Source organism: Thunnus albacares, chromosome 17, assembly GCF_914725855.1.
Source record: "Thunnus albacares chromosome 17, fThuAlb1.1, whole genome shotgun sequence".
NCBI lineage: Eukaryota > Metazoa > Chordata > Actinopteri > Scombriformes > Scombridae > Thunnus > Thunnus albacares.
The window spans coordinates 6,843,795-6,987,342 of NC_058122.1; the positions used below are offsets into that span (position 1 = coordinate 6,843,795).

General features: G+C 40.9%; 6 protein-coding genes and 1 long non-coding RNA gene across 18 annotated transcripts; 5 read left to right on the top strand and 2 right to left on the bottom strand.

The window, feature by feature from the left end:
• The first annotated feature begins 11,664 nt into the window (after positions 1-11,664).
• junbb (JunB proto-oncogene, AP-1 transcription factor subunit b) lies at positions 11,665-13,487 on the top strand. The gene has a single exon (XM_044331634.1). It carries the CDS (start codon positions 12,017-12,019, stop codon positions 12,995-12,997), a length of 981 nt encoding a protein of 326 aa, XP_044187569.1. The 5' UTR covers positions 11,665-12,016; the 3' UTR covers positions 12,998-13,487.
• Positions 13,488-18,895: 5,408 nt separating this feature from the next.
• On the bottom strand, positions 18,896-28,707 carry rtbdn (retbindin). Its single transcript, XM_044331642.1, has 6 exons — positions 28,454-28,707; positions 26,648-26,827; positions 26,432-26,531; positions 25,681-25,809; positions 24,432-24,528; positions 18,896-20,336 (listed from the first exon to the last, which is right to left on the bottom strand). Exons 2-6 carry the CDS (start codon positions 26,805-26,807, stop codon positions 19,989-19,991), a joined length of 834 nt encoding a protein of 277 aa, XP_044187577.1. The 5' UTR covers positions 26,808-26,827; positions 28,454-28,707; the 3' UTR covers positions 18,896-19,988.
• Positions 28,708-31,430: 2,723 nt separating this feature from the next.
• On the bottom strand, positions 31,431-37,086 carry LOC122967154. The gene is made up of 2 exons (XR_006398540.1): positions 36,863-37,086; positions 31,431-32,613 (listed from the first exon to the last, which is right to left on the bottom strand). It is a non-coding gene; the product is annotated as an uncharacterized LOC122967154 (long non-coding RNA).
• A 9,511-nt stretch (positions 37,087-46,597) lies between these two features.
• LOC122967122 (microtubule-associated serine/threonine-protein kinase 1-like) lies at positions 46,598-97,296 on the top strand. Of its 2 annotated transcripts, XM_044331585.1 has the most exons (27): positions 46,598-47,703; positions 58,995-59,023; positions 75,706-75,800; positions 77,368-77,443; positions 79,317-79,389; positions 81,878-82,038; positions 82,395-82,470; positions 83,299-83,508; positions 84,494-84,595; positions 85,520-85,652; positions 85,742-85,809; positions 86,309-86,385; positions 86,549-86,757; positions 87,727-87,865; positions 88,031-88,163; positions 89,021-89,186; positions 89,405-89,506; positions 89,975-90,097; positions 90,499-90,608; positions 90,749-90,909; positions 91,216-91,475; positions 91,593-91,817; positions 91,918-92,147; positions 92,601-92,723; positions 92,828-92,961; positions 93,054-93,241; positions 93,520-97,296. In XM_044331585.1, exons 1-27 carry the CDS (start codon positions 47,665-47,667, stop codon positions 95,184-95,186), a joined length of 5,109 nt encoding a protein of 1,702 aa, XP_044187520.1. In that variant the 5' UTR covers positions 46,598-47,664; the 3' UTR covers positions 95,187-97,296. The 2 variants fall into 2 exon arrangements, with proteins under 2 accessions (XP_044187520.1, XP_044187521.1); XM_044331586.1 differs by lacking the exons at positions 46,598-47,703; positions 58,995-59,023 and adding an exon at positions 61,712-61,835.
• A 189-nt stretch (positions 97,297-97,485) lies between these two features.
• Positions 97,486-102,754, top strand: LOC122967137 (cysteine protease ATG4D-like). 4 transcript variants are annotated; one of them, XM_044331629.1, is made up of 12 exons: positions 97,486-97,625; positions 98,544-98,563; positions 98,685-98,935; positions 99,060-99,143; positions 99,276-99,449; positions 100,166-100,469; positions 100,548-100,612; positions 100,809-100,957; positions 101,315-101,393; positions 101,485-101,561; positions 101,751-101,870; positions 101,958-102,754. In XM_044331629.1, exons 3-12 carry the CDS (start codon positions 98,743-98,745, stop codon positions 102,126-102,128), a joined length of 1,416 nt encoding a protein of 471 aa, XP_044187564.1. In that variant the 5' UTR covers positions 97,486-97,625; positions 98,544-98,563; positions 98,685-98,742; the 3' UTR covers positions 102,129-102,754. The 4 variants fall into 4 exon arrangements, with proteins under 4 accessions (XP_044187564.1, XP_044187562.1, XP_044187560.1 ...); XM_044331627.1 differs by lacking the exon at positions 98,544-98,563 and having other exon boundaries at positions 99,060-99,148; positions 99,281-99,449; XM_044331625.1 differs by lacking the exon at positions 98,544-98,563.
• Positions 102,755-103,636: 882 nt separating this feature from the next.
• Positions 103,637-120,554, top strand: smarca4a (SWI/SNF related, matrix associated, actin dependent regulator of chromatin, subfamily a, member 4a). 8 transcript variants are annotated; one of them, XM_044331592.1, is made up of 34 exons: positions 103,637-103,725; positions 107,441-107,704; positions 108,070-108,202; positions 109,127-109,567; positions 109,752-109,850; positions 109,939-110,194; positions 110,488-110,614; positions 110,765-110,938; positions 111,204-111,377; positions 111,571-111,738; positions 111,826-111,876; positions 112,034-112,164; positions 112,491-112,554; positions 112,655-112,767; positions 112,975-113,122; positions 113,243-113,406; positions 113,615-113,681; positions 113,829-113,939; positions 114,029-114,271; positions 114,428-114,541; positions 114,682-114,789; positions 114,927-115,013; positions 115,145-115,191; positions 115,315-115,481; positions 116,529-116,692; positions 116,902-117,168; positions 117,712-117,789; positions 117,895-118,113; positions 118,218-118,480; positions 118,598-118,706; positions 118,813-118,914; positions 119,214-119,346; positions 119,441-119,580; positions 119,870-120,554. In XM_044331592.1, the coding sequence occupies exons 2-34, from the start codon at positions 107,483-107,485 to the stop codon at positions 119,900-119,902; spliced, it is 4,917 nt and encodes a 1,638-aa protein (XP_044187527.1). In that variant the 5' UTR covers positions 103,637-103,725; positions 107,441-107,482; the 3' UTR covers positions 119,903-120,554. The 8 variants fall into 8 exon arrangements, with proteins under 8 accessions (XP_044187527.1, XP_044187528.1, XP_044187526.1 ...); XM_044331593.1 differs by lacking the exon at positions 103,637-103,725 and adding an exon at positions 104,127-104,546 and having other exon boundaries at positions 118,601-118,706; XM_044331591.1 differs by lacking the exon at positions 103,637-103,725 and adding an exon at positions 104,127-104,512.
• A 5,105-nt stretch (positions 120,555-125,659) lies between these two features.
• ldlra (low density lipoprotein receptor a) lies at positions 125,660-137,384 on the top strand. Its single transcript, XM_044331600.1, has 18 exons — positions 125,660-125,953; positions 129,692-129,817; positions 129,947-130,069; positions 130,595-130,975; positions 131,100-131,222; positions 131,341-131,463; positions 131,605-131,724; positions 131,873-131,998; positions 132,129-132,300; positions 132,388-132,615; positions 132,732-132,850; positions 132,959-133,098; positions 133,248-133,389; positions 133,638-133,781; positions 133,905-134,210; positions 134,460-134,540; positions 134,662-134,825; positions 135,022-137,384. Exons 1-18 carry the CDS (start codon positions 125,869-125,871, stop codon positions 135,076-135,078), a joined length of 2,760 nt encoding a protein of 919 aa, XP_044187535.1. The 5' UTR covers positions 125,660-125,868; the 3' UTR covers positions 135,079-137,384.
• The last annotated feature ends 6,164 nt before the right edge of the window (positions 137,385-143,548 follow it).

Here is a 143,548-nt window from a genome sequence, read left to right on the forward strand (position 1 = left end):
ACAGTAGAGTATAGACGTACAGTGTGGTTATGCTTAGGTTTAGAGAAAGATCATGGTAATGGAAAATAAACTATGGAAATATATTGTTAAGGTTAGGCAACTAAAACACTTTGTTGAGGTCGAGGTTGAGGTTAGGGAAAGATTTTGCTTACTGTTGATAAAAAGGAGAATGTTAATTGCAGGTCAGTGACAGGATGCAAACTCTACTTGCTGCATTGGCACTGAAAGTTTGCACTGGATGTAAATCGAGAGGTGTATAATTGTCCAATATGGATGTATTTCCAGGGCATGCTGGGCTGAAATGAGAGATTTCCTTTGATGAGATGCTCAAACTTAAGGGTCAAGTTTAGATTTGTCCAGATTGTAGCTGTAACAACCAAATGTGTTAAATATAACTGAGAAATATAATCATAAAAAACTTTAAGCCTCAATCATACAACTAAAACACAAGATGATGGTTGAACTGTTTATGTTTATGCGATATTTGTCACTAAGCAGCACAGACCATGAAAAGCAGATAGAGCCACACTGAGGTAATAGTTGACTGTTCATCTTAAAGTGCGACTATGTAGCTTTTAAGAGAAGAAACAACGCATTCTTTCTCTTACAAATGAAAAGTTGACTTCAGAAGAAATACCCTTACTCAAATCAAACACTCGGGGGTTTTGCTGCTACATTACTTGGTCTGGTATGACCAATAGCCTCTGGTAGTTAATGCTAGCTAATGTTGGCAAACTCGATAGATGTTGTGCAACTGACACCATACAACTATTGTGTAACTCTTTTATAAATGTGCTTCTGCTACACTATGTTTTAGCATTTAGTTTATCATGTAGTTGCCACTTGTGACTACAGTCACATAGAGTCGCTTTAAACTTTAGAAATTGTATATCTCTTTTATGAACGATGATTTCGGAGTTTACTGTACATTCTCTAACATACTACAAGAGTTAGTTACAAATAGTCATCAGTAGGAGTCTCATCAGCAAGAGTCTTTAGTGACTCCAGGTGCCGCTCTGTTTGGTACAGGTGTCCCTTTAGTTTGTCCAAGTGCCCCTTTTGTTATCTAAGGTGCCAGTCTATAGCCATGCTAACGTAGCGACTCTGTGAGGCACAGCATTGCTTTTAACTAAATGCTAACATCAGCATGTTAGCAAGGTCACAAGGACACTAAAATGCTGATTTTAGCATGCATAATGTTTTACCATGTTCACCATCTTAATTTAGTGTTAGATGCTAACTTTTGCTGAGTAGTACTAAACCCAAAGTACAGCTGGCTGATGGGAATGTCATTCATTTTGCAGGTATTTTGGTCATAAACCAAAGTATTGGACAAAATTAACATTTTGACCTGATGAGGATGCTACATTGAAATTTAAGGGATCACCAAAGTTATTACTATTCAATGCAAAGATTCATCCTCTTCATCCTCTTGGCACCATGGATACCTGAACCAAATTCATGGCAATCCATCCATTTATTCATTGAGACATTTCACTCAAAACCACATGTCAACCTTATGGTGACCCTAGATGAAAGTGGGATCACCAAAGTCAGTAGGAGTCATCTTCTAGGGACCATGAATGTTTTTATAACACACTTACTGATAATCACAGTGTGGGTCATACTGTGACATCTTGCCTATTAGAAGTGCCTTAGAAATGTAACTGTGCCAACAGTGGAAATTCATTAATGAGTATCACATCCTGTGCACTGGGGGATTTTTTTCTTACAAAAATACCTCTAGATCACAGCAGCAAATGTAGCCTAGGCCTATATGGTTTGGTGAACTGGTTAATCGTTATGTCAATAGACTTTATATTAGTTGATGATAGTGATATTTATTCAAATGAAAATAAAAGCCTATTGTTTCTGAGCTGCAGCTTCTGAGTTGTTGTCTTTTGTCATATAAGCATTTATTACAAAACTATGCTTAATATTTCTGTTATAGTATGTGAGAATGTATGCACTTGTGTGCGTGAGGGAGAAAAAAGCACAGACCACCATGTGTGTGTGTCTAACTGTGTGTGTGTGTGTGTGTGTGTGTGTGTGTCTGTGTGTGTGTGCAGTGTCAGCAGTGAGAAACAGCTGTGTGTGGATCCACCTGCATGCAATCATCTACACAGAGCATCCGTGCATATCTGCCAGTAAGCACAAAGAAACCAATCTACTTATCCAATACCACACTTAAATGCCAAAATTACTTTCCCATTTCAACACTGAACCGCCATACACGTCCATGTATTCGGGATCAGATGTCACAAGTGTTTATGAGTCACAGATTTTAAATGCTCATGGTCTTGGCAGAGGTTAAAGCCAGATAACATCAAATGAAGGTTATACACACATGCACAAACATACACACATACAAAGCTGTGTGAGTAACTGCAAAGGCTGAGCTGAGAAGTCAGTTATGGAGTGCTTGTGGTAGGACAAAGATGAAGCCAACTGACTGTGCAGAAGCTGGCCAAGTTTGCACTTAAAGTTTCTTGTACATCTGACACCGAAACTCGTTTTCCTCTTTAATGTCTTGGGGCGTTGCAGTGTTTCAATTAGATGAATGGAGATACTCTCAAACAGTCACTTGCACCGCATCGCCGTCTCAGAACGTCAATGGGATGAGCGTACAACTCTCATTATTACTCACAGCCGTAGAGAAAGTTGACAGCTCCCTACAGCTGCTTTGTTTTCTTCAGTCTGACATGCAAGATTTACTGCAGGCTTGTAAAATGTGAAACAAAATAAGAAGAACTTGGATACAAGTACAGTTAGAGTTGGTTATTAGCATCAGTTGTGCAAGCTGAAGCTCATGACAGTTTGAAACACATAGAAATAGAGACAGAGATATAATAGATAGACCCAGAAACAGAATAAAGTAAGGACAACAATAGATATTGATGATTTTTCCCCATGTGAAACAGTAATTTTAGCCACTTAGTGTTTGTAAGGAGTCTGGTAGCTAAAACTTGAGTGAGTGTATGAAATGAGCGTTGCTGTGTGTATGTGTGTATATTCTGAGGGAGTGTTAGCGAGTGCTAGAGTGCAGTGAAAAAGAACATCTATCAGTAACACAAACACCAACCGTGTACATGTGTGTATGCGTGTGTGTTGTGCAGGTTGCGGGGCAGCTGTGTGTGCGTATGCAGTGTGAGAGTGCTGGGGGGAGACCACCTACACTTCCACCTGCTCTGCCTTTTAGAGGGGCCTCTTCAATCACAAGGCTGGGGTCATTATGGATGCGAGCCTCTAGCTGCAAGGCATTGTTTAGCTATTTCTGTCCTCGCGCTTTACAGTGAAACATCGAGCAAAAGCCCCATTAAACCTGCGCTTCAAAACACGAACAGCCACGACAGGAAACATCAAGTCCTGCACATCAGACTCTCCTTTTTCTCATTTTGGAAACGAGAGCCTGAATAAGGCTTTCTGATGCAAACTCTGAACTGAACTGAAAAATGAAAAAATGAACAAATGTGTTTAATTATTTTTCCGTGTCGAGAACAAATGATTCACTTTTTCAATTCTGTAAAGATGCAGCAAAACAAATTTTTCTTTATTATGGAGGTAAATGTGATAATAAATGAGGACACCTCTGACTTTGCCAAGGCTTACATGGTGATGAGGAATGACAAAGCAGTGAACTGTTTGACGGGCACTGTGAAGATGACTAAGTCGTAACTTTCAGAGTGAGATATGGGGGGGGGGGGGGGGGTTGTTGTTTGTTCGTGACTTCAGGGAAAAAAACAACCTCTGATGCTACATATACGTTTTTTTCCTCCCTGTGTTTTGGTGGCTGCGTGCAGCTGGTTCGCTTAATGTCGAACACATGTTGGGTTTGGTTTGGGCAGGTTGAAAGCTGCGAATGGTAAAACAAACTTACTGCACGTAATTGTAACATTAAATCATTCAAGTACTCAGTGTTTCCCTTAAGCTGTCACAGCCTCCAAACTTCTAAAATCCAGCCAGATATCGTCTCTGTCTGAAATCACTAGTAAACAACTCTGCCATGCAAACAATTAAATGGTGATTTGTGACCAAACGAGACTCTTAAATTGCCCAGAGAGAGAAGCGGAGTCTATATTTGGAACAGAGCTTCCTAAACGCACTACTTAAGGTAAACTACATTAAATGTTAGGTAATTAGTGCGCCACATAACAGACCACAAACTGCTAATTTTGCTGCCTGTGGTTGTGTCTGCTTGCCTCCATCCAATAGAACCTGCAGACAGCTCCTTAATACCAACCTTAAAGCTCGGCATCATTGTCCGAGGACAGAATGTGCAAACAGTAATTGTCAGCTGAGGTAAAATACAGAAATATAGCAGTCTGATAGCAGCTTGAGCTGAGGCATGGGTCACTATGAGGTGTGTGTGTGTGTTTGTGTCTGCTCAGTTCAAGCTGGGTATGAGGCGATGCACCAGCAAAAGTGCATTTACATATGTGAGTAAGAGTGTGACTACGAGCAAAAGTGTAGAGCATTATCTCTGTGTGTGTGTGTGTGTGTGTGTGTGTGTGAGGAGGGGTGAGTGGATAAAATATGTGGGTGTTTGCGGGGGAGTTGGATGATTTTTACAGGCACTGATTCACTCGAGGGTCCATGTCCAGGCTTGTTTAAGACATGCTGGGTCCCGGGCGTTGGGAATGGCACTCAGTTACAGGATCACGCGAAGGCTCCCCAAGGCTTAACAGGAGTTGCAGACGCAGACAGAGTCAGAAAATCTGTGGTTTTTTATGTTGACAGAAAACCTGCATGTGAGTGTTTGCTCCAGAAACTGCTGGCACAGCATCTTTTCTCTGAACTTACCCTAACCTGCGAAAATCCCAGTGGATTTCTATCACACGAACACAAGCTCTTGCTTAATAATAGACTGAGTAATAGCACATGTTTGTTATAATTTACTTTCTTGATGTTTGTTTATATTACTTTATGAGGTCTGAGTGTGAGTGTATGTGACTTGAAACTTACTCACTCGGTTGTCATCATCTCAAACTCTTTACCTCTTTGTCTTTGCCGACCAGTGACGTCATTCCCGTCAAGGTCATGACCTTCTCATCAGTCCCATTAACCCCTGAAGGGATTCCCTGGTCTGGCTGGACCTACACTATGACGTCCTGGTGTCTAGCACTGAATAGTTTCCGCTGTATTTATTTGGACTTCAAGTAGGAGAGAAACCAGGAAGTGGACCAGACACTGGAGATGAGACTCAACACAGGCAATGAACAACTGCTGACAGGCGAAGTGGAAAGGGAGGTTTACAAAGCATGTGTGACTGTTCACACACACACACACACACGCACACATGCACAGATTTATGATAAGCCAAAAGATTATTGGTTATTAAAGAGATGTGTGCTGCAGAAAATGATGGAGCAGCTGCTTTCAAATTCGCCTGAGTTGGCAAAAACCTCCAAAGAGGGGAATAACTCCTTGTGTTGATGATTTATATACAACCGCCTGACATGGCAATACTCTGGAGGCATTTTGTTTTAATAAAAGCCAAAAGCCATGTTCCGAACATGTGGCAGATAAAGAACCAAACAGAAACACACGCTGTGGCTGTCTGACTGAGCCAAACCATAACTGAGAAGACCCACTCAAAGGAAATCTCAAAGTAGCTTGGCGAACGGCGAATGTTCTGGGATCAAATGTGTGTAGACTTTGGGAAGAGGAAGAATTCAAGCAGTATTTTATTTGTCACTTCAAGACTGTGAGGATAAAATGTCAGCTATCTCGAATCCCTGCTTGTCTCTGCCCTCCTCCATGAGACACACACACACACACACTCGCACACGCACAAACACACACAGAGGGAGGATCTGGATCCAATTGTTCTCTCATGCCACAACACCCTCACTCCTGCATTCCCCTCTGTTACGTTAAATGTTCTCTTGTGCTACAGGCTCCCTGGTTTTTCAATAGGGCAGGATCATTAAGAGCACATTCTGCATTCATTACTATGATTGCATGTTCCTGCCATACAGGCTAATGAACAGAGAGAGAGGGAAGGCAGGAGGAGGACAGGAGAGAGAGAGATAAAGAAGGGCAGACAACAGAGTAAAACAGGGTTGAACAGAGCCATGGGACATAGCCAAACATGTTGACCTCTGGCGCTGACATCAGTGACCCACACTTTTGACCGATTAACAGTTTTTTATCACCTCTCCCATCCCTCTCTCTCTCTCACTGCAGACATGGCCCGCTGCCTGCGAGCAATGCTGCCCCCTGAAGCTTCGGTCAGCTACCTGACTCACAGAGTTTTTACCCCCATTCCTTTTATGATAAATAAGTGAGCAAAAGGTTGTGACAGGCCCAGAATGGGCTGATGCACACAGAGGTTACAAGTCCTTAGGGGAAGTAAGAGACAGCTTGTCCTTTTTTTAACTCCAAAAGATCAAATGATTAGACTTTGCTGGGCAGCAAAAACTAAAGGTCATGTCACGTCATATCAGCGTGGTTTCATGGCAGACAACAGTTTAGAGCAAAGATTAACAATTTAAGTTAAAAGATTAAATTTTTCAATAACAAAGAAAATAAAATATGGCTGCTTATAATTTATTTGTAATACGTACAGATTTTCCACTACAGCTCATTTGTACTTTGCTGTGTTGTGCACTCCTTCAGTACACTGCCGTAGGCATGGGCGTAGGTTCAGTCTTTTTCCTTCCAACTACTGTATCTCCTCACATAAGAATTTTTTTATTTTGCTTTGGCAGCGTTGTGAGTTTTCTATATGTCCGTCACTGTGTCTAATATACTGTATGTCTGCCAGAGGGTGTTAATGATTTTAGTCGAGCAATTTGTCTTAACTTGCATTAAAATTGTGTTGAAAAATCCTACATAAAAGTTAAAGAAATGAAATCAAGGCTGAGATACTATAGCCATGGTAGCAGCTCTTTGAGGCTCTACTTGGCTTTGAATTCAATGCTAATGTTAGCATGCTAACATGCTCAAAATGACAAGGCTAACATGCTGATGGTCACCATCTTAGTTTAGTGTGCTAGTGTTTGAAAATATGCTAATTGGCTCTAAAAACAAAGTACATCTGAGGCTGATGGGAATGCCATTAGTCTTGCAGGTATTTGGTCATAAACCAAAATACTGGAAATTTAACCTAATGATGGTGCTAGATGAAAAGTCAACCCATCCCAAAGTGGCAACCCATCCACTAGACATAGACACATTTCACTAAATAAGTGAAAATTTTGACCTGGTGGTGGCGCTAGATGAAACATCAAGGGATCAAAGTTATTATGATTCATCCTGAGAGGGACATGGATGTTTGTACCGAATTTCATAGCAATACACCCAATAGTTGTCTAGATATTTCAGTCTGGATCAAAGTGGTGAACTGACATAGCCATCCCTAGAGCCACTCTGGAGTCCTGCTAGGCACATTGATAATCACAGTGACTCATTTTATTTCCTCTAAAATATTCAAGCAGATTGCAAAACAAATATTCATATAATGATGCTGTTATACAATAAAGCAATGATGATTGTCAGGCTTGGAGTCAATCAAGCATCTCAGATAAGAGAGCTCATGAACTTTAGCCTTCAAATTAGTGGCACATGAAGGCTGATTGAAGCAGTCAGTGACATCAGCAGGCTAAGTGAAGGATTAATAGAGTGGAGAGGAGGAAAACACCATCAGGCCATCGTGTGGTGTTGACGAGGATGATGATGATGATTTAAATGATGATGGATCACTCTATTAATAGACCTGGCAATAAAGTGACCACAGTCACAAAGGAGAACAGCAACGCTATGGATGAGAGGCCCCATTATGTCCAAATGAAGGAGTCAGCCGCTCTGTCAAGAGGGCACTTCACAAACAAACCTCATCTGACTGAGCCTGTTTTTCTCTGCCCCGTTGCCCACCCGCTCTCTCCCTGTTCTAACCCTTACTCTTTTCTGCTGAGTGGGCGTTTGGAGGAGTTGTGAAGGTCAGGGGAAAGACTCTGAAGTGAGGAGTGAGCTCGGGGCTTTGACCTCTGATTGGCCCCGGCTGCCCTAGCTGCTCTGAGTCACAGAGATGGAGTCGTCTCACCAACCGAAAGGGCCCTGCGTTGTGAAGAAGCAGATGACAAGTGGGCTGCTGCCCAGCTCTGACAAAAGGAGAGTTGTGCAGAGGTGGCGAGGCACAATGGGACGGTTTGAGAGGAGGAGGTGAGGAGAGCTCAATCCCCACCATAAGCACCTTATTGTGAAAGCCTGCTTTGTTAAAAGACTGAATCTATAGGGTGAAAAAATTAAGGGGATTTTCCTCTGCGTAGGAATTTGTGATATTGTGAGAGTGAGGAGGGAAAAGCAAGATTCAATCCTTTTGGTTGTGCCATAAAGTTGTATAAAATATACTACTTAATCTCTCTCACACACATGATAAACTATTTTCTTCTTGTTTTGAGAGTAAAGCCACAAAACACTCACCCACATGATATATTATGGAGGTCAGATAAAAGTCACTTTAATGATAACTAAACAGAGACGTGGGAGACAATGGTTAAACATTTCCTCTGAAAATGTTTATCTCCTCCCTTCATGCAAATGTTCACTCATATTGTGGTCAAAAAAAAAAAAAAAATCTACACCCATGAGTACTCCACCCTAAGTGATATACGTGCTTGTTCACACACACACACACACACACACACACACACACACACACACACACACACACACACACATACACACACACATTGGTTAATCTTACGGTAAACAGCTTCCTTCCACCCTCAGGCCTTGCCTTTCCCAAACTTAACCAGAAACTAGAGCAGGTAACACACAGTTGGTTCTTGGCACTCATCCATGTGATCCCGACTGTTAAAAACGGAGTCTGTTGCCAAGCAGCTTGTCCTGCCCCGGACCTTTTTGAAAGTGTGCCCAAAAAAATATGCATTAAAAAAACATCGACACAAAATCCTGGCAGAATACTGCTTCTGCAGAAAGAAAGCAGAACTTTGAGGAAGGAATTTCTGTACTTGAGTATACTGAACTCTAAATCTAAACAGACTAAACAGAGATGTGACTAATCAAGATGTGACTAAGATGTCAGCCACATTTTTTTTCTGCTTTTGCAAAAGCTAAAACCTGATAACCAAAGTGTTCAACTAATCACCACATGTCATTGTTTAGAGCTGAATTTGCAACACCACTGTCTATAGCCGATGGGTTGATTAATAAAGATTGTTCTAGATAAAAACAATATCACACATTAATCTTTATCACACTGTACATCTGCCTCAATGTTCACACATTTGTCTCTTCTACCGGTTGGGTAACAAGAGTGTTTTGACTAACATTTGGCAGAATGGCACGGTGCCACCTCACGAGTGTTCCCGTAAACACTCACCACTCTGGACCCTGTTGTGCTCTGCCAGAATGTCACTGAGACTGTGGTCAACCTCTACCGCAACGCTGAATAAAACCTAAACCCATGAGAAGCAGAGCAAAGCAGAGCAGGGCAACAGCAGAAACAGGCAGCTGCACAGAGAATAGAATTTATAAGGGAGGTGGCAAAGTGGAGGCATAACACTGCCAGGAACTGTTGTTTTCCTCTGTTTATCCATATTCCCATGGATACTGACAAAAAGGCATAGAATTAAAATAGTCGTTCTGAATACCAGAGAATTACCTGAGATGAGATAATTATTATCAGGAATGGAGACCCTAAAGGTAATGATGTTAGATTTCAGCCAACTTTCCGTGTCTCGTCAGCATGTTGTATTCTCCTATCTGTGACAGTTTTAAAGCATGTTGAGTAACCTACGTCCTGTTCCCTTTAGGCCTAAACATGATAACAGGGTCTGTCTGAGCAAATATCTCTGTGTGCATTTTACAACATGTACGTGTTGTTACAGGGTAGTTGTGACTGTTCACTGCCAAAGGGAAAACCTGTTGAAAGCTTGATCCAGCCCCCTTCTCCTGCACAGGTTGCATACACACCAACATTTTATGGATTAGAGTGACAAAGGTTACATAAACAAAGGGGGGACCACATTTGTTTTAGAATATTCAAATATGACAATATGCTTGATTAATTTGGCAGTTTTTTGTGTTTCATATTTACTGTATGTTATTTTTTTTTTATAATTAATGGTGTTAAATAACAATCCATTCATAACAGCATATCTGGAACATGTTGGGTATAGTGCAGATGATCTGACAGAGAGTTTGCAGGTGAATTTCTGTATTTTATTGTTCAGTAATAATATGCAATCTATCCTGGCTTTGTCTCCACCGGACATCTGTAGACAAGTGATTTGTTATGGATGTGTTTCCTGGAATAACTGAGTGTTGAACAAGATCAGAGATTCATCCCTCAGGTTCAGCCAGGGGATTTAGCGCCTGCCGAAGCGAAGCATCCTACCTGACTTGTTTTGTCTGCGCAGGGATATGGGATACATCTGTGGAGGCATTTTGTCTGTCTGTGTTTGTGTGGGCGCTGGAAGAATTACAAACAGGAGACAAAGGTTCCCTTCTCAACAACTAAAACAGGTGCACAGTTGAGAAATCCCATTTCCTTTCTCTGCGCACTGTGCTCATAGAAAGCTAACCACAATTCTTCTACCTGCTGAGCAAAACCAAATGTAATTTTTGTGAAACAGGCCATAGAGATCAAAAGGATAAATTACTGATCACCAAGTTTCCTGCTTGAGATAATTGACAGGGCTTGTTGTTGTTGGTCCATGTTGGACACAGTCTGCCACTTATAATCAAAGCATGCAGTTCTACTTTAGGCAACATGCCCCACATCAGCAGTACCTCACAAACCTGTCAGGATACTGTGTTCTGTGACTGCTTCAGTGGTGTGTGTCACAAAAGTGTGTTTTGGGGACTCATTAAACACCAGTGCTATGCTTAATTTAATCATATTTTAATGCCAATACCTATGATGATACAGATTTTGTCATTTGGCAATGACAAAAAGATAATGTAAAGGATACCAGCTAACACGGGTCCATTCTGATCAGTAAACACAGATGTGTCTGAGATGTCTAGGCTCATATCTCCCTGCCCAGACAGAAAGTGCCCAACTCACTAGCACATGGACGGGGTTTATACAGGAGCAGGAATGCTGCTGGAATGAGGCCCAGGTGGGCGTGGCTTCCCGGTTGTCCCGGAAAGGAACTGGTACGTCATCATGCCCATATAAGGCCTTAGGACTTCCTTTACAGGATGGATCACAATAAACACCACAACAGATCAGCATTTTGTTTATAGGTCTAATTCATATCTAATCAACCTAATATCAGGCTGAAGATGAATAGATCCATATACTATCTGATGTAACCCTGGTTATGGGCTATTCAATTAAACTGCTTTAAATCCAGAGGCGCATTTGTTACAATTTTACAACACATGAATGAATTAAGAGCACTAATCTAACCTAACATAGTAATCTCGCCTCCTCGCTTATCCAACAATCACATTATTCAACCTACAAACGCGCAAACGGCAGCAGAAATAAAGTGGGCTTTTCTATTTCTGACACCGGTCTCTGCTGCGATCCCTCCTCGGTGCTCTCTTGCCTACAGGCTTGTTTACAGTCGCCTCTTCCCGGCATTAGCGTCACTTGACGTGGCGCTGACGGGGCGTGGAGACGGAGTTGCCTGGCCAATCACAACGCTGCTCTTCAGCAAGCGTGTGTCTATGCCTATATAAAACGGCACGTATTGACCCGCCTGAACACACCTCAACAAGCACCAAGACAAACACATCATCTTACAGGAATTGCGACTTATGACTTTTCCTTCACAGGATTGAGAAGCAAATAGCAATCGGACACTGGACAAGACTCTTACCTGCTGACATTGAGCTAAACACAGCTTTTGTTGGATCTTGGACTTTCACTCTTGATCTTTTTGGAGTGATTTTTATTCAGTTTTGATCTTGGGACACTGTTGAGAGAGCCGGCGGGTGCCTGAATTGATGCATGCGCTCTGCTGACACTGACATTTGTTGATTATCCAGAGACTGTGTTTCTATAAGCAGCTGGTAAGCTTACTTTTCCTACGACTTTATGTCTACAAAGATGGAACAGCCTTTTTATCATGACGACTCTTTTCTGTCGGCTTACGGCCACTCAGATGCAGCAATGCACGACTACAAACTGCTAAAGCAGAATATGAATTTGAACTTGACAGAGCCCTATCGCCTACCGAAATCCCAGCTGAGAGCCGAGACAGACCCATACCAAGGGGCGCAGCAAGACGTGGGGTCCCTGAAGCTCGCATCTCCAGAGCTTGAGAGGCTCATCATCCAAAACAGTAACGGTGTCATCACCACTCCAACCCCGGGCCAGTACTTCTACAACCGGGGCATCACCGATGAGCAGGAGGGGTTCGCTGAGGGGTTTGTGAAAGCCCTGGACGAGCTGCACAAGATGAACCAGATGCCCCCTCCTAACGTGTCCATCGGAGCCGGTGGAGTTACGACGTGTTCGCCGGCGGCCTCTAGTGTCTTCGGCTCCGCCTTGCAGCCTGAACCTCCTATCTACACGACACTGAACGCCTACTGCCCGAACACAAACCTCTCTTCCGCTTCCAGCTACCCGACAGCCACTATCAGCTACCTGCCGCCACACCAGCAGAGCCACCCGCAGAACTCGACGCACGGCACTCACCCTTTCCAGCACCCCGGCTCCGGACTCCATCCGCAGCGGCTTGTCGCTCTGAAGGAGGAACCTCAGACCGTGCCTGATCTCCTCAGCAGCGAGGGCTCGCCTCCAATGTCCCCGATCGACTTGGAGTCCCAGGAGAGGATCAAGGCGGAGCGCAAGAGGCTGAGAAACCGGCTAGCGGCGACCAAATGCCGGAGGCGCAAACTGGAGCGCATCGCGCGGCTGGAGGAGAAGGTGAAAGTCTTGAAGAGCGACAACGCGGGGCTCTCCAACACAGCATCGGTGCTCCGGGATCAAGTGGCCCAGCTCAAACAGAAAGTCCTGACACATGTGAGCAGCGGCTGTCAGCTGATGCTTACAAGCAAGATGGAAGCATTTTAAACAAGAGAGACTACTAATTGACTGACAAGTAGGTAATAACACTGGAGCCATGTTCTGCATGCGCAGCACTGGAATACCGGCTGATGTGTTGACAACACTGACAGCAGCACAGGGCCGAGGGCTATGTGTAGACAACTCTTTAGGCTATTTAGGGTGAAAAGACTGATTGAAATGGTACTTCCGGATGCTGGACACCGCTCAAAGGACCATTCAACCCTATAAACCAGGGCAGCATCCAGACTGAGCAGACACTGAGAAACACAGCGGGCACAGGCCCACAAGTCTGGTTTACTAATGGTAGAAAATGGGAACGATTATTGTATTTCTTTGTACTTTTGCAAGCAATTATATTGTCATGCAATGCTGCATTTATTCATTGTGTAAATTATTTTGTTTGTCTGGTTGATCCAGACAAACTAATGATGTCCAATGTTTACAATGTCTTTTTTATTTGTGATGTGTATTTAAGTAAAGTGTCTTAAAAAATGAAGTTGACATGGTGATCTCGAGTGTTTGTTTAAAATTGTCATATATTTCACAAGACTCACAATCGAAAACATAAAACACATAGAAACAGTAGGAAAGAGTGGGGAGTAGCACAAGCAAGGTTTCTTTCCTACCTTATTGTAATCATAACAGTTATATTTGAACCAGTGATGAACCCTGCAAGGCAAGCATATTCTGGTTTCACTGTTTTTACGCACAGAGCGTGGCCTGCGTATGTAGGCCTTTCCTAATTACGCACGGGGCTTGTCCATATATGGGCATGTTGGTGAATACTTCGTCACAGGGGAGGATTTCTGGGAACCCCCGCCCAGGTAACGCAAACTGGTTTCATCTCAATCCCTCCCTCTATTGTATCGATAAAGTCTGCAATACACACGAGGGTGGTGGAATTTCCTTCTCTTATGCCACTTTAGACTAACCTGTCACATACAAACGGAGCAAAGTGCAACCTTGTTATCAGGTAGATGGATACGAGTTGGTATAATTTGCTAAATGAAAACAGGAAGTAGATAAAAACCCTCAGCTTTTTAATAAACCACGACCTGTAACATGAGAGTCATTATAAATTAATCCACATTGCCCTCTTTCAACAACCTGTCGGTGCCACTCACGTGTCAAAGTCGTTAAGGCATATTTGAGGTGTCAGTATAATTGAAAGACTGTACAGGAGGGGAAGTGACAGTGGCTTCAGGAATGTCGGGGGCGTCCTCAAGATGCCATACCGCTTGGCAGAGCAGTAGGCGAGAGTGGGCGTCCGCAGCGCGCAGGAGCATCTGTGTGGATGGATGGAGATGCGTGCGCTGCCAAAGACAACATTCTGGTGGGACGCGTCAGAGGCCAGAAATGTGTGGCACCAGGGGCTCAAAAGATGGATATTGGGGGGAAAGTCCCGCGTTAAGTCAACGCGAATGAGTCATTAAGCACTCGCGCCATTAGCCAAGGGTCACTAAACGTTTTCATGGGGCCCACAACAGCCCAGACGCGCAAAACAAAGACGACAGTGATCATATGAGGTGGGGAGATAACTGCTCGCGCTGCTGATTAAGGGGGTCATTTTGAGCTTTTCAGGGGAGAAACTGTGACGCCAAAAAAGTGTTTTTGCGACCGTTGGCCGAGAGAGAAGTTGTTCACAAGCTGGTCTCAGGAAAACTGGAGGGGGATTTCTGTCCTTTATAGCAGTCTGTGACGTACAAGTAAACAAGACAGTCGGTTTGGACTGAAAATCTCTCTCTGTGTGTCTGTCTCTGTCTCTCAGTACTCACGAAAACCACTTCAAACGAGTCTAGGAGTGAAGTGCGGTTTGAGCACATTCTCACCTCAAGTTGTTTTGGAGAGGAAGGTTTTTAACCTTTTTTCATCTGACACGTATTTAAATAGCCTCTTTCCATCAATAACAACTCCCCTATTTTTTGCCATGGACGTGGAAACAGAACCGGGCACGCCCACACAAGTTCTCCTTTTTTCTGTGACTTTGTTTTTTTATTATCAAGAAACCAGTATTTCTGGGGAAATACACACTTTTGAGCTCACTGTCTCTTTTTGCTTTATTCAGCAACATCAAATAGCCTAACCTACATACTCACCCCAAGAATCAATTTGATGTTATAAAAAGAGTACAGATGCTCAATTTTTTTCTTTTAATTTTCTATAAAATATTCATGAATGTATGTGAATTGCCAAAGGACGAAAGAATATTCACACAGCTCCCACTAAAAAATGAATACTTTTAAGTATCACTGCAGTGTCAAGTCTCCATTCACGCACACAACAGGCCTACATATTATAATGTACACTCCAAAACAAGCCAAGTGAAGCCATACTGGCTCTCCACACGCCTCAGCCCACAACCCACACCGAGTGTCTGTGGGAACATCTGTGATGTGAACGGTGACGTATGAAGAGCTCTGGGTGGGTTTGATTTTCCTCTCGAGCCCCCTTCCCCTCCCACAGACTCATATGCAGGCTTGGCTCTCTCACTCATTCTCTCCCTCTCCCCAATCTTCTGTTATCTTCTCGAGAACCATGAATATTCCTCCCACCTTCTGGGGGATCATCTGAGGTTCTTACAGAAGTTGGATCACAAGTTGCATCACTAGTTTTAGACTACACTAATAGGTTGAGAAATGGATGTTTTTTTCATGAGACCCAGTTTTAGGAAAGTTTGCTGCAGTAATAAAAAACTCTTTTGCACCGCATACTATGTGAGATTATCCACAGTATAAGAATTCATTTTGCTATGTAATGAAGTGAATGGTGCTTTAGTCCATTTTAAATGTTCCTTAGGATGTTCATTCTGGTTTCTTGTATATTAAACATGGCAAAAATTAATGAATCTTCTGTCCCATTAATTTAACACAATTTCATAGTCATGTATTACTGTTCCTATCATAATCCGCTAGTGACAGTAATGTAACAGGGCATCACAGAGGAGGCCATTTGTTTGGCTGTGAGATGAGACAGATAACATTGTGACTGAATGTACAGGAAGTGTTGGCATTTAGACAGCATTTATTGAAGCATGGCCACATCACAATGTGTGTTGGTGTATTGATGACACTAAAGCAGAGCAGTGGCCGGTGTAGTTCGTTGGCGCACATCGCCATCTAGTGGAAGAAGCTGAAACAGCATTTAAAACGTGACAATTACAGCTGCCCTACTTTCTTTGCTCTTTTATTCTCAGATAACAAAAACACACACATGCACAAATTTAATAATTATCAGTTTTAAGAGATAAATTATCAGTTAGTAAAGGGAACTTTTGGTTACCAGACGAAGACTCTCCCAGCAGAGATATATAATGAATCCCATAACTTATTCCCACCTGAGGTCAAACCTCTGACTTGACATCGGCCTTGCAGGACAATTTAAATAATTTATTTTTCACATACAACCTCACATTTGAATGAATAACTCAATCCAAGTTTTGGTCTGCAGCAGTTGTATAACTGTGTTATTGTTACTGTAGTTAGATGGAGTTCAAAATGTTTCTCCTATTGCTTGAATATTAAACATCATCTTCCTCTTTAACTAGGAATAACACTATGCAGGATTTAGGTTTGTGTTTACTGTGTAGAGATGGGATAATGTATTTAAGCAGCTCTGTATTATAATGTTTTTTTTTCTCCATATTGTATTATATATATAGTATTGTACCATGGGAGTGATTTCTCTTTGATGTGAAGGTAAACCACAGAATGAAACCTGACACAGACAGACAGAGCAGCCATTAGTCACCTCTCAGATGTACTAGTGTGCCTGTGTGAGAGAGAAAGAGAGAGTGAAATGGAGAGGAAGAGAAAAACAAGACAGAGTGTTTTTGGACTTTGAAGGTCAGATCCTGGCCTTGCTGAAACAAATTAAAAAGATAATCTCATCTCATTTATGTTGCAACTTGTTTAAGATGTTGGCCTTGTACAAAGTCTGGATTGATGCTGTAACAAATTAAAAAGATAACCTCGTCTGCGTTATAATATGTCCTATCACTGAAGCGCTCAGATACTGGCAGTCATCAGTTTAAATGTGTGTGTGTGTGTGTGACACTCATTTGCAACCCTCTCCGTCCAGCTCTGTCATTTGCTGTGATGATGACTTTCACAGAGGACACGTAATTAGCTAACATCATCAAGTAGTACCAGTTCACTACAAAAATAGCTGTGATGGATTCAAACACACACACACACACACACACACACACACATACACACACACACACACACACACACACACACACACACACACACACACTGCATGCCTCATTGTCTGTCCTTTTAACAGAAAAATGTCAAGTAGTGTGTGGCATTATCAACATGCACAGCTTGTGTTCACTGCATTTTCACCTGCAGAGGGCACACACTGTTCTACTGAGAAACACATCTTATGGATGATTTATGGGTAAAATCCGTGTATTAGTCACTTTTAATGAGATTCCTTTCAAGAGAGATATGCAACATAGACAAGATGCAGTCTTGCTGTCAGTTCAATTGCTGCAAAGCTGAATCACTGAAAGGACTTAAATCATTCAAAGCCTAAAAGGCATTCATTTTAAACATAGGCAGTATAATAAAATCAGACTTTGACAGTGTTAAAATAAATTGTCCCGATACTTATTTAAACATAAGACCATTTGAATTCTTCCCTTGAAGCAATGGTTAGGAGAGGGCGAGACTGAGTGACAGCTGTCTGGACGGGAGGGTAAACACACTTGTCATGATGTATCAGTAAATTGGGGGCTGACTGTGGTGAGAAGACACTGCAAAGACACTAGCTGCTCCCATAATCAGAGGTGGAGGCCATGTTTTGAGACACCAGCACATCAGTCAAGTGTTTCTCAGCATGTCAATATGCAATGTTAGGCCATAGATTGATGTATAGGGTTGCTGGGTTTGATTTAATTAGTTTTGAACTAAAAGGAGTACACAAGCTACTCTGTAGGGTTATGAAAATGATCTGATCTCATTAATTTTCAAAGAATATTTAATCTTTAGACTAAAGCGATGCTTTTCTTAAATTATGGAAAATAGACATTTTGGAGATATAATTCTTTTCTCTATAACTTTATATAACACTTTCCTAAACAGAGTTATAAAGTGCTTAACAGTAAAACAAAAAGAGTAAACCATAAAATTGCTAAAATAATTAGATGATTGGAAGAATTCAAAAGGGGAACACAAAATTAAACATTAAAAAAATGAGTAGCATATCAAAAAGAAAACCAAAACAGGCTTAAAAAAAAGTAAGAAAGGACCTAAAATTGAGCCTTGGGGGACACCACAGATAAGGGAGGAAGGCGTGGATGAGATTCTCCCAATTTCAACAGTGAAACCTTTATCACAAAGATAAGAGTGAAACCAAATGACAACCATATCTTAAATACAAACCCCCTTTTCCAAACATTCAGTTACAATTAACTGGTTGACAGTATGTGATATGCAAGAGTATTACATTTCAGTGCAGCCATCAGTGTTGTATCAAGTGGAGAGAACATGGAGGAAGCGCGATTATCTGCTGTGTGTTGTTTCTATTTCCAGAGCTTTGAGGTTTCTGATGCATGGTGCAGAGAAACTCTGCAAGTAGCTCTGCTCAGAAGGGGTTTTAGTATTTGAAGAAAGGAGTGTACAATAGCATTTCCAAACAAGGCTACCCCCTTTGTAAAATCTACCCTCTTTGATAAAAGAAAAAAAATGCAGAAATCTCCTGAGTGCACAAAAAGTTTGCATACATTTCCAAACTTTTCTAAGAAAAATAAAGCGTTTCCAATGTTTTACACACTCCTCTATGTCTACCTAGAAACATGAGGGTAAATCTAGTATGATGAATCATCTCTCATTGTTTTTGGATAAAAAAAGGGCTGGATGACAAAGTGCAGTCAGAAGAACTATGACAGGCTCAGGATGACATTTAGAAATGTTTTCTTTATTGAGAACGTAAAGAAAAGCACAGCAACACCCATTTCAGCAAGCCTACCATAAATCAGACGAGTCAGTTTCCCTTTTTATAAAACATTTACATCTAACAGTGCCTCCCTCTAGACATACATGATGTAATTATAAAAGAAACACCCACAGTACATTGGTGATCAAACTACCAGAACAGCCTTATCTGGTATGAATGCTGCCTCGGCGGATTTACTCTGGCTGGTAGGCAGATTTAGTTTCTGAATATTAAACCTTCCCTCAGGTATTAGGCATACTCCTCCAGTCTTATTATCATACCAGATGCTTTAGTAGTCTCTGTTAGAAAGCCTAAGTTACATTCATTATTTATCATTACTTGGCGTGACCTTCTCCACTATCATACACCTCATGACAAGCAGACTGCACGGTACAGCATCACAACAGCAAGTTCTGCATGTAACTATAATGGACTAATGCACAGATTAAAGTCACCTAGATGATTGAAAAGAGAAGCAGGGTAGTGAAGTACTGGTGCAGGTATATCATGTTTACAATACTGACATGAATAGTCCTCTGGTTAATGATGACATGTTTAATTCATGCATAAGCGCAAACAGGACTTAACATCTCCCATGTGCAAGACTTAACACTCCGGAAAATGTGGAATGATGTGTTTTACTGAGCCATACAAAGCAAATAAATCTTCATCTTGTTGGCTGGCAGCAAAACATTAGTGCAGCCATTATGGGATATTAGCAATATATTAGGAGAGTTTTATTGAAGTCAGTGCCTTTACAGAATTCAGGGTTTTGTCTTTAAATGCCAGTTCAGCTGTGGCGTCTTAAATAGTAATTATTTTTTAAAATCCTGGCTGTTTAGGTTGTTCAAACAAATAACTGACCAGGTGACACCTTAAACCAGATACATTTAAAACCATAGAGATTATATGTGAAATGTGATGATACTGATAATGAGAGCTTAGGTTTGTGTTGTAAGGTTAGTTAGAGGAGCAAGGTTACAACTCATTTTCAAAAGATAAATTTAGGATCTAGACAATTACCTCTAAATATATTTTGATCTATCATTCCTCTCTACAAGCCGCTCCCGCTCCCCTCCCCGTCGTCCACAATGACTGAACGCTTACGCAGCACAGAGTTCCCCTTCCTGCCGCTCCTGGCCTGCAGGGGCAGCTTGGTCTGGCAAGGGGCGCGGTACTGAGGCAGGCCAGTCTTGGTGGTATCCAGTTCCTCCGGGTCATCCTGCTGGGCCCTGAGGGCAGCGATCACATCCTTGTCTGAGGGACTGAGGGTCAGGCAGCCGCAGGGGTGACCGCCGTCACCAGCTTCTCCAGGCTCTCCCACCTCCTCTGGCTCATCCTCCACTGTCATGAAGGCGTCACCCCACAGGCTCTCGCAAAGATCCCGGCCATGCTGGTACATCTACATACCACACACACACACACACACACAAAATATTTTTAGGAAGTAAAGACATACCTACTGTTTGAAAACCCTCTGCTGATGATGGCTCCACTACAGGTGATGCCCAGTGGTGAAAAAAGTACTTAACTTAAGTAAAAATTGGGGCAGCAAAATGTACTTTAAGTCAAAATAAAAAATCTAAAGTAAAAGTGCTCATTATGCAAATGGACCCTTGTCAGAGTGTTAAATTATGATGCCCCCATGGTCGAAAGATTATAGTTTTTTATCTTATGTGAACAAGATAATCATTTGTGTGCACAAGTTAATTTATCTCATGCAACAAGATTAAAAAAAGCTTTTTTCAGGGCTTCAGGGCTCTGTTGTTAGTTTTGTTGCAAGACAGGTTACAACTTTATCATCCCTATTAGTACATGGTAACACAAATCCCTGCATAGTTTTTTTTAACTTTAACACCACAAAACTGAAAACACCTGTGTGAGTATGAAGAGTGTTTTGACCATAATAATGCTTCATATTTTATGAGTTGATCTAATGTTGTGAATGTAAAATCTGTAATAACTAGTAACTACAGCTGTTTAATAAATCTAATGAAGTAAAAGAATGCAATTGTATCCCCTGAAGAGCCTGAAAACATTACTTGACCAGATGTTCTTAGCTCTTTTCCACCACTAAGTATTAGAGTTAGGAGAGCTCTCAAGTAACAGGTACATTTCCACACTGACGTTGCATTTTTGAGTGAATGCACTCTATTTGTGTGGCTTTTCGCAACATTCTCATAGTATAGCCTTTCTTTGCTTGTAAACATCCATCACAATAATTGATTTTGCCCTTTCAGGGCTGCACCAGCCTTGAAAGCAAAATACCCTCTGCCAGGTGTTAGAGGGGGCTGCAGGCACCTGGCAGCTGCTCTTACAGCCGGCTTTTGTCTGCCTCGCTCGCTCGCCTCACCTTGTCTCCAGCAGCCTTGAGAGCAAATTATAAGACATGACCTTGAAAAGTTCACACCGGTATCTGAAAGACTTCATCTCTGCTCCGTCTTTACGGTAGAGCGACGATCCTGTCAAGCCTCACGGAGTAGACGGACAGATCTAAACTAATCATTAAGGTCACTTCCAGCACCTTTTGTGCTGCTATCTGACAGAAAAGTCATTACAGTGCTCAGTCTTTACAAAGTTATACTTTGAGGAAAAATTCCAATTACTGCTGACATTAGCTTTGTGGTTTCTGGAGCATGAAAAATTATACTCTTCTCTAATAAGACACAAATGCGTATTAAAAGGATATTGCATAACTGTGCGAAAAAACAAATCATAATTTAACATTTGAGCTGTTTAAAACCTTCATAGGGTACTGTAAATGGCATAGGACTATACTCTCAGAAATAGTTGGGAAAGCTAATTAGTGAAGTTTCAGTGACACACACACTGTTTAAGCTCCCATTCTCTACCTCATAACCAGTCATTCAGATGTGCTGCCAAGTCACCGTCTGTTTCTCCTACTATACCTCGTCCTGTCCCCTATCTACTCTTCACATAACTTCCACCATATCTCTCCAATGCATTTCTTTCTTCTCTTGCTGATTGCTGCCCTTGCTGTTTGTATATCTCTCCTATTCTCCCCGTGTTTCTCTGTTGCACACCCCCCCCCTAACGTCTGCTTCCTTTCATCCTCCTGTCTGTTGGGGGATTAAGACTGAGTCACACAGGGTGCTCGGAGAAGAAAAAGCTGTAATATATTTACCGTGTTCGAAGGACAAAGAGGATGACGGCTATTTCTCTCCGCGACATATACTCTCGGTCTGACACTTAGGTCTTATCGCAGTGACCCTGTAATACACATAGAAGCGCGCACACACACACGCATTCTGTCCCATCCCCAGGCAGACGTGGTTTGCTGCCAAAGCTAATTCAGTACAAGCGCAAGTAGTTTTAGACGACATGGTGTGATCGAATAAGTGAGATACAGAAATTTCCTGAGGCTCTATCCTGTCCCTTCAATCCTTATCTTATTCAATTCTGCCCTTCTCTGGCCTAAATCTATGACATTACACCTTGTGTGAAAACAGGAAACAGAAAACAGAATCAGTAAACCGGGTGGTGGTGACAAAAGGTGCATTCTCTCTATAGCAGTCATCTATTGCAACGATTCTCTTGGTTCTTGGTCAAAATCAGATTTAGGAAAAGGTAAATTTCATTCCTTACGTGACAAAATAGAAACGATCCTGATTTGAGAATATATATCAAACCATTAATTCACCATATCTGATCCACAGATGCTGCTCTAGATGTGTTTTGTGCCAACATCCAGCACACACACACGTTCACTCTTTGCAGATGTAACCTCATTCCCACAAAACCAGGGGCAGAAAGAGTAGCTAATGCTGAGCTAAATCAGACTTTGGCTGGCAAATAATGTTACCAATGAGTACAAAGACTGAGAGAGAGTGAGAGTGAGTGTGCCAGAGGGATTTTTGCATGCAATGGATGTGTGTGTGTGTGTGTGCGTGTGTAACTGTGTGCCTTTATGTAAATGTATTAGCTTGTTTCTATGCAAATTGACACCTACTGCAGTCAGCATTTACTAATCCTGTCTGTATCTGTGTATATTTATTCTACACACACACACACTCCTACATTTTGTGTCTGTCAAGTGAACTTTTCAAGAGCTGGGAGAAACACTGATTTGTGATCACTAAGGGGGTTTTAAAAGGTTTCATGAGTGCTTGTTGTCCTGCAGGAGGTCATAATGGAAGTTGAAAGGGAAGCTTGAAAATCTCTCAGATTTGGTTGATATTTTCATGGACAGACAGGGATGGATGTATCTGTACACGTTCGCAACTTCGCTAACCCCTGCAGCACATCTCGGCCATGAGGTGCACTAAAGTGCTGTGAGCTCAAATCTGCCATCTCTGCTGGCTGAAAAGAAAACAAAATGAAGCTTCACTGCTGTGACCTCCAAAAATGTTGAGAGAGGCAGGCACTTGTTTGCGGTCTCTCTGAGAGGGGCGATTTGTTGTTGAAAGCGCTGAGTGCTGTGACTCATTTCTTTGTATTCAGGACCTGTTTAAAACACTCAGTTTTGAGAGCTACTTAAATTTATTGGAACCTATTTTGTGCCATTAGTCGTGTCCTACATGAAAATGGGCCAATACAAGCACAAAAAGCACAAAAATAAACAGGCACAGAGGCGCACGCTACACGCACTAAAACACTCAGACATTCTCTTTTTGCATTTCCTCACTTAATACAAATCTGTCATTTCTAGCAATCATTTAATAGCCACCAGAGAGACTTAATAGGTCTGGTGCCTGGGGGTGTGTGTTCATTTGCTGGTGTGTCCCTCTCTCTCCCTGTGTGTGTGTGTGTGTGTGTGTGTGTGTGAGAGAGAGAGAGAGAGAAGGAGAGAGATAAAAAGAAAGAGATAAAGGGGGACAGAAAAAGGGGAAATGGAGAAAGAAAGGGACGCAAACTTGCATAGATAGATAGATGGATAGATAGATAGATAGATAGATAGATAGATAGATAGATAGATAGATAGATAGATAGATAGATAGATGGTGCCCTGGCATTTTGTGTGTGACACTTCGTTTGCTGTCGGTCCCAGCTGCACACCAGCCCCTTCGGTCACTCTGCCTCTTTTTAAATCACCCAGCTGGTCTCTGCCCACTGAAGCAGCACCGAACCTTTTCATGCTTCAGCCACTGCGCTGTTAACCCCTCGCTTACCGCTCTCGACCACCAACGTGCTGACTCTACTGTGACACAGTACCTGACTTTCCACCTGCGACACCATGCTCAAATGACAAGCTTTGAGGTCAATCAATGGGAGTCAAACCTCTGACCCCTCTTCCTATGCTGAGTTCTTTTGGCAGGAAAATCTTTGCTAATGCATGACTGTACTCTGCTGACATCAGTTTATATTTGTGCAAATACTAAAATATCTTGTTACAGTTTAACGCAACAGCCTCTATATTGGAATTTGAGGTGTTTTACAATGGGTAGAAAAACTGAAAATGTCATATTTTATACTGAAAAAAACACAAGTCCCAGGTCATGAAAACAGTCAATCACAGATATGCCAGATCACAGCCTACCTGCTGATACTGAACACAGGTTCCAGTGCAGTTCTGTCCCCTGGGGTCTCTAGCCCAGTTACGAGCACACGTCAAGTCCATCCTGCATGCATCAAACCTGAAGACAGATATGTAAATTCTCTAAATAAAACATCTGAAACATTAAACTGTAATTATCTCATTTGAATACTATCAGCCCAGATTCATGTTGTGCACCAGAGAACTGAGGTGTCACTTTTTCAACTGAGGTACCCCATATCTTTAAAGTAATTGTTGGATATTTTGGGAAACACTATTATTCTCTTTCTTACTGAAAATTAGAAGAGACGATGTTTAACATTCTTATGTCTGTAGAGGTAATATGAAGCTACAGCTCTGCAGCTGCTGGTTAGCTTAGCTCAGGATAAAGACTGGGCAAAGAGGGAAACAGGCAGCCTGGCTCTGTCCACAGGTAACAAAAATCCACCTACCAGCACCTCTAAAGCTCACTAATGAACACAGTTTATCTCATTTGTTTAATCTGTACAAACACCAAAGTGTGAAAACAACATGTTGTGGTTTCATGGGGGGTCTATTCCTTGGCGAGAGTCAAGGTGACTCCCAATAAAACCACAACTGTACTTGTTGGCTTTTGTATGGATTAAACAAACAAGATTTCATCTGGACAAAGCTGTTTCCTTCTTTATAGTAAGCTAAGCTAACCGGCCACTGGCTTCTGTTACCTATTTAAAAGACATATATAAGAGTGATATCGATCTTCTTATATAACTTTTGAAATACACATAAGCAAATTTTTCCAAAATGTCAAATTATTTCTTTAAATTGACACACGATACAGTAAGCATAAATACATAAACCTTAAATTTAATTACTTAAAAGTATACAAGGCAATTTTTATTAATGTTTTTCATGACAACAATCACTGATAGGACAAGACAATATGCCTATTTTATGTGTTTAGTATATAGTGCATCTGTCTCTATCAGTCTTTCTACTATTTTTTTCCAGTTTTGTCACATCTTTTTAACAAAGCAGTCATGACGTGAAGCTGCTTCTCACTGTGTTGGGATCCCCTGGGTGTCTTCATGTATAATTGGTCTCACCTGTGTCATACAGGTCTATGCTGTTCACGGGGCTCTCTGTCTTAGTACAGATAGACATGCTGTTGTTACACTGGCTGGTAATTTCTCTCCTGACAGCCTTATAGGTGAAGAGGGACAGATACTGATTTTGATTTAGGCTTGCTTGGTAATGTGTCTGGCAGCCTCACCAATCACGGCAGAAGCTGTGGCAGAGCGGCACAGCCTGGATGTATGAGCGGCGGTGGGGATGAGGCCAGCGCGCGGCATCAGGGGAGCAGCGGTAAAAACACGACACGCGCTTCAGGAAGCCTTCACACCTGATAAGAGAGAGAGAGAGGGAAGCAGTTGGCACAAACATGATGTATAGTGACGCCTGGATTTAAACATTTATCTGCCCTGGGAAGACTGACTCAGCATAAGAGGTCACGAGGGGGATCAAAACAAAAAGATGTGATAACCTAGTAGTAGATATTGGTATTGTTATGATGTTTATACTACTTTCAAGCTGACTTCCATTATTGTATTAGTAGTAGCCTCGTTTTCTTTTCTCTGCACACTTTTCCCAAATTCACCACCAAGGTGCCTTTTGCCACTTGACAGGGATTAATGTAATAAAGACTGTCTTGGTTGAATAAAGGTAAGTGTGTTCACTCCACAGACCAACAGAAGATATCAAGGTTATTTTCAATTTTGGGTTTGAATATTTCACTCAATACAATATTCATTGAAGCCTTGGAATAAACAAGTAAAGAACTACTAATGAAACCTGCAGTGCCTGTATTTTGGTCACTTGGGGGCAACAGAAACAAGCTGTAAACACAACATAATCCCCTTAAATTGATTCTGGGAACTTGTTCGCAAATAGTTGCTTATTTACACATCCATCATTTGGACTGGACTTGCACTGGACTACAAAGATGGCTACTGAGTGAGACTTACACAGGGCTGAGAGGCCCACACTTGTCCCAGGGTTCATTCTTGTTGATAACAGAGGGAACATGGGAGATGTCTTCGATGTCTTCTTCTGTGCAGCAGCTATCTGTCAACAGCAACGACAGGAGAACATGTCAGCCAGGAGCTCAGATGTAGTTTGATATTGTCATTAAACCATTAAATATATAGTGTTTCCACCCAGGTAAGCACACAATCACTCACTGTCGGCGTACAGCGCGCACTCCCTCAGGTGTGGCTCCGGGCTGGGCGTGGCCTTGTGCTTTCCGTCCCGAAGACACACCCCCTCCGGGCGTGCTCCACCAATCAGCGCAGCCGCCAAACATGCGCAAACCAATAGCAGAGAGCGAGAGGTGACACCCATCTCTACAGCCACAAACAGGTCTGCGGAAAAGAGTTCAGCACATTGGACAGCGGCAGGTACAGGATAAGATAAAAATGTTATAGCATGTTACAGCAGTACAGAAACAAGTTAACAGATAAGAACTAAGAGTGATAAACACAACAAAATGAAAAGTCAAGTAAATGGAATTCAGTCTATACATAACAATACTTAGACAAGGTTGTAGAAGTTGTAGAAGTAGTAATGGTTCTGGTAGATGTAGCTATATGTATATATTTAGGCTACATGTTATATAGGTGAAATAATGGAAAGAAGAAGAAAGTGTGAAAGTATATATATATATATATATATATATATATATACACACACACATAAACACAGTATATACATAGGCTATACACGTATTACCTGAATCACTAGCAAAATATAAAGATAATGCACACACAATCTAATGCCATTCGACAAACCTGCGCTGAATGCTATGTTTGTGAAGCTAATGTTGAACTTTTGTTGAGCTTTTATATAAAATAATGTTAAATTACATTTAACATATGGTTCCGCTGTTGTCCATTACATATGTATCAGTGAATGAGATCAATGTCTCTGGCTATCACAAATCCTATTGTGGCTGTTTATATCAATTTCCAATATAAATATAAATTACCTTCATGAAATAATTCAACAGCTTGTTGATACATGATACACAAAGTAGTTTTCACGCCCCCTAGTTTACCTGCTTCATTCATTATGGCACATAGTGAGTTATGGCGTGTGAGTGAGACATCCAGCACAGGCTGTTTAGCTCCGTGTGCGCTCTGCGTGTGGTGACCTAGTAGACAGGGTGAGCCTAATTAGGTGGGATTGAGACATCGTGCTGAGATGGATGACATGCGTAGTTGTTTAATCTGACAAGCGGCTGGCCGATGTGTAGCCTACATAACACGAATTAAACAAATCTGTCGGACATGACCGCATGGCCCCTGGACAGGAACGGTGTGGCTCTGATTTTACACAGAGATAAACGGTAAATATGGAGAGATTTGGCAATACTCTACATAACTTCCAGTTTTAAGATATCTGATATAGTGAATTATTGAAAAATCGATATGGCCGTTGGATGCACACTCAATAATTTTTGCTGTTATTCAAAAATATCCTACAAATAAATGTGAATCAGTTAACCTTGAAAAGAAAAAAAATCAATTACTTATGATACATGATACTTATTATCATGAAAATGTATCCATGAACACTAGCTTTGGGCTGTACAAAACATATTGAAAGTGAAGCTCAGACAGTAGCTTTTATAATCTGCAACATATGAAGAACATCTTAACCAAAGGCTGCAACTTTAACAGGTAAAAGGGACGCAGTTGTCCAAACCTTCGTAAAAAAAAATTTTTACGAAACAAATACATTTTTTTCCTATGATGTATTTTAGTGCTTATTGCTGAGTTAACAGTGAACTCAAGGCACTTTATGATGTTCTTTCATCTGTTGTAGCAGCTTTGGCACAATAAACGTCCCCATATGAACCTGTAGTTTTGTGCTATAATAGTATCACATCCCTCTGAATTTTACTTTAAAATTACGACGACCTGTCGTATCAAGTGTTGCTAAATCTCTCTTGTAAACAGTTTAGATTGACATGCATTTTTTTTTTTTACCTGTCGGTGGGATAAAAGATGCTTCGTTCGGATTAGTTCCTTCTGTTTGTTTTTTTTAAAAAACAAAACAAGCGGTGAATGCTTTGCTGTTGCTGTGCGTGTGTTTTCTCGGTGGCTCCCCGGTGTGTTGCTGTGGATGCAGCGTCTGTACGCGGTGCTCGGTGCTCCGGTCTCCTCCTCTCTCTGTCTCCCTCTGTGCTGTGATCTCTGCTGCCCGGGGGCCGCTGCTCGCCACTTTGTCACCGGTTTATATGAAGGACATTTCTTCCACCAGGCAACTCACCCCCTCCCTCTGCCCCATGCTGGGAAGCCCTCTCTCTCTCTCTCTCTCTCTCTCTCTCTCTGTCTCTCTCTCCTTCCCCCCCCCCCCCCCCCCCCCTCTTGCACACACACACACACCTACACACACACACACACACACACACACACACACAGAAAAGACTGGGCTCCCTTCCTTGTTAATCTCCCAATGAGACGTTTACCAAATCCTCCTTGTTGACAGCCTTCCTTCCACACTAGTCTGTCCAAGCAGCGTCGAAGACGGAAACACCGAAATTAGATTTCTCAAATTGATTTAAAGGCAAAGCCGAACCTATCAGGGATGTGTTGCCCTTGATGTTGAGAGGATCATTCACAGGTGGTGCTGAGTCACACCTGTCCTCCCAACCACCAGCTCTCTCTATCCACACACACACTGAGGTCAGGGCTTTTTCCAGATGACAGGGTTAGAGGAGGGTATAGCTGAGATTTAATACTGTATGTACGATATGCTGAGGACAGGGAACACAAATCTCTGCGGAACAAAACACCACAAACTCAGCGGCAAGCTGCTGCACATTGCAAAACCCTTCCTGTTATCATTAACAGAGTTCAGCCTATTTTTCTGGTTGTGGTTATTTTTTTGCCACCTGTGTCTGAGGACGTGTCAGTGGATACATGTGGGTCATCTGTGTGCAAAGTAGGAGCTGGAAATGTTGCCAGCAATGCTATACCAAGAGGTGTAATCCCTGAAAGCAGTTTATTAATTCTTTCCTTTTTGTTGACAGACCATTTAAACATTCACATGTGGGGTTTGAACAGGGATATCTGTACACATGACAATGGCCAGCAAGTCTGTTTTTCCACCATGTGTGCATTATTGCTCCTGGCTTTTAATCTCACCTCCCCTTGGACCTGCCAACCTAATCCCTGGCTGGGTGCATCTCTCTCTCTCTCTCTCTCTCTCTCTCTCTCTCTCTCTCTCTCTCTATCTCTCTCTCTCTCTCTCTATCTCTCTCTGAGTGCCCTTCCCAAGGCTTTTGGCCACAGAAGAGCAGATGGAGAGTGTCTTGTGGCCTAGATACGTCTGCCTAAAACCAAGACTGTGAAATTGGTGACATGCCTTACACATGATTGGTTTTGGCAACAAAAACTGTGCAGGGACATGAGACCAGACAGATCGGCCATCAAATAAACACACAGATTGAGTGCAGATGAAATGGTCTCGATGGAGAAGCGCCGTACATGCTCAACTCAGATTCACAGTGTATGAGGAGGAAATGAGGTCTCACTTGGGCCCCGTTGTCCACCAGACTGTTTCATAACTGCAGAGGGTCGTCACCACTGAGCACTTTATTTCTAGGGGTGAGAGCAGAGGAGCGAGAGGCAGACAAACAGCTCTCCATCTGGTAATTAGAGGAGGAATAACGATATCCTTTGTGCGAGAGCTATTCAGGGAACAGAGAGAGGGAGGACAAAGCAGGCCATCATGGCTCTCTGTGTACCCTTGTTGTCGTTCTCATTTAACAGGGTTGGGTCACTGCTTGCATTTGAGCCTTAGGCTGGCCCTCAGCTGGCAAACAGTGTCACCCATCCTTGTCGACTCACTAACTGATAGACATTCATTTAGAGTTTCTTTGATTTGCTCCATTGACCTATTTCAGACACTTTAAACAGCAGTACATCTGCATGAAAATAAAAGGTGAGAAGTGGAGAACCTGTCTGAAAACTCTTTATGACAGCAGGAATACAAGATAGGTTGTGTACTGCAGTGAATCCCAAGCAGGGGTGCACATACCCCATGGGGTACTTCTGCAGTTGCCAGGGGGTAACTATGTGGAAAGCTCAAAAAATTAAATCAACTCAACTTTGATTAAAGAATATATCCACATTTACTAAGAAACCTAAACATTGACAGTTCAACTGTATGAAAAATATACTTTAACAAAATCCACTTTTATATAATTAATTGTGTTCAATAACAACCAGTTTATAATCCCTTAATGAGACCACACTTGGAACACAATGGGTGGCGCAGATGAGCTCATATTGCTGTGGGGATACATCAGATACTGGTTCACTGCATGTTGAACATTTTCTCTCATGGAAAGTCAGGGAGACTTCAGGGTCTACATCTATCTCCTCAGCATGAGGAAATTCAATGCAGAGGATGTTTAAGATGATCTTATACAATAAAATATGGGAAACTCCTTAAGCTAACTGAATGCTATCTGGTCATTTTGAAAATGATCCTGCATTTTATCTCAGCCAGCTGGAGTTTATATTACTTTGTAACATTTAATAGTAAAGAGAGACACTATTGTGAGTATAGAAGCTACTCTCAAAGAAAGGTCAAATTCAGTGACCTTTCTGTTGACAGAAATGTCACTGGTCAAATACCAAATTGTTGGTGTTGCTAATTGAGGTTTTTGCTAAGACAAAGTTTTTCAAATGTCACTGGGAATCTGAGATTTGCAATTTGATAAATATGCACAAAAATGACAACTGACTAGAATGTATGTTTTTCTACTAAATGCTTCATTGAATAGGTTAAAACCAAAGTTAGATGCTAATGTACAGTAGTCTACCTGGACTGGACTACGCTCTCTCTAAAAATCTTTATTTTGTATCTTCTAAAACATATGGCTGTGACCTTTTTGTCTGGATGTTTGCGCATCCATTGCAGGTGTAAATCAGAGGAGAAATCAGCACACTAGAAAATATTTCACCATTTATTCAAAGACAGCAACATGGATTATTTTGAAAGTCATTTTCTGTATAATCAGCTTACACTGAACAAGCATCAGTGTGGGCCCACAACCTCACAATGTAGTTACATAAAACATATAATCAACATGAGCAATGTGACATTATGTGTAAAAAATAAACAACTAACTCACTGTCATACAGTCACACAGGCATTTAAAACAAGGCAACTTTATGACAAAGATAAAAAAAAAAACATCAAATACACAGAGAAAACCCTTCTAAGATTCTAGTTGTTTAGCCATTGAGCATTTCCATTCTGTTTCATGTATTGAAAGATTTGTGTTTAAAAATGTCACTGTCCTGGGTCGTTATATGTTGAGATGACAAACACATCCAATATCCAGTGAGCTTGTGCTTTGTTGTTGTTGGAAATCATAGAAGTAGTGAAGTAGTCCAAGTTCTCCACCCTGTGGTCACATGGCAGCACTGCATTCAAAGTATTAGTGCCCATATGTTATTATTCATCTATGGCCAGGACCATTGTGAAACACTTACTTTGAAACCATACCATGTCTTCTTGGTAAAACTTAATATCTGTAGGAGCCCTGACTGACTTAAGTTGATTTTTGATTGTTTCCACATCTTCGCAGCATAAAGCTGAGATGAATTCAGTTGAAGTGACCCATTTAATTTGAGGAGAAGCATCTCGGTTCAGTTCAACTCTCTCTGTCATTTGTAGCATTGTTAGAGAGAGGAGGCTGAGTCCAGATCTTTGATGAGGCCATCGTTACTAGTTGGTGTTTGATCTTAATCTCCGTTCCTGGATTTTCTTTCCAGTGTTCATGGTCAGGGTAGCAACCGCATAAGTGGACAAGATCATGATGGTGCTCCCCACAAACTGTGACGAGGCTCCCCGCTTCGCCACAAACCGCCAGCCACGTCTTTGTAAGTAAGCGTCTGCTGCCTCCACTGTCTGAGCAATGGGCTCCATACCTGCTCCTTTAATATCCTGGAGGTGTTGGTGAATTCAAAAGTCAGTGCTCCTCTCTGTCTCTCAGGGTGGACTGTGTCCCTCTTGTCGAAGCTCAGAGCACTTGGTTGCCTTTCCCAAACATGTTTCTTTATGTAGTCGGCCTTCTTTGCACACGTCAAATCCTCAGGCTCAGCTGGGTGCCAAGATACGTCAACAACACCTGCAAGAGATTGACAGAATGAACAAGGTCTCCTGGCAGAAGAGAATGTACTACAACACAAACTGTCCAGACAGGACTCAATAATAGAACCAACAGATGTCATTAAGTCTGACCTTCCTTTAGACCTATTTCAGGACCAAGGTCAGCACCAGTAATACAGTTCTGAATACAAACTATCAGCAAATCACCACCTAATCCTACCACCTGTCTGCTAAGTATCACAAAGTCACAAAAAAGCACCCTATTGTGTTTAACCCTTTAATGTTATCTTATACAGCACATTTGAAAAAATCTTGTTGAAGATTAATGGGCTGCTACTGACAATTATTTTCATTAGCGATTAATCTGACAATTATTTTCTTGATTAATTGATTAGTTGTTTGGTCTATAAAATGTCAGAAGATGGTAAAAAATGTTCATTGTTTCCTAAAGCCCAAGGTGACATTCTCAAATGTCTCCTTTTGTCCCGGCCAACAGTCCACAACCCAACAATACTCAGTTTAGTATCATAGAAGACTAAAGAAGCCAGAAAGTATTCACATTTGAGAAGCTAGAATCAAAGAATTTGGGCATTAAAAAAAAAAAACGACTCAAAATGATTAATTGACTATTAAAATAGTTGCTGATTAATTTTCTGTTGATAACATTAATCGACTAATCATTGCAGCACTAGAAAATTAGTGGCACTCATCTTGACTAAGCCATCTCTAGCACCAGCAAGCATTGCTAAGGTAGTGCTGAAATATCTCAACCACTATAGAAAAGATTCAGATAAAATTTTGACATTTGGTAAAGATATCCATGGTGCACAAATAATGAATCTGACTGTGGGATCCTGACTTTTCCCCTAGCACCACCATCAGGTCAAATTTGACAGTTTTCCAAATTTTGCCATAGTGTGTTTTCTTGTGTTTGAATACATGTCAGCAATGATCCGTAGAAAATCACAAGAAGATGCTTTTGCCCCCAAAAACTTTCAAGCTGTTGCATCACCACACAGAGCAACTCTGATCTATTTTTATGAAGATTGCACTGCATATTATATGACTCTTTGTTTCAATTCTATTTATTCATTTTTAAAAAAGGTTTCATGGGTATTTACATGAATAATGTTTTATTTACTGGATTTTTGCTCTTGTCCATTAAAATGGATGTGTAATTAAAATGCCTGTTTTCTCACTTGAAAAAAAATCTACGCTGGGGCGCCTCGTAGCCTAAGATGCATATTGCATAACTTCAGACTTTTGTTGGATGTCATACCCCAGTTTCCTGTCTCACTGCACTTAAATAATAAATAAATAATCTTATCTAATATCTATTATATGCAGATTGTTACAAGTGTACTTTTACTGTAAATCTCTACTGTTTTGCAGAGGCTCATAATTTAAAAACTAGTGTTCAACTAAGAAATACAAAGATAATACATTTTTATGGATGTAACCATTAAAGAGTCGATTATGATCTGTTGATTGATTTTTCAATTTCAAATTAAAATGCAATAGGATTTACTTTCCCTAGTAAATTACAATAGTTAAAGCCTCCTCTCTTAAATGTCTACTTAACCACCTTCCAGTTCAACGGAAGGTGTTCAGGTGAAAATCAGTGAGAGAAAACCGATTTCACAGCACCTGCTTCTGTACATTGTTGTCTTCCTCATCAACTCTCTGATATCCAGATTATTGCTTTCTGTGGGGGAGCCTGTTGTTTATCGTATCTCATTTCCACTGCTCACATAAGAAGGAAATCACTAGCTAGGAAAATGAAATACTATATATAAAGGGAGAATCTCTGAGCCATGGTCAGACTGAATTTTGACTTTAAGGAGAGGATAAAGAGACACACAAGAGACATTTCTTAATGCCTGAGCTGTGTGGGTGCACCTTTGGGGAGATATATCTGATGGCAGACACCCAGACAGATTCATGTTTGTATTACAAGCACAGACTCTGCAGCTGGAGATGGATGGCAGAGGAACGTTCAGACAAACAGCTGTGTTTGTCCCATAACTCTACTTCTGATCGATACGCAAGACAAACCTCGCTTTCCCTCTCACTTTCTCTGCAACACTCCTGTTCTCAGGTCTTTCTGCAGCCTCCACATCATGCTTTTAAATGATTCATATTCCAAACCTACACCCAGTATTTATTCAAAATCAAACGAGACTGGTTGGCATATTCAGCACCTACAATTATGTAGGTTTGGCAGTTTTTAAAGACTCAAATTTAACAAACCACATGAGCATTTTTGTCCACATGTAAGAGGTCAGTGGGCGTTGCATCAGTCTGAGCACAAAGCCACAGCTGTGTGCTACTTTTGGGATGTTGTTGTGTACTCTTGCAGGACTGCGTCATCGTAATAGGCTTAGTTGTGTGTGTGTGTGTGTGTGTGTGTGTGTGTGTGTGTGTGTGTGTGTGTGTGTGTGTGTGTGTGTGTGTGTGTGTGTGTGTGTGTGTGTGTATGTGCGTGTGTGTGTGTAGGTAAGTCTTTTCATCAACTGTCTGAGGGACTAAAAACACTGGATGGGCCTTGCCAATTCTGCTCTGATGCTCCACCAATTACCATTCATACCAAATAATAAAACAAACACACATACATACAAACTCACATATATATGAAAGAAAGTGTCTTGACTTCAATCAGTTCATCCCTAAAAGTGCTTTACTCCGATAACATCTGCCTTTGTTCTCTCTGTCTCTTAGTTGAGTCCTCTGTCTCCCTGTTGCTTTAGCAAAGTATTAATGAATAATACAACAGAGTTCCTATCATTTCTTCTGTCTCCTTTCTTCTTTATCTTTCTGTTCCTCCGAAGATCAACCGATACTGTACAAAGGAGACAGCGAAAGCTCTCTCAGCGTCAGTGTTGTTTACATTGCCCTGAATCAAGAAGACCCACTTGAAAAACATTCACAAATCAAACTGCAAATGGAGGTTGCACAGCCTATTCATATGAAATAAAGTCTCCTAAACTGTTGAAAAAATAGTTTTCCTTCTGTATAAATTCTGGAGTTAGAAACACAGTACTGAGACAGCTCTTATTAAAGTTTTAAATGATCTTTGCATATGCTTAGATGCAGGCAAGACTTCTGGCTTTTTTTTCTTTTTTTTTTTTTTGTACCTCAGTTCTACATTTGTTGAAGTGGATCACAAAATATTGGATTGACTCAAAAATTAGGTCTAAGGGGACCTGTCCTAAACTAGTTTAAATCATATTTACAGAACAGTAAGAGAGGTCTAAACAATACAAGACTTTATACGGAGTTCCTCAGGGTTCAATTCTTGGTCCTATTTTATTTCATCATAACATGCTTCAAAATGGCCATATTATTCACAGTAGCAACGTTTCCCATCATGATTATGTGGACAATAAATATATATTCAGTGCATTGTGCAGATTAATAACTGGAAGTCACAGAATTTCCTTCATCTCGAACAAAACTGAATTTTTCTAAATTTTTTGGGGGGAAGGGGTACTCTACAACATAGGCAAGAGATTAGTGTTTACCTTACCTCCCTGTCAATTCAAATCTCATATCAAGTCAGGAATCTGGGCATAGTGATAGACTGTTGTCCGTTTCCTGGTTTACCCCCCAAAATCTGTAAAAACTGTATTTTTTTCAGAATACAGGATCCAGACAAAGACAAGACTTACACTGGCCTCCAGTTTGTCATAGAGTTGAATTCAAAACCTTACTGCTTACATATAAATCACTAAATGACTAACTACAATGACTCCTACAATATGAAACAGCCAGACCTCTTAGATCCTCTGCAAAACATTGACTTACCACACTTGTGGAACAAATTACCAGATGATCTGCTATAAGGTGTGCCCCAATTCTGACCACATTTAAAGCAGACTCAGAGTAAAACCCTGTTATTCTCTGTTGCTTCTATTTAGTTTTTGTGTCTTATTTTCATTTTTTATATCAGTGTTTCCTTCAAATGTGTATACATGCTCACACTTTGTTTTAATAATTCTTTTAAAGTTAGTTTCCAGTTCCTTTTAAAGTTTAAACTGAATATATGTATGTATGGGATATATAAATACATTTCCCTTTCCTAGTCCCAGATGTGGCCTATTCCCAGATGTGGTTTACCAGCACAGATTGCCGTTTTTCTAAATGGAGGGAGAATATTTGCTCATTACATGTATGGATGACCTTGGGTGAATGGGTTTGTGATTGTGGCGTGTGTGTGTGTGTGCATGTGCGTGTGTGTTGATGTGCATTTGTTCTTTTGTGTGTTTTACCCAGTGTGAATGGAACAATCCTCTTATGGTGTCCATTCGTCAGGAGCAGCAGTCTGTCATGCAGTGCTGAGGAGGGTTTAGGGATCTCCTGCTGGGCCAGGCCTCTGGGCTGCCAGCAGGAGAGGCACCTCCTGATTCAGAATGAGACTCGGTGGCCATCAGGATTACCCACAATGCCCGCTGCTGCTGTCTCGCCTTCCTAATTGGTGACGTCAGTCCGTGGGTGTGTGTAATTACAGATTGAAGCACAAAGACGGGGGAAAGAATAATACAGAGAGGAAAGAGAGAATGAAATGGATTTTCCTTATTTATTATTTATTTAGTCTACTCTGTCTAGACTGGAATAACAATACAAACACTAAAAACACAGTTCTTATATATAAGTTCAGGAAAAACTGAAAAATAAAATCACTGCAATATAAATACACAATTATGAGATTATATTCATGATTGAAAGCATGATTTGTTCTCTTGGAGCTATAATAATCAAAATTCTACTTGAATCTTTTTTTTTGGTTTATTCTAGACAGACACAGGTGTCTTATGCTCATTACTGTGAATAAAAAACAGTATTGGTGTATTGGTAGAAAAATACAAGGATTATAAAGACAACAAAAGCCTCTTTCACTATAGGTATAGGTATAATTACAGCAAGCTTAAAACTGGACCCAGGTAAGATGGCTGTCATATTGTTCCCTCTCAGAATGGCATGTCATTATAACACGTCGCATCTAGTATTTTATATCTATGCCTTGACTTTAATTATGTCCTGGTAGGGTATGTGTGTGTTTTTAATTCTGGCTTTATCGTGACCTTGTGATCGTCTTACAGATTAAGTAGTGCTTCCAGTGGAACTCTAATTGAACTGATGCAGAGATTGGCATGTACTTTTGAATGAGAGTGGAAATAGACCAAAATATTGCTCTGACATTCTCCTAGCATCTCAACTCAGATGGGAATATTCTCCTATGAGATCAATCAAGCATACATTTAATCAACCAGGAGGTAAAATATCCTTAAACAGATTTGTAATTCCAGATAATTCACTTGTACAATTCAACAGGAAAAAGAGTGAAAACTTTGAGGCTAGAATAAATGACTTGACATTACAATCCACCTTGCCTTTACAGGCAAACAAAACAATGTACAATACTGTGCAGCGGTCATACAAAGGCTCTGCTGCACTGCCATCTCTTACCACAGGGAGTCACAGTGGTGATCTATTATTGTGAGCTGAGATGAGAAGTTACTGTCAGGAAATTATAGAGCTTCACATTATTAATGAGAGGCTTTCTTTAGTTTCACTGAAGTCACCTTAAAAGTCACAGTACTGACACACTCTCACATGATTCTCCTGACTCCTTGTAAGTCATCAGGTGCCCTGTTTGCTCCAGAGAGCTGTGCATGTTTCCTGGTAATGGTGATCCTCTAGAGGTCTCTCTCAACGCAAGCATCTTGTTTGCGTCTGTGTTCACATGTGAACCCAGTCCACGCACACACACACATACACACACACACACACACATACACATGTGCAACCTTATGATGTGCATAGAGCATTTAGTAAAATACAGAGGCTTGTTTGTGCCATGTGTTTGGTGTGACTCAGTTGGTGTTGTTGATACTGTAAAACTATAGAAACAGAAGCCTTTGAATATTTTCTCTTTCACATTCCCCTTTCAAGAGGGCCTCAATGAACAAACAGAGGCTTTAAAAGGCAAATCAATTGATGTTCAACTTCCTACATGACTCTAATGTTTGAGGAACATTCCTGTTTATATTTAATATGTTATTTTAATATTTCACATTAATATTGACGTGATTTTGCTGTTCCCCCTTCAGCAGATGGATTCATCTAGTGTTAAACTCTGCACGCACATCATTCTGCACAGTGAAGCTCAAACATTCAAGTGAAGTAACAAGAGGCAAAACACATTTTTGAGTGGAGGGGGACTTAGGGTTAACTTAAGGGTTATTATGTCTCTGAGCATCTACACTGCTAGGCCATATTAGGTTGAATAACAAGTGACAGTGTCTTTCAGCTTTAGCAATAGTATTTTATGTTATTTTTTAAAGGAGTACTCCAGCAATTAAGTATTGGATTTCTATAAAGTTGAGGGACTTGTGAGAGACAGATAAAAAAAAAAAATAAAAGAAAGATATTCTGACTTCAAGTGAAACTCCCAAAACTCTGGATCCTACACTTCCCATAATACAAGTGATTGCATCTTTCATTAGACCCTTCCTGCCTGATGAAGTCACATATCTTTCAAACTTCAATCCCGAACGCTTCACAATGATTTAATAGAGGTCCTAAAAATGAGGACGATGAGAATGACAGACACAGGAGCCGCACTGGCAAAGAGTGACGAGAAAAACCTCACCCATAGTTACTGTAACAGACAACGACTCACTATAAGAGCACAAAACAATTAGTAATGCTTCAGTAATACATGAGTCATGATGATCTAATACTAGATCCTGAAGGCAAACAGTATCTACCTTGAAATATAAAGCTGTTTCTATCAAACTGCTAGTCAGATCTAAACATCTACATGTTGATGCATGGCCGTCTTTGAGAGAATGGTGCAATAAAACCAAATACATCTTGCAAGTGCCAGTTGACAAATCAGGGGAGGATGAGAAAGAAAATTTCTGTATTAATTTTGTGTCAGGGATCTGACTGTCACTTGTCAGCTTTATTAAAGATTGTTTCTTTTGAATGTCGGGTCATGTAGCAACATGAAGATGTTTGCATTCATTAATGAATTAAATCATGCACTAGTTATGCATTACTTAGATACATGTTTTGTAACCTTGTTATAAAGTGTTATATGTTTATATATAAAACTTTTATATTGTATATATATTTGTTTTCTGCACTGCAAACTATAGGGCCTCTAAAATGATCATTACAGAAAATGAAAAACCTCTGATGGTCTCAGAAAAACACTGTGAGCTTTAAAATATTGTTATTTACTGTAGGAATATTCTAAGTTGGTTGATTTAGGAATGTGCTCAAACCTCAACTATACTATTACTATAGTGTTCCAGCAATGATAGAGTTCCACCAAGTGTTTTCTTGACTCTAATACATAAATTTGCTGTATGAACTTGTAAAAGACATAACACATATAGGTAGTTTGATGTTTTGTGCTAACATGCTGTGTGTGTGTGCCCACTGGGGGAACATACGTACCAACATCATGTGTGTTACTTCTTCGTCTTTTTCTTCAGAGCCACAGGACTGGTCATAATCAACATACTCAATACAACTGCCACAAACTTATCATTGTTGCTAAGTGACAACCTGGTATCTCCACCATGTCATTTTTACCAGATTGAATTTTTACTTGTTTCCAACTTGGTGATGATGAACTTTTTGTTCATCTGATGGGTTTTAAAAAGGGTTTAATCATCCCAAAGACCACATAGTCTCTCAGTGATGTGCTTGAAAAAATGGGGGGGAGGGACTTCTGTCCAATCTTCTGTTTTAAGACAAGTTGGGTATTAGTGTGAATGTGTGGTGTTTAGTGCGTGGGTGTTTCAGTTGTGTAATGGGACATGGACGTGTAATGGAAGTGTGTCTGAACACTAATCCTCAGCTTGTTGCTGAAAATGAGGAGGAGGAAGTGCAAGTTTTTAGACATTCAATAGACATCCAAGATCTGTAAGTTAATGCTAAACAGCTTTAAAGATAGGTGTGAGTGACCAGATGTTAACCCAACCAAAAAATATTGCAGATGCATTTGCTACTTATTATAGAAAATTGTATAAAGAGGAAGATGAGCCTCACAAAAAAGAAAAGATCGAATTCTTTTTCAAGTCAATTAATCTGACTAGATTAACAGCACATGATGCTGATATTCTTATTTCTAAAAGAAGAAACTAAAGAAAATATTCCCAAAACTGAAAAATAAGAAATGTCAGGGGTAGATGGCTTATTTGTAAATGAGGTAACCCAAGTTTTATGCAGGGTCTATAATTATGTCCTAGCAGTGGGGAATCTGCCTGGGTCACGGTCAGACACAGTAATAAGTGTAATTCAAGGGCAATAAGACCTGACTCAATGCATGTTTACTGCCAAATCAGCCTCCTCTGTGTAGACCTTAAAATCTTGACCTCCTCTTTAGCAGATAGAATATAAAACCATATCAATAAACTTTAAAGCCAGACAGGTTTTATTAATAACTGACAGCAAACTGACAATGTAAACAGATGGGATGTGCTGCCCCTGTCACTTTTTGGCAGGATAGAGTCAGTGAGGATAAATATTCTACTGAGACTACTTTTCTTATTTCAATCCCTTCCTGTCCTAGAACCATAATCCACATTTAAGTTGTTAGAAAAACGAACATCAAAATTTATCTGGTAAAACAGGAGACCAGGAGTCTGGTTGAAAATATTGATGTCAACAAAAGAGAAAGGAGGTGTAGGTTTACCCAACCTAAAACTTTACTACTGGGCAGCCCAGCTCCAAGCATTGGTGACCTGGGTTGTCAAGGATTTAGAGACTGGATGGGTTTTGTTTTGTAATGTCAATTGTCTGTAATCTGTGTTAATAGCAACAAAGTTAAAAAAAATAGGTGTTAGCATTTCTCTTTAATATAACTACTAGGTTAATTAGGGTGGCTTGTCCTTGAGTTTTACAGTGATGAACAGAAAACAAAACAAAACTGAACAGCTGTTACTCTCCAAACTCAAATGGATTACCACCATCATTATGTAAGAGGATATTAAAGCAGCATCGTTTCTGTGTTCAGCAGTTACTGAGCACTGGCAGTTCATCCTACAGTGTCTATAATGACGACATTATGAAACTCAATGAGGTGTGTCTGCCCGACCAGACTTCCACCTGCGCTCGGCTTTTTAAGCCAGAGCAGAAATCAATAACCTCTCCTGCCTGCTGTTTGTCCACTACAGCTCCACTGCGGCACAGGCAACGTATAGACTTTGAAAGGCAACAAAGATTTGTATTCTGGAGAGGAAGTTGAGAGTGCTGTGAGAGTTTTGTCTGTGTGGCAGGGTTTACACAGCTAACGCATAGACTTACAGAACAAAGCACTGCCAGCAGTATTGAGACGATCTGGCTCTCTGACTGCCAGCCAGACGGCCCTGACAGCTCCATTTAATCTAACAAATAACAGCCTGCTTACTGGAGCTTTTTTCTGACTAGATTTGTGGGTCTCTAAACACATCTAGGCAGAGAGAGAAATCTGGGCATTTTTAAACATCTACTCATGCATTGCTTTTTTATTTGGTAATGAGATTTTCAATCCTTTATCCACAAGGAAAAACAACTATGCTACAAATTTGTTTCACTAAGACATGTATCTGCTTGTCCAGTGATTCTGCTGCTCTGCTGTTGGATCACTGTCTTGTCACAACCTTTTGTAGACAAATTTCCATATATGCCTATTTTTATGTAATCATATGTCTACTATTGTTTGTGGTCTGTCTGCAACCTTTGTGTTTATCTTTGATTGTTTCTCAGTTTTGTATCTATTAACAAAACTACAGCCATGCTAACAGCTCTGTAAGGCTGTAAAAGCAAACGTCAGCATGCTAACATGCTCACAATGACAATGCTAACAAGCTGATGTTAAGCAGATGTAATGTTTGCCATATTCAGTGTCTCAGTTTAGCATGATAGCAGGCTAACAATTGCTAATTAGCACCACATTTTGTCATAAACCAAAAAATTAACTAATAAAAATTTTGGCCTGATGATTGCACTAAACGAAATATTACAAAAGTGATTAAATTTAATTGGACGACATGAATCTGTTCATGGCAATCAAACCAGTAGCTGTTGAGACATCTCACTCAAAACCTCAAATATGAACCAGATGACACTAGAGGAAAAGTCAGGGGATCTCCAAAGACATTAGGATTCATTGTCTGGGAACCATATATATCTGTACCAAATTTTTTGCCAATATATCCAGTAGATGTTGAGATATTTCACAGGATAAGTGAAAATGTTGACCTGCTGGTGGTGATAGAGGAAAAGTCAGGGGATCACCAAAGTAATTAGGGGACATCTTCCCGACACCATGAATATCTGTACCAAATTTTATAGCAATCCATCCAATACTTGTTGAAACATTTCACTAAAAGCCAAAAATGTCAGCCTGCTGGTGGTGCTAGAATAATGTCAGAGGTGCATACCAAATCAGTAGGATTCATCCTCTGGAGACCATCAATGTCTGTACAAACCAACAGACCAGCTGACATACCAACATTGTCAACCATAGAGCCATGCTGCTACCATAGCTAAAATGATTGGCAGTTGGTTTACCTGTTAAGGTAAAGGGTAGATAAACCATTTTGTTTTTAAGTCAAGCTACTATTCCTTTGCAGACAGTCTTTTATCTACAAAGACTGTGTGTCAGTGTTGTGCGCAGTCTTCCTGTCCATTCCCTTTTGAATGGGTCAGCGTGGGCTGAGTTTGGAAGCTGCGTTGCAGATCTCTTGCTGCGTCTGGCACTGATGAGGTCATAGCTGTGTGGGCAGCTCTGACCATATGGTACATAAAAACTGTGTGAAAGCCCTAATCCTCAGCAAGGCATTATGCAATGACTTTGCCAAAGGGCCACCCGACTGTCAATCATGGAAGTAATATCACGGGTGGAAACATCATGTTTCTCAGTGTGACCCAACCTGATTCTTTTCTTTGTTTTTCTGGCCTCCGGTTGAATGTTGTGTGGGTGGATCTTGTCTGTCTTTGTAAGTCACAAATCTTGAATCTATCTGTGAAATTTTTCCTGTTTTTTTTTTCTCAAGAAGATCTGGTATCTTGTTTTAGACTTATTAGTTAGTCAGGTATAGAGGTGCTGGTAAGCAGATTTTTTACCTTTGGACAGAGCCAGGCTAGCTGTTTCCCCCTGTTTCTAGTCTTTATGCTAAGCTAAGCTAACTGTCTGCTGACTGTTGCTTCATGTTTCTGTACTTACATGATAGTGATCAGTCTTCTCATCTAACTCTTGGCAAAACAGCAAATAAACAGAAACTATTGCTTTAAATCATATTGTGCTTCAGTTGTGCAAATTCCTAACAAATTTGCAATAACTGACCAAACTAATCACCAAAAACAACTGACATGCAGTGAAACTGGGACTTTTTGGGCCCCTGGGGGTCTAGAGCCCTGAGGCAGTTGCCCAATTAAAAGGGTGTTAAGGCCAATTTATATTTCCCGCGTCTGCATGGCAACCAGGGTCCGCATTAGTCCGAATGATGTAAATGTCATCATCTGCCCATGTCTGTGAGGGTCTGTGCGGACCATCTGCAGATGTCTGTGTGCAGCCCAAAATTATGAGGCCCCAAACTGGACAAAAGCCAAGTAAAAGTTGTGAAAGGAAACAGATGTATGCAAGAGATGTTGAAGAACTGTTAAGGTGCGCGAGAGAAAACGAATTATTATTGTGTGCGAGAGAAGATGAGTTCCACCAGGCGAGAAGGATCGAGTATGATAAGGTGCGCGAGAGAGAATGAGTTCTGCGTGACAGAGGTTGAAGGACCGTTTAGTTCTTGTGAAGGGTGGAACAGCTGAACCATAGCCATGAAGCGCTTCTGTTTACTCTTTCTAATTCTGTTTCAAATGATACAATGCAATGATTTGCAGCAGTATTTCATTGAAATTAAAATCTGTGTTCTGTTTGCTGAAGAGAGTGCAAACACGCAGTTATAATGATCTTGAGCAACACATTGAAATGCTGTCAAAAATTCTTGACCACCTGCTGCAGAATCAGGTAAGGTAAAGCTTCTTCATAACAGGTTTGTCATTTGAACCACCTGTATTGGAGCAGGAAAAAGATCTAACCTGCTCCTTTGTTAATCCATGTATCATTTATTCTCTTCACATTCAACAGGGAATCCAAAACTGGAAAATGAAAAAACGATTAGTTATTTTGTTATTCATTTATGAATCCAATAAAAAAAAAATTGGCTTGTTTTTTGTACTTTGATTTTATGCTCAAGTCAAAAATAGGAAATGAAAAAAACAGACCAGGACTGAATTTGATTTTGATATTTAATGTGTCCAATTTGTGTGACCAAGAATTTACTAACAGTATAGTAACAGTACTAGTAGCAGTAGCTCGGTCTTTCTCGCGCACTAAACGGCAATTCAGCCTCTCTCACGAAACCATAGACTGTATAAAAATATGGACGTAGTTACCATGATGTCACCCGTTGGTTTCTGAAGGGCGGTTTTGAAGCTCAAAGCAAGCCACTCTGGCCGTTGCCATCTTGGCAGTATGTGACGCTGCCTAACTTTCAGCCAATCAAAAATAGGCAAAGAGGCGGGCCGAATGGCTGAAACAAGCCACTTAGCGGCTGGCAGACCTGTCACTCAAAGCAGCCATGTCCTTCATTATGCATAACTTTATGGCTTAATAAAATTGAAATGGGTGAGTTACAAATAGTACCAGGCTGTAAACATTTTTATTTCTGCTGTAAAGTTGGGCATTTTAACATGGGGGCCTATGGGGAATGACTCTCTTTTGGAGCCAGCTTCGAGTGGCCATTCAAGGAACTGCAGTTTTCGGCACTTCCGCATTGGCCTCATTTTACAGCCCCAGAGGTTACTGCTTCCATGAAACTCGCCCTTTCTCGCGCGTGTATCACCGTTTCCTCTCGCAATTTTCGCTCGGCTTTGTCCGGTTTGGCATCTCATACAAATTTGTGACCGCGCGAACTGTTCGCACAGCAAATGCGTAAACTGCGCATGTGCTAGAAAAGCAAACAGGAATGCCTGTCTCGTGTACACATGTATGCACTGTATTCCTGTTCTCATTAAGCTGTCGCTTTACTTTTTACGACTTTTTCTCGCTGTTCGGCAACATACAGGAACTCCTCAGCCGCATTCAGACTGAAAACAGTCCTGTGTAAAACAAAACAAGTGGCTTTGTTGAGACAATGAAATACAATCCAGCAAGCCCAGTTGGAGTAGCCTAACAGATTTGACAGCATTTGAAGGTTGATCAGAAAAACACAGCACATCGCTGTGTAATACTCACAGACTGGTTTTCACAACTCTGGAAAGTTATCACGCTGCAGCGGCACACGTGTGTCCGCGGACCTCCGAAAAAACTATGAATGGAACCACGTGCACGTCCGCACGACCGCAGCTGTCCGCGAAGGCGGAAAGCATAAATTGGCCTTTTGTATGAACAGATAAAGATGAGGTGTGTGTAAATGTGTCCTTGCTTTCATTATTATTTATTATCAAGTCAAACTGAAATAAATTAGTAGCTACTACCCTGTACAGACGCTGTAACCCCCCCCCCCCCCCCCCCCCCCCCACACACACACACACACACAAATTATTTAGCCGTTTTCCTCAGTGTAGACTCTTGAATTAACCTACATGTGGACTGTACATCCTCTAGACTATTTGTTGTAATTCGTATATATGAATGGTGTTATGCCATTATCTTTCCGTTTGCTGATACATTCAACAATACATCTACCCTACCCGTTATTGCAGTTCAAATAATAGCCTTTAAGCTGTTTGCAAATAAGTAAATTATAATGTAAGAATGACTGTAAAGCCAGCCTGGTTAGTTTTGCTGTAAGGTGAGATAATTAATCACATTTTACAGTGATGTAAAGCAACTTTCTCCACATTATTTTACTGTAGTCCTTTGCCGCTGTCTGTGGTGCTGAATTTGGCTCTAACTGGCCTTTTTTACACACATTACACATCCATGCTGTCGGCTGAAATACTTTATCAAACCCATGTTCAGGATATAAAAGCAACACAGTACAGCATTGGAAAAAACACTCTGGGTTGACTAATGTGTAGGCCTGTGTTACAGTATGGGTTGTATCTTCTGGGATGGATGTCGATCCATTCATCTGAGGAGACTCCGTTGTGAGTGTGGGAGGAGGGGCGAGAGGGAATCCCAGGAAGGGGTTACAAATATCGCGTTGCTGCTGTCGCCCCGTCCAGTCTCTAGTTTGATAGGAAGTGAGGGTAGAATAGCAACGAATGAATGAATGACAGGAGTTCAAACTTTCTGTGTTATTGTCGAAGAGGGACGAGAGGGCAGGACGTGCTCTCCTCACTCCCGGTGATGTTTACGGGACCGGACAGGCTCCTCCGCGGCGAATCAGCGGCAATGTCAGCCCGACCGAGGAGCTGAAGGATGAAGCGCGTCTCAGAACAGCGCTGCTCAACTACCTCTCGCCCGGTTGTTTTCGCCTGCACTGAGCTGTGAACACGTTATTCTTTTGTAGCCGAACGTGGGGGACACGCTCACGTTTCTGCGGGAGATTGTTGTGACAGAACAGGAGAAGTTGGGTTCAGGATCGGGTCGGCTGCTCCTACGTGGATATTGTGATTACAGGGATTGTTCAGGCCTCTAGTCGCTCGGCTGGACAGCATCAAAGTGCACAAACCTCTGGCAAAATGTCAAGGATGCTCCGAGAGGGAGCGCACACCGCAGAGGCAGCAGCATGACTGTGAACACTCAGATACAGGACTCAGATCAGAAGTGGATCTGAGAGAACCATCTTGTTTTTTTTAAAGAGACATTTATATTCATCACACAGAATGGAGCCGAGTGACATTTGTGTATTTTCGTGGGCTTCCTCGACGTGACACGGGACTCCCTTTCCTCTCTGTGTGTGCGCCTCTTTGGCTCCGAGTGCGCCTGGACGCGGCTGCTGCTGTGCAGTTCGGGTGTGAACTGGATGCCGCAGCCCTGCTGGGTCAAAACACAGATTAGCGAAGGGTCAAGAGATTGTTTTAGTGAGGGGAAATCCCCGCCAGGAGCCCCACCGCTCTTCATTACGACATGGATGACTCGGGGATAATACGGCGCCGGAGGCTGCAGGTGAGCTGGTTTGGCCGTACAGCAGGCTGGTTTCCTTCCTCATGTTGGACATCATCATCCTGTGATGTGATCCTAGCTCTACTAAAAATCTTTCTCGTTGTTTACATTTCCAGGCCACACAGTAGTGTCCTCGGGCTAATTCATGCGTGTATTATGATAAGTTACTGTGATTTTCGGTTTGAATTCTATTGCTTCAGCATCACCACAGGAATTCTTATACAAAGCCCTCACTGTAGTAATATCATTATAATGTTTTAATACAGACTCTCCAGTTAATATTACCTTATTGTATGGCTTACTTCATTGTATCTATTAGCTCCAACACTGTAACTTAAAAATAATGGAACCAACTAACTATAGAATATAGAAATATTACACTTTGCTTTCATACTGTAGCCTATATACACAATCCTATATTGCACTGGGCTGCAGCTAATGATTATGATCATTATCGATTAATTTACAGACTATTTTCTCAAATAATTGATGAGTTCTTTGGTTTGTAAAACATCAGAAAATAGTGAAAAATTAACATCAAATTTTCCCAGAGCCCAAGGTGAGGTCATCTTTTCCAAACAACAGCCCAAAACCCAAAGATATTGAGATTTGGAAAAGTGGCAAAGCCCACATTGGAGAAACTGGAACCATCAAATGATGCTTGAAAATTGACTTAGCGATTAATTGATTATAAAGACTGGAGCCAATTCATTTTATGTCAGCTGACTAATCGATTGTTCGACTAATTGCAGGATTCGTGTAAGAGAATAGCTCAGTCTGTGATCTCATTATGAAGCTTTAAGCCCCCAACAAAAGGGCATTCTTACTGTATGCTTCCTCATGGGGTCTCACAGTGTGTCTCAGGTGGCTAACGTATTGCAAGAAAGTGACAATATTGTGCTTTAAGGTATTTTTAATAAATACATGTCCCATACATGTAATATTTAGACTCGTAGCCCTGCTGTGATATTCACCTCTCACCACTGTAAAGCTCCCTTTAGGATCATTAATGTGTTCATTTTGTAATGAGCTTATGTAGGCTATACAGTCTCTTTAACGAAACGTTGGTAATGAATTGTCACTCATGCATACTGATATGATGTGTTCAACTCACTGTGTTCATCCATTATGAAGCAGCCTGCTTAACCACGGGTCATACACCCCCCCTCCATCTTTGTGTGATTCAGTCAAGTGAACTGAGCAGAGATGAGCAGCCTGCAGGCCGGGCGGAGTGCAGCCTCCTGTGGGCTTGTGTGCATGCCAGTGTGTGTATGTGTGTGTGTATTTATTTCAATTGATTCATTCACTTTGTCTTTATTATTATGGTGGTTTATATTTGCTAAAAATTGCACATCTGAGCTGCTTACTGGCAAACTGACCCCTCTTACTGCAAGAAAAGGGAAAGAGAGAGAGAGGAGGATATAGAAAGGAATCAAGGGAGGATTAGTTGTGAGGTGTGCTGATGGTTTCATGTCTCATCATCCCCACCACTCAGCTCACTGCTCTGCTGCCATGATGTATGACAGGAGCTGCAAGGGAATTAATCATTATAGAGTCAGACTCACAAAGTCGCTGGCATTTTATAGATATAGACAGGCCAGCTGGATGATTTAGTGTATGCCTGTGTGTGTGTGTGTGTGTGTTGGAGTGAGAGTGTGTGTGTAGACTTATGGTTTAAGGGATGTGTGCATTTAGCTTATCTACATGGAGTTTTATGCCCATGTTTTATCACTATGTGTGTGCAAATGTGTATATAACATTGTGTGTTGACATGTGATTGGCTCTGCTTGTCCTATTCAACTGCCTTGTCACTCCCCTGGGTCTCATCATCCCAACCGTCACTCTCTCTCTCTCTTTCTCTGTCTCACACACACATGCACACACACACACACACACACACACACGCCCACACACACACACACACACACACACACACACAGTCTTTCTTTCAGCACCATATGGTGACACACCCCACTCCCCTGCAGTTGGGGTCAAGGGTCACACCCATGATGCATTGCTTCAAAATGACTAACATGAAATGAACATCTTTGTGCCTGCTGCGCTCGGTGACACTGCGGTTGGCTTGCAGACACACATATATGAACTATAATGAAAAGAACACACAGCAAATGTTAATAAATATAAATAAAATTAGAAATAATAAATTAATTAGATGTTCATGAAGTAGTATCAAATATACCAGCTATATAATTAAATTACTATTTTTGGAAGGAAATATAAACTAGAAATGTGCTGTCAGCTTCTCTGGTGCACTATAGACTGGAGCACGTCATAGTGTTGTATAGCTTATGAGTGTTGATACAAGATGTTTTTCCCTTTTACAACAACCCCACATTGTTAACTATCAACTGTTCGCAATTTAAGCCTGTATATTTACAATATTCACTATTTCTGAGAACCCATCGTGCCATTAAGTTTGTTTTTCACTTGGACAGTAGAAGCCTGCAAGCCAGGCTAACTAGCTCCCACCAAGTGGAGCCTCCTCTCTGGAAAGAAAGGACAGTGTGCAGGATTATTTGGTTTTCTTTCCAGTCAAGAGTTTTTGATCCTACACAGCTGTCACTAAGACCTCATGGTGTGTATGAACCTTTTTGAAATTTCGACATGAAACCTCCTCTGTGAGAGGGGAAGCTAGTTAGCCTAGTGTGCTAGCATCAGCACTGATTCCCACAAGCTGTTAGTTTTATTTCATCACCTGCTGAGTCAGTGGCAGCTCCTGCTCACTCAGAGCTGTGTTCGTTCCAGATTATACCAACCCAGTCTCATGGCAGTTCATGAAATAGTCACGAAATTCAATTTATAGATTTGTGTACACACATAAATTTTCAGATTTTTTAATGACACTCTGCACCACGTTTTTTTTTTTTTCTGTCAGTCGGGACTCGGGAGCACAGAAGCTCTATTGTTTTTTCTCATTTGTTACTCTTTTTTTTAAACTATAACCGCTACATTACTCAACACTTAATTATGATATTTTATCCTTGTTTTTATTTCTTTATTTTAATTTTTATCAGTCCGCATCAGTCTGGTGGGCGGACTGAAGGACCCGCTGCCCGGAAGTATTTTCCTCACTGTCACTGTGTTAAAGGACCAGTGTGTAGGATTTAGTGGCATCTAGCGGTTGCAGATTGCAATCAACTGAATATCCCTCCCCCTCCCCTTCCTCTTCCAAGCATGTAGGAGAATTTACGGTGGCCATGAAACTCACAAAAAATGCGAAAGGCCCAGTCTAGAGCCAGTGTTTGGTTTGTCCATTCTGGGCTACTGTAGAAACATGGTGGTACAACATGGCGGGCTCCATGGAAGAAGACCCACTCCCTATGTAAATAGAAAGGGCTCATTCTAAGGTAATGAAAACCCAACGGCTCTCATTTTCATGGGATTATACACTAATTAAAACATACTTATGAATATTATATTCCATTTCTGCCAAGTCCGTTCCACTAGATGCCATTAAATTCTACACACTGCATCTTTAAGGTTTTCTCTTAATGATATCTTCAACATTCTCAACACAAAAACATGAAAGTGTCCTTGATAACTCAACAATATGATAGGTTAATGTTAAGGCCATCAGTTTTTATTATTTCTCCTTCAATTCTGAGAAATCAATTTTTTTTGACAGTTTTTGATAGCAGAAGATTACTGAAGAGCATTTTGTTGTGGGCAGACTTGGTTTCCTACTCCTACAGTTTTGGGTTGTTAAGAAAAGGCGTTTTATAGCATATGATTGTAAAATGTGAAGATGCTCATTTAACTTTATATTCCCAATAATATGTGGCTGAGATTATTTACTATGAAATCATATTTCTTAAAACATAGTCTTCCTCAATTAATATTGAGCCACATCACCAATAAAGCACAGCAACGTTTAGGGAGTACAGGGATTATCATTCAATCCCTGTACTTGTCACTTTCACATATTTCAAAAAAACAAACAAACAAACAAAAAGCTTCATTTTATATGCTGGGCCTTCATAGTGCTTCAAAGCAGGCCTGGGATGGCTTGTGTCCATGAAATGAGAGAATTAAAACTTTGTCGTAGAGCTAAACCAAACAGATTGTTGGAAAGGTCTCGACCTGGAGAGTAACATATGTCAGTATGAAGAATCTACATGGCTCCTGCTTTGAAATACTGACCTTTGAACCTTGACCTTGGTGCATGTTTGAAGGCTTATAATTCAGCAACAAAAGGGGCTTCAGACATGGCGCCAACTGTGATAGAGAGCTCTTGACCTCAGATATCATGTGAGTATAGTCAACAAAAGGGAGGTTCTGTTATGCTTATGGCTTAAGAGACCTAGGCACCGATTTATAGATTGTGTACACATGGCGGAATACTTTCTGAGTTTTGGCTTTTTAGGTCTCAAATTACCACCACTGAAGTACGCAATCTATGTATTTTATTTTCACTTTATTTTATTTTATTTATTCACTTATTTTATAATTATTATAAAGTGGGTTTTATTTTCCATCTTATGTACACTTACATGTCTTTTTTCATGTGAAGCACTTGGTGCATGTAATTTCTTTTGTTGTAAAGCACTTTGAGCTGCATTTTTTGTATGAAATGTGCTATACAAATAAATTATTATTATTATTATTATTATTATTATTATTATCATTATTATAACAACTGCGGGTAAAATATGTTTAAAATTAATTTTCACCCATTTAACAATAAGATATTTAAAATCTGATTACACAAATGTGTTTACCATCCCCTTAAACTCCTCAGTGTACTATCAATTCAGTATTTAAGACTTCCAATTCTAGGAAAAACACTAATATATTTTAAAAACTACAATTCCTTAGAAATTCACAAATCAGCACCACAGTTGTAGTTCTTCTGGTTTGCAAAGTAGGGTTGTAAATATGGTCTTAAAAAGATATATCTACTGAATATATCAAATATCTAGTACAGCTGAACTAGTAACAAGTACACTGCATCTAGATGATATGTGTTAAGAAAAAGTAAAGATGTTGGTTTATTTCAGATTTTTTAGCCAAAACAGGAGTTGAATGCATCAAGTCTGTCTACAACACAATGCCCTTCTGTGAGCCACGTCATCCAACATTGTGTGTGTGTGTGTGTGTGTGTGTGTGTGTGTGTGTGTGTGTGTGTATGTGTGTGTGTGTGTGTGTTTGTATGTGTGTTTTCTATCTGTCAAACCCAGATCAGTTACTCAGTCAGTAATGTGGATGATGACTGGTCTGGTCACCATCTCTTGGCAGCATGACACCCTTTGATTGATCCCTGTTGTTCGTCTCCAGGCCGGCTCCAAACCATTTTTCTTTGCAGTGTGTCCATGAAATAATTGGACTGGCCAGCTCATCCTGACAGAGCATCACTGTGCTTTATAGGCATGCTGCTCAGCTAATGCCATTTCATTATTACAGGGGCACTTTTATTTCTTTAGTGCAGGCAAGATGACTTGAAGGACAGAACAGCGAAGGACCTTTTATGGTTTGTCATATGCCAGAGGAAAGATGTACCAGGAGACAGAATACCTTAGCCTTTTAAATCTCAGTTATGGTTTACAGCTTGCATTAAAATGTTTACCTCCTGGCTTTTTAGATGGCTTACTGAATGGACAGATAGATGGATGGAGCGATGGTTGCTAACTGACTTCATCTTGTTAAATGGCTGAAGAGAAGCATCCCAGACAAGTCATATTATCACCACTGGTTCACCTATGTTAAGATTTATGTTTCTTGTCAGGGAATTAAGAAGACAAAGGAGGCATCAGAAATATGCAGATACGGATTATGAAAACAACTAATTTTAACATGCCTTTCATCTCTGCACATTTTTGCCTAAGGTTGAATGAATTAACAAATGATTCATTGAGAACGACAGTGACTCAAAACATGAAGCAACCATAAAAACATGCCCCAGGAGTGTGCACAAAAACACACACAGTAAAGTACATGCATATAAATTGTATGAGTGCTACAGTTCAACCATAAACGAGGTTATTTGTTGTCAAAGTGAACATGCTTTGACAGAAATAGGCCATATGGAGGTTAGGTACTAAAAGGCCCAACATTCATCTGCAAGAGCTTCAAAGTAGGGCGGCAACTAACGATTGTTTTCATTATCAATTAATTTGTTGATTATTTTCTCAATGGATTAGTTATTTGGTCCATAAAATGTCAGAAACTGGTGAAAAATTTCAATCACGGTTGCCCAGAGCCCAAGATGATGTCTTCAAATATCTTCTTTTGTCCCGACCAACAGTCCACAACTGAAAGATATTCAGTTTACTGTCAAAAAGACCAAATAAGCCAGAGAATATTCACATTTGAGAAGATAGAATCAAAGAATTTTGACTTTTTTTTCTTACAAATGACTCAAAACAATTAATCAATTACCAAAGTAGTTGCCGATTGATTTAATAGTTGGCAACTAATCGATTAATCGACTAATGGTTGCAGGTCTACTTCAAATTATCTCAAGGCAAAATACTTGTACATAAACCACAGACATTACAAGACAATCATCTTCCAGTGAGAGCATATGAATATTCATTGAGGTTTGCACAGCCTCCTTTTCTTTGTCTCTGTTGCTCCATGTTTTTCACAAACACATAAACACATGCACTCCTGTCAGTCTGATAGCCTGGGACTGAAGAGGATCAGACGATCGTTTATGAGCTCGAACCTCAGCTCGCTCCCCCAGGGGATGCAGCTAAACCTGGATAAAAAAGAGCAGTCATTGCCGTTGGGAAAGGGAGCAAATAGAGTGTGGAATTGTATTGCTTTCTAATCTGTGATCGGTGGGCATGTCATGATTGTGACAGAACCTCCCATCTGTTGTCAGTCGCCCTTCACCACCACCAGACTTCATTAGGGGTACTTAGGGAGCATTTAGCTCTAAACCCAGCAACACATCAGCCACAGACGATGTTTTAAAAATCTATTTACATGCTGTGACGTTGGAGACACATTTGGCATTTTTGACACACTAATTATACCATGGGAGAATTAAGTCACAGAGAATTCAGGCTTCTGAATATGTCGTAGCTCGTATGGAGTAAAGATCATACGTCCTTAATGATATATTGTCTGCTTGTTCTTTACTGTGTCAGACAGGAATACTTGATTCACTCTGGAAATGCTGAGACTGTGAGTCACAAAAGCAGATTTAGAAGCAGACTGGTGTACCAGTCTCCTGGCACAATGACCACTGACAGAGTCTAGATTGGAATTGGGAATGAGTTGTCTCTTTTTGACCTTTTTGCAAATTAAAGTGGAATAAAAAGATGTGGAATTGAGGATCATGAGGGGAATTCAGGCAGATACTATGTGACAGCAATTACTAAGGAATATAGTATCTAAGTAAGGGTGACAGAGGATTACTTTAATGGAATTCTTACTGGGTTAATAAAGGTCATGTCACTCGAGGATTTGATAATTGAGCTACCGCAGCACAGCAGGGATATAATCTACAGTCCTGTAGATTCACTGCACAGTCTGGACTCAGTTATAATTCTGTATTTAGCTCCTACTTTTCTTGTTTACTCTGTGAAACCTTGAACCAGGGAGAGAAGTCATTTGAGGAAGGGAAGGTGGAAGCCTCATATTTATGGTGCCTATTTATTCTTCCAGGCAAAAGATGGCTGCACTTTGTTTAATGTGCCAACTGGTTCTTTTTATTGTCTAGACATGCCTGAACATTAAAGAGTCCCACAGAGAGACATCAGTCAGACAGTGAGCAGATGTTCTCAGGTCTGGAATCAGATACAAAGGAGGTATCATCTGTTCTGTTCCACTGATAGATTTAGTTTTTATTTTTGTACTTTTTGTGCAGAACAGTCCTTGTTATGACTGCAACTCCTGAAGCAGTTAGAAAGCAGTCCAACACATACTGAGAGCATGCCTAAAGGACACACACTTAATACATGATGTTATGTTATTGTTTACACTGCCCAGGGCCTGCTTTTAAAGAGGTCTGGTTTGTGTATTTTTTGAGGAATTTGGGACTTTTGGCAACCTTATGCAGTTAAAGAATTACACATGGTGTTTGCTAAGCCCCGGACCCTTTACTAAGTGTTACTTAAAGCTTTATGTTCTCATGCAGCATACATATTTACTACTCAAAAACTCTTCAGAATTTTTTAAACAATGTGTCCCCCTGCTTCACATTTCTGGCAATGACAACTGTTGTTAGCTCCATGAGTTGGTTGAAGACCTTATCTCCAGCTGACTTCAATGTTTCAAGCTGAACAAGAATCTATGTAAACGATGGCTACATGAATGGCATGAAAAAGTGCTGTTCTTTTATTGCCGTTGTCATAGTAAGATAAACATGCTGTTTAATAAATTTGTACATTTTTGCTCTTGTGTTTTTAGTTTGGAAAGGTGATGAAAAAGACACCACTCTCCAACACTCTTTAAATGCCAAGTATCACTACAGCCACGTGCACATTGTTTCAGCAACAAAGCTTGACAGGCCTGTCATGCCTAGTTATGATTGCTAAGCTTTGATTGGACATTCACTGTTTGGGGGGAGGGGTTTAGGGTGATTCCAATATTTTTAGATTCAGTATATTCAGTAAATTCTTTCAAAGCCAAGGATTCATTATTTCCCTCCCAGAATCTATTCCACGTAGTGTAGAGCAGGTTTTGAAATAGCGTTTAGACCTTAATGATGGTAAATTCTATTTTTAGAAAATATAATTGACCAGTTCAATACAAAACAATAGAAAAAAGCAAATAATAAAAAAAAGAGACTTTCATTTTCTTGTCTAGTCAGTTTTTTCTGAGGGGGGAGGGCGGTGCACTGGGGGAGCTTTATGACATCAGTATTTCTAAAATCCTGGCTACAGCCCTGATACTGCCCCCATGTACAGTTTAGTCCTCTTTATTAGGCTAAATTAAGCCTAATAAAATCATTAATGATGTTAAATCATTATATAATTTCTTGTGAAACAATGGGAGTGTGTATTAAATGTACATATGAAATGTAAACACAAGGTCCTATGTAGTTGTGTTTACACTGGACTGAAATGCTGCTGCGTAACAGCATTGAGTGTCAGGTCTAGTCAGGGTTTGTTTGTATAGTTAACCCCCCTCATCACTAAGAAGCCCTTCTCGATGCCTCTTGCTCTTGTAAGTCATCTTGTCCTCGGCTCTGACGGCTCAGGGTCAATTAGCCTGATCAATGAAGGACAAAGTGAAGAGGGATCAATAGCTTGAATATTCAGTCGTCCTTGTAAAGAGGGATTTGTCTCTGTTAGCATGTAAACCCTCAGGAAATGCAGGTGCAGTGGAATAGCTGTGTAGTCTGTGATTTGTTTTTTATCGGGTGAGTGTTTTATGTTGGGTATTGTGTTGCCTCTTCTACTCCGTTTTCTCCTCTGCGAGTAATTGTTGTCTGTGTCATAGACTTAACCTTGTGGAAGGCGACTGACGACATAAAATCACTCTGCTGTGTTGGAGGTTTGTCCTTGTAACACAGAGCTTTCAGGCAGCCACAGTATGATTCACTTATTGTGTTGTAGAGGAGATCAGTAGCAGCAGGTCCACAGACACACATGCTCACTCACACAAACACACACACACACACACACAGAAAATCTTTATCTGAAGGTTAACCTAATAATTGCATTGACTGTGGTTACCAGGCGGTCGATGTGATGCTAACAGCACCTTAACAACGTTACTCTGCATGTGACAGGAGAAGGTGTGAAGCGGCTAATGCATTAATTACATCTGCTACTATATACTGTGTAATGGCTCAGAAGACACACACGCACACACAGAGCTGAAAGCCAGAATACTCAAGGCTCAAGGATGTGGCTCCAGGCACGATCTCTCACTCCCCCACCCCTCTCTCTCTCACCCTCTACTCCACCCTTGTTTACACCCTGTGTCCCCTCCCTCTCTCTCTATCTCAGAGTGCAGGGTTTTGTAAGGAGCCAGGCTGTGCTGGCATGAGATCTGGCACTGCTCACACTGTTTTCATTTGGTGCAGTGAGTGTCTGCTGCTGTTTCAGCCCAATGTTCCCTGTCCATCTGGACTCAGGAGATGGGAGGATGGATGGATGGAGAAAAAGAGAGAGAGATGTGCCTTGCTGATCAAAGCAGAGGCAGAAATGAACAGACCCACTGGTTTGAAGACAAACATAGACGCAAATACATAATGTACTTGCGAATGCCACAGAAAAAGCGTCTTTTGGGAAATATCAGAAATGCTCCTTTTTGCTTCAGGGGCTAGAAGGGCGTATCAATGGCTTGTTTGATTGACATTAGCTGGCAGGCTGCCAGAGTGCTGACAATACACTGTGGATAACCACTGACAAAGTAAACAAACTTGTGCTGTAGCATGGGCAGACGGTGTGTTGTTAGCAGTGGTATTGAAGAGTAAGAACCACACCAACATCTAACCAGAGTGAAGTGACATTTTTAGGTACATTTCTAGGCTGTTTAAAGAGCTGCAGCTGAGCAGCTAATTGGCTAACTAGCCTGCTAACTGATGTTAGCGGTGCACTTACCCCTGGTGAATGTTTGTTTGCCAGCTCATTTGGCAAGCTAAGGTGCAGGACGTGTGTTCATGTTTGTAAAGTTATATAAGGAGACTTTAGCAGGAAGGCAAATGTGGTTTGTTGTTCAGAATCTGTGGCTCTTGTGTTTGGTGGCAGGATGCAGTCAGGCTCAGTGTGACCGTCTGCTCTGCTTAGAATGCCATGTTATTACTTTATGCAAGATTTGACTTGCTGTATCAAAACAAGGTCTCCATCTACGTCGACTGATAACAAACAGTATTCAATTGAATGAATGTAAAACTAAGGGGTAAAGCAAAAGAAAAAAAACCTTCCTAAATAAAACATTGACTTCCTGTATGAACTGTGTATTTTTATCGATTACATAATTTATCAGCAGGCAGAAATAAATCAAATATTAAAACCAACACAGATTTATCAACAATCCCACTAATCCGCTAAGTAACCTGCTTCTTTCTCTCTACTTACCTGATATTGCATTGAGGGCTTTCTTTATTTTTTTTGTTGAAACTGGATCCCAGTTTCAACAGGAAAAACATTACATTTAAGAAGGAAGATGCCCTCAAAATGCTCATAGCAAGTTAAATAAAGGTCATGAAGAGTGGTTTACCACTACTACTGGTATAATGTCTTCTGTTATTCTGGAGGTGTTTTGTCAAGTTGTAAATAGCATGTTTTTCTTTATCTCTCATATTAGTATATATTAGATTTTTCTCTGTACCTGATCTCTCTTTATTTTCTTTTTCTTTGTGTTTCTTCCAGAAGGATTTGCCACTGCCTCGCAAGAATAGCAGGTGAGTGTTACCTTTCATCCCCCCCTCTGTTTTTTCTCTCCTCTCTGGGGAGAGACCTTGGGTCCCTCCGAGAAGAAAAACAATCACATGAAGAGTAGCTGCCATGTGTCTGGTCATTCATCAGCAAGGTCTCTCCTCCTGAGTTTTAATCAGACTGGCAGGCTTCCTCGGATGAGCATGATTTGCACGTTGTGTTTGAAAGCTCTGAGGATGCTTCAATGGTGCTTGTGGTGCGGAGTGTGGAGTGCAGTCCTTGTAGTGAAGGAGGAGGAGGAGGCTGGCTGGAGGGATGCTGGGAGTCTGTCGGAGTCTGATTAAGGCCAGCCGGGACTCTGGATGCTGTCCATGGTCCTGAAAGCCAGTCCGCCTTCTGCAGTTGCTCAGTTTCTAGCTCTTTATCTCCCCTGTTCTCCTCCTACTGCTCAGTTATTAATCTGTTTCTGTTCCACTCTCTTTTTCACCCTTCGGCCTTTCAGTTCCCCTCAAGCTATCCCTCTTTTCTAAATCCCCTCTCTTGCTTCTCTCTCTATCTCCGTCTTACACATTTGGGAGTTTGTCTGGTTATTAGTTTATTTATTAGTGTATTAGCAATCTGCCTTAGCCAAGTCACAAGCAACACAAAAGTAGAAAATAAACTACAGAACCAGACACATAGTGGTAAATATAAATACAGTAAAACACACACACACACACACATACATACACACACACACACACACACACACACACACACACATATACACAGTAAATTAGACAGCAAAATTAAAGGTAAAATTTGACATTTTTGGAAATACGCTTAATCGCATTGTGGTGGAGACTTAGATGAGAAGATCGATACCTTTCTCATGTCTGTATGCTAAATATGAAGCTACAGCCAGCAGCCAGTTAGCTTAGCTTAGCATAAAGACTGAAAACAGGGGGACACAGTTAGCCTGGTTCTGTCCAAACATGACAAAATCTGCCTACAATCACCTCTAAAGTTCACTAATTAACATGTTGTATCTCGTTTATTTTATTCGTACAAATACCAAAGTGCAAAAACATCAATTCGCTGTTTTATGGGGGAGGGAGGCCAACCAGCAGATATTCCAGGAAAGTACTGCTCAGAGAGGGAAATAGCCCAGCACGCAATATTAGTTTTCCTAGGATGGCGAAGTCCTGACCCGCCCTACTTTGGCTTACCCTGATATGCTTACCCTAACGCTATCCAATCTCACTCCTCATGCCTAAACCTAACCAACCCAACACACAAAGACAACGAGTACAAGCCAATTAGAGACAGAGTAGGGTGGGTCTTGACTTCGCCCTCCTAGGAAAAAAAAAATTGGCGCTCAGCACATAACCAGTCCTTATGCTAAGCTTAGCTAACTGGCTGCTGGCTGTAGCTTCATGTTTATGGTACAGACATGAGAGTGGTATCGATCTTCTCATCTAACTCTCGACAAGAAAGCAATTACGTAAATTTTACAGTCAAATTTTTCCTTTAACATAACAAAGTAAATCAAGCATTAAAGCAACAACACTGTGGATATATTTAAAAAAAACAAGAGTGAACAAAATGACAGTAAAGTAGTATTAAATCAGACAAATAGCACGTTAATAGGGCGTTTAAGATGCTTCATTATAATCTCTTTGCTCCATTGAGTAAGTGTCAATCTGTTTGTGTGTGTGTGGTCACAGCCCACTACCTCTGTCTCCACTGTCTTTTTTTGTCCCCATCTCCATCTCCCTGACCTATCCATCTTATACACTGCCCCCTCATCCTGAGTCATCATGGGTAATCAAACATGAAATGAGGCCGCAGACCAACTCTGTTTGTGTGCGGGCCGTGTTCTCCTATCCATCTCACTGTTGTCTTTTACTTTATTTCCCATTTTTATCATCATTCGCCTCCCTCTCTCTCTTTCTTTCTTTCTCTCCCTCTCGAGACATTTTGCATTTGGATTCAGTCTGTCTCTGTCTCCTTCGCATCACATCCCGTCTCCCTCTGTAGGACACTATGAGCCACCATTTATTATAGATGAGCTCAGTGGAGTTGGCCTCACATTCAATCTGCCTACTGCATCCATTCATGGGTAAACACAGCATACCCATTCAGTGTGTGTGTGTGTGTGTGTGTGTGTGTGTGTGTGTGCTTAGCATACAGCGTCATTGGCTTTTTTGGATCTTTGATTCCATTCAACATCTTTTCTACAGTTATGTAACAGTCCACATGACCTTGTCGTCTTTCTTCAGTCTCTGCTGAGATAAATTAACCTCCCTTTACCTCCTCTTCCTTCATTCACGATGTCCGTAGCCTGCAGTAAAAGCTTTTAACTCCCTGTCAGGTTCTCTCAGTGCACAGACACTGAGAGCACAGAAGAAAAAAGAGGAAAACACAAAACACAAGTACAAATAAGTCACAAAATTACACTCTGTACCATGGCATGTTAGCCTTGAGAAAATGACCCACAGTGTCCTGCCGCCTTTTGTTATTCCTCTATAAAAGACAGACCCACCCTACCTCCCTCCATCCCTCCCTCTCTGTTGCTCTCTCTCTCTCTCTCTCTCTCTCTCTCTCTCCCTCTCTCTCTCTCTCTCTCTCTGTCTCTCTCTCTCTGTGCTTTGGTTCTCTGCCACACTTGCCCAGACACACAGACACCAGCGCACATCCAAAGGTTGTGGGAGCTATGCGTTGCATTGCGATGACATTTTTCCAGAGACCTTCTGCTTTCTGACTGCTCTGCCTCACCGCTCAGCTGTTGTTGCTGCTGCTGTTGCTCAGAGCTACACCCAGATACCCGACGAGCAACATGTTCCGACGCACTAAAAGGTACAAGAGGCAGCGTGGTGATGATTCGGTCTGTGATGTGGGGTGTGGTAGGACATCCTTCTAATTCTTTTCCTTCATTTATTTGCTCTGCTGCTCAATCTTTTCTGTATGTGAGTCTACAGTGCCTGCAGTATACAATACAAACAGGCTGGCATTGACAGTGTGAGGGTGTGAGGTCACTGTTGGCACGTGTGCATGTGTGTCTAACTTGGTTTTAGATTTCTGCTGTGTTCTGCTGAGTGTGTATGTTGAGAGTCTTAGTCATTGCTTCTCAAAGGCTGATTTACAGAATACTGTGACCGTCATACTAAAGGTCTGGTAGGTTATGCAAGTCAGCTCCAGCAAAGGATGCAACATGAAAACTTGCAAAAGTTGTATGATGATGCATTTATAGTATGCTACTTAAAGGACCAGTGTGTAGGATTTAGGGGGATCTATTGGCAGAAATGGAATATAATATTCATAGTTATGTTTTCATTAGTTTATAATCACCTGAAACTAAGAATTGTTGTGTTTTCGTAACCTTAGAATGACCTCTTCATATCTACATAGGGAGCGGGTCCTCTTCCACAGAGCCCGCCATGTTGCACCGCCATGTTTCCACAGTATCTCAGAATGGACAACCAAACACTGACACTGACTAGAGAAGGCCTTTCAAATTTTTCGCAAGTTTTGTGGCCACCGTAGGTTGTCCTACATGCTTGGAAGGGGAGGGTGAGGGGGGTATTCAGTTGGTCACAATCTGCAACCTCATCACTAGATGCCACTAAATCCTACACACTGGTCCTTTAAGTGATATTCATCCAAATCATTATAGTGTTAAACCCTTTCATGTTTCTCGCAGCATGAATTGTAATAATTTTAGTGATCTCTTAATTTTTCCACTCCCATTGCATTTGTCCAATACTTTAATTTATGACCAAAAACTAATGACGCTAATAACACGCTGAACTAAGACGGTGAACATGGTAGACATTATACCTGCTAAATATCACCACGTTAAGATTGTGAGCATGTTACCTTTAGCATGCTAACATAAGCGCACTGTGGCTTAGTGCAGCCTGACAGCTGCTAGCATGGCTGTATCACTGTTGTGATAGTTTAAATTTGGGATTTGTATTGATTTGTAAAATAATACATGTGTATGTTCTAAGAGACAAATGATTTCACATTTTATGCAGATTCCACTTTTATTTCACATACTGTGGTATTTCTTGTTATGAAGGACAACCTTCATCTTATGGCATACACGATCTAGCTAACAGTTAACACATTTACAGGAACTATTGTCATACATTATATCGAACAACAACATGTAAATATATACAGAAATAAACAACTGAACAACACAAGTTTAGTAAAACACTTGAGATTGAGATTCATAGTTTATTTACCACTATATCTTTGACCCTGGTTATGCTTTTGTTCACCCTGATGTGAATGTAATGTTAAATAATTGAAAAGGGGCATCAGTGACTCATCATAGTGACATAGTTTATAGTTACAGCCGACCTGCCAGTGGACTGATTCACTGTCTGAAGTGATCAATGAATGATTACACGAGCCAAATATGAGTCAGACAGATGTTTTACATCAGTCTGATTCACCAATACTGAGAAATGTTTTTCTGTTGAAGGATGAGGTGGGTTATTTGGAGTAAGTTTTTAACATGCTGAAGTTTTCTTGTGCAAGACATTGAATCTCTACGAGCTATAGCTGCATTTTACTGTGAACAACCGCCAGTGAACAGAGAATTTTCCTGTAGGGATCAATAAAATCACATGATCACAAATCATAAATCACGATATCACATTTCATAGATTAATAATATAAGCGCTATTTTCTTTTGTACTTAATTGATACTTTTAATCACTCTGATGTCAACACCCAGAAAATTTGAGCTGACATTAACGCACCGGGGGTTTTCTCCTTAGCGGCAGCACTAGTGGATGTCATGCTGAGTCTCTCAGAGTGACTTCATTCTCCCCTGCTGATCGGGAATTAAACCGGCTTCTATTACAGCAGAGACTCTCGCTATGGCACACCTGAGCCCAGACACACAGGCAGACAGATGGAAATAACACAGAAGTCTCACCCTGTTTAATGCCTGCTCAACCTCAAGAAGAATTGCTTTAAAAATCCTGAAATGTATATGAAATGAAGAGAGAATAATGTATAGAGAATAAGCTAAATGCCTAAAAATGTATACAGTAAATGTGTGTAGCTGCAAAGTACTGGAAAGTTTAGCTCAGCTACTACAAGACAACAAGCCAAGGAAGGAAAATTACAGCCTGGAAAGACAGAAGAACAGGGAAATGATTAGGATGAAAGTGAATAAGGTGGAAAAAGAGGGCGGTTGTGCAAGAGGTGAAAGAAGGAGAGGCTGAGATGGAGCGCAGGGCCCTGGGGTGATATCTGTGTCTGCTCTTCCATTAGGGACTAGCTCACTAAGGTTACGTGAGCATTCAAGACACGCATACTGGCTTTTACTGCCTCGCTCTCACTCTTTCTGTCTTTCTTTCTGTTTTTCTTCTTTGATCTATCTCTCTTTCACTTATTTTCTGTTTTCCCTCGTCCTTTCTTTCATGCACTCTTTCTGTAGTCTTCTGCATGTCACGGTCAAGTGAGATAAGATCTGGGCATTACATCACTTAATCATGAGGCTATGTACTTCAGCATAAGGGTTTAGCATAAGGGTAAATATGAAAATAGTCCTAACAGGGTTTACGTTAGGACTAAAGCTGCAAAGTATAGTCAATCGACAGAAATTTAATTGCCAACTATTTTTATAATTGATTAATCATTTTGAGTAATTTTTTAAGGAGAAATTTTACAATTCTCTGGTTGCAGCTTCTTAAATGTGAATATTTTCTGGTTTCTTTAGTCCTCAGTGATAGTAAACTGAATATCTTTGGGTTGTGGACTGTTGGTCGGGACAAAACAAGATGTGATAGGTTGCATCTTGGGCTTTGGGAAACAGTGATCATCATTTTTTAATCATTTTCTGACATTTTAAGGACCAATCCATTAATCCAAAAAAATCGACAGATTAATCAATAATGAAAATAATCTTTAGTTGCAGCTCTAGTTTGAACAAAATAACAGTCTGATCTTTCATTTTTCCTTGTAATACTTATAATGTTGAGACTAACTAGCTCAACATTGCAGTACAAGAATAATGCTGACTTTTTGACATGCAACTTCTCTCTCAGTATTTTAGCCCCTTCCAAGCGTGTAGAAGAACCTATGGTGGCTGTGAAACTCATGAAAAATGCGAAAGGCCCTCTCTAGAGCCAGCGTTTGGTTTGTCCATTCTGGGCTACTGTAGAAACATGGCGGTGCAACATGGCGGGCTACGTAGAAGAGGACCTGCTCCCTATGTAGATATAAAGGGCTCATTCTAAGGTAACCAAAACACAATGACTCTTATTTTCAGGTGATTATGCACTAATTAAAACATACTCGTGAATATTATATTCCATTTCTGCCAAGTCCGTTCTGCTAGATGCCACTAAATTCTACACACTGCACCTTTAATACGAGTCAGCTGGAAACATTAAAAAGTCAGCCAATGTCTGTTTTCTATCAACTCAGTTAGCTAGCTAGTGTAAAATAATTTGATGATTTATTTTTGTGAAGATTTGTTTTGTAGATGATCTTTTTTTGGTATTGGTTGTTGGGGTGTTTTATATGATTTGATTGATGTGGTCCTACTATTTTCAACGAACATTAAAGTACACACGTTTCTCTGTTGAAGCTGTCCCTGTTCTTTTACCTACCCACAACCCAAAATCAGATTTAATCAATGTAATAGTTAATGCTAACATGCACCAGCATTACACTGCTGGCAGCAGTGGGATTCGAACCCATCCCTCTGTAATTTCACCCAACAAAATTGTAAACTGTAAAAAATTGGAAATGTGCCATCCAAGAATGGAAAGCTTGGTTGGTTGGCTGGATGCTAAAGGAAAGTGGGTGACTAGAATATAGATGAAATAAGTGGAGAGAATAAATATTTTGTGTGTTTGTTAACTCAAGTGCTTCGGCGCGGGTCCTGTGAGGCAGTCAGCACACACACACACACACACACACAGACAATAATCACACCCAGTTTAATACCTGCACATACACACAACCACACAACTCTCACACACATACATCCTCTCAACACACACAATCATATCCTCGCCCTTTGCTCATAAACTCTCCTCTGTAACTAAATACACCATTCCACTTCACTTAACCAATTATGTGCAAACCAAAGGAGGTCACTGGGAGGCCAAGACACCTGAGTCAGACTGTAGAGTCTCTCCGTCTAAGTGCTGTAGCTTTCCCCAAGAGGAACCCAGAGTTCAATACACACCAGGTGCTACATCTCCCATTAGTTCCTGATTTCAGTAAAGGGCACTGTCTTTCCTCTCCTCTCAGAGTAATGGTACTCTTATTCTCTTTGATCCTCGTTCTCCTCCACTGTCTCAGGGATTCTCTAACAGGAGAACACTTTTAAGGACATGGGCTTCTTGACAGGGCTAAATTTACCTGTGCTTGATAGATATTGCTACTGTCAGCTGCTGTGTAACTCCCCAGACTGAATATTTAAGCGTATTACAGGTTTAAAAAGAAACAAACAAATGAGAAAATAGAGTGTTTCATCCCGCCTGAGAGGCTTTGAAGTTCTGTCAGGAATGTTTGGGACCCCAGACAGCTGAGGAAACTGAGGGAAAGAGGCACAAGGAAGGGTCAATGTGTCTGTTTGCCTTTTATCCTGGCCATTGTGTATTAAGCCAGGCGATGATTTTGACATTTAACACAATGCTCGGTGCAGTCGAGTGAAGATCTGATGGAGCTGAGTAAGGACAGTGTTGTGCCTCAGGCTCTCATCGTGACCATTTTAGCTTATGTCCTTGCCTTTTACTGCTGCTCATATGACCCAGTGGACAATATTATTAGATTTACTTAGAGACTTGGACTGGTCACTAAACAATATATACTGTCCATATACTGTACACACTCCACTCTATGTGCTGTTTTAAATTTAGCTTAAATATTATACCCCTGCTCTAGCGCTGAAATGATAAATTGCTCTTAATCATTGTTGATTAATTGTAAAAGTTGTTTTTTTAAGGAAAAATGCCAAACATTCTCTTGTCCCACCTTCTGAAATGTGAGGATTTGCTGCTTTTCTCTGTTTTATATAATTGTAAATTGACTGTTTGCTAAACACCTCCCACAGACAGTGATTGCCCAACTTAACAACTGTAATAAGACACAGCAGGCCTGTAAAGGTTTAAGATACCAGGCATTTATAGAGTTTGGAAGATGGTGTCTTTTTTCCTTGCCTCTCAAAAAATAAGCAGCCGAGCAAAAATTTGATGAATGGATTAAACCATTTGTTTTTGCTGCAATCATTAGCAAATTACCAGCTAACTATCTAACCACCAACAGTAGTAACAAAGAATTACTTCATCTTTTTTCTTCCTTATCCTTTATTTAAATGTGACAAAAGTGTGTCATAAAATCATTACTACATCATTAGCTAACTAAATTAGTTTGTGGGGTTACAGGTTACTTTAAAAAAAAGCCCAGCTCACAACTACCACATCCACTGTGTAGTATTTTCTCATTGTGAGGAAACCGGTCTTGGATGCAGAGCTTCAGGTAACGTTAGCAGCTCTGTCCTGCTTCTCATTGTGTTTGGTCAAACACCAGACTGATTTAAAATTTTTCCTTTACAAACTTAACAAAATTAAAAAGTCACCAGAAGTCTGGATTTTTAACCAATGAGTGGAGCTAACGTTAGCTTAACTATCAAAAATCTGATCAAATCTGCCAGCGACAGTTGTCATTTTAGCCAGCAAATTCAACAATTGCTGATTAGAAATGAGAAAGCTGCTTTTGTCTGAAATCAAGGACCAATTGTTTTAAAAATGTCTAATATTTATGAGAGGCAAATCTGCCTCTGTTATTGTTGAAAACTGCATATATACCATGCAAGAATGGGTTTTAGATTGTTGGTTGGACAAAACAAGACATCTGAAGATGTCAGTCTGGCCTCTTGGAAATTGTGACAGGTCCTTTTTACTATTTGACATATTATAGACCAAATGATCATTAATCATGTAACAATCATTAAATTGAGAAAATAATATTACAATAATTGTTAGTTGCAGCCAAAGCATCCTTTTCTCACATTTATATTTATATTATGAGAACATCTTCCAGATGTTATAATATCTGCACATACATTTGTTCTGTATATGCATATAATGCACATTTTATACCTAAAGCACAACTGCAAGCACATATGTTGTTCTTTCCATTTCACTGCCCTTATGCATGATCTTTTGTTAGAACCTGTCATTTGGTTCAGTTGTTTGTTTGTATGCTATGCTGGTTTTCCTATTTTTTTTTCTTGATAGTTATTGTTTTGGTGGTGAGTTCATTCTCCGCCTCTGCACCCGCTATCTCCACTTAAAAAAGCACCTATTTCTGTCTTTTCCTGTCTCATATTGTAGTTCTGTCCTCGCACTCACTGTTTGATGACTATTCTGTGATCACAGTAATTGCAATACAAATGTAAATATAATTGATTTGGAACACCTGCTTTGATTTGAAGGAGGATGGTGTGACTAAGAGGTTCACAGGAATTTTAATATTAGTCATTTTAGGGTAGTATACAGGCTACTGCTGATTACAGGGATGAAACCTGTGACATTTTGACCAATGTCACTCTGTCCATGACCCAGTGTGTTCTTTTACACTACTGTATCACTAGTTTTCTTCACCTGATGCTGGTGATTTCACATGACATCACCATTAAAAGGATATATTGCACATCTGTCTTCTTTCTCTGTCTCTCCTTCTCTCTCCCTTCAATCCCCCCTCAAACAGTGAACTTGAGTGACTTCTGTAACAAGCAGTATTTCTCTTCTTTCTCTGTGGTCCCTGGTCGGCGTTATCAGAGCCTCCTTGCCGCACACTGCGTAGCAACAAGCCATCACATGACCACAACTCCCTCCTCTCCCCTCCCCTCCCCCCCCCAGGGCTGTAGATGGCAACTAAATTTCTTCAGGTTTTTGTTCCTGAAATAAAGTGCTCAAGTCTTTTCATGCTGTTACAAAACTTTAGATATGTATACAGTAAAAGAAAACAGGGCTGATGCACGCTCCACTTTTTTAAACAAAAAAATAAAATTAAAAACTGTGAATACTTGATATTTTTTAATTTAAGGTGGTGCAACAACACCTCTATTTTCTTCCACCTTCCACTCTCTTTAACCCCCTCCCTGAATGATCCCTTTCATTTCACCCAACATATCCCATGCAGTGATTTATTTACCTTTATCATTTCTATCTCTGGTCATCTCATTAATTCCCTGCTCTCTGCATGCTGTGGCAGTAAACAAGCCAATCTTCCCCCTCTGCCTCTTTCGTTCTCCGTCCTTTCTCTTTGAAGCACTTTAGCTTTTTCACTTTCTTATTCTTTTGTTTTGCTCCAATCCCTCCTTCATGCCTCAGATATATCACCTACACCTCTTTTTGACTTTGTAAATCATGGCTACATTTGTGAAGTCTCATATGAAGGGGCAGTTTGGTTTGATCAATATTAATAGTCCACGTCCCTCCTGCTGTTAAGTAGAGGGAGGAGTATGAACATGCAGAGGATGAAGGCTCCTATTTGTCTGGCTTTGTTCAAGCATTGGCAGCCTCTATGTCATCTGCTCACGCTTACACACCCAGCGCACAATACTCATGTGGTCTGTTTATGTGTGTGTGTGTGTGTGTGTGTGTGTGTGTGTGTGTGTGTGTAATGGTGAAAAAACTGGGTCATGTTTACCTTGCTCCTGTGTGGGTGATGAGCACCACTGGGAACGCTTTCAACCTGCATCTCATTTTTCCTTGTTTTGTTTTCCAGTTGCTTTCTTCTTCTCTCCCTGAAAAAAAGAACATTTGCTTCCCCTCATCTTGCTTTCATATTGTGATCACAGGCTAACACTCCTATCTCTCTGTACATCTCCTTCCTTGCCGCAGTCTCTGCACCTCCATCCCTCTCTCCAGCCCTCAGCAACAGCCAGTACAACCCAGATTTACTGAGTGCAATGGAGTGCATCTCTCCCTCCCACCTCCCTCTTGATCTTGAATGACCATCGAACGAGGAATGGGCCCCAAGCAACTGCTCTGAAATTTGGACTCTGCATCAGCAGCATTGCATTGTAGGCTTGCTGGATTTGTAGAGTAAATACACGCCAGTTAGTGTCTACATGTTTACACATAGCTCTAAATACTGACATGCAAGCTGTACAGGAAAATTCAAGGCCAAGAACTGAGTGTTTTTGTGTGTTTACAGCCAGGCTCCATTGATTTCCTGCAGCACTGAGAATCCATTAACCAAGAATAGTCCTGCTGCTCGGTTTGCCTTTGTTTTTGTCTCTGTGTCTTTCCCTTTAGTCTGCAGAAGCAGTTATTGAAGTGATGAAAGCCAGTGAAACCATGTTGAACCTCACACACTGAGTATACATGCACACACACTCACTGAGATGATTGGTATCACTGCTGCGTCAGTACCAGTTTGTCCCAGGGAAAAAAGGTTTAAGGTTAGAGTCCAACGCCAGGATATAATTGATCCAGTTTAGAAAGTGTGAAATGACACAATAGCAGTTATCTGACTGGCGCATTAAATCCAACCTATTGGCATATGTGATCAATATCCATAAAGCTAGTTATAGATTTGATCGATCAGGACATCCTGTGGGCAGTTAAAATAATGAAAACATATAGATGAGATGGTGCTTCCTCAGTTTTGTGAACTTATGGTAATATTTTAGATGTGAATATGAAATGGAGCTACGTGCTGTATACATTTCTTCATTGGATAGCAGAGACACATGCTCAATTAGGTGGTATTAGCTCCAGATGGGCAGGAGGGCGACTGAAAAAGCCAGGTGGGATTGGCGGCTGGCAATACTCCAACAGCCAATCAACTGTCAGCTGTCTGCTGGTGGGATGGGAGCTCTGAGTCTTCTTTCTTTTCTCTGATCATGTTAACAGTGAAGACCTTATTTTTTAAAAACCTCCACAATTTAGAATGTAGACAAATATGAATACATTTTTCGAATATGAAGAGATAATGCGTTCACAAATTGCCACAAATGTCACAATACTTCTCGCATTTTCAAGATGCAGATTTGCCAAAATTTACATGAACAAATAGGCTATAGATTAAAAACACAAAGTAGTAGATGGTTTCAAGTTCAATATTCAGACATTTGATGAGGTTGATCCTCAATAACTTCAGTTTCAGTTTTCATCAGATGAGTTGTGCAGTGCAGGACAAGGCTGATAGCCTGGCATTTTGCACAACTTGACCTTGACAGAAGACAAGAAGTGACGAGCTGAGGTTAGGGATTATCTCCAAAGTGCATGCAAAATGGCCAAGAGAGCTTTTTAAATGTTGTCAATAGCTTCAGACCAACTTCAGACCAACTATACGGTCATACTGGCACAATTTTTGTTTTAAACTCAATTTCGACTTTGGTCTTTATTTAAGATAGGGCTCAAATACAAATCATGTTTTATTATTTGATTAATAATAATAATAGTAAACTGTGTGTGTCCATCTACATCTGTGAGAACAGCATGGGGTTTGAAGAAGAGAGATTTGTACAAGTGAAGCCGCAGTGTGATCTGTTTTTAATGTTTTTACATTCAGTTGAAATTCTTCTGTCTAACCAGCATGGTCTGTTTTTTCAACAAAGGATTATTGTCTAATATTAGTAATTTTGTTCATTTTTATTAGTAGTTTTGTGTCATAAAATCTCCTCAGTTGCTGAATAAATTATTCTCATCCAAATATGAAGTAGACACTGTCTATTTCTATAAACGTGTTGCTGTCTCCTTCTCTACCCTTCTGTCTCTGTGCATCTTCACTTCACTGTGTTGATCCCATCTCAGTCAGCTCACGTCTTTGCACTGCAAGTGTCAGTGAAGGTGTGAGTGTGTGTGTGTGTGTGTGAGTAGGGGTGGTGCATCCTGCTCACATGTGAACCCATGTGACTGGGGCTGAAAGGGGAGAGAGGGGAAACTAACCGTTCTCTTCATCTGACAGTGCAGATGAGATGGTGTTGTTTGCATTTTGTTTGTTCTCTGCTCTTTGTTGTTTTTATTTGTATTTATTTATGCCTCTCACTGCCTTGGAAACCAGAGCACATTGTGACGCACACATTTGAAAAGCCTTCTGGAACACTTAAACCTACCACAAATATATGAGCAACAATGACAGGCTTTGAATAAGCCAATTACATTTGCAGAGATACGGGAAGCTATTGATGACATCCCCTCTTGGAAAGCTGCTGGCCCCGATGGCTTTCCCCTAGAACTATACAAAGTATTCAAAGACATTCTCTCTCCACTCATCAAAAAACTCATCAAAAAACTGTCTGAATCAACACAGACAGCTGCCATTTCCTTAATACCAAAGCCAGATAAAAACCCAGAGGAACCTTCCTCATACAGATTTAGTTTGCAGTGTGTGGAAAATAAAATATTGGCCAAGCTTTTAGCTAAGAGATTAGACCCTATCATACCCACCATCACTGGCCCTGATCAAACAGGATTTGTGCAAGGTTGTCATTCCTTATTGGGGGTCATTCAATATGCTAAAAACAAACTTCTACATTCTATGGTGGTCTCTTTAGATGCTGAGAAAGCGTTCGACCGAATCGAATGGAAATACATTTTTAATGTTTTGAGGTGTTTCCCTCTGGCCAATGTATTTATAAATTGGGTGAAATTACTTTGTACTTTTCCACAAGCAATGGTTATAGCTAATGGTTTCACATCACCCTGGTTCACTCTTGGGCGTGGCACTTGTCAAGGTTGTCCACTGTCCCCACTTGTTTTCCATTGCCATTGAACCACTGAAGACACCCATATGTGAACAGTATTAACAGTGGGAAAAGGGAGCATATAATATCGTGTATCCAGATGATATACTGCTATTTCTCTGCTACCCTAAACAATCAATTCCAGCTGTGCTAGAAACAATCAATGTGAATTTACTCTCTGGCTATAAGATCAATGTGGGTAAATCTACAGCTCTACCACTGGGAGGTGGCAGAGAACGAAATAACAGCATAACATCTCCATTTAATTTGTCCAACAATGGCTTTAAATATCTGGGGATCCATATCTCCTACCAAAAGGAGGATCCATCTGGGTAAGATGAATTTGTCTCCTCTTTTTAAAAAGGTTAAATTGGATTTACTTAGATGGTTGTCTCTTCCAATTTCCTGGCTGGGACAGATTGCTGTTATTAAAATGAATATACTCCCTAGAATTTTGTATCCTATGCAAATGACATCTAATACCATCCAAAATAGCTTTTTTAAAGATCTGCATAGGATCGTGCCTAAGTTTATTTGGAAAAATTGACCTCCTAAAATGAGATTGGAGAAACTCCAACTACCAGTGGTAAATGGACGTCTTGCAGTACCAAACTTTTAATATTATCATTGGTCAATACAATTGAAAAACATATCAGAATAGGTGGCTCAAGACCCTAAATCAATATGGTTAGACCTTGAATCGCAAGGATGTAGCTTGCTCTCATTATCAAGTGTATCTTCTATTTTCAAGTTGGCGGAGGACTAAACCGGAGTCTCTGGTCTCTGGTACACATGCTCTGTGGGTGCCCTTCAGCTCTGGCAAACCAATCATTACTAGTTGACGTAAAACACAGCATTACCGGTGTGCCAGTGCAAGAATGTCGGCATAGACGCCAGATTAAAAACTCCAATATACTGCGAAACAGGGAGATTGATAGACTTAATCATCATTGTGTGAACTCATTTGGCAAGGTCTTGAATAACAGATGTTCATTTATATGTAAAAGTCCCGCACTCCAGCTTTAAATAATCTTAAACAATTACCAGTTATTAGGGACAACTTTATTGTGAGTAACATTCTTAGTACATGGAATAGTGTAAAGAAGGTATTTACTATCACCAGAAGATACTCTTTTTATTGTTGATAATCCCAACTATTCCTTCTTGTGTTGACCCTGGTTTTAAAGAGTGGAACACATTTTGAATCCATGTGATAAATGATTTCTATGAAGGTGGATTTATGAAATCATTGAACTACACTTTTTCAGATTTTACAATTTTTAAAAAATTCAGTACCACAATATAAAGAAGGTCATGGCCCAGAGCAGAGTGAGGCACTCATTCATCCAGTCTGCCTGCAGAAGACGAAAAAAAAATTAGCTACATTTACCATAAACTGTTCTCTTTAAGTAATATTAGTACTCTCAGTAGCAGGCAATCATGGGAACAGGATCTTAAATATTCAATCACTGATCACCAATGGAAAACAATCATGTTAAACAGCAAAAGAGTATCAATTACAAATCCCAGGAAATTCAGTTTAAGATCATACATAAATTACAAACCACCCCATATTGCAGTTGGCTTTAATGTTCTACAACCTCTCCCATTGGAAAAGCTCACACATGTTCATGACATGAATGGGTTTTTCTCTGTCTGGAGCCCTGTTATAGATTTTATTGGAGAGGACTATGCTGAAATCATATTAAAAAGTTTTGCAACTCTGGGATCCAAGTGATCCTCAAAGGGTGAAGTCCACATGTTCATTAACATTTCATTGTTATTGTAGTTATATATAAGGATGGAGGATGATGTTGTTTACATCTAGTATTTGTGTTATGTACCATTCTTTTTTTGAGAGTAACATTAAGTGTGCAACCTGTGACTGAAAATAAAATGATTGAATGAATGAATGAAAAGCCTTCTGGTTAAATTGTGCTACGTGTGGCGTGAGTATTCTAACAAAATTAAGGGTCTCTTGAATACAAAAAGCTAGCTCAATTCACTGCTTAATGGTGTGTGAATTAGATACAGTGATATAATGTGCAGCATGAATGTGTGTGGAGTCCACAGGCAGATTTGAAGTGACTCAGTGTGGTAGTGACTGCTATTAAGCAACCCAAACATAATTAACTGAGGTCATGGAAAAGTGGAGGGGTTTTCAGGGAAAAGCTAATGTTTCTGCAATATTGTTTTCTGGCTCCAACATCCATTTTTTATGATTCTCATCTCTATCGTTTCTTTTCTCCCTTGCTTGCTGTTGTTCCACCCCACTCTCCCCACATTTCTTATCTTGGCTGAGAGGAGGCAGACAGGGATGAATGACTGAGGAAATTGAATTCTCTTTATCGCGGTTGTGCTCCTGCATTGAGCCGTGCATTTGCACGTCTGCTTCTCTTGCACATATACATGCAGCTGTGCACAGATACTGTAGCCAAACACAACTCTGCTTGCAATATCCTCTCGTGTACATTTCAATTCAATTCAATTCAGTTCAATTCAAAGGGGCTTTATTGGCATGAAGGTGTCAAGATCAATGTTGCTAAAGCATCAAAGTACAATTTGTCCAAATATTTGGACAATACACAATAACTGTAATATGAACATAAACACAACATTAAGATTGATATATATTAATTATATATGTATATATACAGCAGTGGTGAATGAAGTTTTCAAATTCTTTGCTTAAGTAAAAGTACCAATACAACAATGTAAAAATACTCCATTACAAGTGAAAGTCCTGCATGACAAATCCTACTTAAGTACCACATATTTTGTTTTCTTTTGGTTGCCATGATTTTTTGTGTCATCCTTTTTTGATTGCCAGTTTGTGGTCACTGAGCCTGTACTTGGTTGGAATCTGTCTCTGCTTTGTATCTCTGACAGCAGAGAGATATTCTGCCAATTCATAATCTCTTTTTAGGGCCAGATAGCATTTTAATCTACTTTGGTTTCTTCTTTCCAATGTTCTATTTTTCTCTACAGTTGTCGTACAAGCAACAGGAAAAGTCTGATCCTGACCACCACCTCTCCTACGCTGCCACGCCCACACTCCCCTCTGCCTCTCCCTGGACACCTCGGTACGTACAGTAATACATCACACCTCAGCTATGAGCTTGGCTTTTTCCATTTGTTGGTGCCAGGGAAGTTAAATTATTAATCACTTGGACTCCCAACTTGTGCATTAAAGAAAGAAAGAGTTGAGAAGTTTCAACTCTTGTGGGACCTGAGCACATTTATCTGATGTCTTAAAGTTGCCTTGTAATGATCAATATATATTTTTTAAACCATTGGATTGTGAATAATCATTTTCCTGACTTTTGTCAAATGTATATTTTTCTGGCCCATCTGTTTTCCTTCAGAATAACAACCAGTTTAAAATGTTAACGTGTTTATCAGGTTATTTTTACTGGAATGGACTGAATAATCAAAATCTCACCAGTTAAAGAAATAGTTTCATATTCTGGGACATACAATAGGGTTAGACAAGAAGATTGATACCACTCTCATGTCTGTATGATGTTGAAGATACAGTCAGTAAAGTTTAGTGAGTAAGTAGTAAGTAAAGTTGATTTAATATAGCACCTTTCACAGAGCAAGGATGCAAAGTGTTTTGCAAGAGTAAAATTGTTTAAGAAATAAGACTATAAAAATAGTATAAGATATAATAAAAGAAACAAAGCAGCTGGTTAGCTTAACTTAGCATAACGACTGGAAACGGGGGAAAAAGCCAGCCTGGTTCTGTCAAATGGTAACAAAATCTGTTAACATATTAACATACTATATCTTGTTTGTTTAATCTGTATAAAAATGAAGTTTAAAAATGACTTATTGTGGTCTTACAGGGTCAGCAATCAGCGTAGTCTCCAGGATGTTTCTGCGTCCAGCCAAGAAATAGTCAACTCTGTAAAATCACAACGTGTCATCTTTACACTTTGGTATTTTTAGGCTAGCCGTTCAATTCCTATACTGTAGTTAACTCAATACTGCTGGATATAAAATAGAGTTGGTGCAAATAGTTGGCTCTTTCTTAAGTGTCTTTAGTTAAAGCATTCCATTGACTCATTTTTGAGCTGGTTTTGAAAATGACCAGGACTTGAGTAAGGTGCTCATAGGTGGGTTGCCTCCTACTTTCTGATCCCAAAACTGTGGAGACTGATAGAAGAAGAGGTTATGTAGATTGTGCAGTTTTTTTTACTTTGACTGCTCCCTTAAATTTACTGATTGAATTCATTCATCTATGAAGAAGCCTCAAATCAAATTTCACACCCACATTATTGTCCACAGAACAAGGCAGGATGAATGAAAAGTGCAGACTATAACGCATTTATCAGTCTAAAAATCAATGATAGGCCTTAATGATTTGGGAAAGAAAATCTAAATCAATTTCACACTTTGAACTTATCCCCTCAAACCTTACCCAATGATTATGAATAGTCACGTTGCCCTATTGAACCACAGACTCAGACGAGTTGGCCTTAGTGCTACACTTTTCAGGGAAAAGAGGAAAACATGGTAAGAAATTGTAAACTGTCTTTGGTTTTCCTGTGCTCATAATTAGAATAAAATGGCTTGATTACTGTATGTCACACCACTATCTTCCTCTCTTGTGTCTCATTCTGTGTACCTGTGTTATTGTCCCACCAGGAAGCAGCCCTCTGGACAGCCCACGAAACTTCTCCCCCAGCAACCCGGCGCACTTCTCGTTTGCCTCCTCCAGAAGGTCACTACTTTATGGCACTACATATATTGAGTGTGATTACACATATTTACTTTCGCTTATGCCTGTGCTAGAGATGTGACAGGGACAGAAAGTGAGACAGAAGAGGTAAGACACAGTCAAAAGTCAAGTCAGCATGAGACAAAGGGAGGGGAGGAGCTGGAAGAAGTGAGCATCAGAGAACAGAAGAAGTTTGCATCTGTTGTTGTGCGAGATCTCGCACATCCTGGGGAGCAGGGAGCCTCTCGCTGCACTCGCAGATTCTCGCAGCGTAACAGGCTGACTCATGTATGACAGGGCCAAGCCATTACATTGGCAGTTCCACTGTGTTTATTCACGCTACTCTAGTGAGGAGGCAAGAGGGTCGTGTGTGTCGGTGTGTGTATGGCCATGAATGTGTGAATCTGTTCACATTAATGTGTTTTTACATGTGAGTTTATATTAGAAGGTTTAATATAATATATATTAATTATGTTTGTGCATTCATACACTGTATTAAAGTATGTGTCCACATACTATTGTGTATGTTTGGTCAGGGCCTGTTTTTTGTGGTTCAGGCTAAAACCTCTCAATTCCAATTAAGTGGAATCTTAATGCTGCAGCATACAATAGTGTACAATAGTATACTTCAAACTTCACAGCAACAGTTTGGGTGAGGTTGTTTTCTGTTTCAAAATGACAATACACCCGCGCACAAAGCCAAGCCCATTAAGAAATGGTGTTGCCAGTTTGGTGCGGAAGACCTTGACTGGCCTGTACAGAGCCCTGGCCTCTAGCCTATCCAACACCTTTGAGATGAACTGGAACAGTGACTGTGAGCCAGATCTTATCACCGAACATCAGTGGTCACTAATGTTGTTGCAGCTGAATGGGAGCGAATCCCTGCTGCCGGGTTCAGAAATTTTGTGGAAATCCTGAAAGGAAAAGAGTGGAAGCTGTTATGGCAGCAGATCAATACATTCGTAAATGGGAGTAATTTTCAAGTCAATATAGAAAATAGTGGACGTACACAAATGGACCATGATGTTTATGTATGTCAGAACACTGTTTGTGTATTGTTGCTTACTTATAAATCCTTATTTGAAAAGAAAATTGGAATGTGAATGATTTATGATTTTTTTATTTTAGGAATTGTTCTAAAAAAAAGTGAGATCTTCTGGGTAATGTTAAAAATAACAAGAAGAAAAAATTATATTATGTTGCTGAAGCCCTAAGATTGTATTTAAGAGAAGCCAAATTGAGTGTAATAGTGTAAGCTTTAAAAGAATGGTCTGGTCGCAGTATTAACAAGAGCGAGGCTTCGCTCTCAAGCCTTCCATAGGCAGAGATGTATGTGAAGAGGGCCAATTAGATTTACCTCTTCTAAGTCAGACACTGTACTGGGACTGGAGGCTCTGGGAGCCTGGTGCTCCTGTAAATCCTCTGTCCTCATTTATCAGATCTGTCTGCCTGCCTGTCACTGTGCGATTGAGGCACACAGAGGCACAATGAATCTGAGTCCCTTTGCTGTCCTCACTAAGGAAGGCTCCCGGTACAAACCTGATGTGATATAAGTCACTGACCCTCTGAATATTTTTTTATATATATATATATTTTTTTTTTGTGCCACTGAAATTGAGATGGGTCCAAGTAGCATGTGAGATTAGGTTGTCAGGGTTTTGTCTTACAGGCACATTTATTATTTCACAGGCAGCAAAAATAGCCATAGGTGGGGTATAGTGATTCATTTCAGCTCAATAAAATATTTTTTAGTCTGTGGAATATTAAAAACAGAAACGCAATACAGCCAAGCTAATATGATCTGGATATTATAGGAAAATGAATGAATGTATAGTATATACTAACATATTATGGTTACATATTTTCTTCTCTGCAGAGCGGATGGGCGCCGCTGGTCTTTAGCATCTTTGCCCTCTTCTGGGTATGGTACTAACACTCCCAGCTCAACAGTAAGTAACTTAATTTCCTTCTCATCACCTAAATCAGTTAATCCCAAGCAGGGCACCCCAGAGTAATAATATAGTTAGCTAAAAGTAAACGGCTAAACAATAATAAGCTAAAAGTAACAAATAAACAGTTGGAAAAGTTGAAATAGTTAACGAAAATAACAAACAGTTGCAATTGTTAGCTTAAAGAGAGTTGATGAGTAAACACGTGAAATATAGTTAGTGAAAAGTAATGGCTAAATGATAGCAACAACTAGCTAAAATATAACAAATAGTTAGCTAAAAGTAATGGATAAATGGTTGAAACATCCATTGGCAGCCACTCTAATTGGTAGTAGTACAAATGCAAACTTGACCAAAGCAACCTAAACAATTACAATTTAACTGTATAAAAATATATTGTAACTACCTCTAATTTTATATAATTAATAGTGTTAAATAACATACAGGTTATAATTAATTCCATGGTGACTGGTGGTGTCAGGAACCACTGACATAAATAACTGAAACTGGCACAGATGTAAGCTCTAGAGCCTGCTTTTGCATCTTTTGACAGATTCTGACCATGCTAAGACTCAATTTTATTTATTTATTGTTTAGAGTTCATACAAAGCTTCATCATCAGTCTTCAAATCATTCACTTAAAACACACAATACATTTCAACGTTGTCCATCTCCACCATGGTCTCCACTTCTCTGTAGTGCCTTTTAGTGTGTCTTGTTGCGTAACAGTAACGTCAGAGGCCTGGTTCCTACTCTCCATCTGGCTGTAGATGGAGGGTTAGATGGATGGATGGAGGAGTAGAGGAGGGGAAAATGATGAGTGCCAGGCCAGTGGGATGAGAGGGATATGAGAAACGTGGCATAAAGAGGAGACGCTGCTATGAGATAGATCACACTTTGTTCCACAGTAATTTCACCATGGCCTAAATATATCCAGATACTATCATTAGAAACAGGATATTTCATTGAAATTAATGCTTAGACTTTTATGCTTTTATGAATCAGGCTGAGCTGTGGTGCCCAGTGCTTCCTTCAACTCCCTGAACAGATAACTTTCTGCTCCTGAATTTCCTGTTTCGTTTAAAGTAATAATCTAAAACATTTTCAAATTCTATCACTGAATGACACCATGGTTTCATGTATGTTGAATTTACCAGCAAAACCTTCACTTGCGAACAAATCTCACAGATTCTTACCTTAATGCCTTAATACCTCATTAATCATTTTGTTGCTGTGAGTCTGTGCACTAAATATGAGACTGCTAAGTAGACAGTTAGCTTAGCACAAAGACTGGAAACAGCTAACCGGGCCCATAACCCCCTGTAAAACTGTAAGGTGTTGTTTTTACACTCTAACAAATGAGATTAGTTAGCTTGTCAAGCTAAGCCAATCAGCTGCCAGCTTTATATGTACTGTACAACCATGAGGGTGGCCTCAATCTTCTTATTTAACTCTCAGCAAAAAAAAGTGAATAAGCGTATTCCCCAAAATGTATTCTTTCAATTGTAACCACACTAAAGTCGCCTCTGCTTGACCTTCTGAAACTGAGCACAGGCCATACTGTGAACATGGGAGACATGTCACCCTCATTTTTCATTTCTAAAATCTATCCTAACAATGTCCTCTGTTCAGCTGTCATAATCCAGGTGAACTATGAGTTTAAAGATAAATCCCTCATCCAAAATCCAAGGAATAGATGTCACAGTCCTGGTGATGCTTTCAGGGAAAAACGGTGCAAAAACACTAAAAAATATGCTAACAAAGCATCTAACAGATCAGCACTTCCTGATACACTTTCTTACCAAGAAAGTGGATAGAGATATTGATAGGCAGAACAACTTAAATACAGTGCAGAGCCTTGACATGCATGAAACAGACAAGGAAAAATGGAGTTTCCATCCACCCTTTTAAGTCTGACTGTTTTCAATTAGTCTGTCACCTGTGATGGATCAGTGATCGATCTCTCAGTTAGCAAAGTGAGTGAGGAGGTCCAGGTGTCATTGCTTTGATGAAGGCAAATTAGGTGATGAGATTTGGTGTGTGTGTATGTGTGTGTGTGTGTGTGTGAGAGAGAGAGAGAGAGAGAGTGTGTGTGTGTGTGTGTGTGTGTGAGAGAGAGAGAGAGAGAGTGTGTGTGTGTGTGTTGTATTTTGGGGAAGTCCACAAGAAATGACAACTGTAGTGTACAAAATACTGTGATAATTAACTCTCAGAGATGATGTAATATATTAGTTGCTTCACTTATCATCTTACAGTCAGAGGCAGATAAATAAGGGGGACAGTTGCTGTTATAAGCAGTTGGTCATATTTTGTTCTCATGAATTTTCTGGCACTTTCTCTTTCTGATCCTTCCAACTTTCACTTCAACCACTCTAATATTCTTGTTTCTCCTCCTCTCCCCGTCCTCGTCTGCTTCCTCTTCCTCCTCCACCCTGTGCTCTCACCTCCCCTCCTCTTCCTCTTCCTCCTCTATCGCTACGTTTACCAGTCGTCAAGCTCCTCTCAGGAGCGGCTGCACCAGCTGCCCTTTCAGCCCACCATGGATGAGCTCCACTTCTTATCCAAGCACTTTGGCAGCACTGAGAGCATCACAGATGATGATGGGGGCCGCTGCTCTCCCCACATGCGCCCACGCTCCCGCAGTCTCAGGTCAGCAGCAGCACCCATGAGATTAAACAGCAGCTTCAGCTGCCCAAAAACACTATCCTCTTTTAAAGCAGATTTACAGGGGTTGCCCCTGGTTGATCTTGTTATTGCTTTTATATAACCTCCTGTTGAAATTTCCTTTTAATGATGTTCTCGATTTCATTTTCTATGTCATTCTCTTTTTATTTTAAAGTAATAACTTTCTTTGTATTGTTTTTTTAAGCATTTATCTAATCTTAAGCGATTTCAGACGTGTTCTTTACTGAACCTAATATATAGAACTGATTTCAGTCCAGTGTTTTGGGTGGAAAAGCCAAAATCATTTTGACTGTTCCATTTCTGTCTCTTTTACCTTCCAGCCCAGGACGCTCCTCCTCCTGCTATGATAATGAGATAGTCATGATGAACCATGTGTACAAGGAGCGCTTTCCAAAGGTGGGACACACACACACACACACACACACACACACACACACACACACACACGCACACACACACACACACACAAAGCTGCTTCATGATAGATATCATTGTATGTCATAAAAATGTGCAAGTCTACAGAGCATTAAATCAATCTTTCAATCCACAAAAATTAATCTAATCCCATAAACTATTACGGCTAATCCCATAAAGTCAGAACTGAAAAGGGAAATGATTTATGATTAAATATGTTCAGAGATTTGTGTAAATGATGGTTTGATATCATGCATCTAAAATAGGTATGGGAGCTGCTAAACCATAGCAAACAAGATTACATGACACTGCGACACCTTTCACCCTGTCGGAGAAAATATTACGTTTATTCACGGCATTTATAAAAGCCACAGCTATGAACAGTGAAACAAAAGTGATTTCTTCTTTTCCTCATTTTTCTCCCTTTCACTCTCTTGGCGGGCTGAGGTTGGTATCAAAAGGAAATGGCCTGAAAGCTTCTACAGTGATAAAAATCTAGCCTTAGGAAATTGGGCACTATATTTTGGAGTTCATCCGAGGTAAAAGCTCTTTGGGCTTGTTCTGACACAAGTCAAATGGAAAAGAATTACATTCAATGGAAGTGTAAACCAGCACAGCCACACTGTCTGGGTCATGAATTAAATAACTTTCTGAACTTTCTGTCTCATAATTCTGAGTCTTTGAAAGAAATTCAATCTTTTCTAAACCTAATCTCTGCAACTGCACTCTATTCTCATATTCTCACCATTTTCTCCTGCACATCTTTTCTCTTTGACCTTACATATTGGTCCTGTCATCTCATGCCATCAGGCCACAGCACAGATGGAGGAGAGGCTGGCTGAGTTCATCCAGGCTTACTCTCCTGAAAATGTTCTTCCTCTGGCTGACGGAGTCCTCAGCTTCATCCACCACCAGATCGCAGAGTTGGCCAGAGACTGCCTGACCAAAGCCTGCGAGGGCCTCATCACGTCTGTCTACTTCTTTGAGCTGCAGGAGAATCTGGAGAAGCTGCTTCATAATGTGAGTGAAAAAGCTGTTTTCAGCCGAAAAAGCTCTGATAAAAAACTATTTACACGACCTGCCCAGCACCAAACAGCAGACAGACAAAGTTAGCGACTAGCTAGTGAACATAGTTGAACATAGTTGAACATAGTTGGCAAAGCTAAAGAGCTCAAATATATGATATATTGTATGTGATGTATATGATATGATTGATGATAAAATATGTCAAAGTCAAATATGTTTGAATTAAAAACTTTGCTAATTTTATTATTATTTAGGCAAAGTTCTTTTCAAAGTTTTGAAAAATATGATTATATCTCAAAGTAAGGTATTGAAACTGCATCATTCAGGTATTGATATGGAAACTCAGGTATCCACAAGTAAGAAAAAATGTGTAATGATACCCAGCCCTAATTTGCATAACACTATAGTTTTGGTTTTAATTTCATTTGTAAAGAGCATGTGTTAGACGACAACTATAAAATGAATCATAACCAAAGCAGACACAGAGACAAATACATTTATCTTCTGCTAGTTTGGATATGAAGCCGTGGAAGGTTATTGATGGATAGATTCAGCTCAAACCTTCTAATTTCATTCAAATGTTTGATGCCTTTGGTGAGAGATAAGATTGAAACAGCTGCAGTAAATTGAGGCTAATTGTGTTTGTGATTTGCCAGAGCAGATAACGGGTATCAGGGAGTTTCATCAACAACGCCATTTTGACGGCTTGATGAGATCGCTGTGATTTCTCTTGGTAGCCTGATTTTAGTTTGATTGTATCTGCTGTGATCAGATATTCTTTTATCTCACAGCTTTCTGAATGCTTGTTCAGCCTTTGTCACTTTGCCTTTCTGTTTCTCTTTGAACTGACCGAATGTGTCAGTATGGTAGTGCTCTGTCTGTGTATTACTTTTGTATGGCTTTTATAATAATGTTATCATATTCTTCATGTATTATCTCTCTACCTCTCTGTCTGCATGTATGTGTCCCTCTCTGCCAGGCCTGGGAGCGTTCAGAGAGCTCTGAAGTAGCCTTCGTCACAGAGTTGGTGAAGAAGCTCCTCATCATCATTTCTCGACCTGCCAGGCTTCTGGAGTGTCTTGTAAGATAACACAAATAAACAGTCTTTATCCATCATTAACAAAACTCTGCTGGGATGTTCACAATCCTCATCCAGCCCCACTTTCATCACAAATCATTTCACAGTTCATGTCCCACTTGTGACTTAAGACAAATTGATTTTCTTTAAATAAACATGAGAACAGATACTGATTTGTTAGCCCATTATAAACATTTAAGCACTCCGATGTATTACACAGCAGGGGGAGAAAATCAAAACAAGCAAACACTAAACTCTTAAGTATAAAAAGCTGGTCCAGTCTGTCTAGATGGTGAAGACATTTGCATTTAGATTAAATTTTGCTCTGCCACAGTACTACTAATACCAGGCAGCGGGCCCCTGCTGCTCAGCTGCCTTCTAGTCGGACTCAGACAGACTGTGACCATCGTGTCATTTAAAGCTGGAGGATGCCTACGTTTGTGTGTATGTGTGTGTGTGTGTGTCTGTGTGTGTGTGTGTGTGTGTGTGTGTGTGTCTGGGTAACCCAGTGTGACTGTGTTTCATAACTGTGTATCAATCTTGTGTCCCCCTCGATGAGTCATGCCACACTGACGCAGTTTTTTTGATTATGACCGACAGCTGAAACAGTGACACGGAGAATTGATTCATCAATCTAATTCCACCCTCATTTTCTGCATGTCACTGCATTTGGATTACAGTGTGTCGTTATCCATTGCACATTTTTTTTGACATTGTTACCAGGTTTGGCTCAGCAGCCAGTGCTCCCCAAATTGCATCAGTGGTACGATGGATATAACCCTCCTCTGCAATACAACATGTCGGGTTCAATCCCAAGTGGCGTTGTCTTCCAGAAACAATTCCTGGAACAACTGCTAGGGTCAGTCAGGGTGATTCTACAGGGATATAGTCACCTGGAGATGAATGTGTTGACACTTTGCTTTCCAGGAGTTTAACCCTGAGGAGTTCTACCATCTGCTGGAGGCAGCGGAGGACCACGCCAAGGAGGGTCATTTGATGAAAACTGACATTCCTCGTTACATCATCAGCCAGCTTGGACTGACCAGAGACCCTATTGAAGGTGAGAGACAGAAACTATGTGCAACACACAGATTTAACTATCTGGAAAATAAATTAACTTTCAGCTGATTTACATGTGTTTGTCATCAGAGATGGTAAACCTCGATAGTTATGACAGCGAGGGACCGCTAACACCTGAAACTGATGACTCGACAGAGGTGAGATTCAAGATCATCTGCAATCTGGTCATTTCTCCAGTGCTCCTCACATTCATCCGCCCTTTTCCTTCCTTTGACAGCATGAGCTCCTTGTTGCTCTCATTGGAAATGTCTGCTTCATCTGCTAATGACTTGGCATACATGCTTTTATCCATTTAATTTAGCTACAATATGCTGAAGCACAAAAACAGGATACCCCTCTCCTTGAATCTGTGAGCCATCCTTCTAACATTAGGCATGCCTCCAACTTCCAAAATTAAGCTAAGTAGATAAACATAGAGGAGAGGGAGGGGGTACAGAGCAGAACAGAAGCTGCTTTACACTTATCAGTACAGACGATTTGAATCTAAACAGCCTCTCCCTGCTGAGATGTGTATCACCAAAGATAGAGTGAATTGTTTTCGCACCTGTTAAGAGATTAAGTTATTAATGTATGCATAAGCAATTTTGTTTGTCTTTGATCATGTTTAATCACTGTATTGTGATCTTTGATTCATAGGGTAAGATCAGAGCAATCAAACCACCAGGGGAAGCAGACTTCCAGACCATCAAGCTGATCAGTAACGGAGCATACGGGTGAGTGCAGCATTAGGACGTCCTGTTTACTCCACTAATGACCATGTGTTGACATGCAAGTGACTCATTTTTACATCTGTTAGTGAGGCATGGACACTAATAGATTTTACAAGCAACACAGAGGCCAGAAAGTGAAAATAATGTGTGCCTCTGTTTGTACCAGCGCTGTGTATCTGGTCCGCCACCTGGAGACACGTCAGCGTTTTGCCATGAAGAAGATTAACAAACAGAACCTGATCCTGAGGAACCAGATCCAGCAGGCCTTTGTGGAGAGAGACATCCTTACCTTTGCAGAGAATCCCTTCGTCGTCTCCATGTTCTGTTCCTTTGAAACCCGTCGGCACCTCTGCATGGTCATGGAGTACGTTGAAGGTGAGAATATGGATATAAATCCATACTACATACTAGTTCTAAACAAGTTTTGAGTCTGTAGTGTATTCAAACTGGAAAAGTGCCAACATTAGGTATAACCAAACTAGAACATATGCATACAATCAATCTAAATACTAAAAAAAAAAAAAAAAAAAAAAAAAAAAGATTTTTGTGTGTGCTGTTGACACACACTATTCTCCCACAGTGCAATGCACAATTGAAATGGAGGAGCCAATCAAAGAGTGTTTTAATTAATTGTGGGTGGTAGTGAAACAGTTCCAGAAAGATCTTGGAAAACAAAAAAATAAGTATTAAATCTTTGCACAGTTTAGTTGGCAGTGGCAGTTTGATAGATGTCTGATGTCACATGTATCATTTCCATGCTAACATTTGCTAATTACCACTAAACACAAACTACAGCCGAGGCTGATGGGACAAATAAAAATTTTGACCTGATGGTGATGCTGTATGAGAAGTCAGGGGATTCATCAAAGTTACTTCAGTTAATCCTGGAGGGGACATGAACGTCTGTACAAAATGTCATGTCAATCCATCTAATAGTTGTTGACATATTTCAGTCTGGACCAAAGTTAGTGACTGACAAGTACATCTATGTTATAATAGGCCTACGTCATTGGTACTTGAATGATCTGAGCCTTTGCATAAGCTGTTCATATGTTTTTATATTCAGTGTCATGAATATACTCCAGCTGCCCAGTGAAAATGAAGTATATACTAATGTGCCAGATATCATTGAATATATAAGGATTGACTAAGTACAATCATACATAATTCACAGAAGTTAAGTCACAAAAACCTCATTAATTCAAGCATGTGGTTCTGTTGTGCGTGTTGTTCATCAGCCTAAATGGAAACGAAAATGGTCTGGGACAAGAGGTACCAGGACACATTCATGGTAATTGCTGATGTCAGCAGCAAGACTAATCAAATAATGTATTCTGCTGGCAGGTGGAGACTGTGCCACTCTGCTGAAGAACATCGGGGCTCTGCCGGTGGAGATGGCACGCATGTACTTTGCAGAAACTGTCCTAGCACTGGAGTACTTACACAACTATGGCATTGTCCACCGTGATCTCAAGCCTGACAAGTAAGACAGAGTTAGTTTTCATCAAACTGTTGCAAAAACATCATACAAATTGTGACAATACATTGCTAGACACAATCTATTTTATTACTATTACATTGCTATTTCAAAATAATATAAATAAGGCTTGTGTAGTTTGAGCTTAAATTATACTGTCTCTATTTTCAGCCTCCTGATTACCTCAATGGGCCACATCAAGCTGACAGACTTCGGCCTGTCTAAGATGGGTCTGATGAGTCTGACCACCAATTTGTATGAAGGACACATAGAGAAGGATACTCGGGAGTTTTTGGATAAACAGGTATGACAAGGACAACATGCAAATTAGAACATCGCCACTACACTGTATACTCAAATTCCAATTCAAATGTATTTTTTTTACATTATAGATTTTTATTGAAGTAATTTTAATTTACCTGGACTTTTAGGTAAAAATAATTTAAATAAAATCAAATTATTATGTGCAATATAGCTGTCTTTTTGGCAGTATTACAGTGCAGACTGTTAAACCCCAGTATGATCCAAGCAAAGATTAAATATGAAATGTCCTTTGATGTCTTCATTTCTATGCAAAGATATTCTCTGTCATTGTGTGCCAGGCATATCTGAAGCATGAAAAAAATGAAACCGTTAACAGTTGGCAGAACAATAGGCCAGTATTTCCTCAATCATTATAATCATTTCTCTTGTAGGCAAGGTTTATTTTCTCAAGCCTTTCATTCAGTGTTTGTGCTTTGAATCTAAGCCTCATTATTTCTTGTGCGTGCATTGTGGCCAGAAATGTGTTGTGCATTCAGAGCATACCCATCTGCACATGAAAACGCTCACCTGGGCTTTCATCTTGTCTTGGCATTTCTGCAGTGATTTACTTGGCTAGGTTAAAATGTGCATGCTCCCTGCACAAGTGCCCCTCGCTCAGTGTCAACTGTCTACCACTTACAACTATACTATACTGTAGTTTTATACCAGGCAGAAAGTAATCTGGTATTACTAGCTGGTTTAGAATAATCTTAGTGTGAATTTGAGTGAACTCTACATAATCTCTGTTATTCCTACTATAAATTAAATGTGAAAATTCACAAACCTTTATACAAACAAATCAAAGTAATGGCTTCTTCAAAAATCTGATCAGCTAAAGTGTTATTGTTGTTCTTTTAGGTGTGTGGAACTCCAGAGTACATTGCTCCGGAGGTTATTCTTCGTCAAGGTTATGGGAAGCCAGTGGACTGGTGGGCTATGGGCATCATCCTGTATGAGTTCCTGGTGGGCTGTGTGCCTTTCTTTGGAGACACTCCAGAGGAGCTGTTTGGACAGGTCATTACAGGTGAGGAATCAAGGGTCTGAGTGGGATCCTTATTTTTTGATGGATATATAGTGCAGTATATACACACTGTACATTGCTAATAGACCAACCAAATGGTAACTGTACCCATCCTTTCTTGCCTCTTGTCTTTCACCTCCCCTCTTTCTCACACTTTCGTCACCTCTACATCAAAAATGTATTCCCTAATGTCCTCCACCTCTCTCTGCTGTATCTTGTAGATGACATAGTGTGGCCTGAAGGGGATGAGGCTCTCCCTGTTGACGCCCAGCATCTGATCTCCTCCCTCCTGCAGACGAATCCACTGGTTCGACTGGGCACAGGTCAGTCACCTAGGACAGTGTTTCCCAACATTTCTTTTTCAGACATAACCCCACAGCCCTGTCAGATGAACTCAAGTTCCCTTTAAGCAACATCATGTTTCAAATGTGTTAATTTGAATTTATTTTAAACTGGACGTTTTGGTTCGGTCCATTCGTACTACTAACAGCAGAAGCTAGATGTTGCAACCATCTTTTACTTTTAGCTATTTCAACTATTACTTTTAGCTAACTACTGTTTATCTGTTACTTCTAGTCATTTCAACTATCTATTACTTTTAGCTGACTATGTAAATAATTTATCCTGCATGTAGGCATACAGATTCAGTTTACCCAAGTAAGTCAACTTCTGTCAGGGTCAAAGTACCTCTACTTCCTTCGAGGCTCTAGTTATTACCTATCTGTCTTTAAACCTCTCTCCTTCTCCTTATATATTGTACACCTCTCTAATTCCCTTCCTGTGCCCCCTAGGTGGTGCTTTTGAAGTGAAGCAGCACCCCTTCTTCACAGAGGTGGACTGGAACAGCTTGCTGAGACAGAAGGCAGAGTTTATTCCTCACCTCGAGTCAGAGGAAGACACCAGTTATTTTGACAGTAAGTCCACTGTTGGGAATCCATGATCCTCTATAAAAATTACATTGCAGGCACACACCACAGATCCATTTAAGCTCAGGACATTTTTATTCATCCAAACAGCTCAGGGTCTTATGAATCATCACCGTTGTCACCACAACACCCTCATTAAGTCTCACGCCGACCATGATAAGCACTGTAAATGCAGAGAGGCAGGTATTAGTGTAAATTCAGCATGTAGGTTAACTTGAAAGTGCACAGTGAGTTCTTCTGTCTCATGGAATGTGGGCCAGTGTCTGTAGCTTTTTATGTGTGTTAGTATGAGCAGTGAGATCAGCAGAAAGAACCACAGAGAGAAAGATAATACCACTGCTCACTGAATTTGTGCCCATTGCAATAATATCGTTACTTTTCCTCATCAGCCCGCTCTGAGCGCTACCATCATGTGCAGTCATACGATGAGGATGATACCAATGATGACGAGCCTGTGGAGATACATCGCTTTTCATCTTGCTCCCCTCGCTTCAGCAAGGTCAGACCTGCATCTTACTCTATTTTTTTCTAGAAAGGGAATGTTTGAGGTGTTAAAATGGCCATGGTTACTCAGCAGTCCACATAACAATACAATCATTTCCAAAAAAAATGTGACTTTCTCCTTGTGTGGACCTGCAGGTGTATAGCAGTATGGAGCATCTGTCTCAGCTGGAGCATAAACCTCCCACCGTGACTCTACGAGAGCACAAGGTCCCCAGGGAGGATCGAGTGGCTAAGAGGGAAAGCCTGGGTAGCCTCACTCTCAGGGACAAGAGCTGGAGGACTGGATCACCTGAAATGTGAGTGCAGCATACAAAAAATAGTGGAGAAGCCATTTTAGACGGTCTAATGTAAAATAAAGTTGAAATTAAATCTGTTAGGAGAAATATGTGTATGCTTTTCAGACGTAATTTCTTGGTGATTAGATTTCCACAAACAAAATGCCACTGACAGTATATCCAAAATTATCTGATTTGAAATATGGATAGCATTCTGAGTAAAAAGTAAAACGTACTTGTATTGTGTTTTGGTGTTAACTGTCTTTTTAAATGACATTCACACTGGCTGTAGGGTTCCATTCATATCTTTTCTTTGTGTTTTTTCAGGAAGCGCTTGTCCTGCTCTGAGTCCTCCTTCACTGAGAGCGACTCCAGCCCACCATCAGGGGCCCGAAGACGCTTCTCTGCCCTCATGGATACACACCGCTTGGCTTCCCCTCTGGAGGTCGACTCTGAGCTGCCTGTCCCCAGCAGGCAGCCTTCAGTGAAGGCCAGGGGGGCTTCCCTGGAAGGAGCCATGGGTGCCATCTCCTCACAAGGTGATCTGAGAACATTCCTTAAAGACAGCAATGGGTTCACAGCTGGAGGTAAGAAGGGATGAAGCCTCACTGAACAATTTGATTTGTGACTCTAAACCTGTATAAACCTGTAGATGTAAAGAGAATTTATTTACTGTTGGGTTTCATGTCTCCACCATGCAACAGATAAGCTTTTGAGACCTGCTGATGCATCGTTGCCTCTACCAGCCAGTGCTACTGTTCTGGGACTTCCAGACACACAGGGGCCCCGTGGGGCCACCACTGACCTGGTGCTGCGGAGGGTTCGCCACCAGCAGCTCTCAGCTGATGGAGAAAAACGTAGCTCACGACCAGGAACCAAAGTTATCAAATCTGCTTCTGCTACTGCTTTGTCTGTCATCATTCCTGCAGGTAAAGGCATGTATCATATTGCATTAGCAAATTAACTGTAAAAACATATCATAGAAATAAATCCTGTACCGTATCCTTAACTCCATCCCTCTCTCCTCAGTGGAGCAACATGGAGCCTCACCTCTAGCAAGCCCCATGTCTCCTCGCTCCCTCTCGTCCAACCCCTCCTCCCGTGACTCTTCTCCCAGCCGAGACTACTCTCCAATGGTCAACGTACTGCATTCTCCAATCACCATCTACCGCTCTGGGAAGAAGTATGGCTTCACCCTCCGCGCAATCAGAGTCTACATAGGAGATGGTGATGTCTACAGTGTACATCACATGGTCTGGGTGAGAGAGCAGAGCTTACAGTATGCAGAGTTCTCAGTGGCTCTACTTTGCAAACTTATAAAAGAAATATGTTAACTAATCATAATGATAAAAGTTATTTGTATAGAACCTTTCATATATGCAGTACAGCTCAGAGTGCTTTAGCAATGAATTATACACCATTTTGTTATACAATTTGGCTGAATGAAAAAGGAGAGGTCCAAGTATGGAACCCTGTGGAACACCAGGTAGAATGGGTATTTGAAACATGCTTGCCAACCTTTCCAGAAATAGCAACATGTTTCGAACTATAAGCACAGTGTGATTCATCTTTTTGATTGTGGAACTTAGATGTTACTGCCAGAGTTATCATTTTGTTTGTTTTTGTTGAGTTTTTGTTGATTTTCAACACACAGATAAACAGCTTTTCTGTCCATGTGGCTAAATCTGTTTCTAAATTTGTTCTACTCACAGCATGTGGAGGATGGCGGCCCCGCCCAGGAGGCTGGACTTAGTGCAGGTGATCTCATCACTCATGTAAACGGGGAGTCAGTCCACGGTCTGGTCCATACAGAGGTGGTGGAGCTCATCCTGAAGGTGAGATCTATTTATCTGTTTATCTAATTTATTTTTTTAAAGACGTTTCAGATAAAATTTGCTAATAAAATAACATGAGTCATATAAATATATATCATCTTCAGAGTGGAAACAAGGTGACAGTTACAACTACTCCCTTTGAGAACACCTCTATAAAAGTGGGTCCTGCCCGCAAGTCCAGCTATAAATCCAAGATGGCACGGCGCAGCAAGAGAACAGGAGCCAAAGAGGGACAAGAGTGCGTTACTGCAGAATACAAGACAAGACTTTTTATTTAATGTTTTAATATGCCTTTATTATCATCACTATATCATTTTTTCTTTCTTTCAGTAAGAAGCGCAGCTCCCTGTTCAGGAAAATCACCAAGCAGTCCAACCTGCTCCACACCAGCCGGAGCCTCTCCTCGTTAAATCGCTCTCTGTCCTCTGGAGACAGTCTACCCGGCTCCCCCACCCACAGCCTCTCCGCCCGCTCACCCACTCAGAGTTTGCGCTCTACTCTCGAATCCCCTTACCTGGGTCAGTATGGAAGGCCTAGAATACGTGTATGCTAGGCCAAGAAAACAATACTTAGTTGCGATGATATATTTTAAAAACAAGACAAATGCAGTATATTAAAGTCTGTAACATTTTTAGCCATTCTTTGATTTTCAGTCTTGCTCCTATCATTTGTCTTATATAATCTCAAACACATCAGTGCCTTTTACTGTGAGAAAAAAATTCCTGACTGCACAAATATACAATGTTGAGATATTGTGATCAAAAACTTTAAAGTTTATTTCCTCTTCTCTCCTCAGGCAACTCCTCCCAGAGCAGCTCTCCGGCATCCAGCACCCCTAACTCCCCAGCAGCCTCTCACCACATGAGGCCCAGCTCTCTGCATGGCCTGTCCCCCAAACTTCACCGCCAATACCGCTCTGCGCGCTGCAAATCTGCTGGCAACATCCCTTTGTCCCCCCTAGCTCACACCCCCTCCCCAACCACTTCCTCTCCCCCGCCTCTCAGCGGCCACACTGTAGGGAGCTCCAACACCACACAGATGTTTCCTGCCAAGCTGCATTCCTCGCCTCCTGTTGCCCGCCCTCGTCCCAAGAGCGCTGAGCCCCCTAGATCTCCCCTGCTGCAAAGAGTGCAGTCGGCGGAGAAGCTAGGAGCACCTATTCTGCCTTCCTCCTCTTCATCATCATCGTCGCCCTCTCCTCTGACAGGTGGAGTGTCATTACGTAAGCACAGCCTGGAGGTGACACATGGGGACTACAGGAGAGAATCCTTCCACTGTGAGCATAGCCTGCAAAGTCTGCTTGAGATGGAGGGAGAGAATGGACCCGCTCCGCCATCTCCTTCATCATCGTCTTCCCCTTCTCCTCCCATGGGAGGCGAGATTGGAGGCCTGAAGCCTGTTAGGAGGCTGGGAAGGCAGGAGTCACCACTCAGCCGTGACACAATGCTCACATCGAGAGAGAAAGATACTCAAACAACAGCATCTGAGCTCACTGGGTCCCAAACTGAGAGCAAAATGCCTAAAGCTGAGTCCAAGACCAATGTTGTTGACACAAGTAAAACATTATCCACTGCTGAGGCTTTAAAGAGTAACGTAAGTGCTGCTGCAGTGGAGACCAAGTCTAGTTCAGTGCCGGCTCAGTCCACTTCAGAGACCAAGTCCAGCCCTGGGGACAAACCTCCAAGTGCAAGCACTCCGAGTTCTGAGGCAACAGTCTCTAAGAGTAAAGTCAGTGAGAAATGCTCTACTCCAGTCACATCAAAGAGCCTGCAGCAACAAGATAGTGCGAAGCAGAATGCAAAGACAGACAGTGGCTCTGCAAGTAAAGCTCTGGAGAAGACTGTGGAGAAAGCAAAAGGCATTGGGGGTCCAGAGAAAGGTAACATGCAGAAATCAACTCCAGAGCAAACCAAGCAGCGTAAAGGCACAGAGACAGAAGAGAAAGGAGGCATCAGTGGTAGTGATAAAAAAATTGAGACGTCTAAGGTTAAAGGACCTGCACCCCCGGTTCCGACCCAGGTTCAAACCCAAGCTGCAGCCCATGTTCCAGCTGCACCCAGATCCAAGGTGGAGAAGGTGTCAAGCAGTTATCGTGGGGCCAAAGAGGAGAGGGCACATCTGGAGGTCCTGGAAGAGAATCCCATGTCACCCTCCTCTAATGCAGCCTCACCCTGCTCGAGCAAGTCACGCCCTGTGTCTCCGGGGGATAAAGCCAGCTTTGTTACTCAACTCACGAGTGTGGCCAAAACAGTACTCGCACCCATAAAAGGGGGGGGATCACAAGAGGGGACCAAGGCAAAAGACACCTCCAAGTCAAGTGAGGAGAAGCGGGGAACCACAGCAGGAAAACCAGAGGCTTCGACGGGAAGTGGCCGTCGGGGGGCTCAGACAGCATCCTCACCAAGTGCTGTCACCGTCCAATCAGATAAGGGAAACGCTCGCAGCTCTAAGCACCATTCATGATAAAGGAGCTTCAGAAAGGGTCAGACTCTCCCATGCAATGCCTTTTACTGTAGCGTCATACTGACATATCATGAATCAACTTGACTTTACACCTTTGAATGAAGTGAAAACATAAATGCCTGAAGAAAAAAACACCAAATAGATGACATGTGACATGTAGACAAAAAAAAAAAGATCAAGAACAAAGAAGCATCAGTTGGAAAATGTGTGCACATGGTATCATAATGTAGGCCCGTGTATGTTCTGTTCATCACAATGTGTTGTATATATATTAAAAAAAAGCATATGTCTTAATGCATGTTTGGCATTGTACATGGAAAATGAAAGAATATTTAAAGAGAAAATATAAAGCAGACCTTAAGGTAGTGAACACTGTGAACAACTTTTCAACCGACCGCAGGCATACTGTTATCTACGTATAAACAGGCAGGATTCTGTTATAAACGGGCATTACTCACAGTCCAGATCAGTTCTAGTGCCATCATTTAGTTCAGTTGAAATTGTAAAAGTACAACACATACTGTATTGCCATAACGTTTAGTTACAAAAGCGTTTAGGCACAGAAAGACTTGCCATGTAATGAAGAATATAACAAACTGCTTATGGAAACTGGACGAAGATACCAAAATGCTTGCAGTGATGGAGTTAGAGGGTGAATCGGCTGGTTTTCTCTCAGATCGGTTTAAGGGCTGAATCCCAGTGGAATCAAGGTAGATTAGATGAACTTGCACAGGGACACTATGCAATGTGCTAATGATACCACTTTTGGTGTCCCCAATTACTAAGTTTACATTTTGCTGTAGACAAGAAAAGAGGATGAAGGAAAGGGTTGCAATAAGCCAAGCAAACACATTTTGTTTTAAAAGTTGTCTCCATTGATCGTAGTGAAATGTGCAATTATATATTTTTGGCTACTAGGTGAATAGATTAGTGTGTTCAGATGGTGAAGAGGACAAAAAGTGCGCAAAAACCATAATGAAACTAGCACTTAATGGAGAATAGGCTAGAAATGCTCTGTCACTCACTCTTTTCTATTTATGCAGACGTACGGTATATTGTATAATGTCACGTGTGAAGGAAAATGCCAATGTTTTTATTTAGGGATAATGTGATTTTTTGTTTGTTTACAGTTAAATGTATGATAATATGCAAACCTACAGTGCCCAGTTTCAGTAAAACTGAGCACCCTTGTCAGTGATATAGTAGTAGGCTATACACGAAGCCAGGATTAGATTTGTTGAGAGCATCTTGATGGTGAGGTCCTGTTTGTTCTTGTGTGTGTACTTAAAATGATCTTGATAGTTTTGAGACATCAGGCTCAGACTTGTCGTAGGCTGCCACCTTGTGGACGACATCACATGACACCAAAAGAAAGCTCCTGAGTTACAAGAAAAAGGTCAGCTCATGAAATTAAATCACTGATTAGTGTTAGATTTAATTAGAAATCTGATGTCTTCTGTCTGTGGAACTTTCCATCTCATACATTATAATTCTGATGCATAATTTATTTTGTCGATGAAGACATTTAGATCAATTTCAGAAGAGTTTTGCAGCCTGAGTCTTAGCTTAAAGAGTCTTTATTTTATCCATTATGATGTGGTGGTTTAAACAGACATTAGCCAGATGTTTTAACATTAAACACCAGTGTTTTGTGTGTGATGTGAGAAAATTGCACTTTATTTGGTGTCAAATATTTTTTATTTACATGTCTTTTATTTATTTACTTTGTTATTTTTCTATTTATTAAACTTTTTTATTTATTCAAATGTATTTTATATGTCATCAGATAGTGAATTTCTGCTTTATTACTGAAATTAGTTCATTTTGAAATGTAAGAATTTTACATCTAGACTGAGAAGTCTACCAAATCTGTGTGTGGCTATCCCATTGTGTGCAGTTTTGACACTGTCATTCCATGAGTCTGAAGTTGTGATATTGCTGTCATGTCCATCTTTGTCCAAGTGTTTTTGTACAACAACAACAACAACAACAACAACAACAACGACAACAATCTCTGACTGTTGTTGTCTATAACAGTGCTACATATTTACAAGCCACCGTTGTGAAAAACCAATGCAAAAAGGCCTATAGTGCAGAAATGTAATAAAATGCAAAGAAACACCTCCGAGTTTTGTCTGACTTTTTTTTTTAGAACAGACTTGTAATGAAAATAGAAGTGAAAACAGCGTCTAGGAGGCGCGCAGTGGGACTGTGTGGGGGCCTATTATCATTGGTCATCTGTTGGCCAATCACAGCGGTGCCAACACGTGACCTGTATAAACAGGAAGACGGTACAAAATCATTGACCCACTCCTCTGAGAAGATCAAGCGCAGTTTCTTTGATGCCAATGAAACGAGAAACAGACGGGCTTCTTCAGTGAAATTCAACCAAAGTCTCTCTCTTATTAAAGGAGAAAAAATGATAATGCCCGAGTGAAGGTAAAAAGAAGAATGTCTCGCATTAATAATTCAATAAGAGCTCTGAAGTACGATGCTCAGAAGTGAAAGGCTGGGAATGACATATAGAGAATTTGCACACAGGTGACATTTATGCTCACAAAATGTTTGCAGACCTTGAGTTATATTTAGTTGGTAGTATGTAATGTTATTGAAAAGTCATACGAAGGGTAGAGGTTGTAAAATATACAGTTTATGTTTTTTATGGCGGCTCTGTTGATGTTTTGCTTTGTATTCTAACTAATAAGTTTTGTTTTAGTAGCTTATGTCTTATAAATGTCATGTATATCATATAGTTACCATATTTCATTAGTTCATCAATCAATTTATCATGTAAAAAGAGGACAAATAACCATTTCGTTTTACCAGCAGTTTAAAAACATTTTGAAAAAGTTCGTCATTTTAGGTTTTTAGATAAGTTACATGAATGTGGATTTTATTGTGTAATATAAAATAAAGAAGCATGTTTGTGTACAAAAGAGCTACACAGTAAATTCAGCATTTTTGCACATATATAATTCTTTAAATTCAGTTTTAAACTATATTTTCAAATGGGAAACGTTTTTGATACACGGTTTATTATGACATGTTATACATTTGCAAGATATGTTTTTACGTATTACCCTACTGATGTATATTGTATATACCCGTGTAACTGCACACACTGTGTTTTTGAATACGCGAGTGTCCCTTGTTGCCACCATCCCATATCTCCAAGGTGATATTTTAGATACATCGGGCCTAACATGGGTAGGAATAGGATCCAGCACCTCTCCTGCTGCAGCTAAACTGGCATTTCTGGAATTCCTTGAGTCACAGGGTGCAGTCACATGGTTTCCTTCTTTCCTCACTGTCATGGAGAATTATTGACTTTGCTGTGCTTAACATTAACCACATCAGTTCCAGCTAGGTGCCACAACGTGTTTGTTTCGAGACAAAATAATGTCATTTACTGAAAGTGGCTCCATCATCTGTTGGGTCACATGTATAATGAGAATTGGGGGTTTTTTTTCATGTTCCTACTTGTGTGTGTCTGCACAGGCTGCTATGGCGCTAAGGAGCAATTTTTCACGCTCAATCTCGGTCAGCCCCAGCTGTTATGAATCCCAGCACATCCTCAGCTTGCTGTGCAGACCAGTCCTCTGCAGATGACCATATGGACGACTGGCTTTTCCTCTCCTCTGACTCTGCTGGGCCTCAGTGCCTTGAAGTGAGCAGGGAGGACCGAGAGACAGAGGACAGAGGCAAACTCAAATCCAAATTGGTCTCAGCATGGAACAGTGTCAAATATGGTCTGTTTTACTTATCTGACATTGTAGCTAGTCTTTATTGTTACTGTGTGATAAGAGCAGATCTATCTGTTCTCTTTTCTTTTCTGAGATTAAATTGTTTCTCTTTTTCCTTCACATGTATCAGGCTGGTCCTTGAAGCAGAAATCCCACTTCAGCAAGAGCTCTCCTGTCATCATGCTTGGAAATTCCTATGAGCTCAAGGATCAAGGTGAGGTTTTCCTTTGCTTCAAAGCTAGGGGGACCATTTGAGCAGTAGGCCCTCCTAGCTTCTGAGTTTATCTCATTCATGTATTTCTAAAAGCAGGGGATAATTTTAACTTGGGCTCTGTAACTATGTCAGGGGAGAGAGAGAGCTTCCGTCGCTCCTTTGCATCTCTCATGTGGTTGACGTACAGACGGGGTTTCCCTCAGCTGGGGAGCTGCTCTCTGACCACTGACAGCGGCTGGGGTTGTGTTCTACGCACGGGGCAGATGCTGTTGGCACAAGGCCTGCTCCTACACCTGATGCCACAAGGTGACAACACACACAGGCATGCTGCAATATCGCCTGTCTATCTGAGAGAGTGAATACACACAGTAGTAGCAGTAGTGAAAAATACTGTCATAGGAACTGTCTGATCCCACAGGAATGAAGAATTCTGGGACATTATTGGTAACAATGTAACTAATGTATTGTAATTGAAAAGTAACTACCCTTGCCATTGTGTTAACATGTTTACAGTGAATACAGGAGCAAGTAGGCTTCAAAATGCATACAACAATTAAGTATATGTTGAGACATAAGTATTTTGAAATATTAATTCCAGTGTTGCAAGTGGCAAACTTTCAGCCAAAGCTGGGTATCAGAGAACAAAGACAACAATTCATACATTATTTTCTGGGGTGTCATTGCATCAAAAGAAAAAAAAACAAAAATATTTTACAGAAGTTACTTTGCTGAACTTATCCAGAAGTTACCCATGGTCAAAATTATTAATAAGATTGTAACTTTACTAATAAAGAGAATCAATACAATATTTTTGTGATGGGATTTTACAACTGAAATTGCTCATCCCGGTAATTAAATAATAGTAATATTATAAGCTGTACTCCATCCTTTTTTTCAGATTTTTCATGTTCCCTGGAAGAGAAAAAAAAAGTAAATCTGTCCAATTTCAAGAAGAGTTTTATTAATTTGAGTTTTATTTCACTATACAATACTTAATATTACCTTCATTATGTCACTTTGAGGTTGGACTTGGTCTGTGAGCCACCATGTGGTCAAAGATGACATGGATCTACCAGAGATTCGCCCCACAGCCGGTGCAGAGCATGGACACAACCTAAAAGAAGGGCCCCGTAAGAGGGGTCGAAAACTGAGCTTGGGTTCCCTCCTGGACAGACGCATGGAGTCCACACACAGAAGGGTGGTGTCATGGTTTGCAGACCATCCCACAGCCCCTTTTGGGATACATCAGCTGGTGGAGTTGGGCAAAAGTTCAGGGAAGAAGGCTGGGGACTGGTACGGCCCTTCGATTGTGGCACACATCCTACGGTGAGACTTGAAGTGATTACACACCAGCTCAGTTAGTCATATAACATCCTACTTTAACATTGTTTGATTCTGTTTCAGGAAAGCTGTGGCAGCATCAGTGGACCTCCCCAATCTGGCTGTGTATGTTGCACAAGATTGCACCAGTGAGTCATTTATTTCATTGGTGTATTTGCTCCCTCTGTTCTGACGGGCACAGCAAAGCAGCTGTGCTCAGAAACACAGTAGAGCTGCTTTGAACTTAAGTTTGACTGAAATGGGGATAATTGGATTCATTTGACTACACTGACTTTTTGTCTTTCATGTGTGTGCCTCGGTCTCTTTATTTCTTTATGTGTCCAGTCTACATAGAGGATGTGAAGAAGTTGTGTGAGCAGCCTCTCCCTGGGAGCTCTGCCGCAACCAGTCAGCCCTGGAAGTCCATCATCCTCCTGGTTCCTGTGCGACTTGGAGGACATGATCTCAATCCTGCCTACATCGCTTGTGTCAAAGTATCCTGATCCTGTTCTTCACACACAAACAGTATTTAACGCAGTCACGCCTATGTGCGTTCCATGTAAACTAAGCAATTTAAATCAGTGGTTCTCAAATTGGGACCTTCGTTTGGTTTCCGGGGAGTTCCCCGAAAAAATTAGTACAACTTCAAATGTGCAAAATGTACAAATAAGGCTTTTTTAACTGTAGGTTTTGCTCTCTGCTTAGTGTGGTTGTTATAAACCACCAACTTCCTTTGTGGCATTCTCTGTTGTATGAAAACAGAATTCTCTCTCTAAAGCTGAGAACAAGCCAAAAAATAGTGAGTTTCAAGTACAAAGAATAAAAACTTATTCCTCATATTTTTTCCATAGAAACTCTTGAAGTTACAATGCTGCATTGGCATCATTGGGGGCAAACCAAAGCACTCTTTGTTCTTCGTTGGCTTCCAAGGTATGTACAGTACAGTACAGTGTACCTCATAGTCATTGTGCTCAGCTGTTTGATGTCAGTCCTTTCACTTTTTTTTCTTGCTTTGCTAAAGATGACCATCTGTTGTACTTGGACCCTCACTACTGTCAGCCCACAGTGGATATAACAAAGGAGAACTTTCCCTTGGTGGTATGAGGAAGTACTATTTCTCCTTTTTAGCTTTCTGTTTAGTTTCTTCCACTGACAGCTACGCTCAGTCATTGAGAATAAACGTTGAGCGACAACATCCACATCAGCAATATTTTCTCTGACTCTAATGAGACCGTTATCTGATTAGTATTATTGTTTTTTTTTATTTCCTCTTCACACCACTTGCAGTCGTTTCACTGTAAATATCCCAGGAAAATGTCTTTCTCTCGCATGGACCCCAGCTGCACCATAGGATTCTACGCTAAAGGCCAAAAGGACTTTGAATCGCTGCGCAGAGTTGTTAACGAGGTAGCTGATGTAATTTAACAAAATGAAAGATTGAAACTGGATTTTCCCTAGACTGGTTGAGTTATTTTTCATTCCCTTTCCCCTCAGGCTGTCTCCACATCCGCAGAGACGTACCCCATGTTTATATTTGCTGAAGGACATAGTCAGGAGGAGGAGGGAAGCAATACACCCACCAACAAATTTACCTACATCCAGAGGAAGAATGAGCGGAAGAGAGTCGACACTTGCAACAGCTTGGACGAGTTTGTTCTATTATGAACGGAGATCAAATCTGCCCTGAGGATGCAGTGCAGTGATCATTGATTACATGCAAATATGACAGTTACATTGTGTGGCAACTACTGAGCAGAGGAACAATGTCCTCAAGCAGTAACCTTAAGGGACTCCTTGTTAAATGAAGTAGTCATGTATCTTTAGGCCAACGACATTACTCATCATTTTACCACTGTTTGTGCAAACTTGTATTTTTATTTATTGTTTTAGAGGATAATGTCTAAATTAATATTATTCAGTTGAAGAACAAATACAGAATGTCATATTTTCACTTTTCAAGTGAATCAAAATAGAAAAAGAATAATACATTTTTCCTACAGGCACACTGTTGGTAAGTGTTACTATGAGATAACACAGCCTCTCACTGTTTGATGTCATGTGGCAGGATGTGCTTTCTTTGAATAGATTAGAAAATTGGATTCTAAACATGAACGGGACGCACACGTGAAACACTGAAAGAGCAATTTAGTGGAGAAGTAGCTGGTTAAGTGTAGTCATGTTATGAATGTACTCTTGAAGGAAAAAGACACAATTCACTGAAAACAATCTCCTGAGCTGTTTTTACTCTGCTACTTTTTATCTGAATAAACTGTTTAAGAACGAGAAAGGAACTTTTTCTTTGATTACAGAATTATGTTTGTAATTCTGTAATCATAAAAAGATATGTATTTGACAATGCATAGTGTTTTAGGGACTGTATGATAATCATTGGGAGGGGAACAATATTTTTTTTTAATTTGTAAAAAACAAGACCTTCTGTCTTATGAATATTTCCTTTGGACACTGTAGAGGGTTTGCAAAACTGCAATACCTTCCACCCAATATCTCGAAATAATATAATTATTGCAAAGTGAAAATACAGCCATTATCTATTTTGAACAAAAAGCTGGCTAAACAGTTAGGCCTATTACAGCCACCAAATGAGGGGAAAAAAAATCTGTGATGAGAAAAAGTTAAAATACTCTCCCAAATAATAAAGCCTTTTCTGATCCCTGACACCCCTAGTAATTTGTGTACAATCCCTTGCATATATTACCCTATAGTCTCAGAACTGTACAGTACAAATGGACATGGTACTAGAGTTCAGGCCGTACAAGTCGCGTACAGAATCTCTGCTCCTGCTTTGTCATGTTTCCCTGTACCTGATAACCCTAGAGGGGGTCTGAATCAGTCTGCCAGGGTCTCACTGCGTCCTTCAGTTCCTCATGGGGAACCCCTTCCTGATGCCTCAGCTCTCAGGCCCATACTGCTCTGCCTTCTCCCAGAACAGCTGGAGGAAAAAGTCATGGCTTTGCTTGAATCATCCAGCGAAGTGACATCCTGGGCAGAGTGAGTTATGAGACAGACAGGTTCGTTCCTGAAGCTCCAGCTTTAGCAGGACCCCCAGGAGGACCAGCGACTCATTAAAAGTGCTCTGCAATCAGCACCAGCTGGAAGGTCTCCTCCAACAGAGCCAGGTCAACCAACCAGGAGGAGCTCCACTGCTGGCTGTTAAGACCTGAGTTAAAGCTCATGGGGTTCTCTCTCAGACCATTACCAGGCTCTTCAGGGTCCCACAATGAGGAAAAACAATTCATATTATGTAAATTATGTATAATTACAATTGTCATTTGGAACTCATACACTTCTCATGGTTGTCATTCCTATATAGTCACTGCATGGAGGAAAGAGAAAGAACGGTTACAGGCTAATCTGGGGACATATGGAGCAGAGTAACCGGAGGCTGGGCTGTACAGTAATGTACAGTGAATGTACAGTGGGACGTTAATGCTGTTTGGAAGCTGCAATCAATTAATGAACCTACAAGAATGAGACTTGCCACACAATAACTCCAAAAACTGGCTGGCAAACCAGTGGAAGGTTATCTCTCAACAGCCTCGATATTTTTTGGTAAGTGTCGTTCAACAGAAAAAAAGTGTTGCTCGACACTTTCCTTTCATGTCGCGCACCTGGAGAATTTTGTTATGGCGCGGACACCGTCATGTTTTGTCGCGCGGTGTGATTGGGTAGTTTTACTAACGTTGCCATTGAGATTAGTTTTCACTGAACTTCCTTAGAGTATTTGGATGATATAACATTTAATTAAAAACACAGATAAATGGTTATTTTTGTTCTCCTCTTCGACAACGCCGTGTGTTTGATTTGTTCTCCCATCCCCCACGCAGCTTCTGACTCCTCCACCCCTCCCTTCAGCAGCCTTCACTGGGCATGCGGGTAGTGAGCGAAGCGGTGGATGGGGGCGCTGCAGAGCTGCACAGGCCGGTCCCTGCGATACAATCTACCGAGAGAGGGGGGTGGAGGAAAAAAACCAACTGGGTAGGTCGCTCTTTGTTTCTAGCTAGGAGGAAAACCAAGAGACGTTGCAACCGGTGAGGTTTTTAAACATCACCTTTCACCACTTGTGTAAGTCAACTATAATTTTGTTACTAGATTAAGGGGAGTTTTGTGTGTGTTTTGCGCGACTGTACCGGGTTATATGTGTGTGTTTGTAGGGTATTTTATGTTTGAGAAAAAGACGACACCGACATTACAGCACCGCTGCCGTGGCGCGACAGAGAGCAATGAATGAAATGTTTTTGGAAATGTGTTTAGAGCGGAGCCGTGTGCCGGGGGTACGGGAGGCGCGGTGGATCAATCAGCTCCAGCGATGAGGGATGCTCTAACCTTTCACATGCCGCCGCATCTGGACAAACATCTCGCAAAACAGCACATTTTTGTGCCTAATTGGCCTGCGAGAGCATGGCCCGGCTAGGCTAGCACAACTAGCTCGCTAGCATGCTAACCGCCGTCATCGATCAGCTTATGTTGTGTTAACAATACAGGCGTTTAAACAAGCTAGGCTAACCCGAGTCTGGCTCCTGTTCTTTGTAGCTTTCCCACCGATTAATTGTGACTTTAAATGAAGAATTGGTCATCGAATGAATGCCAGAAAACTCGTGTGATCACAGGCGAGGCATTAACGACGTCTAAAGTCTGTGAACCGACCTAATGTAACGTTCACAGTGAAATCCGGGTAAGCCCGGCTAACGTTAGCAAAGCTAAAAATGATAATAATGGCCAATCTGTCTGCTGTTTTCGTGTACATGTAAACATTGTATCAACTGAGCTGATACAAAATGTTAACTTTAAACAGTAGTTGTCTCAATTAATGTTAGCATACGCTTGTCTCTGTCAGCTAGAGCTGTATCTTGTTGACCCTTATTTACAAAGGTTTTAACCCATGAAGTTATGAGGTTTGGTGAACTCTTGGCGACCTGCTGTTTTTATGAAGCTTTTGTTGACGCGGTTACTATTTTATATTTACAACTCAGATCTTGTAATATGTAATCAGATGTATCAGCTTTGTTGTTTTACTGGCATATGCTGTGATCTATCAAAAACTGATCATCTATCATAATGTGAAGTAATTATGGTTTGGTGGTAAACACATTCAAAGGGTCAGTTCACCCCAGAATAATATAAAACTATTTTTTGTTGACTACATACAGTGGTGCCTGAAAGTTTGTAAACCCTTTACAATCTTCTCTATTTCTGCATAAATGACCTAGAACGTGATCAGATTTTCACACAAGTCCTAAAACTAGATAAAGGCAACCAAAGTAAACAAATGAGACAGTAAACATCAAACTTATTTATTTATATATTGAGGAAAAATATCCAATATTACATATTTGTGTGAGGCAAAAGCATGTGAACCCTTGCTGTCAGTAATTGGTGTGACCCCCTTTTGCAGCAATAACTTCAACTAAACGTTTCCGGTTACTGTTTATCAGCCCTGCACATCAGCTTGGAGGAATTTTATCCCAATCCTCCTTACAGACCAGTCTCAACTCAAGGATGTTGGTGGGCTTCTTAGGATGAACTACATGCTTCAGGTCCTTCCACAGCATTTTTATAGGATTAAGGTCAGGACTTTGACACGGCCATTCCAAAACATTAACTTTCTTCTGCTTTAACCATTTTTTGGTAGAACGACTTGTGTGTTTAAGGTCGTTGTTTTGCTGCATGACCCACTTTCTGTTGAGCTTCAGTTCATGGACGGATACCTTGACATTTTTCTGTAGAATTTGCGGGTGCAACTCAGAACTCATTGCTGCGTCAGTGATTGCAAGTCGTCACAGATGGGATGGGGTTCGTATGCTGGAATGCAGTGTCTGCTTGTCACCAAACATAACATTTAAAGCCAAAAAGATGATTTTGGTTTTATCCATCCACAGAACATTTTTCCAATAGCTTTCTGGCTTATTCACATGGTCTTGAGCAAACTGTAGACAGGCAGCAATGTTCTTTTTGGAGAATACTGAGTTTCTCCTTGCAACTCTGCCATGCACACTATTGATGTTCAATGTTCTTCTGATGGTGGGCTCATGAACATTGACTGTAGCCACTGCAAGAGAGGCCTTTAGTTTCCTAGCCATTACCCTGGAGTCCCTTTTTACCTCCTGGACTATTACACACCTTGCTCTCAGTGTGGTCTTAATTGGTCGACCAAACCTGGGGAGGGTAACGATGGTGTTGAATGTCCTCCATTTGTACACAACCTGCCTGACAGTCGACTGGTGGAGTCCAAACTCATCAGAAATGGTTTTGTTAACCTTTCCAGCTTGGTGAGCATCAATAACTCTTCTTCAAAGGTCCACATAAATCTCATTCGTTCGGGCCTTGACACACTTCCACAAATGTGTTGTGGAGCTCAGACTTTGATAGTGAAGAACCAGGTTTCTCCTCTTTAAATAAGGCAGGCCTCATTTGTTTAATTGATGTCTATTTATCTAGTTTTAGGACTTGCATGAAAAACTGGTCATGTTTTAGGTCATATTTATGCAGAAACAGACCAAATTCTAAAGGGTTCACAAACTTTCAAGCACCACTGTATGTCATATACATTTTGATTGTGATTAACTGTCTAAACATAGCTTGGAAGAGATATAATGGTTTAGTTTTTCAGATGGAATACTTTGGTCTTTTGAGTATCACACACCAAGTCCCAGAGCTCATTATATACTGATCTGTTTCTCCAGCCCGCAGCACATCACATCTAACCTGCCTGCTGAATTTGCACTTCAAGAAAGATGAAAATTTATTTAGATGTTGTTTTGGATGAACTGTCTCTTTTTAAATAAGAGGGTGGATAGAGATTATTCTAGTAAAACAATCAAACATGATTATGTTACATTTGTTATTTTATGATTTGGACTTAAACTTCTCCTGCCGTCTGAATGGAACATTTTTAAGTGGATATCAATACAATCACACTTGTCTGGTCACTGATTCCTTGTTGTCGTCTCTCACCACAGGGGTACTTGCTGCTGCCACACATTCCCAGTGTCCCCTGAAAGATGTCCACTCCTGACCCCCCGATGGGAGGGACACCTCGGCCCGGTCCCTCCCCAGGCCCAGGGCCATCTCCAGGAGGCATGATGGGCCCAAGCCCGGGTCCTTCTCCTGGTTCGGCCCACAGCATGATGGGTCCCAGCCCAGGACCTCCTGGATCTGGACACCCCCACCCTCCACAAGGACCCTCAGGATATCCTCAGGACAACATGCACCAGATGCACAAAGTACAAAACAGTTTTTATGTCTTATTCCTTTGTTAATATATATTATATTAGTTAATAATATATAAGTGGTATTAGTAAATTGATTCACACTATTACTACATACACTGGTGTATGTTAACCTTTTTCTAATAATGCAGCAAAAACTAACTTTTTACCTTTTTACTAATTATTTTGTAATTTCCTGTTAATGAATAGACAACTTCTATTGACAGTCTTAATCTAATCATTACCTCTGGAGTTCATATTTTGTAAAAGCTTACAAAATAAAATTATATAAAACATGTAGCTCTTGAGTCACTTGTTAAATAGATGTTCCAACCTCATTTCAGAATTTGTCTCATGCTTGATTATTGTCTTTCCTGCAGCCCATGGAAGGCATGCACGAGAAGGGAATGCCTGATGACCCTCGCTATGCCCAGATGAAGGGCATGGGCATGAGACCAGGGGGACACAGTGGGATGGGACCCCCTCCGAGCCCCATGGACCAACATTCCCAAGGTAACACTAACACAATGTTGTACTTTATGTAGCCTGTGCTGTAAGTTAACGCTAGCAAGATGAAACATTAGCAAATACAGTCTCATGTAAATATCTTTGAGGTGTGGTAGCAGCTCCATGAACGTTGCAGTTTGAATTCTCTGATAAGTTGCATATGTAGTCAACATGCAATGGGTGAAGGAAAACTGAATGAGAGGATGTCCACGGATGGTTAATTTTATCTGCGTAACTTTCTCTACATGGATTTCCTTTTTGTTCATGAGTGTGAACCCATCCAGCCGGTTTCTCTTCTTGTGTTGCTGCTCGTTTGGCAGCGTGAACAGACGGCAGTGGTTAGAACAGCTAGAGGGCGGGTTTGGGGGGTTTCCCTTTTCAGACAATAACAAAGGCAGCTGCATCTACAAAACCACACAGTCAGGAAGCAAAAGAGTAGAATAGTGAAAGACACAGAGACACATATAGAGCAATAAAATATTAAAGTTGACTAATAGTGCATGTGTGTTACTGTATGTGGTTGCATGCATTATATGGAAATGTCACATAGTGGTAAAGAGTTGTTTGTTCAGTCCTACTTGTAGCCTAAATTAAAGAGACTAAACCGATGTTTCTTAGCTTATTGTCATTGTTTTAATTAGCAATATGGCTAAATCTTCCTGGTTGTTCACTTCTGTTTTGTGTAATTCAGCTCTTGACAGTCTTAAATCTGTGTACAAATAGTTGGAATGTTATAAAAATAAATACAATCTGCAGGTGCATTTGATTAAAATGTAAAATCCATGTTTGTCGCTTGATCTAAGTTTTTAAAAATGATTTAAAGTTTCTAAACCTTCCTCACATTCAATATGTGATCTTTATCATGTTAAGAACTTCCTAAAACACAATGACTGAATCATTTTTTGACATGTCTGTGCATCTGTTCCCCAGGTTACCCCTCTCCGCTGGGAGGCTCTGAGCACGCACCTAGCCCTGTCCCAGCCAACGGCCCTCCCTCTGGCCCCATGATGCCTGGAGGTCCCTCTGGTCCTGGTGCTGGACCTATGGAGGGCAGTGGAGACCCTAACCAGGGAATGGGTCAACCAAACCGCGGGGGTCCCCAGGGTCCAGGCGGTGCGGGAGGTGGGCCGGCCAACACAGGAGGACCCACTCCTTTCAACCAAAACCAGTTGCACCAACTCAGGGCCCAGATTATGGCCTACAAGATGCTGGCACGCAGTCAGCCCTTACCAGAGCACCTGCAGATGGCCGTGCAGGGAAAGAGGCCTATGCCAGGGATGCAGCAACAGCCCATGCCACCTACTACAGGCCCTGGAGGTGGACCTGGGGCTGGGCCGGGACCAGCTCAGGCCAACTACAACAGACCACATGGTGAGTTGAGGAAGGCCTCAGGGAAGCTTTAGTGTATTTTTGTAATGTGCCTCTTTGCAAAAGAATATTTGATAGCTGAACAGAGACCCCTGGTGGCTGAACACATGATTGTTCTTTTATTTTTTTTAAAGCTAAAATCGTATTATTTTTACTTTTTATTCACATAAGATGTGTATGCTTTCAGGCATGGTGGGTCCCAATATGCCACCTCCAGGACCTGCAGGAGTTCCCCCAGGTATGCAAGGCCCACCTACCAATGGACCCCCCAAATCATGGCCTGAAGGTAAAGTTAGTCTGGGCACTAACCTCAGCACTGTGTGTTTTATGTGCACATGCAGCAACACTGATCTCTTGTTATTCATATCTTGTAGGACCAATGGTGAATGCTGCTGCTCCATCCAACCCTCCTCAGAAGCTGATTCCACCTCAGCCCACTGGCAGACCCTCTCCTGCTCCTCCCTCTGTGCCACCCGCTGCCTCCCCAGTAATGCCCCCTCAGACGCAGTCCCCAGGACAGCCCGCCCAGCCCCCTCCCATGATGCTTCATCAGAAGCAGAATCGAATAACCCCCATCCAAAAACCTCGCGGGCTGGACCCAGTGGAGATCCTCCAGGAGAGAGAGTACAGGTGAGACAGAGTGGGGGACCAAGTGGACATGTTTTACATGTTAGAAAGATTCTCATTGTTAATAATAACACACTGTCTATGGTTACAAAGAATGTTTGAACCATGGTAGAGTTTTGTCACAGAAGTTAAATTAGGAAAAATCCTAATCAGAAAACGATCCATAAAAACCTTTTAAAGAGGAATTTGAGTATTTTCTCTTCTCATTGTGATGATCAGCCGAAAGTGGAGAGAAAGTAGTGGTTTGGCTCTCTGGTCATTATTATTTTTTAATACATATATTTTTTTTTTTTTAGGCTACAGGCCCGTATCGCTCACCGTATCCAGGAGCTGGAGAACCTGCCCGGCTCCCTAGCTGGTGACCTTCGCACCAAGGCCAACATCGAGCTGAAGGCCCTGAGGCTGCTTAACTTCCAGAGACAGGTACACATGAAGTTATCTGAGGGAAATGTATGAAGTACAGCCAGTGGGACATGCTCGACTTCTGCTTACTTAACCGTTAATGTCATATTGTGTTTTCTCCCCGGTGGAATAGATAAAGTATCTAATATGTCGACTTTTGTGTGCCTATAGCTGCGTCAGGAGGTGGTGGTCTGCATGCGTCGTGACACTGCTTTGGAAACTGCCCTTAACGCTAAAGCCTACAAGCGCAGCAAACGCCAGTCTCTACGTGAGGCCCGAATCACTGAGAAGCTTGAGAAACAGCAGAAGATTGAACAAGAGCGTAAACGTCGCCAGAAACACCAGGTATGCTGCGGGAAAACACCACCGTCTTATTTTTGGTGACCTTTACACATACACACCTTTATTTTGTTGTGACCTCTACTGGTTAGTCCCATTGAGATCAAATATAAAACAGACCTGTTGACAGCAGCAACACATTAGAGACAAAAAACAGTAATGAAATATCTTAACCGAGGAACAAGTGAAGAGGTCAGAGGAGAAAATGTCCTTAAACATTCACATTATATGTAAATGTAACTCTTGGCTCTGTGTATCCATTTGTTTATAGGAATACCTCAACAGCATCCTGCAGCACGCCAAGGACTTTAAGGAGTACCATCGCTCCATCACAGCGAAGATCCAGAAGGCTACCAAAGCTGTCGCCACCTATCATGCCAACACTGAGCGCGAGCAGAAGAAAGAGAATGAGCGCATTGAGAAAGAGAGAATGCGGAGGCTGATGGTGAGACAAATCTTTTAATATCCTACACAACTTCACCAAAGTGTGTGTGTGCATCCAGCATGACACCCAAATACCAAAATAAGTCAGTATTTGCTTATAGGTTGACAGGATCAGTCACACGTGGAAGAAATGTTTTTTGTGCACTTTTATTCGTCTAACAAAGACATCTGACATCTCTTGTATCTTATCCCAGGCTGAAGATGAGGAGGGCTATCGTAAACTCATCGACCAAAAGAAAGACAAGCGTCTGGCTTACCTGCTACAACAGACAGACGAATATGTGGCCAACCTCACCGAGCTGGTGCGAGCCCACAAAGCCGCTCAAGCTCTCAAAGAGAAGAAAAAGAAGAAGAAAAAGAAGGTGAATGTTTATAATCGGTTGGTCGTTTGTAATATGTCCTCTGAGTTTAGATAGCATTTTTTAAAAATGTATTTTTAATGTTTTCAGAAGCCAGAGACTGTGGAGAGCGGTGCTGCTGCTCTTGGACCTGATGGAGAGGTGAGTCGGGAGGATGAAAATCATTTTCAAGCGTCACCTATATTTGAATAAGATGTCTTTATTTACAGTCTTAATGTGCAGAATGTGGAGCAGCATGATGATATACTTGACATGACAATTAATGGGGTTTTTTATTTCATTTCCTCTCCTCTCACAGCCTTTAGATGAGACCAGTCAAATGAGTGACCTCCCAGTGAAGGTCATCCATGTGGACAGCGGAAAGATCCTGACTGGTGTTGAGGCACCTAAGGCTGGCCAGCTGGAGACCTGGCTTGAAATGAACCCAGGGTCAGTGTCATGTCTATTAACTCCATCTATTAAATCAGACCATTTGATGTAGGAAGTGACACTCTCAATCCAGAAAAAATCCCTCCTGTTAGCCTAATCAGCTCGATGCTGTCGCGCTGATGGGACGGGAAGCAATTTATTTCAATTCTGATATTAACGCTGGAAGCCGATGTTCTGGAATAAAGGTTACAAGTTACAATGCGTATCACTGAGCGCTGTATGAGTGAACGTCATGTTTTCAAGGATAACATGTGTCCTTTAGCAGAACAGAAGAGAGAAACTGTAAGTGTTTCTAACCCTTCCAAAAACATTTTATTCCTTTGCAGATATGAAGTAGCGCCACGTTCAGACAGTGAAGACAGTGGTTCAGAAGAGGAAGAGGAGGAGGAGGTATATGACACAGTGAACTCTAAATCGGAGCATAAGGGTCAGTTGTTGTTTTCTAGCAGTTTCTGACCTTCCCTTCCCTTGTCTTGTCTTGTCTTGTCAGGATGATGATGAAGAGCAGCCTCATTCCTCTTCAGCTCAAGCAGAGGAGAAGAAGAAGATTCCTGACCCCGACAGTGAAGACGTATCTGAAGTGGATGTCCGGCACATCATCGAGTAAGAAACCATCAGGACTTATTAGTCTATGATATACAATACATAATAATGAATCACAGTCGTCATAATTAAGTGATCCAAAGATACCTCTAAGGCATTGTTTTGTTATCTGATGTTGTCTCTCAGTATCTTCGTTGTCTTCATTTGCTGTTTTTCTTCCAGCCAAACACGTCTCATTCTATTTTGTCCCTTGCTTCTTTCCACCAGGCACGCCAAGCAGGATGTAGACGATGAGTACGGTAACGCAGCTTTCAACCGAGGCTTGCAGTCCTACTACGCCGTAGCTCACGCTGTCACAGAGAAAGTGGACAAACAGTCCACATTGTTGGTCAACGGGCAGCTCAAACAGTACCAGGTAATCAATGAAGACAGAGAGAACGTGTAGAGTAACATCAGCTCATACGTAGTGTGATCCAACTAGATTGTTTTAATGAATTATATTGACTGATCCTAACTGTGTCCCTTTTCTGCTCAGATTAAAGGTCTGGAGTGGCTGGTGTCACTTTACAACAACAACTTGAATGGCATCCTGGCTGATGAGATGGGTCTAGGAAAAACTATCCAGACCATCGCCCTCATCACTTACCTCATGGAATACAAGCGCCTCAACGGGCCCTTCCTCATCATCGTACCTCTCTCGTGAGTCCACACACATCAAAATGTAGCTGCCTAAAACAGGAAGTTAAAAACAATGAGTTCTTATTAGAAAGCGGTAATGGCTTGTGTTTTACGTCATGTAGCAGTTGACAACACTTATTTGCTTTGAAGATAAATTATAGAAACATTGTTTCCTATTGAGGCAGATTAAGCAAGATTCTGAACCAAACTTGTGTCTTTTGTTTTGCAGAACTCTATCTAACTGGGTGTATGAGTTTGATAAGTGGGCGCCGTCTGTCGTGAAGGTCTCCTACAAGGTCAGTTGCACATACTTGGTTATTCTTTCAGTTCTTCAAGGATGAGGCATACCATGCTCTATGCTCTAGTCATCACAAAATGATTTTTAAAAGATTAGATTTAATCCTATTGTTGAAAACAAAATAAAAATGATTGTTTATTTTCAGGGTTCTCCAGCTGCTCGTCGTGCATTCGTTCCCATCCTGCGCAGTGGCAAATTCAACGTGCTGCTCACCACATATGAGTACATTATCAAAGATAAGCAAGTGCTAGCAAAGGTAAGAACCCATCGTCAAAACCAAAATGTCTCGTCTCTTTTTAAAAATCTAGGTAATAAATCATAACTGCACATCATTTCCTCCCACAGCTTCGTTGGAAGTACATGATTGTGGACGAGGGCCATCGTATGAAGAACCACCACTGTAAGCTGACCCAGGTCTTGAACACACACTACTTGGCCCCCCGGCGTGTCCTGCTCACAGGCACTCCGCTGCAGAACAAGCTGCCTGAGCTCTGGGCCCTGCTCAACTTCCTCCTGCCCACCATTTTCAAGAGCTGCAGCACCTTCGAGCAGTGGTTCAACGCCCCGTTTGCCATGACCGGAGAGAAGGTGAGCTTTGGTCTGGAGGGTGTATAGATTGGTTGAGGTCATATTTGGCTTTTGTCAAGGCCTCAGCAAAGCAGATTATATTTTCAAAAAGACCTCCATGTTTTTTTTAGATTTTGAATGTCTCATCCTCCCTTCTCTTTTTTTTTTCCTTTCAAGGTTGACCTGAATGAAGAAGAGACCATCCTCATCATTCGACGTTTACACAAGGTGCTCCGACCCTTCTTGCTGCGCCGACTCAAGAAGGAAGTCGAGGCCCAGCTGCCTGAGAAGGTTCGGCTCGTTTCTCTCTTTAAGATTTGATCTTATATGTTTTCATGATCTGGAATTGTGTTTTTTTTCCCAGAAAGTTAAACATCCTTGATATAATTTGGAGAGTTTCCTGAGCTTTTCGCTTCTTGTTGTTTTTCTAGGTGGAGTATGTGATCAAGTGCGACATGTCAGCCCTACAGAGAGTTTTGTACAGACACATGCAGGCCAAGGGAGTCTTGCTCACAGACGGGTCAGAGAAAGACAAGAAGGTAAGGAATTTTTATAGTTGACACGTTACTTTGAAAACATTTAAATCATACTGCAGTTATTTTTTGAAACTTAAAGAATATTTTGAAAACTCAAATGTGTATTTTCTGTTTGTTTTTTTTTTCCTCACATCCTCCAGGGTAAAGGTGGCACGAAGACCCTGATGAACACTATCATGCAGCTGAGAAAGATTTGCAACCACCCCTACATGTTCCAGCACATCGAGGTACGACACTCCACCTTAATCAAGCTGTCACTACAAGTCTTTCTCCTGAGTACAATGGAAGACTAAAAACACTTGTATACGAATGTACAATGCAGATAAAAGTTTTCATTTTTACCTTGTTTGTTCCGCAGGAGTCTTTCTCTGAGCATCTTGGGTATTCTGGCGGAATAGTGAGCGGGTAGGTAAAAGCTTGAAATAATGTGTGTTTGTACTGCACGTGTGTGTCGTGTGTGTGTGTGTGTGGATATATACGTTGCATACTGGCTCATTTTCCCTCACATTCTTCCTCTTATCCGTCCAGTCCTGACCTGTACCGCTCCTCTGGGAAGTTTGAGCTGCTGGATCGTATCCTGCCCAAGCTTAGGGCCACCAACCATAAAGTGCTGCTCTTCTGTCAGATGACTTCACTCATGACCATCATGGAGGACTACTTTGCCTACCGTAACTTCAAGTACCTACGTCTGGACGGTGAGATGCTTGTGACCAAGGCTAACTTTTGGCCATTAGCTATTTGTTACAAATTCCACCTCTTTCATGTAAACGTGCTCACAGCTGAATAGTAAATCAATGGGTCGACGTAGTTGCTGATCAGCCACATGAGACCGCCTGTGTGGTATGACCAGTATTAAAGGATAAGGCTGTTGGGGACTGTTTTCATCTGCAGTTGCAGTAGCTGCTGGTGTGCTAGTGAGTATTATCAGCAGCAGGATGGTGTATGTGGGATTGACTCAAAACTAAACCACAGCACCCAGGTTCATTGTAATAAAGGAACATGTCACCCAGTGCAACCATGTGACTCATTTAAGTGTTTTTTAATAGTTTTTGGACAACAGAGTTGTATGGCATAGAGTCATAAGATATATCAGGCTTCGGATACACAGGCAGTTATTTTTAGTAGAATCCACCTATTGTTGCTTTTGGTCTTTTCATGGGATTTTTCAACAATTGAAAAAAATAAAGAATACCACGAAATTTATCCTTGCAAGTTTTTGTAAAGCTGGCTAAATGAGACTAGCTTTGAACTCACTTGATTAAACAAGGCTATTTTGAGTGATACATTTTCAGTTTCGTAGATGAAAAGAGAAATCAGTAGAGTAGGGCTGCAACTCTTCTATAAAATGGTACAAAATAGTGAAAAATGATCGTTATAATTTCCCAGAGTCAAAGGTGACTTCTTCAGATGTCTTGTTTTGTCTTACCAATAGTCCAAAACATCAAAATATTCAGTTTACAACCATGTACGACAAAGAAAGGCATTAAATCATCACATCTGAGACGCTGAAACACAGAGATCTTTTTGCATTTTTGCTTAAAATGAATAATCGATCAAAAAAAAAGTTGCTGATTTAATTTTCTGTTGATCAACTAATTGATTGATCGACTAATGGTTGCAGCTCTACAGGAGAGTGACACATGATACATAAATATATTTTGAGGGACTTCAGTGTCACCTGATTATATGGGTCAATTGGGATTCACATTCATCTTTTTTTTCTAATCATCCCCCCCCCACAGGAACCACTAAGGCAGAGGACCGTGGCATGCTGCTGAAGACATTCAACGATCCAGCCTCTGAGTACTTTGTGTTCCTGCTCAGCACCAGGGCAGGAGGCCTGGGTCTCAACCTGCAGTCTGCTGACACCGTCATCATCTTCGACAGCGACTGGAACCCACATCAGGTAAACACAAATATACTACATGTTCGCATCAAGAAAGATGTCAGTTAAATACTTGTGTTGGCAATCCAGTGAAATAAAATTCAATTAACGCAAATGTGGGACCATTACATCACTAATATTTTGAGTAAAAGTAACCTGTTAATCGTGATTGATATGTTTTCCTTTGGTTCAGCTGAACTAATCAGTGACATGTGCGCTTGCTCGTACAGGACCTGCAGGCGCAGGACAGAGCACATCGTATCGGTCAGCAGAACGAGGTGCGCGTGCTCCGCCTCTGCACTGTCAACAGCGTGGAGGAGAAGATTCTGGCTGCAGCCAAGTACAAACTGAACGTGGACCAGAAGGTCATCCAGGCCGGCATGTTCGACCAGAAGTCATCAGGCTTTGAACGTCGGGCCTTTTTACAGGCCATTCTGGAGCACGAGGAACAGGACGAGGTCGGGGCTCGAGGAGGTTGCCGCACTAGGGGGGCGTGGGTGGGTGTGATCTGAATCGCTTCCCACATCGCCCACCCACCCACATCCGCCTATGTGCTGCCCCACCTCTTCATTCTCTCCTTTTCTCCTCCTTTGTGTCTTTTTTCTTATTTTCTTCTTTTCTCAGGATTTGTGAGCTTTCATCAATCCAGACTTCTCCCTTTCTTCCCTTATGTATTTCTACTTCTACACAAATCTTTGATGGTTAATATGATACTTTATATTCTGCACTAACATAAAATGCCTTCTATTACTCCTTTTCTTCTTTCTGCTGCTTTTTCCCCCCTTCTTTTTTTCTCTTTTTGTCTTTACATTCAAATGTAGATCCTGTGATTAGTCAGTTAAATATGCAAAGCTTTAGTCATGTAATACAAACATAACTGATATTTTCAATGCCTAAATAAAGTAAATAGTAATATGCATTTAATATTTTTTGTTCCCCATCGGCTAAGTGAAAGTCATTAGCTCAGAGACGTGGCTCTGATGTACCACATTAATATGCCTTTAGCTTTTTCTCACTCCTTCTGTTTCATCCGTCTGCAGGAGGAGGACGAAGTGCCCGATGATGAGACTGTCAATCAGATGATTGCCAGAAGTGAAGAGGAGTTTGAACAGTTCATGGTCAGTCCCAGTTCCATTTCAGTTATTAGATAAACGCATTACTTTGTCGTTTTATAACCTGACTCCACTAACCCACTGCTGTGTTCTTTTTTTTAAATCTTCCAGCGCATGGATCTAGACAGACGTCGCGAGGAGGCCCGCAACCCTAAGAGGAAACCTCGTCTGATGGAGGAAGATGATATGCCGGCCTGGATTTTGAAAGACGACGCTGAGGTTGAGAGGCTCACTTGCGAAGAGGAGGAGGAGAAGATGTTCGGCAGAGGGTCCCGCCAACGTAAGGAGGTGGACTACAGCGACTCGCTCACTGAGAAACAGTGGCTCAAGGTGTGATGTTACATATCATATCAGTATCTATTGAGAGCAAGAAAATGTGACTTTATTGAATCAATGTAAAATGAGTCTGACCTGATGACTCCTCCTCGCCACAGGCCATAGAAGAGGGTAATCTAGAGGACATCGAGGAGGAAGTGCGTCACAAAAAGACAACCAGAAAGCGCAAGAGAGACCGTGACCATGACGGTGGCCCGGCCACACCCAGCTCCAGCAGCGGGCGAGGACGGGACAAGGACGAGGAGGTGAAGAAAGCTAAGAAACGTGGCCGCCCGCCCGCTGAGAAACTCTCTCCCAACCCTCCCTCACTCACTAAGAAGATGAAGAAGATTGTCGATGCTGTCATCAAATACAAGGATGGGTAAGAAGATCACTGTTGGCATCAGAAATTATTATGAATGTCTTCAATTTGAAGAAAAAGTGAACGTTGTCATTTTAGATTCAGCATGGTGCTAACATCCCTGCTTTTTTGTTTCAGCAGTAATGGACGACAGCTGAGCGAAGTCTTCATCCAGTTGCCTTCTCGCAAGGAGCTGCCAGAGTACTACGAACTCATCCGCAAACCAGTGGACTTCAGGAAGATCAAGGTGAGATTTTAAAAAAATGTTTTACAGGTGTTCTTTTGTGTTTTTATTTATTTTGTCTGACAATCCATGTCTGACTGCTGCCTTGTGTTGTTCCTCCTTCCATCAGGAGAGGATCCGCAGCCATAAGTACCGCAGCCTCAACGACCTGGAGAAGGATGTGATGCTGCTGTGTCAGAATGCCCAGACTTTCAACCTGGAGGGCTCTCTGGTGGGTGTCAGCCTCCAACTTCACTCACAAATGTTTGATATATTTTTGTATTTTAGACATCTGCCAAAAAGTTCCTGTAAAAAAAAAAAAAAACAACAAATTCACCAGCATTTACAAGATTTCAGTATTAGTTAGTTTCTGGAAAATGCTCATCAGAGTCAAATGACAATGAAATGAATAAAAGTTAAAGATAATTTGAATCTCTGTTATGCTTCAGACAAATAAAAAGATGTTTTTTTCTTCATAGAAAGCTGTTATGTACTGCAGACTAACTTCCTCTCATTCTGTAAACCTTCCAGATCTATGAGGACTCCATTGTGCTTCAGTCCGTCTTCACCAGCGTGAGACAAAAGATTGAGAAGGAGGACGAAAGCGAAGGAGAGGACAGTGAGGAAGAGGAGGAGGAGATAGACGAAGGCTCCGAGTCTGAATGTAAGTATCAGAAACAGTAAATTACAAGTCAACTTCTACATCAAGGGGAGGCTCTATGAATATGAATGTGCTCATGGTCTGTGATCTCTGTCAGCTCGTTCGGTGAAGGTGAAGATTAAACTGAGCCGGAAAGAAAAAGGAGATCGCGGAGGAAAAGGCCAACGACGGAGGGGCCGCGGGGCCCGGGCTAAGCCTGTGGTGAGCGACGATGACAGTGAGGACGAACAGGAAGAGGTGAGAGAAATTCAAGACCAACATGTGCCCTCTCCTCTCTCTGAATGAAACACTGATATACTGGCATAAAGATGTAAATATAAAGCTTTTACAATCCTCTCTGTTGACTAGTAATAGCCGAGCAGTCAATATAATGTAGGAATTTACTCAATCATGTAGCAGTTCTTAAACATTCTTTTGTATTATTTGATTGTGACATCTACATTTGATATATTATTTGGATGCATCATTCCTGTGTACTCTGCTTAGTTAGCAAAAGTAACTAAGTACTCCTTTGTGTTTGTTTCAGGAGCGTTCGGCCAGCGGTAGCGACGAGGATTGAAGTGAACCACTCCTGATTGGACCAATGGCCCACTGAGCTACTTGACTGGAATTTATATATTTTACTTAGATACAGCAGGGAGACAGTCAGTGGAGAAGGCCTAGTTTTACCTAGATGAGCTGATTTTTAGTGAGACAATTGTATTCTCATTAAAGTATACCAATAAAATTAAAAAAAAAAAAAACCTAAATATGAAAGCTATGAACCATCCACTTCCATATTTAAACCAGTTTTACCATGAATAATAGTGTGTCTTTGCCTTTTTTGTTTTCTCCTGTAAGTGGAAAATTGACAGAGCCTGAATTATAGACTGATCATGGGCCATAAAGACAGCTAACTGTTTTTTTAAATGGTATTAATTTTGTCGTCTTTTACGTTGAGACAAAGCGTACATGTGAACCAGGAGTCACTGCGTTCCCTGAATTCCCCTTTTTGAATGCATGTCGTGCGTGTCTGTGGAAATGCACCTGGATGTGTCTTCGCTATTATCTCTATGTTTAATTTAAGACTACAAACGGGATCACGGTACATCCCACCCTGCAGCCCCTCCTTCTCAGGTTGTGTATGTAAAGGGGGAGGGAGTGATAGGACCATTTCCTCGTGTCGGTGTCACTGGATTCCAAAAAGTACAATAAAGGCATCTCATAATTAATCTGTTGTCTACACTATTTTTCTTTTCTTTTCTTTTCTTTTTTTTTTTGGTCTTTATTAGTTAACCACACTCATCACATCTGAACACTAGGTGGCCTACTGGCAACAGGTAGCAGCATACTTCAGGCTTGGTTATATCTTCTACCATGTTTTTCTCAGCTGCTATTGTGGTATTTTAGGTGCAACACAGTTCACAGTAAAGTTTTTCAGCTTTCAAATTTTCACTTTAGTTCCTGGTCTTTGCTGTGTCTTTCGGTTTTGACCTCAATCATTTTCAAATCAGATGTATCCCTACAGCACCATCAGATAAATGGAAGCATAAACTGAACACCTTCATCAACACCACTGGACATCTTCCAAATGTGTTCATTTAAACTGACTAAGCTCAATGCCATTTAATGCTATGGTATTAAAGGACAGGTTCACAATTTCTCAAGTCTGTCTTAAAACAATTGTAAGGTACCCATATGAACAGTGGAAGAGGTTTTCCTTGCTGTAATAATTCTTCCTGTTCATACTGGTTATTAAAAGATTCCCTTCAAATGTGCTTGATGTAAGTGATGGGGGCCAAAGTCCACAGTGTGTCCACACAGTCATTTTGAGCAAAAATGCATTTAAAGGTTGATCTGAAGCTTATGCAGATGTGGCCGAAACTATTGGTACCCTTGCGTTTTATTAAAATAATGCACCATTCACCCTGAACAGTGTTGAAATTAAAATATATTTTATTATCAATGCATGTCTATGTTTGGTTTGCAGTGGAACAAAACAAAAAAAGTTGTGAAAATAACTGAATTCATGTTCAGGTTACAAGACCATCTCCAAAGAGCTTGATGTTCCTGTGACCACTGTTGCCAATATTATTAAGAAGTTTAAGGCTCATGGAACTGTTGCCAACATCTCCGGACGTGGTCGCAAGAGGAAAATTGGCCCGAGGTTGAACAGAAGGATTTCTCTTATGGTCAAGAAAGAACCAAGGAAAACCTGAATACAGATCCAAGCTGATCTTCAAGTTCAAGGTACAATAGTTTCAAGTCGCACCATCCGTCGCTATCTGAATGAAAATAGGCTCCATGGTAGAAGACTCAGGAAGACCCCACTTCTAAGAGGGAGACACAAAAAAGCCAGACTGGACTTTGCCCCAAAATGCATGTTAACAAGCCACAGTCCTTCTGGGAGAATGTGCTTTGGACAGATGAAACAAAATTAGAGGTTTTTGGTAAATCACATCAGCCCTATGTTTACAGAAGAAAAAATGACGCCTTTAAAGAAAAGAACACCAGGCCTACCATGAAACATGGAGGCTCAGTGATGTTTTGGGGTTTCTTTGCTGCCTCAGGCACTGGGTGCCTTGAATCTGTGCAGGGTACAATGAAATCAAAAGACTATCAAGGCATTTTGGAGTGAAACAGTGTCAGAAAGCTGTGTCTCAGTTGCAGATCACGGGTCTTCCAGCAGGATAATGACCCCAAACATATATCAAAAAACACCTGAGAGTGGATGAGAAGAAAACGTTGGAGCATTCTGAAGTGGCCTGCTATGAGTCCTGATCTGAATCCCATTGAACATCCATAGAAAGAGCTGAAACTTGCAGTTGGGAGACGACACCCATCAAACCTAAGAGAACTGGAGCAGGTTGCTCAAGAAGAATGGGCTGAACTACCAGTGGAGAAGTGTAGAAACCTTATTCAGAGTTACAGAAAGTACTTGACTGCAGTTATTACCTCCAAAGGCTGTGCTACAAAATATTAAGTTATGGGTATTAACAGCTGATTCAATATGTGGATAATTCCTGTTTTTTAAATTAGCTGAGCTACTTCACAGTCTCACCATGTACCCCTGGAAACTGCCAGAGTACCTCTGGGGTGCTTTTTTTTTAATCTGTGATCTTCTGATCTTAGTTTTCCAACACTCTCCTCAGAAGTTACTGGTTGACCCTGACACACTCACATCCTCCTTTCCCTCACGTGATTTTATTAGCATGTAGGAGCACATACCACGACACCTGAACAAACATGGGGGGGGGGTATCATGTATTCGAATCTGCTATGTGGGTGATTCTCATGCCTCAGCTGAGTTTTGGATGAACAGTCCCCCCGGCATGATTCTCCCTGTCGACCCATTTTCCTGTGTCAGTGTGTGTTTATACAGTTGTGGTTGTGATTATTTCAGGATTAATTGGCAGTTTTCCCTCGAAGTATTCTCCATTTAGATCTATTTGTGCAACTTGCCTAAAAGATTAGACAGGAGCCTTGTGGGTTACAGGATATACAGTATTAGGAAGCTGGAATGTTTTTGCTGCTGAGTTTCACATTGAAACTTTACCTTTCAGCTCTCAGTGTGGAATAAATCTGTCTTGTCCTTCACAAAATTATGGAAACTAACAAGGACAAGAGGCTTTCTCACTTGATAAAACTCAACAATTCCCTCCACCGCTGTAGGCTTTTATTGTTCCGTCCCCTTTTCAACACAGTGTCAGTCTTATCCTCTTTTCAAGGGCCAATGTGATGACACCAAATGTAACTTATCCCAAGAAGTAGGTTATTCACAGAGCTGCACTGCCTGTCCACAAGCCACAATGACAACCAGGCCATCCAGAAGTGTAGCACTTTGCTGGCAGGTAGCATTTTCAGTGGATGATTGCTAGCCAAACGCACACACGCAAGTTCGTGTCTGAAACATTTAATGTCGAAACCAGAAAATTTTCTTTCTCCTCAGATTGCTCCTGCATACAAGCATGACTCACACAACAGAGCCCCCCGCCTTCCCACCCACCCACCTGTGTTTGAGGAGCAGAAGCCAAAAACGTGCTTAACTGTTTCTGGGAGAACCTGATTTAACCTTCAGCTGTGAGGACACTGTTTGTTTTGAGCAGAAGCAATGAATGTGACTGAGATGTGGCTGAAAGCATACTGGAAGAACTAGAAATTGTTTACAGAGGCTGGGGTGAGGAGGTGGAGATATGTGCATAATGAGAGTAAGAAAGCATATCAGTTGTTGTAGAGGGGTGTGTTCTGCTCTCTGGTTCCTCTGGTGAATAAAAAACAGTGACTCTTCTTTATGCTTGGGGCAGTATTAATGCTTTTTTCTCTCAACTGATACTTCAGGAATGTCTCTCCCTCTGCAGTGTCAATCATAACAGGCTGAAAGAGAGGATAGGGGGGGTGGTGTGTGTCTGAGTGTGTGTGTGTGTGTTTTGGGACAGGAGCCCACACAGTAATCACCAAGCGTCTCATGGGGAAGTATTGAAAACTTCACAGCCGGTCACCCAGAGACCCACTTTTAGCAGAGGCCTAAAAATTCCTTGTCAGTTCTTATTAAATGCACCCCAATGTACAGTGGGGTTAGAGGCGGGTGGGTTCACTCTCTGAAAAAAGCCAACACTGGAGAGAAAATGTGCCTTGTACATTGCTCTGGTGTTAAGTAGTTTGATCTTCAGAATATTTTAAACATAGTGTTTGTTTCTTCCTTTCATTCTCCTCCAGGTCTGTTCAGTTTTTCTGTGCCTTTTTTTTCTTGCTGGCAACAGTGTGACAACTTTGGCCTTCATTTCCATCTGCAGCCTCTGTGATGCAGATCTTCAACACTGAGGTGAAGGAGATAACTGCAGTCCTGTAATTATTGACTGGATGACAGACACAGACTCAGTGTTTTGTGTTCGCCGTGAGGATTTCTCACGTGGTCAGTTCCACTACTTCTGTGGCTTTGTTTATGCGTCTCATATGTTTCTTTGAAATAGCAATTGTTTGTGCACATTTATCAGCGTTGGAGTAACACTGAAGGTCAGTCAGTCATGATAAAATGGACTTTGTCAATAAAGGCTATCCGGGGTGAGTGGTGGGGAGCAGGGGGATGCCATGTTATCTGCATGTATAACCTTTTCTGTGATATTGACAGGGTCAATGCATTTACTTACTATGACCAACCTGATATTTCCCTTGAAGAGCTTTAGCTCCTTCTTTCTTTTAAACCAATACCAGTGTTTCATTACCTACCATGTGACACATCTGGACTATTTAACTCTTTTCAGTTACAAAATATCTCTGAGGTATATTCTTGAACTATATGGTCTTTCTGCTTGGTTCAAGGTTGTTGTTTTTACATTTTATCTCTTTAGATGTACTTTATCTCTGCACCTCCTCTGATGTAAATCTCTTTGTAAACTATGCTATAGACCTCTAACAGTTTCAGACTTTGAACCTGGAATCACATGCTGATATATTTTTTATGAGAGGTGGCAACCCTCAGTTCAGGAAATGGAGATAAGAAGATAAAAGCTGGACTGATATGACCTATTTATTCGTTTTTTAACAGAGGGTTTTATCACTGGTCAATTAGCTTATTGTGTACTCCTTACCAGTTTGATCAAAGAAATCTAATGAAATGAATGTTCCATGTAACAAAGTCAGTAAATCTATTGATGCAGTTATACCAGCACCATATGAAATTACCACTTAATATGTATGTGTGTGTGTTGACCGGGTCATTTTGTCATATTCAAGTATGGACATCTGCCAGTAAAGTAAATGCTCACTGCCAATCTTACAGATTTATTTCGTGCATAGTCATGGCTGTGTGTGCAGGACACATTTTGGACTTCAAACCATCTGACCAGGGACGGTTTATTTACTTGGATAAAATGTTGACATCCCCAGTTTGGTTTTGTAACAGTTATATTCAGCATTAGTTAAGGTTAAGCTAAGAGAATCAGACCTATCATTAGAAGAGAAAAGGTGGGAATGAGTCTAGGGTCCCACAACCAAATGGGACTCATACTACTAGTATTAAATTTATAATAGCAGGGGTCTCAGGGCAGTGTTCCCCTCAACTCCTAGCCACACCCCTGTTAAACATGTACTGTTGCAAGGTTAGAGTCAGCCTCCAGGCAATGAAACTAATGTATCCAAATACTATATGGGCATGTGCGCCTGTCTCTCCTTCATCTCTCTGAAAGGGTTAAACTCATAGTCAAAACCATCTCCATATAGAGCTCCGCCCCCCCGATTGTTGAGGCTGTGTGCCTCAAAAATCACACCACTCCAAATCCCGCCTACCCCTCCTGGGCCCCTGCGGGCCCCACCCACCCATGGACCACATTGAAATGGGTCTGATGTTGTTGCCAAACATTACAGTGTGCGGAGCATCCTTCCGCAGATCTTCCAGCAGCAGCAGCAGCAGCAGCACCAGCATCTCAGCTCAGAGCGCAAGTAAGGAGGCAACACGAGGCTTTACTACAACCTTTGCAGGGAAAGTGCCAAACAGCAGTCACATTCACTGACACTGTTGTAATAAGCCACATCAGAGTCTGCAATTAGATGTATCTTCCAGTGCGGCTGGAAAACATGGGACGGCCGTGTTATGCGTCACTGGTGTTTCTCATCTGCTCCCTTGTTCAGACAAGTAAGTTCAAATTTCCTGCATTACATCCTGAGATATTAATTAATTAGCTCTATTTTTGATTCAAGAAAATATAAAACTGTGTTGTGCTTCAATTTTACGTTGTTTCATAAAGTATATATATACAAAAAACAATATAAATATGATTTTGGCCAACTATTCAGTGTGTATGGGTTTAAATTGCCCACTCCTCTGACAGCACCGGATGCAAGGTGATGGGGGGAGGGCGCAATTATTCGCAGAATGTAGGTCAAATCTCTATCCCACTCTCTCTTTCTTTCACAATGTATATTCGGGACAAAAAAAAAAGGTTTGACGTCGACTTAACATCACACTTTTCCATAATTCAACCGGCATTAGCCTCAATCTATCAGTCATCAAACGGTAGAAGCTTTAGTTGTGCTTTTCATCACTATTATTCTTGCCTGTATGTTTTGCGCTTTTAATTTACTGGCGCTCAGCTCGCAGCAGGTTCTGCAGCCAATGAGGTTTCAGGAGTGTGAATACTGTGTGTGTGTGTGTGTGTGTGTCTGTGTCTGTGTCTGTGTGTGTGTGTGTAAAGATGTCAAGCGGGGTTTCTGAAAGCCGGTTTTTGAAGCTGTTGCCATTCATAATGTGGGAATGGGTGCCACTTGCATTTTCACTGTGTAGAATCCATCATGGGAGAATTTAGATGAATCAGATTTTTGTAATCAGTATTGCAGGTGCACTTATTCTCACTCACATGCCACAGTATGATTCCTACATGATGCAACACCGAGCCTGTTTGCAGGAAGCTTTTTTCCTTTTACCTTAAACGCCCCCATTCTCTGGAAATGAATGGTGTCCCTCCAATACAAACAGACATTGTCTTGAGACAGCATTCCTCAGTTTTGGGTCACACACTCAGACGTGAAGTCACTCATTGTCAGACCTGTTCCCCAGTACGTTAGTTCTGGGAAAAGGTGTATGATGAAACATGTTGGAACTGGCCATCACCAGTCAAAGATATGTGTCGTAATGCAACTTTATCTGTCCCCCATGTTGTGAAATGTTGTGAATATCCGTTGTTGTCTCTCACTCATGTTAGGACAAAGAATCTTTATTTTTGTCACGTTGAGGAGACAAGAAAGAAAATGCATTTATGTCCTTTTCCAAGTCAGAGTGACACCTAATAGAGATATGATTCTAAAATTAAAATAGAGTATGAACAGTTTCCTCTTTCTGCTTACCTCATGGTCGATCAATTAAACACACCAGACGTCAGAGAATTGGCAACGAACATAAGCACATTTGTAATTTTCCCAACACTGGTTTGTACACAATCAATAGCCCAGGCATTCGGTTCAGTTTGTATTTCAAGGTCTGAACTTTAAGCCCATTAAGTAAATAGCCAGCATGAACTTGGGTTTGGGTTACGTGCCATCGGTTTCAGGTAATTAGATGATGTTGGTCTCCACTTTCTCTCTCATACACTTAGGGAAAAGGAAAGTTTGAAATCTATCTTAAAGTTAATATATTCATTTTCTTTTGTATTACCCACAAGGAAATCCCTTTCATAAAACCAGATTTGTCATCATAAAACTTACTATCTTTATGGCAAGACTGCCCCCGCAAAAGGGCAGTACCACAAAGCCTTTCACATGTAGTCATAAAGAAATGATTGACTTAGCGTTCAGTTGTAGACTTACTTTACAGCTTTAAAACAGAAGTAACTGTTTGCAATTAGAGTCATATAAATTATTACAACAGTGACAGAAAAACATTTCTGCAACTTGCAGCAGCTTGAGGAAATAAAGCCACTCCTTGTTAAACTACTGTTTAACCATCAACCATGACCAATGGCAACAGATGTTTGAAGCTTTTATGATTTACTGTACTGTAAGACATTCATAACAATAAATAATGTATTTTAACATCCAAATTACTTTCACATAAATATTTAATTAGCATTTTTTCTAATTGGTAAAAAGCAAATCTTATTGTAGCAATGAGTATGCCAAATGCATAGCTGCTGGTGGCGTTACTGTGGAACGCCTCCCTCTGGCCCTTGTTGGGAACAGGTGGCCATCCAGGGTTTAGAGCCCCCAGGGCTAGAGGGAGGAATCCCTCATGGCCTCTATCAAGCACCTTTTCATAAAGTGCTGTCTTTCTGATGTACAGTCTAATTGGTTCTTCCAGTTCAGTGGCTTCATCGGGTCCATTAAAGATGGGGGTTGGGAGAGCGACACTGTGCCCTCAGCAAATGAACTCCTTTCAAATGTGGAGTGTTTGGGCCATAAACACTGTAAAGTGTGATCTCTATTGTGATTATGAACTTCCTCCTGCTGATAGTGATAAATACAAGCTGAACTGCTTACATAGGTCTATTTGACTTGGTGTTAACCATTTATCTGCCCTATTTAAACAAGTAGCAACATGCCAGTGTGTGTTTGGTCATGTGTGTGTTGTAGCAGAATATATACCTCAAAGCCACGTGCTCCTCTGGCAGCAAATTTATCACCATCTGTGCTGAACACATACTGTGGCCCCAACAACACAGCTGTAATGGAACCCAACATTTTTAACAAAACACAGACTATCAAGTGAGCTAAGACCAACTTTCTTTGGATTACTGGTGTTTTGTGAAGTGAGGCAATGTTGTATCTGCTCTGAAAAAAATAAAGTCTGTATGTGTGTGGACCAAAAATATTTTTTTTGTATGGCTCTATGGATGGTAGTGTCAATCTGTTGGTCTGTAGGTTGGTCCACCACTTTGTCATCGACTGAAATATCTCAACAACTATTGAATGGATTCCCAGGAAATTCTGTACAGACATTCACATTCTCCAGAGGATTAATTGACTTTGCTGACCCCTTGACTTTTCCACCACCCACCAGCAGGTTTGCTGGATTGGCACAAAATTTTTGTACAGATGTTCATGGTTCCAAATGATGATGCGTACTGACTTTGGTGATCCCGACTCCCTGTCGTGCCACCATGAGACCGACAGTATATGTTTGAGTGAAATGTCTCAACAACTACTGTGTGGATTGGTAAACACACTCATGTCCCTGTTGGGGTGTATTGAGATAACTTGCACCATAATTTCACTTTATCTAACATTTTGGTTTATGACCTACAAAACTGATGATATTCCCATTAGCCTCAGCTACACTGTATTTAGTGCTAGTTAGCAAATGTAAGCATGCTAACATGCTAAACTAAGACAGTGGTTCTCAAAGTGGGGTTCGGGGACCCCCAGATGTCCTTGAGGGGGTTCCAAGGGATCCCTAGCAAAAAGGGGAATCATTTATTTTCACTATAATTCTATCCATAAGTAACACAATGACAGAATGTATGACTATTTTGGTCATGGGTTTCATACACTTTCTGCAATTAAACATCTAATCAAATGGGGGACTGTGGTCTAATTTATGTCAGTTTAGGGGTCCTTGACATGAAAACGTTTGAGAATCACTTAAGAACTAAAATGATCAGCATGGTAAAGATTATACCTGTTAAACATCAGCATGTTGCCATGTTTACATTAGCATTTAGCCCAAAGAACCACTGTGCCTAAGTATAGCCTTGCAGAGCTGCCGAGCTGTAGACTCTTGTTTAATAGTGGTCTGTAGAATTATTATTCTGTGACTTCTCTTCTTTTCATTTGCTGCCATGTCTGTGTTTATGGGGAGTCTTCTTGTAATGGCCCTTGATAGATGATAACTAAAACAACGGCCCTTTTAGCTGAACTGTGTGTTTATATCTGTCTGTCGTAGATGCATTGACAACATGTGGAACCACGCAGTTCCAGTGTGGGAACGGGAGATGCATCACGGTCAGATGGGTGTGTGATGGCACAGATGACTGCGGAGATGGCACAGATGAACTTCCTGGTACTTGCTGTGAGTATTACATGTTTTAACATGAGGATTGACTTGTTATTGCTTTGCATACATACTTGTAGATTCCACAATACTTCAGTCTGATGATTATAGAGTTTCAGTCATTGTTTTTGTGTATTTCACTTCCAGTGGCTAAAACGTGCAGACCGACAGAGTTCAGTTGTTCGGACCGCCTTAACCATTGTATACCGAGCAGTTGGCGCTGTGATGGAAAAGCTGACTGTGAGAATGGAGCTGATGAAGAGAGCTGTGGTGAGTTGACATGCAGTGTTGGAGTTACCTTCAGGCTGCAAGAAGCCACACATCTGTCATACCTCAATCATATGTTACTCTCAGATTTTAAATGGACTGCATTTATATGTACGGACTGCCTTTCAATAGTGCCTTTCTAGTCTTATCAACCACTCAAAGTGCTTCACAACACATGTCAACATTCACCCATTCATACACTGATGGCAGAGGCTGCCATACAAGTTACCAACCTGCTTATCAGGAGTGATACAATGTTTCTACATATTAATTCACCCACTTGCACACCAATGGCACATCAGGATTCGGGGTTCAGTATCTTGCCCAAGAACACTTTGACATGCGGCCTGGAGGAGCCACGGTTCGAACCACAAACCTTCTGATAAGTGGACAACCCGCTCTACCTCCTGAGCCACCACTGCCCCAGTGCTCAGTACTTCCTTTTCTCATTTGCATCCCCTTCCTTGCTCTAATGTTTTCCTGGTGATTCATTGCTCTGATCTCCCTGTCACATCTTCTCTCTCTTAGCGCCCAAGCAGTGCACAGACACAGAGTTCCGCTGCAGGAATGGCCAATGCGTGTCAAGCTCATTCGTGTGCGATGATGAGGCAGACTGTGATGACGGCAGTGATGAGGCCTCTTGCCCACCTGTTACCTGCAACTCTGCGTCCTTCCAGTGCAACAACACTGTTTGCGTTCCTCGCCTGTGGTCCTGCGACGGTGACGCCGACTGCCCTGACGGCTCGGACGAGTGGCCCCAGAACTGTGGTTCAACGGGACATGCCTCTTCTACCACCCACCGCTGCTCAGCCCTGGAGTTCCGCTGTGGCAGCGGAGAGTGCATCCATAGCAGCTGGAAGTGTGACGGAGGAGCCGACTGCCTCGATCGATCAGACGAAGCTGACTGTGGTGAGTGTGACTGCAAAATTCTTCTTGCCCTGTTGGTTACATGCATGGCATCTTTTTCAAAGCCTGATTTCAAGCTATCAACTCTTGGATTCATTCCAAATTTCTGCTTGTTGCATCCCTCCAGCTCATCCCACCTGCCGCCCTGATGAGTTTGAATGCGGTGATGGCACTTGTATCCATGGAAGCCGCCAGTGCAACCATCAATATGACTGCAGGGACATGAGTGATGAAATTGGATGTGTCAATGGTAGGAAGCTCCTCCCTGCCCTTCCTCAGTAAAACCTCCAGTCTGTATCTATAACTGAACCACTGTTGAGCTTGCTGTTACCTGATCCTCGTCTTTTATTTACATGTCTCACATGCAGCAACCCACTGTGAGGGCCCCACCAGATTTAAGTGCCGCAGTGGGGAGTGTATTAGCATGGAGAAGGTGTGTGACAAGCGGCGTGATTGCAGGGATTGGTCAGATGAGCCTCTTAGGGAATGTGGTGAGTACAGAGGCCCTCATTCATAACTGTCTGTTTAATTACTACTTTTCTGTATTTAATGAGGGTGTCTGCAGCTTTAGAATACTGGTTATGTCCTCAGAAAAAAATACTGTAGTGAACCTTTTCTTCCTCCTTCTGCAGGCTCCAATGAGTGCCTGTACAACAACGGTGGCTGCTCTCATATCTGCAATGACCTTAAGATTGGCTACGAGTGCTTGTGTCCCACTGGATACAGCCTGGTTAACGAGAAACGCTGTGAAGGTGCAAAATCCCAAATATGCACAACAGAGCAGTTATAGTCAGAAATAGTCAAACATCCATGTGCTTTCTTAGGTTTTGTCACACCATCCAGTTGATTTCATTTGCCTCAAACTGACATGTTGTTGTTTTCTACTCTTCTTTGAATCAGATATTGATGAGTGTGCCAACCCAGACACCTGCAGCCAGATCTGCATCAACCAGATAGGCAGTTACAAATGCGAATGTGAGGAGGGTTACCAAGTTGACCCAGCAACTAAAGCCTGCAAGGCCATTGGTAAATATCAGCTGTGTTCCCTCCAGAGTGTTTGCTGAGTGTTTATTGATGTTGAATGTATTTTTTTTGTTATACTTTAGACTTTTGTGAAGATAGCGACTTTAACTCTGTGTCTACTTTGATTTTGTAGGTACAGTAGCCTACCTTTTATTCACCAACTGCCATGAAGTCAGAAAGATGACTTTGGACAAAAGTGAGTACACCAGAGTTATCCCCCGTCTAAAGAACGTTGTGGCCCTGGACATGAACATGGCCACCAAAGAGATATACTGGTCAGACATCTCCAAAAAGAAGATCTACAGGTGAGCAAGGTGTCCAGAGTAACAATCAGAATGAAACTAGTCTTTTTGCTTCATTTACTTGATGCCAGTTTTTCACTTTCAATCCAGAGCTCAGATGGACACGGCAGAAGACTCCACTCAGCACAGCGTAGTGATCGGTAGTGACATCGATGCTCCCGAGGGCATTGCTTTCGACTGGATCCATGGTAACCTGTACTGGACTGACAGTGTCCGCAGCACCATCTCCGTGGTAACTGCTAACGGTAGCCGTCGCAAAACTCTCTTCCAGCAAGGCTTATCTAAACCCCGCGCTATTGTGGTCGACCCCCACAGCAAGTAAGCCTAACAAACTGATGAAAGTACAGTAATGCCCTCATCCTTACTGGACTGTCTGTTGATTTCAGTACTTTTAGTTACAATTATTTTCACAAAACATATCTTTGTCCTCCCAGCTTCATGTACTGGACTGACTGGGGGAATCCTGCTAAGATTGAGAAGGCAGGTCTAAATGGAGCAGACCGCACCGCTCTGATCACTGACAACATTGTGTGGCCTAATGGAATTACACTTGGTAAACTCCAGCATTCATGTTTCAAGTTGCTTTTTTATCCATTCATGTGTGCTAATGGTCACTCTAGACTGACCTGTGGCCCCTCCTCCTCCCTTGCCTCCTCCCCAGACCTGTTGAACCAGCGGCTCTACTGGGTGGACTCTAAGCTGCACACCCTCTCCAGTATCGACGTGCAGGGCGGTGGTCGACGCACCCTTATCATTGACGAACACCATCTGGGTCACCCGCTGGGACTCACCGTGTTTGAGGTGGATATTTACAACCTGATAAACTCTGTTACACATAAACCCAGAGCCTGTCAAACACAACATCCCATAAACTCCTCACTGCACGTGTAAACTGTAAACTTCTGACAGAAGTCTTTTCTTCTCCTTTTATTTTCTCTGTGTACTTCTAGGAAAGACTTTTCTGGACAGATGTCAGTAACAATGCTATCCTGAGTGCAAACAGGGTGACTGGTGAAGACATCACACCTTTGGCAGAGCACCTATCATCACCAGAAGACATTATTCTCTACCATAACCTAAAACAGCCTGCTGGTAAGTGAGGTCTTAGAATTTGGAATTTGCACATTTTACACATTAATTAAATTGCTTAATAATGTAATTAAAGTAAATTATTTAATTTCATTTTCAACAACCCTAAAAGTTTCATGAGTCAGTCCCAACCCATAATAGTCCAAGTACTGTTTTAGAAGCGTGACAAGACCATATTGTTTGTCTGTATTGGTATTGGCTTCCAAAAATGTAAAGAAGTTGAAATCAACTAAAATTCCTTTCCATCACAGGCAGGGATTGGTGCCAAGTGTCCAATGGTGGCTGTGAATTCTTGTGCCTGGCAGCTCCTCAAGTGGGCAGGCATCCCCCCAAATATACATGTGCCTGCCCAGATAACATGATGCTAGCAAGGGATATGAGGAGATGTGTACCTGGTATGTAAATTTTTATGTGGTATGATGTCAAGGAGTAAATTATAAAATTGTAGTGGAATTATTTTGGTCTTTTAAACTTTTCTTACTCTCACTCCTCCTCATCTGTTATTTGTACTCCACCAGCTGTGCCAACACCTGCAGCACCCATTCATCCTGAAGTTACACCTACCGCCCCACCTACCACCCCACCTACCACACCACCTACCACACCACCTACCAACCCACCATTACCAGCCACGACCACACCCAGACCTCAGGTCCGCACCACCACAGTGCCAATTGTAATCACCAGCACTGTGGCCAAGACAGTGCCACGCACCACCAAGCCTCCAGTCCGGACCACCACACCTGAACCTAGGATCCCTTCACCCCAGCCGGCGAAGCCAAAATTCCCCCAGACCACCACAGAGGCTCCAGTCATGACTCCAGGTAAGCTTTTGCATTTATTGTTATGTTAAAGTCAAATTGCGTAGACAATTTACATTCCTTTGTAGGCTCTTCAAGATTTTTATACTGAACTGAAACCAGTGGTTGTTTTGGAATCAGTCTAAAAATGTACAGTATGCTTTGAGAAATTAGCAGTCAGTAATGTAAAGTATGTACTCTGCAAATGACATGCAATAGATATAGTGCAGGTCGGGTTTCATGTATCATTAATTGTGTTTTCTTTTCCTTCAGATATCCAACATGAATTCACAGCAGCTATACCCAAGACTGCCTCCACCACCCCAATAGCTTTGTATATCATCTTACCTCTAGGTGAGTTGCTTTGGTAGCTTATGCCAAGGCGTTGTCTTCACAAAAACTACTAATTATTTGAGATGACAACAGCTCCAACCATCATGCCTAATCTCTCTCTGGATCTCTCTCTCTTGTGTAGCGATCCTATGTATAGTGGCTGTCGGTGGCGTGCTGCTATGGAGGAACTACAGGCTGAAGAACACTAACACAATCCACTTTGACAACCCCGTCTATCAGAAAACCACTGAAGACCAAGTGCATATTTGGAGGAACCACAGCAGCGATGGTTACACCTACCCAAAAGTGAGTCTAAGAGTCTACTCATCTGATTATATGGAGACAACTGAGATGAACAAATTGCATGACAAAAAAGTTTTCAATTCTTGTCATCTTGTTTTTATAAAATAATACACTCTATTTTAATAATCACACACAGGCTACAGTATATTTTATCCACAAATGTTATATCTGACATGCTTTTTATTTGCTGTCTTATCAGAGACAAGTTGTAAGCTTGGATGAAGAGGCGGACAATCCAGCCTTCACAGAAAACTGAAAAAGGTTGGGCAGAGTGGAGAGAAGAGCCTCAGTGATAAGCTACCTTAGACGTCCTTTTGTATTTTTTTACCTCACATAGCACAAAGATATGGAAGTCAAAGCCAGCATCAGACAAGCTTGAACCACTATATCCTCACAGACGGACAAGTGCTCTACAGTGGAAAAACCAGGGTGAAACATTTTTGTTTTGGTGCACTTTTTTTCCATGGAGTTAACAGCTGACAATCCATTCCTCACCAAATCATACCAAATTATCAGATGTTGGATCCCTAAATATAATGTTTTTTTTACTCTTTATCCGAACTGGGATGCTGATGGTACAACTGGAGAACTCTGTCATTGTTAAAGCCACATAATGTCTTCCTTCTCATCCATCAGTTTAACTGAGCTCATTTAATGCAATATATAATTGTGAATTCCCTCTCATTCATGTTAGATAGAATTCAGAAATAAGGTGTAAATGTCATTTTTTAATTATTTTTGTCTGCCATTAGAAAGTGACAAGCTGTTGATGGAACATTATCATATCTTGCACTATTTCTAGTTTAAAGGAATAGTTTTGCATTTTTGGAAATACATGTAGGCCTAGAATTAGATGAGAAGTTTGATACCACTCAGCTTTAACTATGAAGCTAGATCAAGAAGGTGATAAGCTTAGCTTAGCATAAAGCCTGGAAGCAGGGGGAGACAGTTAGCCTGGTTCTGTCCAAAAAGTCAAAAATATGCCTACTGGAACCTCTAAAGCTCACTAATTAACATGTTAACTAATTAACTAATAAACACAAACAGAAATTTGGGGAATTTACAGGGAGTTACATGCTAAGGCTATTTCTTGGTGACTAGCGGCCAGACGCAGTGACTTTCTGGAATAGTTACACAACTCCACTCCCCATGAAACCACAACATGTCTTTTCAACGTTTTTGTGTATGGATTAATCATATGAGATATAAAGAATTAATTAGTGAGCTTTAGAGATGATGGATGGATTTTGTTACCTTTTAGAAAGAGCCAGGCTAGCTATTTTCCTGTTTACAATCTTTATGCTAAGCTAAGCTATTGGCCTACAGCTCAGACATGAAAGTGGATTCAATCTTCTCATCTAACTCTTGGCAACAAAGGCAATAGATGTATTTCCCAATATGTCTAACTGCTCATTTAACTCTTTTTTTTCATTGAACAGAAGAAAATCTGAACCTGAGGTTTTATCCCAAGACAAACACTAACACTAGAGCTGAGAAGGAATGTATGTAATGAATTCAGTGAGTGCCAGTTTAACCAGTGTGACCTCAAACAGTCTTTACATTATGTCAGTGTGTAATTACTTGGAGTTTTACATCAGCCATTGCCATCATAGTAGTGGAGCGAAAATATCATCCAAAGGGAAATAAAGTCACTACTGTAACTAACCTCAAAGAAAACACACAGCACACTGTATTTGTGCCTTGAGTATTGTACTCTGTGATAGCCTTCAGATTTCACATATCACCAATATATCTTTTGAGCTGACCAGCTGGTTACAATGTCCTCCAGCAGCCATCTGTTACATGCCTCTTCAGCTCAATCCTTCTGATTTGTGATTGGCTGTCTGTGTTTTTAGAGCCCTCCTTAAATTTTCCTTCCCTATGTTCCTCTCAGGAGGACCTGTGCATTCCTCAAAGACAAAATAGCTTTGATGAAACCACGTGTGACCGATGGGGCCGTGCCTAATGCTCTGTGCCATGACACATATATATTTACATCCTCCCTCAGGACGAGAACTTCACCTTGCCTTATTCCAGCATTCCTGACAGAAGAAAACCATGTGCCCTATCATGGTTTTAAAAACACAGTTGTCCGTGGCTGCTTGAGCTCATGTTCTGTTGTGATTTTTGACAAAAATGTGCCTTTTTAATGACATGTTTTGTTCAAAAGTCCACGTTGGTGCTATTGAACTCAGTGGATTTGTATAAAATATATGTTTGCCTGTTTACAAAGAATTGTTTAAAGGATGTGGCAGTGTTACATGCAGGTGAGGTTACACAACAACAAAGATGTTATTGTGATGTGGGTAAATGACCGTCGTGAGGCTTTTAGGTAGAGAAACAAATTCATAAGTGCTAGTGAAGCTGTACATAAAGAAGAAGTCATTTCACATTCACAGACTAATAGTGCAGTTTAAGTGTGTGTAAATATAATGTTCATAAATGTAAATATTTGTTCTTATCTGTTTTTTGGTAATGATGTGAGTGTTTTAGCCTGTGTTGTAAACTTTAAACATTTGCTGTACATAAATAAATGCTTCTATTTATTATAGAATCACTTCACTCTGGAATCAGTTTTTTAAGACTCATCGTGTGCCTGAATTAACTTTGATGCAATTTTTTGCAGTCATAGCAGACTCTTGACTTTGGTGTTGAACTAATGCTTGCGTTGAACTCTTTCCCCACATTCTGCTTTCCAAGTGATGCAACAGCAGTAACTCAATACAGACAAGACAAATAGAAAATACAGGGATACAGACAAGCAATATGACAGCTGACAGATTGTTAGACTAGAAAATGCTCAGCAGAAATGTATGCATGAAAGTAACACAGATAAATACAGTAATAGCAGAAGTAGTAGCAGAAATAAGGTGAAATAATTATGTGAAATATGTATGAGGATATGCCAAATTATGTGAAATATGCTCTTGTGATACCTTAAACCAGTGACTTTTTGTTTGTTCAATACAACTGTCAATGATCAAGCTGGTCAAGCTTACATTTGTACAAGAGTGACAGAGGGCATCACTTTACATTTACCTTCATTCAACTAGTTATTCATTATCTTTAGCTTAACATTTCACCTCTTTATTCATTACTCTTCGTTAGCTATTTCAATGTTTATCCATGACTTTGGCTATCTATCTATCTATCTATCTATCTATCTATCTATCTATCTATCTATCTATCTATCTATCTATCTATCTATCTATCTATCTAGCTCTTCAAGTGTCCTCAACTGTTTATCCATTACTTTTAGCTGTTTTCAACTTTTTACTTTTAGCTTACTATTTTCACCTGTACTTTTTGCTATCATTATACTTTTAGATAATTATATAAGGTCCAAATCCAATTAAATAATTCATTAACTAATTTATTCATTACTTTAGCCAGGTACTTTTATCTAACTATTTAAATAGTTTCCCCATTTAGCTTTTAGCTCATTTCAAATGCTCAACAATTGCTTCAACCTCTTTACTTTCACCTATTTCATTTACCTACTGTTTGTTGTAAATTCACTTAAAGGACCAATGTGTAGGCATCCAGCGGTAAGGTTGCAGATTGCAAACAACTGAATACCCCTCCCCCTCAAGCGTGTAGGAGAACCTACAGTGGTCATGAAACTCACGAAAAATGTGAAAGGCCCTCTCTTGAGCCAGTGTTTGTTTTGTACGTTCTGGGCTACTGTAGAAACTTGGTGGTGCAACATGGCGGGTTCTGTGGAAGAGGACCTGCACCCTACATAGATATAAAGAGCTCATTCTAAGGTAACAAAAACACAACGATTCTTATTTTCAGGTGATTATACACTATTTAAAACATACTTATGAATATTATATCCCATTTACATTCCATTTCTGGCAATTGATCCCCCTAAATCCTACATACTGGTCCTTTAAGATCAACATCACACCAATTTGTAATCATATTCGGCTCTCTATTCTCTTCTTTAACACAAATCAAATCACAATTTTTCTGCTTTAAACAATGCAACAGTTTACATGTGTTAGAAACTGGGTGTTTATTTCAGCTGAGCTTTTCTATTAATTTTAATTTAGCAAAACTCACTTAACGTGAAAAAGTAGGCGACTACATGAGACATATGGTCTTGATTTTATTTGTCAATTTTTGAGAAATGTCTTACCTAAATATTATTGCCACATCTTTCCTTTATTGCAACATAGTACACAGCTGAAAGCTATCTTCTATATTACTTTCATACTTGCTGTGGTTTTATCACGTGGGGCTGAAATGCTGGTTAAGGTATGAGAAAGATGAATGGTTTTGAAAAATGTACAGCAGCATATTCCACAGTTTAACAGCTTTGGTATGCAGACGTGGCTGAAAACGTGAAGTGGGTTTTTTCCCCCTCTTTTTTTCAGAGGGCTGGCTGTGCCTCTATAGCTCTTCTATGAAAAACAATATACTTTCCCTGGAAGTCAATACGTCACAGCGAAAGGCAAAACCCTGTAGTTTCTCAGAAATTCTCCAACACACAACCAATCACAAGTCGGAAAAATAACAACACTGTGTGTGTGAAAGTCTCCAGTGTTTCCCCTGGGATGACTGCTTTGGGGGTTGGCGGCGGGGGGTGCGGAGGCGGGGAGGAAGGAGGTGGGGTGCAGGAATGAGAGCTGGAAAGGTTTTTACAAAGTTTATATGTTGTCAATACAGTGTGAACACATTATTAAGTACCCCTCACAATGTGGTAATATTTAACATTGTAACATAGTAAATTGTCAGGTGATTTTTATAAACCAACAGAGCAGAGACAGAGAGGTTTCCATGACTCCACACACAGCTTGGTAGACTTCATAAGCAGTTTGTGATGTGTTTATTCATGTTGTCCTTCACACAAAAACAATAATTTGCACTTTGAAAGATGTAATAAGTTGTTGTCTTGTAGACAGGGAAAATAATAATGATACACTGTGTTTTTTTCAGTCATCGAAATGCTTCGCAGCTTTAAGAGCAAGCCACAATAACACGTCAGAGAAGAGGAGGGAAACAAGCAGCTCTGTGACCCTGCTGATCTGCGGTCAAACCCACCAGTAGGCATGTCACGTGCAGAGTTCAAGGCTGGGGAAGAATGGAAGAACTAATACAAGCAAGGGAAAAGATGCAGTGATACATCTATAAACATGTGGGTAAACATACAGATGAGAAAACAAGCAGCTCAAGCTGACTTTCTGATTTCCCACTGGTAGAAAATCTAATACTGTATATGATGATTAGTAACTATATTCAACATCAGGAATCAGCATCAACCTTTCCTGACCTGTCTCTCATTTCATCATGAACAATACCTCACACTGGCAAAAAACAGTTCTCCAGACTCCCAATCCTGCGATACAGTTTGTTTTTGCTGGCAGAAAATCTCTGTTTTTCAAAGAAAGGTTTCATCCGATCCCTTGACATATTAATCATTAATCTAACCACAAAAGGTCATGTACAGCTGGCTGGATCATTCCAGTAACTTCTACGGATCACTGGAATAAACACCGCTGAAGTCATGGAATGTTTTTCACTCACCACATATGTTTTTGACTTTAAAAGAAAACCTAAATATCCAGTTTAGTAAAGACAGTTCTCTCTGACTGCAGAGCATTTGAACTTATATACTTTTCAGGTGTATGACTCAACTTGATTCAGAGACACATTTATAGTTAACTATAGGGATCATGTTCAGATTTTGATGCATATATGTATTTTGTGTTATACAATTATATGTTCATTAATTATACATAACATTACACATACATATATGCAGTATTTACTGTGATGAAATTTCTGATCATCTTCCAATAAAGTTCACCTGATGTTTAAGACATGTGATCTCCCACAGGGTAATGATATGTAAACAAAACCCGGCAGCCAGGTGCCCAGTCCATGCATCATTGACCTTTGCTCAGACTATGTTTTGTTGGAGAGAGACCAGGACTGGCCAACAGACAACAGCTTGACCAACCACTCCTATAGTCATTATATTTGATACATAAGGAGATATTATCTCCTCTTAAAGTTTTGTCCCCTCAGAACACCCCCTAGTTTCTACTGATATATTTTTTATAATTGTGTGGGGCATTTTATGCATTTATCAGACAGGAAGTGAGAGGAGTGAGACATAGAATGACATGCAAAAATATAAAATCGATGCACAAGACAAAAATTTAAGTATAAACTAAAATTCTCAAAGCTCAGCTTGTGTTTCTTCAGTATCCTGCTGCAATGATATCGAATTGGCTTTTTATCCAGCATTTTTAAGGTTTGTCCATGGACTCTTGTGATTAAATGGGTGTTTGTTCAGCCTGCCCCCATGTGTAACACACATGTGCGTAAAGGACCATAGCATGCATAAATATCTTGGCTGCATCCATAAAGACAGTTTTAAATTTACCTAAAATTTTAATTATTTGTTTCTTAAGATTGAGATTTTGATCCATAAAATGACAAAGATACTTAACTTCAGTAACTATATCAGACATTTCACTCTTGATGAGAATGTCAAAATGAGGGGGCTGTGTATTGGTTTTGGGGGAAAAAACAGACCTTTTGTTTGCCAACATTCAAACTAAGGCATGTTTGATCAAGCCATTGTGTGATCCTTTCCTTAGCATTTGTTAGCTTTAGAGCAGCTAGTTCTGTTGTTTTTGCATGTGTGTATGCAACATTGACATTTGCAATTCTAACCTGTGACACTGTTGTGGGAGATAATTAATATAGGCTAAATAGTAGGGGACCTAGTGCTGATCCTTGAGGTACACCTAATTGCACATTTTTTATTACTGGAAAGTGCATCATTAACTTTAACAAACAGCATCTTTTTAGATAAATATGAGGTCAGCCATGCCAGTACTTTTGATGAAAAATTCAATTTAGAGAGCTTAGAAACAAGAATGCCATGACTGACTTTATCAGCTTCATGCAAATCTAAAAATACAGCACCTACTACTCCTCCTTTATCATGCCTTTACTCTTTTGGGTTTAAAGTAGCTGTTTTGGTGGAATGATGAAGCCAAACTGCATATGATGTAAACAAAAATTGTTGTTGTAAGATAAGATGATTAATAGGAATGAGAACTTTCTCTTGTTGAAAGTAGGCTACTTGCAGTATGCTTGTACGTCTATAGTTACTGTCTACAGCCATGCTAGTGCCTTTGTGAGGCTGTATTTATGCACCACTGTGCTTTCAGCTAAACGCTGATGCTAGCATGGCTAGCAACTTGCTCACAATGAGAGTGCTAAAACGCTGATTTAGCAGGTGTTTAACATGTTTACCATCTTATTTTAGGGTCTTGGCATGCTAACATTTGCTAACTAGCACTAAACAGAAAATAAAGTTAAAGATCCCCTCCAGACATGTTTTATGTATGTAAAATACTCTACTTTGAATGATGATTTGTGTCTGTCTGTGTCCACAAAAAATCCATAAAATTACATCTACTCCTTCTCCCTCATTAAAAATTCCAGAAGCTCTGAATATGCAAATATATTTAATTTCAGAATGAAGCTTCAAGTTTCCACATCACACTTGTGTCAATTGAATATTGGACCAGGATTGGCTTCAAAATATTTGCGATTGTCACAAATTTGTGTGTGTCACAAGTCATACTCATAGGCCCATCTCTTAAAATCAGATTTTCAATGAGCTCAGAGAAACTTTCTACTTTCAGCAGATTAATATGAAAACAGCCCTCTAGTATCAAACTCTGCACATACATCATTCTGCACAGTGAAGCTCAAACATTAAACTGTAGGAACAAGAAGAACAACACATTTTTGAGTGGAGGGGAACTTTAAAGAAGAAAAATCTAATCCAAGTGCAAAGGATATTGGAAAGTAAAATAAAAATACTAAATAAACTTTACTAAGAGGATTGTCATCCAACTGTAGACCCTTTTCACAGCAGACATTTTGACTTGTCAAAGCAGGAAAAGCACAGGTGGAATAATTAATGAAGGCTGCATCCCATTTAGGTGATCCAGTTACAGGTATGCAGGTAGGTAAAGGCTCAGGTATTACTCATCATGTTCACTCACTAACATGACTTACTGGGACAATTAATGGAATGGAGCAATCGTTAATGTTATTATTTACACGTGTGGTTTTTCTGCTTTGAAAGGTCAAAATGTCTGTTTGAAAAGGGTCTACTATCAATTACTTATCTGAACTATGGACAAACATACTAATGTGTTCTTAAATGGATTGATATTAAAGAATTTACATATATTTTCTGCAACTTGTGGGATTTTTACATTTTAAAAAAGCCCTTTTATGTTTCCCACAACAGTAACTTAGAGGGAGAGTACAGGGTTTATGAGATGGATCTGTGTGTGTTTAAACTCACAATCATATTTTGCAATTTTCTGTTTCATCCTATGCCATACACTCAGAGCTGTATAGGGATGATCAATATTCAGTGTAAGCCTCACTGAAGTCCCTGAGTGAGGTCAAACCTTTGTGTTTATCTGGTGCGATGTATGAATACTGTGTCAGGGGTCCTTGTCAAATATTGTTGCTGTCATGAATCATATCTGAGGCTTGTCAGTCCATTCAGATTCATTTTGGACACTCTTCCAGCACATCTTGATGATTTGTTTTTATTTACAAGTGTCAGTCTGAATTTGAACCATTGGCCCCAGAAAACCAGGGGAGAGAATTAAGGAAAATAACACAACAGAAATATAAAGAAATATTATTTTTCATCGCTGTGGCTGACTGATCTG

Bases quoted from the DNA above. Each gene is read 5' to 3' on its own strand.
- LOC122967122 (XM_044331585.1), top strand. From the start codon at position 47,665: ATGGATGACTCGGGGATAATACGGCGCCGGAGGCTGCAG. The intron at 59,024-75,705 runs GTGAGTGTTACC...TTTTCTCTACAG, and splicing joins CTGCCTCGCAAGAATAGCAG to TTGTCGTACAAGCAACAGGA. The intron at 92,962-93,053 runs GTGCGTTACTGC...TCTTTCTTTCAG, and splicing joins GGAGCCAAAGAGGGACAAGA to TAAGAAGCGCAGCTCCCTGT.
- rtbdn (XM_044331642.1), bottom strand. From the start codon at position 26,807: ATGGGTGTCACCTCTCGCTCTCTGCTATTGGTTTGCGCATGTTTGGCG. The intron at 25,810-26,431 runs GTAAGTCTCACT...CTCTCTTATCAG, and splicing joins TGTGGGCCTCTCAGCCCTGT to GTGTGAAGGCTTCCTGAAGC. The intron at 24,529-25,680 runs GTGAGGCTGCCA...ATCTGTCTTCAG, and splicing joins CACAGCTTCTGCCGTGATTG to GTTTGATGCATGCAGGATGG.
- LOC122967137 (XM_044331629.1), top strand. From the start codon at position 98,743: ATGAATCCCAGCACATCCTCAGCTTGCTGTGCAGACCAGTCCTCTGCA. The intron at 99,144-99,275 runs GTGAGGTTTTCC...TAACTATGTCAG, and splicing joins CTATGAGCTCAAGGATCAAG to GGGAGAGAGAGAGCTTCCGT. The intron at 99,450-100,165 runs GTGACAACACAC...TGTCACTTTGAG, and splicing joins CCTACACCTGATGCCACAAG to GTTGGACTTGGTCTGTGAGC.
- junbb (XM_044331634.1), top strand. From the start codon at position 12,017: ATGTCTACAAAGATGGAACAGCCTTTTTATCATGACGACTCTTTTCTG.
- ldlra (XM_044331600.1), top strand. From the start codon at position 125,869: ATGTATCTTCCAGTGCGGCTGGAAAACATGGGACGGCCGTGTTATGCG. The intron at 131,464-131,604 runs GTGAGTACAGAG...CTCCTTCTGCAG, and splicing joins TGAGCCTCTTAGGGAATGTG to GCTCCAATGAGTGCCTGTAC. The intron at 133,099-133,247 runs GTGGATATTTAC...GTGTACTTCTAG, and splicing joins TGGGACTCACCGTGTTTGAG to GAAAGACTTTTCTGGACAGA.
- smarca4a (XM_044331592.1), top strand. From the start codon at position 107,483: ATGTCCACTCCTGACCCCCCGATGGGAGGGACACCTCGGCCCGGTCCC. The intron at 109,568-109,751 runs GTGAGTTGAGGA...GTATGCTTTCAG, and splicing joins CAACTACAACAGACCACATG to GCATGGTGGGTCCCAATATG. The intron at 118,481-118,597 runs GTAAGAAGATCA...TTTTTGTTTCAG, and splicing joins GTCATCAAATACAAGGATGG to CAGTAATGGACGACAGCTGA.